Source organism: Populus alba, chromosome 13 (assembly GCF_005239225.2).
Source record: "Populus alba chromosome 13, ASM523922v2, whole genome shotgun sequence".
In the NCBI taxonomy this organism is placed as follows: domain Eukaryota; kingdom Viridiplantae; phylum Streptophyta; class Magnoliopsida; order Malpighiales; family Salicaceae; genus Populus; species Populus alba.
The window spans coordinates 3,217,962-3,343,549 of NC_133296.1; the positions used below are offsets into that span (position 1 = coordinate 3,217,962).

The window sequence follows — 125,588 nt, forward strand, 5'->3', positions numbered from 1 at the left end:
ATATATACTCAAAATACTTGGAAAAAAGAATAAGAAAATCAACTCAAACAAATTTGCAACAAATAAATAAAACAAAAAAATTAATTCAACTAAAAAAATTCATATGAAAAAAATGAAGTTGCAATTGCTAAAAATTTAAAAATCCTATAAATAAATCAACTAAAAATTGATCTCATATGAAAAAGAAAAAAAAAATCTCACAACAACATTTATACAATTATTAAGAACAAAATCAATTAAAATTAAATAAAAAACAAATATAGTGAAAAATCATGAAAAAAAAAAGAAAAAAGAAAGATCTTACCTTAATATACTTTGCAAGTGAAGCTAAGGAAAAAAAAATTCGTGAAGCATATTAATTAAAAAAAAACTAAGAGGATAAAAGAAGAAAGAAGAAGAAGACATACCCGAGCATGGAGGAAAAGAGAAGGAGATGAGGAGAGAAAAGAAGAGAAATAAATAGATATTGATGTTTTTTACATATAGTGAAGAAGAAGAAGAAGAAGAAGAAGTAGACGTAGACGTAGAAGTAGAAGAAGAAGAAGAAGAAGAAGTAGTAGTAGAAGAAAGAAGTAGTAGAAGAAGAAAAAGAAATAATGAGTCTGTCTCTTGTGAAATAAGCGGATTCAGGTTTTTTATTGGAGCGCGTTACCGATGGATTTACCGACGGATAATTGAATATTAATATTTTTTAATTATTCCGTCGGTAATATTTAATTTAAATTTTCAATTTCATAAAAAGTTTTCAGAAACCGCCAAAAATTACCGATGATTTTTCAATCCGTCGGTGATTCCGTCTATAATATTTAAATGAAAATTTTAAATCAATCGAATTTTTTCAGAAAACCGCCAAAACACGCCGACAATTTTCAATCCGTCGGTGATTTTGTCCGTAAAGTAAAACAATTAACAATGCAATTGGAAGATGAACAGTTCTGGAGCTCTCCGTAAAATACCGACGGAATTTTTCCGTCGGTAATTCCCTTTATAATTGACATGATGAACAGTGTTCACAGTTTACCAACGGATTTATCGACGGAAAAATTCCGTCGGTAAAAAATGACACATCATCTTTTTTTTTTCTTTGTTTAAAATTGTTTTTTCCCACAGTAATTCTCTCGGTATATATCAAGGGAATATTTCCGTCGGTACAATCCCTCGGAAATATTTCCGTCGGTAAAATCCCTCGGAAATTTACCGACGGAAATATTCCCTCGGTATTTCCATTTGTATTTATTGATTTTCTGGTAGTGAATGATGCTAATGTGAAATTCCTTGATAATCTCTTGTATTACATGATCAAATATGCATACCGTTAGAGAATAATATAAATCATATCCTAAGCTATTGGGTTGAAATGATTATTTGATATGGTATCAGAGCCTTGATGACCAAGCGGTTACGAATTCGAATTTTACTATCCTTATTTATTTGATAAAAAATAAATACAAGATAATATAGGTCCGTGCAAATTTCTCAAGCTCAAAGAACTGTCACTTGATGGGATGTTTTAGAGAATAATATAAATTATATATTAAAACATTTTTTAACAACTTGAATTATTGGATTGAGATGATTTTTTAACACACGACAAATATAAAAATTGACCATGTCAACTCAAGTAAAAAAATATATAGATAAGATGTTTTACATGTTCAAAAAGAAAGTCTTCCTGGGACTACCAATTAAAGGGTTTAATTAGGTAAGATGGAAAATAATGAAGAAGCCGTGATGCTTTTCTATTTATTTATTAACATTTTCTTGTATAGTAAGATCATGACAGGCATAATTAGCTGCACTGATATAAGACCTTGAATATTCCAGTTCTTTGTAAACCTTGAAGAAGAAGAAGAGAAAAAGTGGCAATAAACAAATGGCACCACTACTCCAACAATTAATTATGTGCGATAATGGATACCAAATGGTCGGCTAGAAGATATGTCTGAAAAAGCCACAAATAACGCCTCAACCCGCACAGCACAGCAATTAAGCAAACTTTTGTAGCCTCATCAGAAAGCAGAAAGCAACGCTATCGATCTACACATTAAATTGAGGGTGTCGTACATGATTAACAATAGTTAATCAGGGTTTAGGACCAAGAGCCACCGGTAATCGGTTGATTAGTGGGAGCATGCATGTACAATTAATGTAAGGCGAATTTCCCACCACATAATCCCATGTCTTGCACCTTCTAAACAAGTTGATTAGGGGAATAAATTAAAGGGCGAAAAGTTGGAGAGAGTCCAAATCATAACCATCTCTCATCAAAGTGTATGCATTTTTTTTCTAATTTTCCAAAGTTAGATGTGGATCACTTTACAGACTAACGTCCCATATGTTACCTCCTAAGTGGTATATAATTAAGTTTTTCAAAGTATTTGCCTCCAATGTGTGATTAACACCAATAAAAAAGCAGGTCCCGTAAGCATATAAAATATGGGTTATTAAACATGTTACCATCATTTAACAAGCTAAAGGCACATTAATGAAGTAAATTATGCACTACCCATCAAGAGAAAAGAGCGATTTTGACTGGCTGAGGTGCCTTTTTCTTGTTTGCCTTTCTTTTTCTTTGTGTGCCTACCTTGTTCAAGAGCTATGAAGCCATGCAAACTGGTCCCCTGTATGCTACTTGCGTTTCATTCTCTTGGTGGTTCATGGTTGATGCTTACCTTACAACACCACCACAGAGAGAAAGAGAAAGAGAAAGAGAAAGGCGCCATGAATGAAAGGGTAATCCATATAAAGTTATGAAAGCCTATAGAAAATTTAGAAATTATCACTTGCCTGTCTGCTTTCGTGGCCGAGGCGTGACAATATTCAAATTTTTTTTTCTTTTGGGACCACCCTATCGTTTTTTCTTCTTCTTGAGTTCTACTTTTCAATTTTCCTACTAGCTAGAGCTTTGTTGTTTCCTTTTTCTGTTTTCTTTACTGTCCTTAACAGCGTAAAATTACCAAAATTACTAGGCTAAGCACATCAACTTTGCTATTCCTTTTGAATTCATTACTGTCAACAAGACAAGGTAAATTATATTCTTAGCTACATTTAATGTTGCTCGTCATTTTCATATATGATTTTTTTTTCCAATTATATACGTATATATATCGCCGAGTTAGTTTCTACGCCAATATTAGAAATTATATATATATTTGAGTGTTGTATCTAAGATTTGAATACAAAAAATCTGCAAAAGAAAAAAAAACCTTTGTCCTTGAAATTAGAGAAAAACAATTTGTCTTCTATATGATGGTTCATAGCATGCTAGATTCCTGGTCACATAAAAGTCACAATTAAAGAAATTAATAATGGGATTGGAAACAGCCAAAATATATGACTGTATGAGGTAGAAATATTGTAACTCCGCTATAAATATTCCTCTCTGGTTACACCCTCCCATATCTTTCCCCATCTATGAAACCTTCAACCAGAAGAAAGAATAAGAGGATGGAGAGGCAACTTCAAGCCCTAGACAAGTGCATCACAGCGAGTCAAATACCGATAGCCTTTAATCATGCACTGCTATTAGTTGAAGCTGCCAGCATGATCTGAGTTTTCCTTGGTTTTCCTATACGGGAAAGACTAGATCATGTGGCAGTTTCACCTATTGATGGTAGTATGGAAAACCCTAATCAGAACCCTAATTTCCTCCACTGATCTATCTCTGCGAACCCCATTAGGGTTCGGCCTTGGAGAAGAAAACACTAGATGAGGTATGTCTTCTTTTTCCTGTTTGATTTTCACTGATCTGTGTATGTGTTTCCTTATTGTTCTTTTCTCCACCACCAGCTGCTCTTTTATATATGATGGGATGTTTTTTCCTTGTAGTATCTTGAAGTTGTTTCTGTGCCGTACTGCTGTGTTGTGTTCTTCTTATCCATGTCAAAGTTTGTTAAAGAATAGCAAGATGTGATCTTTTAGGGTTGTAACTGACGAGATTTTTGTCTTAACTTGGTTGGTGCTTTTGAGATCTATCTTCCCGTGCCTTGAAGAGAGTGTGCCCTTTCATATTGGAAGAGAGCGCCTTTATATAATTTCTCCATTACAGTTCATGTCAATTTCTGTGTAGTTGGTCATGCATATCCCTTTGCACATCACTGAGAGCCTAATTTCAGCTATGATTTCATTTTTAGTAGAGACGGTATTTCAAGTATAGGTAAATACATACATATCACTAATTTAGTTGTTTTTTCCTATTATGTTTTTTTTTTTTTTTTTTCATCTTGTCTCACTTGTAACACACTTATTTTGTTTTTCTGTAATTAATTATTCAACTCTTTAGAGTTCATCTTTTACATAACTACTTTTTAATTAATATACTCGATTATTATTAAAAAAAAAACATCATGCATGTTCAATCTTCCATCTAGACAGTCTTATTTTATTTGTTGAGTATTGGGACTGGATACATTATGTTTTATGCCAAGGATCATCCTGAAAATATAACCAAAATACAACTTAGTACAAAATATGTGGGATGATAATGCTCATATACGGATTGATGTCTACTTGTCAAATTGAGACTGATTGCCTGGAAGATCACATATATAGCTAGCTGATATATATCGATATGGAGAATAAAACTCTGTGTGTGTGTGTGTGTGTGTGTGTGTGTGTGTGGGTGGAGAGTATGGAGTGTGTTTTGTTCTGGAGTCAACAAATTATATATAATAATGAAAATGGCTAGCAATAGCATGACTGCAGATGCATGAAATATAGGAGCAGGCACTGCTGGACGAAAAATTAATGCAACTTGATCAGAAATGAATATATAGAGCCTCAGATCTAGTACTAGAGGATAGCACAAATTTCCTACTTTTATGTTTTTTCTTAGGAAAAACATATTAGAGTAGGACCTTGAAACGCACACCCCCTATGGAATAATATCATTAGTGCTCCAGGGGATCTCCCGTTGGAATGCAAGCCAAGATCCCATTTTGGATTCTCAAACTCTCTAGTAAAAGATTAAAAAAAAAACCAATTTTTATTTACTGTGTAGATATTTGTGATGGATGCATAATTGTAATATAAATTTGTATCAAATGTGTTACATCAAGTAATTAGAACAAGCTGCAGCAACGTGCTCTATAAACCATTAGTTTTATGAGGTTTAGTTCTTAATTGCAATCATTATCATCCAACCGACCTTTATCTAAATCTCAAGGTCAAACTAGATGACAAATTCTAATAAATTTAGGTCGAATTAGATGAAAGAACACGTATATATGGTTTATTCCTTTCTAGTATCGGCCTCTCATTTTCTTGGTCGAGTCCATATTTTCTATACTTTTTCCTTTTTTTCTCTAGAAAAACATCAATTAATTATATGTGGTGATTATTGATATCCTGATTTGTTGTTCTTGCCTAAGATAAGTTTTGCCCTTCTTTTTCTTGTTGGGGTTTGAGATCGATGAAGCACAAGTTTCTTTGAGGAAGTTAGAATATGGTCAATTTTCTCTACGCCATGAACTCCATGGCACTGCCTCATATGTGAGACTATATATTTTCTTCCTCCATCTGTTTGGATCTCTCTTACGTGTATAGATATATAATGCCTGCCTGCCTTGTGAGATTTGTTCTTGTTGCAATTTAGGGGAAGAGCATAAGTTTGCTGATTAATTTGAGTGTCTCTTAATTACTTATTCACTTTCGTTTTTTTTTTTTAATCTTGCTTCATTTTTCAAAAGAAAAACTCTGTTTAAGTATAACATCCTTACTTACACTTATTATGTATTGAAAAGTCTATATTTTCAAAAGCCTTTATCTCTGTAGATGATTCCTTTTCCCTTTACTCATGATCATGTAGATGTGTCTAGCTAGTACAATTATAAATTCTCTTTCGACCTTAATTATTTAACTGTTTCAGTTTTTTTGTTTGAGCGATTCTCATTGGATGTGGAAGGCTTTACTCAAGGGGCATGCTAATAAAGAATACATATAGCTCAAGCACTGGATTAAGTGACGGCCATTTAATCTCTAGTACTAGTGCAGATCCATTTCAAAAGTATGGTGACAACATAAGGAGCCTGCTTGTGAGTTGCACGACATTAAACATTAATGCTCAATGTAATTTAATTTATGGTGTTTCTCTTTACTTTGGTTGTTGTAGGATGTTACATGTTTTGTCTTTGTCTCGAAGCTCGATCTGGATAGGCTCCATGAAACCTTTCTAAGATTCCCAAAGACAGTACCCAAGTCAAAGAAACGTCACCGATCGGCCTCTCATGTATTTTCTTTGTCTTCTTCTTAATTTCAGGTACTGGAAGACAAGGTTTCTGGGTTCCTTGAAAGAGTTCGTTACAAGACATTAATGGGACTCTCACATGAACTCTACTAACCCTAGCAGGCATATATATCTTCTTGACTCTGGCATTGTTGTTCAGTTACTTACAATTACTCATTGGTCTGTACTTGGAACATATATATTTAGGCTGCCAAAAGAATTTCAACGCCATGGTTTGAACTTTGAAGTCAGAAGCCATAGCATAAGCCGATAATTAGCACTAATTAACTTCTTCATTTCAGGGATTTGACTACTTAAGTTATGGTGCTGACCCTTTTTGGCATTAATGTATCAGTTAGCACCCAGAAAAGTAAAGTGGGTGATTCACTGTTTTCTCAAAAAATAAAAAAAATTGATGCTCTGGAAAGGAATCTCAGTGTAAGATCTTATACACAGAAATTATGCTGGTCAGCTCCTTTTCTTTACAATATCCCACAAGGTTTTATACAGGGTGCTGAGGAAGACGTGATTTCAAGTACTATATTTGGATTGCTTATGGATGGATTTCTGTTTCTTGTGGACCACTACGATGGAACCTTTTCTTGAAAAAAAACAAGATAGGTCTTCATTGATGAAATTAAAAACCGTAGAGGATGAGTTACTGTGGCTCAAAGAAACCCACAGACAGCTAACTATGTATCGGTACACAACTCATGTGAATTATGCAACTTAACCCTTCTTAACAATTTATAGATGAAAATATTAGAACAAGTGGATAGTTTCGCATGTTTATCCTCCGTGACTGCTATTTAATTTTGTTCAATTTATCGTATTTTTTGTAAAATCAGCAGCAGAAGGCAATACATACATACATTTATTTATTTTATTTATTTTTGACGTTTCTACATATTTGACCACTCATATTTTAGTGTCATCGATTGTGTTTCCCAGCATCACAAGAAATTACGACAATGACAACACTTGCTAATTGTTTCATGTACTGCTTAAGAGTAAAGAATGATAATCTGCTCTTTCCAATTAGTTAATTTATTTTAAGTTTTAATACTTCGTATATGCATACATTAAAGAAGAATTAGACTCATTTTTCTACACAAGAACAACAAAAGAACACTCATTTTAAGCTGCTAGCTAGCTCTTTTGTATCTTTTCGCCAATCTATTATTTTCCAATTGGTGTCCTATTAATTAATGCAATTGCTGCAGTAAACTCACTCTACAAAGTAAATAATGATAGCCACACCACCATTGAAGAGCCTCCTCCTTTCAACCAGCTTCACATTGCCACAAACCACTACCATTAACTTTGATTTTTTATACTGTTGTTTTGTGTATAAATATGCAGGTAGCTTATGATTATTGTGTGTGGAAAATATATAGAGAAACACCAGAGAAAAAGAAACTTTTGAGAGTTTTTTCAATATATATATAAGATTGTGTTTTCTACTATTAAAACGATTTATTTTATCTCCTGAATGTTTCTAACCCATCATTAGTGGATTTTCCCACCAACATATATAACATTCATTGTATATAGTTCACTGATGAAGATCCATTGATTATTTATCACCAAATTTAAATCAGAGATACTAAACTATGTTTAATTGTGCTCAACTTAAGGTTTGGACTGCAAACTAGCTAGCTACAGGGGAACGTACAAAGATGACAGAGTGTGAGAATGGCTGGAGTTGGCATGCATTTTCAAAGCATTACCTGCCTTGATCCAACTCCCAATTGCAAAAATAGAAAATGGATTGTATATATATATACTTGTCAGTGACCAAATTAAAGAAAAGATGTTTAATGCAAATTAAACGATGATAGCACAATGATACCAGTCACATATATTGAGCCTCAAATCAATCTTCTTCTTTTTTTTTTTTTAATTAATAGCTAATTAAATAATTATTAATCTCGATCCGGGAATTGATATAGAAAAATCACTAGCATAATTATTTTTTATAAAAATGATATTATTTTATTTTTAAAATATTAATCAAATTAAATTTAAATCAGGTTTGATCATCTGGTTATTTTTTTATTTATTGAATTCAATTAAAAATCAAACATTTTAAATCCTAATTTTTTTCATGCCAGGCCAAATTGGATTTAAGAATAAGGGGTGACATGTCACTAGAGAAGCACTATGATGCAAACTCTTTACGGGTTTTTTTTTTTTTGGCCCATACAAGTGATTGCTAGGTTAAATTAGCCTAGCTCAGCAAAAAGTCTGGAAAACTTAACATCAGCCCAGTTTAGATTAGGCTTGTGGCCCAATGCGATAACACAGCGCAATTTGCCCAGCCCACCAAAGCCCAGGACTAATGGCATAAACTCCTCAGGAGAATCAACCACTCTGATACAACTCATATTGAATTTCCACGTTAATTTAAATAAAAGATAAAAAATAAAAAAAATATTTTTCAATTTATCTCGTACTTCCTTCACAAACATCATTAAGATTCCATGACAACTAAATTTATTAGTGTGTGTTTTGGATGGGAGATAATTTATATTTTTTTTAGTAAAAAATATATATTTTTACTTTTTAAAAGTGTGATTTATGCTTTAAAGGTATTGTATTTTTGAAAAAAAAAACCATCATACATCCAAGCCAAACATATTCTTATCTCTTTCTTCAAAGTTCATATCTTGTTTTACCTTATTGTTTTTTAAAATTAAAGTAATTTTTATTTACCAGAATTATTACTTCTTGACATTTTATTTTAAATGGATATTGTTTTAAAAAAAAATATGAAAAAAAGGACCATTTGGGAAATACATGACCATACGAGATAAAATTATAGTTTGTTTTTAGAGCTCAATGACAAATTAAAAAAAAAAACCCAATATTTAAAACAATTTGACTGATCTTAAGAAAGATTGTTAGTAAATAATTTCGAGATTTTATTATCAGTTATTTTTTTCTTAAAAAAAATCTCAATATTTATGAATTTTGAGCAAGTTGAATTTTTATCAAAATATAAAGTTGAGGGTCACCGGCGGGTGTGGTAAAGGAATTGCTAAAACCTCTGCCGCTGTCCTTACAGTGCTCAAGAAGACATTGCCCCTCCTAAAACCGTACACAGATGAAGTTCGGAGCTTTGTCAATCTTTGATGGGTCCCATCGCAAAATGGGGTTAAGACATCTCCTAACCAACAAGAGCTTGTGGTGGTGGGGCAATCCTGTCAAGACAACAAGGTGCTCTTTTCTTCCTGTTTAATTCTGTTTCTTTTTTTCTTTTTCTTTTTACTGTTTCAAGTGTTATTTTCTGTGCCCACACAACTCCTATAACACCTTGCTCTTTCCATTTGCTGTTGCTTCAAAATAAAACCAAAGAAACAAGAAAGAAAAGGATTTCAATTTGAATAATAAACATGGGAATTTTTCGTAAGTAGAGTTTGAAGATGACCAGAAATGTGAAATGGGATACTGTATGGCATTAGCTTTCCTATTTGATTTCAATGGCGGGTTTCTACTCTTTTGCTGCTATGTTTGAAGGGGCAATTCATGAAGTGATTTTGATATGGCTATGAGGGTTCAATGAAGAGGATCATAGGAATTTCTAGTTTTCATTTTGCTTCGCTTGTGCTCTGCCATCAATATCGACAACATTTTTGTGTTTGGAATATTTTACTTCATGTTTGTTGAGCTAACTGCGTATGGGAATTGGATAATGTTGTCCAATGGAGGGTCATGGTAAAGCAATTTTCCCCACATGTTCGTTAATAAAATGTGCATAGAATAGCATATCGAGACAGCATTGTGTATTCAATTGTATGAGAAACAATGTACAAATGAAAAGAACAAAAGCATAGTTTTAAAATAAGGACTGTTTGACTCCAAATTCCCATGTACCCTTATAACTTGAAAGCAAAATGACAAGTTACAGAGGCCCAAACATAGGAACATTCATGAGTTTTTAACTCCTCGAAGCTGTAGTGATGGAGTGAAATTCACCATCATTCCGAAATTGCTCAGTTTTATCATGTCTTTTGGTGGATGGAGACACCTTGTTATAAAATGCATCTGGTGATTGGTATTGTGCCAAGCCATCAGACTTAGCAGTAAATTTCGAAATGAGAGTTCATGGTGAGGCATATGCCAGCAGATAGATTTATTTTAAATCAAGGGTCTGGACTCCTATGGACAATAAATTCTTGAGCATGAGGGATGTTTAAACTGAAAAGTTGTAATATTGATACTAAAATTAACAAATATGCTTACAGATACTGTCTTAGAATGAGGCCATGTTGACATTTATTTTTTCATGCGATCACCTAGAATATTTGTATGATGTCCTCCACTGCAGAAGATAATATTTTTTCAGATTTGAAGTTTCTATTGTTGTTTTCCTTGTTTAATATGCTATGGCAATTGGTTTTCTTTTTGGTCCGTTTTCTGCTGTGGCTCCTTTTATTTTGGAGAGAGATTGTGTGTGTAGCATGGGAGTTGCGCAAGGACTAAGTTGAAGAACCGAAGTGCCAAGCATATCCTTCTTTTTTGGTTACATATCATTCATGTTCTTACACACACTCATGTATGCTCATGTGCGTGCGCGCACATAGACAAACATACCAGACGAACAATGAAATTAGAATTATGATAGCTGAAACTTTTGGAGCAAAGGTAGTTGGTTTGAATTGAATATCTTCAATATCAAAAAATAATTTTTAATTCCACCAGACCCTGTTTGCCATCTCTCTAAAACTTCACGTTGTAGTTTACCATTTGATGCAACATTTTATATGTTCAGTTTCTCTGGTCTTCTGACTCTCAACTCCGTTCTATATTTCAATTATTTTGTTGAGAATTCTGATCCTTGCTGTTCAACCCCAACTCTTCATTAGGTTTCTTCCTGCCCACCCCAAAGTTGAATGAAAAAACTTCAATCATATTTTAGCTTGGGGTTTAACTGTAAGAGGAACTGTTCAAGCCCATGTGAGCTTCTTTGCTTTTCTTTTCTAGTGTCCCTAACTTGAAACTTTTCTTTTGTGACCCGTCAAATGATCTTATGGTTAGTGAATATAGAGCAGATATCAGGTATATTTATGTTTCCGTCATCCCATTTAAGAAATGGTTTGTTTCTGTTATTGTGCTCTGCGTGTTTAAGTGAAGTGCTAAGATTATTTGGAGCATTAGGACATGTTTATTTAAAAAAAATATTTTCTGCTGAGTTTTGGCCTCTCCCACACTGGAATCCGGGAACCATTACATAAGTGCACACACCTGTGAACAACTTGTGCTTCAGTACAATTATGCTGCATTAGTTATTCTCTGTTACACAAGCAATGACTTCTAAGTTCTTAAACCTTTGAAATTGAGAGTAATTGCTTTTTACATAGAATTATCACAATCCATATATTAGAATCCTTTTGGTCTCTGCAAGTAAATCTGTGAGTTCCCATTTCGAAAGTAGCTTGGTTTAAATGACTGAATAGTTGTTTGTCACAAACATAGCCTTGGGTGTGAGGTCCGTGGTTGACCTTCTATTAGTTCAATGATGGAAATTCCTCGTAGTTCTTCTTATCTGATCTTCTATTAGTGCCTACATTCAAGGGCATGTATGGGCTCGGGTGGGCTCTAGCCCAGGTCAAGATTTTATTAATATTTTTTCACTAGTTTTATGTAAAGAAAAATTGTAATTCTCAATTGAGGTATCAAAAAATTCTGAAAATTTACGTAGAGCCTTTTAATATGATGCTTTAGCTTGGGTTAAAATTTCAGAATTTTTGGAGAAATTCAGAAATTTGATAAAAAAAATCACAATTTAACTAATTTTATGTTATTGGGTGTAATTTTCAATCCGATCACCAGATTGAACTGAAATTTTACGAAGGATCTTAAAATATATTGAATAAAATCTAGTTAAAATTTTAGGATGAACAGAGTTTGGTAGTGCTAACAAAAAAAAGGTCAAATAAAAGCAAAACGACTTATTAAGGGTAAAATGGTTATTTGCCATTAAAAAATAAAACAAATCAGTTCTTCCTTCCTTTTATATGTTGCTGACTGGGTAGAAGCAGAATATAAAAAGAAAGAAAAGAAAAGGCGAGAGAGCAGAGAGAAAAGTTAAGGAAAAAACATAAAAAAAATATCCAAGGAAAAAAAATAAAAAAAGTGAGAGAATAGCCTTTTAAACTTATAAAGTTCAACTTATAAAATACTAATCTAAAGAAGAATCAAGTAATGGAAGGAGGAATTGAGAAAGGGAAAAAATTTAATTACTTTGTTTTTCAGTTGACATGAGATACTTATTTTATTCCAGTTGAGGGGTTACAATATCGATTCAGATTCTATTATAGATGAATTATATTCCACAAAACATCGAAGGGTATAACTTTAATAATGAGTTTATTTTTACTTTACTTTAATTTTTATACTTTCAAATTTATTTTTTAATATTTTGGGTAGTGTATTTGAATTAAAACTTATTGTTAACTTTAAAAATTCATGTACATAAATTAATAATTTATCTTAAAAAAATTTATATATTTATTTATTAACCTAGGGCAGGAAAAATTCGTAGCTCTACCCTTGCTTACATATAATTGCAAATAAGATACGAAAGCAGAATAAGAACAAGAACTTTCTCATCAATTGGGCCGGGGATTTCATTCAGAACATAAAGATATAAAATGCAGTTACTAGATTCCATATTTGCACAAATTTGATTCCATAGATTCTCTAAAAGAAACTGCAAACAACAAGCTTTGAAATCTAAAATTTCCTTGTCTGATATACCCTGAACAGGAGAAAAAAGAAGAAGAAGAAACGTGGCTGTGTGTTCTTATGATCCATCGGCTGCTTGGAAGAAACTGGAATGCATTTCACAAGACAGCCAATTGGGCAAGACAGAACTGCAATGGCAATGCAAGCACCCCGATTCAGTAATTAGATTCACTTAATTCCATATATACTCCAAAAGAAACAGCTAACAATTGAAAGCTTTCAAAAAAATTATAATTATCTAAACATTCCTGGTTAAATCTACCATATGCAGGAAAAGCAAAATGAATAAAGTAGGAGGATAACTGTGTAGAATTGTTAGAGTATGAAAATTATATTTATCTTATTCTTAATGCATGAGTACAATATGTATATATACATGTCTAGGATTAATCTAAATCCGTAGAATCAAGCTATAATTGAATAATTGAATGCATATAAATCAGTCCTGCAATCAGCCTTGACAATCATATAGTTGACTTACTCTATTTAAAACAATAATCAATTTTATAATTAATTTACTATATTTACAACATTTCCCCTCAAGCTGGAGCATATATGTTAATCATGCCCAGCTTGTTACAAATATATTCAATCCTAAGATCACTCAAATGAAGATATCACCCAGCTGCTCTGTAGTTTTGACAAACTAAGTTTTTGACATGAATAGTAAAAAAGCCCAATTGATTTAGTATATTTACAACAAACTGATTAGTGGATTTGTGTCCGCTTGCAAGAAACTGGAATGCACTTCACTAGACAACCAATTGGCCAAGAAAGAACTGCAATGGCAATGCAGGCACCCCACTGCTGCCAATTCAACCTTTCAGTGCTGGCAAACTTCTTAAGAAGCTCCACCATCAGCACTTGAAGAATTATGGTAATTCCTATGATTGCTAAGAATAACTTGTTCTTATGTATCCCCTTGAATATGTTCATCTTCTCCAGCTTCCGTGCATTGAACTCATTAAACACTTGGCAGAGGACAAAAGTGTTGAAGATGAGGGTATTCTTAACTTCCTCATCCACACCAAATATCGCTTTTCCCTTGAACTGTAGAGTCAGTAAGATGGTGACCTGATACAGGGCCTGAGCAAGGAGGTTCCTCCACATGATTTTGGTGATAAGTGGCTCTAATCGACCCACAGGTGGCTTTGCCATGAGATCATTCGTCGGTTGTTCAGTGGCCAAGGCTAGTGCTCCCAAGGTGTCCATTATGAGATTAACCCACAGCAGCTGGACTGCAGTCAGAGGGACTTTTCCAGAAGAAACAGCTGCAACGAAGTTGATGACAAGGGCAGCAACATTGACAGTGAGCTGAAATTGAATGAACTTCTGAATATTGTTGTAGACACACCTTCCCCACCTCAATACAGTCACCACAGAGGTGAAGTTATCATCCAATATGACAATGTCTGAGCTCTCCTTTGCCACCTCGGTCCCTTGAATTCCCATGGAGAGCCCAATATCTGCTTCCTTTAGAGCAGGGGCATCATTTGTGCCATCACCAGTGACTGCTACCACGTGACCTTTCTCCTTTAAGCACTGTACCATGAGAAGCTTGTCGAATGGGGATGATCTTGCCATAACCTGGATATTATCAATCTTGGCTATCCTCTCTGCAGGTGAGTAGTTTCTGAATTGTACACCTTCTACTACAGCACCATTCTTCATGTCTTCAGGATTGAGAATCCCGCATTCAATAGCTATAGCTCTTGCTGTATGTATATTGTCACCAGTAATCATTTTAACATCCACTCCTGCATTCTTACATGATTCCACTGCCGTTTTGACTCCTATTCGGCATGGGTCCTTCAAACCCACAAGCCCCATAAAGGTCATTCCATTTTCTTCAAGCTTCGCAGATGCCTGGCTATTCTCTTCTACAACCTTTTTGTGGGCAAAAGCAATGCATCTTAGGCTTCTGGCTGCCATACTCTGAATTATGGCCCCAAATTGCATTTTTTCTTCCTCATTCAAGTCTCTTAGCTCTCCATTTCTGACATAATAATTTGAACAAATTGCGAGTATCATCTCGGCAGCTCCCTTCCAGTGTGAATGAATCGCCTTTTCACTGTTTTTCCTCATCAACACTCCACTTCTCTTTTTCTCGGAATTAAAGGTTTCTACATGTATTATTTCACATTTTCCCTTTGTTTCATTGATATCCATGCCCAAATCCATTACAGCCCAAGAAAGTATTGCTTTTTCAGTCGGACTGCCAATAATTTCAGGAACTAAGTTAGGATGAGATTTGTTGACAGTACCTGTTGTATTTAAAGCAACCCCTTCTTGTAGTAACTGATAGACCTCTGATTCTATTTCAGTCTTATCCTCAATTGTTTCTTTCCCAAGACAGAACTCTGTAACCTTCATTTGGTTCAAGGTAAGAGTGCCTGTTTTGTCTGTGCAGATTGTTGTGGCTGAACCCATTGTTTCACAAGCAGAGAGCTTACGGACCATGGCGTTATCTTTCATCATTTTTTTCATAGAGTAAGCCAGAGTTAGGGTTACAGCTAGAGGGAGACCTTCTGGAATTGCCACCACGACAATGGTCACTGCAGCAGCAATAATGCTCACAACTGAATCCAGTACATCACTGACCTTTGTTTTGCTCCCATAGTATTCTTTCCGACCATTATCATCTCTAGTATTTCCTGTGAAGTACCTTATCATCATAACGGCAAGCACAAGAATGGCAACTGTCAATCCAACCTTCCCAATATAAGAAGTGAGCTTGTTGAGGCGAGCTTGCAATGGAGTTTGCTCATCCAAATCACGACTTATCGAACTCATCATCTCTCCCCATGCTGTATTCATGCCAACAGATGTGACAAGCATGAAGCCAAAGCCATCAGTCACCTTTGTACCAGAGAGCAAGAAAGGGTTTTCGCTTCCATTCACCTCAACGTGGTCGCTTTCTCCGGTCATGCTAGATTCGTCCACCTTCAAAGAATACCCATGCAAGAATAACCCATCAGCAGGTATTTGGTCTCCAATCTTCAAAGACACCACATCACCCACCACCACATCAAAAATAGATATATGATTGTGCCTCCCATCTCTCACTACTTGCACAGTTATGTCGCGGCTCTCATCAGATAACTTCTCAAATTGTTTGGATTGCTTGAAGTTGCTGATAGCAGAGACAGCAATAACTAGAACAACTGCGACAATAATGCTTCCTCCATCATACCACCCATTTTTCAGGCCATGCTGTTTGATACCGAATACCAAGGACATAATAGCGCAGACCAAAAGAATGATAATGGTCGGGTCCTTGCATGCTTCGATAACAAAGCTTAGAAAGCTTTTTGAAGGAGGCTTCTTAAACCTATTTGCACCAAAAACATCCCTTCTAAACGCAGCATCAGCCTCCCTTGTACCATCCTTCACATCAGTTTCTAGAATTGTGGCAACTTGTATAACTCCTCCCAGTTTGTTCAAAGATTCAAGGTTCTTTTCTTTTATAATATCATTGAGGGTTCTCTGATCGACATGAGTCAAAGAACCAAGTTTATTCTCATGCTGGAACGTATCATCATGAACATCAACAGCAACGTAGGATAGGGAGCGCAGGATCTTGGTCTGTCTTTCAAGAGCTTTCTTGGATAAAGAAACAAGAAGCCTTGTGAAATATATGGCCGTGTAAGCAATCCTCCACCTTCTCTGATTGCGTTTTGGCTCTGGTATCAGATTTTCTTGATCAAGAGTAATATTGTCGCTAGTTTTTCGAGACCTCATAGTCATGGTGATGACTAATTAGGAAAGTTTGATTAAAGTAAAAACAACAGGTTGAAAAAGAGTCAAGTGTGTTTCCAAGCAGTGTTTAGGGTTTTTTGTTTCTGAAGGAACAGACGTCAAGGTTTAGAAAGATGAAACTGAAGGTTTCTGTGCTATAGAGAACGCAAAAATACATCCCTTCTGTCAGATAGTTACACAGTGATTTGCTTTGAACCCACGTCAGAGAATATATATTAAAGAACTCTATTAGGTGTGGGGAAAGCACTATAGCTTCCCCGTCTTTTAATTATACTTATAATAATTATATTATTATATTATAATTAAGTAATATATTAAAACGCGTAGCTTTTTTAATGTTGCTAAAGCTGTTTTTTTTTTTTTTTTTACAGTTTTTTTTTTATTTGTTCTTCTGTGGCATTCTCTTTTAGTGTTTGGTTTTTTTTTCTTTAGTAGTTTTTTTTTTCTTTTTAGCTTTAGCTTTTGTTTTTTTTTTAATGTTTTTTTACTGTAGCAGCTTTTTTTTATTTATTATTTTTGTTTTTCTTACATGTTTTTTTTTAATGCGTTGGTTTTTCACTTTAGCAGCTTTTTTTTTCCCTCTCTTTTGTTTCTTTTTGTTTTTTACATGTAATTAAGTAATATACTAAAACGCGTAGCTTTTTCACTGTAGCTAAAGTTGTTTCTTGCAGGTTTTTTTTGGTTTTGGTTTTTTTTTTCTGTAGTAGTTTTTCCTTTTTATTATTTTTTGCTTTTGCTTTTGTTTTTTTTAAAATGTTTTTTCACTGTAGCAGTTTTTTTTTACATGTTTTTTTTTTTAACGCGTGGGTTTTTCATTGTAGCAACTTTTTTTTTTTTCCTCGCTTTTGTTTCTTTTGTTTTTTACATATAATGTATCATTATGCACATAGTGAAACACTTGATTTTTTTTTTTTGTTTTTGTTTTTTTTTTTCTTTTAATGATTTTTTTTTGTTTAATTTAGTTTGTTAATGTGAAAAAAAAAAATTTAATTTAGTTATCATATTTTCATTACACGGATCTTGGTTTTTTTTTTTTATATATATATATTAAGCTGGTTGAGAACTTAGCTTTGTAGCTTTTTTTTTTTTAAAAAAAAAAAAAAACACTATGGATTACTACAGTGTTTCCCTTATATGATTTTTTGTTTGGCTGCAGTGTTTCCCCCACATGTTTATTTTTTAAATTATCTTTTGTTAAATTTATTTTTTTAATATTGAGTTGGTTGAGAATCTAGCTTTAGCTTTAGCTTTCCCCATGTTTTCTCATTATAATTATTATTATATTGTATTATATTATATGACTGTTTTTTTATTTTTTATTTTTTTTAATGAATTGTTTTTGTTTGATTTAGTTTGTTAATGTTAATTTTTTTTTTATTTAGTTATCATATTTTCATGATATGAATCTCGGGTTTGATGGGTTAACCTGATTTGACGAGTTATTTTTTTCATTTAGTTTAGTTTGTTAAAGTTAATTTTCTTTCTATTTAATTATCAGACTTTCATGACACGTATCCTGGGCTTGACGGGTTAACTTAGTTTGATGGGTTAACCCGGTTAATTATGGGTAAACCCGTCATTTTTTTTTTCTATTTAGTTATCAAACTTTCATGACGCAAATCTCAGCTTTTACGAGATAACCTGGTTTAAAGGGTTAACCCAATTAATTCAATTTTTTTTTTTCTTTTTCTTCATTAGTTTTTTTCCTTTCTGTTGATTTTTTTAATTAATCTATTTAATTATCATACTTTAATGACACGACCTTATAGCCAGACCCACATCCAATATTCTTGGGTCTGATGTTTCAGTCAGACTCACTTAAACTTAGATCATGCAAGTTTAATTTTATTATTAATATTATAAATATTACTTTTAGGTCAGACGTTGCAACCAAATCCAAGATTCTTGGGTATAACTTTGCAGAAAAACCCAAGATTTTTAAATTTTTATTTTTTTTAATATTTTTTATAAAAAAAAATGACCCGCGGCATCGCGCGGGTATCAAAGCTAGTATATATATCAAATGCGTTGACTGTCATTGAGTTTTTTTAGTATTATTTTTTTAATTATAAATTGAAGATTTGATATACATTCTTAATAAAATAAATTAAGAATTACGTGTTAATAAATGTTAGAAAAAGATTATTAATGTTAACACTAAGTAGAAAAGCCCAATTTAATTATATTATATAATAATTTATTTTTGTAAGAATGACAATAATTTAAATCCTCTTGAAACAAAATAATTTGCTATTATAATTTTTCTAAAAAAGTTAACCTTTTTCATTCTATGTTCTTTATTTAATAAAAATTAAAAGCAATAAAGAAAATATCAGAACTTCTTTGTCTTTACTAAAAAGCCTCAATGTTAGTTTTTAATTCTTTTTTAACATTGAGACAAAAATATTCTGAATTGGTATAGGGTAGTTTATTAAATTTATGATCGGTATCATAAAAATGTAGTTGAGTTTAATAATTTTTTTAATCTATTTTTTATTTAATTATTTAATAATAAAAAAATAAACATGTATAGAAAGTCATCAAATAAAAATTTTAAAAAAATGTTGAAAGACGGTATAAAAGTAATTGCTAATATTATATAAAAAAAATTATAATCTTATTTGAAAACAAAGTTAAAATTGAATGGTATTTAATAAAGTATAAATCAAATATATTTTTAGTTAATTTATTTTAATGAATTTTATTGATATTTTTTATTGCTCCTTCCTCGCATAACTTTGAATTGCCCAACCAACATGGAATAAATAGAAATGTGTTTTTGATTAGGGGATAAAGATATAGATATAAAATTAATTTATTTTTATAACAAATTTAAAATAAATTTATATTATTTCAAAACAAGGAAAACTCGGAACTTGTCCTCTCTGTTTTTATTATATATTTTCATCCTCATGGTTATTTTACCTTTGGCAACAAGTAATGTCATTTTTATGCTATATTCCGAGCAGCTTCCGATAGAGCTAGCTTTAGTTTTTATATCTTATCATAAGTCTTGTGATTCCATGAAAGGAAGAAAAGCAATTTCTTATATATTATGTTATTTTTTTAATTAAAGTTAAAAGCATTTTAAAAAGTCATGGAAAATAATAAAAAAAATACTTTAAAAAATCATGAGCTTGTTTGTTTCTTCGTTTCAAAAGCGTTTTTGAAAAAAATTAAAATTTTTTTATTAACTTTAAATTAATATATTTTTAGTATTTTTAAATCATTTTGATGTGCTAATGTCAAAAATAATTTTTTTAAAATAAAAAAAAACAGTATTAACATGTATTTTAATACGAAAATTATTTTAAAAACAACTACAACTACACTACCAAACAAGCTAGCGAAAAGCAAATAGGTGGAGAGGAAAATATATCACTTTTTCTTGGTTGGCGGCATCCAAAAAGTAATAAGCTTCGCCCTTTTACGTGTTCCTTCATGGTCCTTTCCTTACTATCTGAGGCTGTGTTTGTTTCCTGTAAAGTTGTTTTCGGAAATCACTTTTCAAACTTTCCTGTATTTGTTTGTCATTAGAAAAGTTGGTTAACGGAAAATACTTTCCGGTCAACGGAAAACACTTTTCAGTTAAAGAAAAATTTGGCTTGATTTCCAGGAAAATGTTTTCCTTTTATTTTGGGCGGAAAACACTTTCTGAAAATTGTGAAAAATTTAGAAATGTCATATTATTTGCTGATTATATCAAATTTGGTCCTCAAACTTTGATTGTTTATATATATATTGTTTTGAATTTTTTTTTCAATTTCATCCCTTAGAATTTAATTTTTATATTAATTTTGGTGCTCATTTTTATAATTGCTATTTAATTTTCCCTTATCATTTTTTAATTAAAGTTTTTTATCTATCAAATTTGATCCTCATTTTTTTTATTGTTACTTATTTTATTTGAAATAATTTATGAAATATTAATTATTGTTATTATTTTAATTTCATCTTTCAATTTTTTTATTTTTTAGATTTGATCTCTATTATTTTAATTATTATTTATTTTATTTGAGATAATTTATGAAATTATATTTTTTTTCAATTTTATTCTCATTCAACTTTTTAATTTGTAAGATTTGTTTCTCGTTATTTTAATAAATTTAAGAAAAATAAAATATTAATAAGTTATTTTCTAGCTCATTTTCCATGACATAACCAAACACTGGAAAGTGTTTTCCAACTTATTTTTTATTACACTATCAAACATCAAAAAATATTTTTTTAGAATTCACTTTTATTCACTTTTTTTAAAAAAATCTACTTTCCAGCAAATAAATGGATATGAGTTTAATAATCATAATAAAAGCTCAAGGAACAACCAAACATCTACGAGAAAAGTGTTTTTTCTGACTCAACATGACAGTACGTACTCTTGGCAAGCGAATTATTTAGCAAGACAGTGACGATTATGGCTAATAAAGACCCAGAATTCATTACATTTCAAGCTTAATTAGAAAGGGTTGGATTTCAAATCTCTGTAACATTGCGTTATATTTATTGATTGTTTCCTAGCAATATTCTTTCGGCAACTCTTCTGCCATGAAATGTTTTCCAAAGACTTGGATAATTAACGCTAATACATTATAACTTCGCATTGATGTTTTTCTCCTTTATTTTAAGAGTTTCGAGTTCAAATGTGGATGGAATAATTTGTCTGGCTGATGACCACGCAAGAGAAACTTTCCACTTTACTGTTGTGCTACTGTTTTTCCATTTATGACAGTATTTACAATTCAATATCGATGATCTGTTCTTGACTCCTATCAGCACCCTAATCTTTGACTGCTGTATGGCATGGAAGAGCAATAATGTTCTTACAAGTTAAATTAAGATCGACTGTGACATTTTGATTAGAGCATTGCAACCTTTTAAAACCACCAACCACGATTGAGCTTCAAGCTCCTGACTCTCAGTCTTGCGAGAAACAAAATAAAAAATAGTCCATGTTTCTCAAAACCATGAGATTCCCTAGTGTTCTTGAAAGGCCAGACATCGAATCTGTACTCGTGTTTTTCATGTAATAAAAGCATAGCCTAAGGGAGAGAGGAAAGGATAAATTCAAGTGTGATTAAGATTGTTAGTACAAGTAATAAGTAGAATCGATCCCTTGGAGAGAGAGAGAGAGAGAGAAAGAACATTAAAAAGTAGAAGGTGATTCCCAGGTTCCTCACAAACTAGATGGAATACACCAGGGAAGTAACCTCGAAGGCAAGTAAAGGATTTCTCAAAGTTTTTTTCAACCTTTTTTATGAGAAGTTTGTTTATTTTCTAAACTCAAACAAGTCTTTGCGCATTAACGTAGCATCCACCACAAGCAAAGGCGGAGCTAGGATTATTTATTAGGGGTGACAAAAAATAATATAACAAGATATAATATTTGATTTAATTTATTATACATGAGTTGTAAAAAAACCAGTAAAAAAAAACCAACATGATTTAGTTTTATTTAAATAACTTATTACAAACATATAATGTAAAAGGTTTGGAGCAATATCAAATTAAGTCAAAACAATGAAGTTAATTTCATGTTCATGATGTATCTATCATTTTAATGTTGTTGATCTTTATACCTATCAAATATAAGCATACAAAGTATATAAAAAACATTAGCTAAAGCGAAGCATTATTTTATATTTGATAAACTTTGAAATAAAGTAAAAAATAATAAAGAATGATTCTTACATATTATTTTAATTATGTTCGTTGTTATTTCATAGATTAGAAATAATCGATTATAATATAAATTGTGAATCTTTCAATAATTTTTTTTACTATATAGACAATCAAATAATTTGCAAGAAAATCATCCTCCATCCGATTGCGAAGTCTTGTTTTAACAATTTTCATCGTTGAGAAAGCTCGTTCAGTAATTTATGTCGAAAGAGTTAAAATAAACCGAATTAACCTGTCAAATAGTGGATAAATATTTTTCCTTTAAAAAAAATCAATTCTTCTTATTTTGTTCATGGTTCAACATAAGATCAAAACATATATCGTGAGAAAAAATTGATAATTTTGATGGCTCTTGTAAAAACAAAACATAAAAAAAAATAAAAAATCCAAGCATAATCAAAACAAACCAATAAAATATATCTAATTAATCAGAAAAAAAAATCACCATCAAGAATTCAAAAAAAAAATTGTTAAAACTAGCAGATCTTAAAAACAAAGAGCAAAAATAATAAAATTTTATATAAAAAAAAACTCATCAAATTCTTAATAAACATCTCAAAAAAAAATTAAAAATATATTTTAAATTTAAGTTATCAATATCCAATTATCTTGTTTTGTTTAATGAAAGATGAATTAATTGGTACTCTACTTTAATTTTTTCACAATATTTTTTTTTTTTTTTGTGATTTGTATCGATCAAGTGCGCTATAAAAATTTATATTAGGGTTGTAGGAAGAGAAAATATAGCAAAAACACATCGATAACTTTATATTTTTTGTTCTTTCCACGTAGGCATACAGGTAGCATAAAATCAAGGCAAAGTCAAAGGAATTCAAAAGTAAAGCAAAGGATAGCAAATATATTTACTAGACCCATCTCATTAAATAATATTACATCTCCTCACATTTAATTATCAAATAATAATAATAATAAAAAAGTCTTGTAAGGGCCCAAGTCCCTGTTTACCATCTCTCATTCCACCACAAGTTACTGTATACAACTTGGACTTGAAAATAGCTAGTTTTTTTAATTCAGGTTTTACGTTTGCATGATGTGATTGTGAACAACTCTGATCATCAAGCCTTTGTTTTCAAAAAGACGAGACTTAAACGAGTCCTCGTCAATTCTAAAGCGACTACGTTAAAGTAGCCAGAAACTTTTCTATGATGATTTGAAGAAACTCATACAATATATTATTAAAAAAGAAAAAAGAAGAAGGAAAAAACGTAAAAAGTCTTGACGCGTTTTTGAAGAGCCCGTTTGGCTCTGCGGCTGCGGCTGCCTTTTATTGAAAACGCAGTTGCAGCCGTTTGGTTAATTAAAATTGAGATGTACTATTCACTGGGACCCACCTTTTTTCTGCGTTGGAAACGCAGCATTTGAGAAGCAAGAATTCGTTGCTTTTTGTTTACTGTTCATGTTAATTGCACTGGGACCCACCTTTCACTCGTGTTTTCCTACGACTATGTGTTTCGCACACTCAAGGAGGTTCTTCCAAGTACCCTCGTCGTAGACAATGAATAAACACAAGCAAGCATAAGCGAACACAAGCAAACACACCAAGCTTTTACAAGAATCCCTCTCAACCTTTATTGATCTCGTTAACAAAGGAAATACACAAAAATGGTGTGTGCTATGCACAAATTCGCATGCTACAAAGCAAGAGGCTTGGCAGCCTATTTATAGCCAAAGATGAGCTTCCATTCTCACCTAACATCCCCTAATTTCGGGGCATAGTGGAGCACTACCTCCCCCATGATTCCCATTCACATGGCCTAGTGGAGCACTACCTTCCCCCATGATTCCCATTCACATGGCCTAATGGAGTATCATCCCCACCATTATCTTTAGTGGGTTGGTGAAGCACTTTCTTCACCAACTTTCGGCCCCTCCACCCATGTTCTGCCTGCCCTCATGGCAGTCCCATTTGTCTGCCTTGCTATGTTAGCTACTGACTTAGAATGTCCATCATCTAAGCCCCACGTCCATGCCAAGTCGCCAGCTCAAAGACTTGCACAGACCCTTGCACGCTGCCTGCCGAATTCATTTCTGCCGCAGTCCATCGCTGCCGAATTCCTAGGCAATGTGCCTTCGTTGGCGCGCCCCGCGCCTAGACCTCTAACAAACCACCCCCACTAGAAGAGTCTGACGTCCTCGTCGGAATAGACGTGAGGTAGTCTTGTATTTGATCCTCAAATTGCCACAAGTCAGTGTCTTTCTCCCACGAAACCTCCTCATTTTTCCTCCATTTTACCAAGAATTCTGTCCGCCGATTCTTTCTATGTTGGCCAAGTCGACGATGGTCCATGATCTTGACGATCCCATCATCAAATTGCTTGTGAATGGTAGGAGGAGCTCGTTGTGACTTGCTTCTTTTCGGATCCTCGCTGTCTTCATGAAAAGGCCGTAAGTAACTTACGTGAAGTGTCGGATGAAGTTTCAGCCGTTCGGGCAGCTTCAACCTATAGGCCACAACGCCTACCTTTTTAATGACTTCGAACGGTCCATCGTACCTTGGCACCAACCCTCGGTGCTTCGTTGTTCCCACAATTTTCTTCCAAATCTGCGGAGTTAACTTGAGCAACACCTTGTCACCCACACTGAATTCCAGCAATCTCCGCTTTTGATTAGCATATTTGAGCATTCGTTTTCTTGCCTTACGCAAGCTATCTTGTGCTTGCTCAAATAGCTCTTGCCGCTCCATCGCAAACCTGTATGCTGCTGGACTCTTCCCACCCGTTATCTGCACTGCAATCTCCGCAGGAGTTTGGGGTTGAGCTCCCAACACTAGCTCAAACGGACTTGCTTCCGTTGCCGAGGATTTTTGAAGATTATAGCAAAACTGCGCACTATCAAGCAACTCCAACCAGTTTCGTTGCATCGCTGTCACGTAGTGTCTCAAATACTCCTCAAGCAAAGCATTTATCCTTCATGTGAACAGTGCAAGGAATTGCACTGTTCACTATTTTTAAGTGAACAGTGCAATTCTCTTGCACTGTTCACTTGCCACGCAGACTTTTTTTTTTTTTTTTTAGTGTGTAAATTAAAAAAAAATTCAGAATGAATTTTTTACATTATAATATTTTATCTAATTTTATTATATGCTAAAAAATTATGAAAATTGTAGTTTTTGTCGAATGTATTTTGTAGATAATGGAATTATAGATGGTTTCTTGAAATAATAAAAAATATTTTATATATAGTATGATTTATTTTATAATATAATAACAATAGTTAAATCCATAATATTTAAATTAAAAATCATCAATATTAATATATATTTTTTAAAATTATTTTATAACCTCAATTTTAAAAGCATTTTTAACCAAACACATTAAACTACTTTTTATTCAACCTTAATTTCAACCACAGTTTTAACCAAACACCTATTTTTTCAAACCAACCTCAACTAAAAGTACTTTTTATAAAACAACTTTTTTCAAACCACAACCGCAACAGCTACCGCAATGCCAAACACACTCGAAGTCCTAGCCTTCATTTCTGAAGGATGGAGGTTAAGGAATAACCCTTCAAGGATGTTGCTTGGAAATCATGCTAGATATATTTTGTTGTTTCTCCATTCACACATCCATTCTCCTTCGTTATCATAATTTGTGGAATCTTGTTGAGCACGCAACAAAAGTTGCCTCGGAAAGGACTCCCGAGTCACATTAATTGAGATGGAATTTATTGTAGGAATGTGTTACACGGAGAGTAGAGTTTTTAAAATCGGTTTGGTGGTTGACCCAACTTAAGACTCAATTACAGGTTTTGATTAGATTACGGAGTCAACCAGAAAATATAAAAATTAAATTATATTGACATAAAAGATTTAGATTTTATTAACATTGATTAATTCATATTAGAGTATTGATTCAAAATAATGATTATATCGAGGAACAAGGTAATATTCAATTATCGAAATACGACTTTTGAAGACAGTTTCTCTTTAATTCTTTATCACCTATCAAATTGGCTCAAGTCTTAAAATAAGTTCTTCATGGCTACTGACACTATTTTAATTATGGGGTCTGCATGTATTATAGATTGGTCTAACACCAAATCAAGGCTTTAAGCATGGCGTATCAGCTCTTTCAATCCTAATGTTCCTTTTCGATTATGGATTCGTTGGCTTTCTTTTTTTCTTTTTCTTTTTTGTGTTTACTTTTTGTTTTGGTGATTCTCTTTTCTTTTCTTTTCTTTTCTTTTATGCTTAACTTCTGTGTATCTTGTTTTTAGCAACCTTCTGGTTAGCCCTTTTAATATATTGATTTCTTCCAAAAAAAAATGATTATATCATTGGTTATTGCTTATGCTATTAATACTTTTATAAATAATAATTCTTGTACTCCTATTTTGAATGGTCAAATTTTTTTAGATTGGAAAGACAAAATTTTGTTGATTGTAGACCTTATATTCCATGTAAATGAATGAGTTACATGTGCAGCATAATCAAGTTTTACTATGGATAAAATAGCCCATGAACGATGGGAGCGATCCAACTATTTAAGTTTAATGCTCATAAAGTCACATATTAATAAGAACATTAGGGGATAGATTCTAAAGTATGATAAGGTAAAAGACTATATAAAAGCTATTGAAGAGAAATTTGTTAATTTTGACAAGAAATTAGCCAGTATCATGATGAACAAGTTATTTGTGATGAAACCTCACAAATCAAGGAGCGTGTATGAACATAATAAAAATAAAGGACATTGCAGCTCAACTTACATCTTTAGAGATTTATATTTTAGATTCCTTCCTTGTCCAGTTAATGCTCAACTTTTTCCATAAAGAATATATATGGAATATAAAATATATTATAACACACATATAAAATAATGATCAGTTTATAAACTTTGAACTATGTGTTTGCAAGAAGAGGAGAGGTTAAAGCATGAAAATTAAGAGATTGCTAACTTTGTCACTCATAAAGTAAAAATAAAAAAAGCAAGATAGGAAGGATAAAGGTGATGCCAATGTGAGAAGAAGAAAGGAAAAGTGTCATGAAAGGGACCTAAAGATAGTTACATGTTTTTTTTTTTAAAGGAGACACATGAAGAAAGATTACTAGAAATACAAGAGCTTACTTACAAATAAATGTAATATAGCTATCTTATGTGTTATGAATATAACTTTATATACACTTAACAAAATACTTTATGGATTGCTTTGAGTACTACAATTCATGTTGTTGATGTTATGCATGACTTTCTAAGCCTGAGACCTATAGGAAGTGAAAAAAACATTTATTCAAAAAATGAGATGTGTTCACATGTTAAAGTTGTAGGTACTTTTAAACTTATTTTGCTAAATAGAATTTTTTAGACCTTATAAACATTTTTTATGTTCCTTTCTTTTTTAGAAACCTAATTTAAATTTCTAGGTTGGTACATTTTGGATATAAATTTAATTTTATTGGTTTAGAACTTTTTATTCTCAAAGATTCAATTTTCATATTTGAGTAATAAAAAAATCTTAACTTATAATTTTTCTCAATTAAAACTATATTACTAGTATTTAATATTTTAGTTATAACTTAGGCCATGTAATTTATTGAAAATAATAAATTAATTTTATAGTATAAAAATAATTAAATAGTACAACGAACAATATTGATCATACAAGTAATTGTTTTTTTTTCCTTTCAAAGTTTCCTTTTTATATATAAAAATTGATTATTTATTACAAATTATTTGACTAGGTTTATTTACAAATTAACTTACGATATAAAAAGTATTGATCAAATATAAAAAGTATCCCTTAATATTATAGATGTGATATTTCCTCACTAAATAAATGTATTGAAGGTCTTACAATAAAACTTCCCCTCTTCATAAGCAAAATAACGTTATTAACTTGAATAAAATAAAAAACAAAAAAAAGAAAAAAAGAAAGGATGATTGCCATTATAAAAGTCAAAATATTTTAATTGTATATCCGGCTCCAAATTAGGGATTAGATATTTTGTTCAAAAGGGAAGATCCATACGTTAAAATTTAATATTTCTCCAAGTTTTAGATTTAGGAAAATCGAACAAAGATGTTCTAAGATTGAAGAATGAGAATCTTTATTATATAATATGAGACTTGATACAACTTCTATAGATTGTATCAGAACGTTTAAATAATATTTTACAACATAAAACAAAATCTTGTTTAAAGTCACTAATCACATCTTATGAATTACAATATCATTTCTTAAAATCCCAATTTCTGCATGTATATAATTATGCAGATCATGCATCTGTCTAATCTATTTGAGAACTATATATCATTTTGTATGTGGAATCGTATCCTTAATTTAGCATTGATAGGTAAATTTCTGCATGTATATAATTATGCAGATCATGCATCCGTCTAATCTATTTGAGAACTATATATCATTTTGTATGTGGAATCGTATCCTTAATTTAGCATTGATAGGTAGGTTGGAGATAATGTTTGTTCAAACTGCCAACATCATTCTCATAAATTCCTCATAATTAACCCGACCATCTCCGTCCAAGTCAGCTACTTGAATCATCAGCTCTAGCTCTTTGTCTGTCAACTGCTCTCCTAAATTAATCATTACATGCCTCAACTGCATGATAAAAGTGGAAACATAGAAAATCTTAAGACATACTGAAAGATATTATCAGATACTGATCATTATCATTATTATCACCAAATTTATGTCATCATGCAATAAGGTTATTGGTTTTGACAATATCAGTTATCGTTATAGCGGTCTTGGACATATTAATTTCTTAATTGGCACAATGCACGACAGATTCACTAAGGAATTGACAACTCTGAATTTGAGGGGAATTGATTATCATATTAATGTTAAGGAGTTTGATCCTCTGTATTGTCTAGTGTTTGAAGCCATTAAGTATAACTATACAACAAGAAGGCCTTCAATCTTATGATGAATGGAGAAGTTGATGATACAGAGTCCATATCTGATAGTTTGGAAAGCATGGGTGCTGTTGACACATGTACCAATATTGATAGAACAAAAGCCCTAGGTCCTGACGACTTCACTTTTACTTTCTATAAGAAAACATGGCAGCTGATAAGGGCTAATATTTTTTATATGGTGCTTGAATTTTTTTCAAATCAGGAAATTACCAAAGGACGTTAACTCTCTCATGTGGCCTTCATTCCAAAATTAAAGCAACCTATTAGACTTTCAAAGTATAGGTCAGTTAGTTTAGTGCATGGCATGCACAAAATTGTTGGTAAACTGCATCCAACATATTAGTGCTAATCAAATAGCTTATATCTCTGGCAGATGGATCTTAGATGTTTTTATAATAGTTAATGAAGTTGTACACAATGTTAAGAAAAATGGGCAACATGGTTTTGTTATGGAAGTGGACTTTCATAAGGCTTTTAATGTGGTTGTCTAGGAGTATCTAAAGAAAGTGAAGTCATATATGAGTTTTAGAAAGAGGTAGATCTCTCTAATACACGACTTTATTGCGGAATCTAAATTAAAAATACTTAATAATGGTTCACCAAGCATAAAGTTTGGAGTAGAACATGGATTACATTAAGGCGATCCACAATCATTTTTTTCTTTTTTACAAAGTTGTGAAAAGGTTATCAATTCTATTCAAGAAAGCTTGCACTCATAGATTATTTAAAAGGAATAAGTTATGGAAATAACATGTATCTAAGTCATTTGCAATATGTTGATGATACCTTAGTGTTTATTCCTATTAACTTCAAGTTAAAAGGGTTTTGAGGTGGTTTAAATTGGTTTCAGATTTGAAGGTACACTTTCATGAAAGTTTCCTACCTGGCATCAACCTAGATGATGAGTTTACAACATGAATGAAAAATATGATATATTGCAAATAGGACACATTTCCTATTCAATACTTAAGATTTTTTTGGGGGAGTAACCCAAAAATACTCTCAACTTGGAAACCTGTAATAAACATCTTTTGTACAAGACCAGGACTATGGAAAGGAAGATTACTGAGCATGACAAGAAGAGTTTATCTTATTAAAATCATGTTGTACTCCATATTTCTGCATTACATGTCAATCTTTCTTATGCTAAAGAAAGTTGTTAGAGTTATTAATACAATCAAGAGGAGGTTCTTATTGTCTGGGGATCGTGTTGTAAAATAAATATATAAGGTTGGTTTAGGTGATTGTAAGGGGAAAAAATAAAAGGGTCTGAATGTTGGCTTACTAGAAGGCAAAAACAAGGCATTACTATTTAAATGGCTTTAACATTTAGGAGACAATAATCATAAAGGTTAACTTTAACTTATAAGTGAAAAATATTAGGCTGCTTTTGTCAATTGACTCTTAATACTTAAAGTACCCTTTCAGAAACATAGCACTCCATATACTTTACTATCAACTTAGACTCTTAAATGATAGAAGCTTTGAAGAATATATCCTAATTTCAAGTTGGAAATGGTAGCAAAATTCATTTCTAGACAGACAAGTGGTTCGTAAGTGGGATGTTAAGACAACTATTTTCCTTGTCAATAGCACCATCTTCTTGCTTGATAGATATGAAAGATTATGCTATGGATCAGTGGCACTAGAGGCTTAACTGGAAGAGATGATTATTGTAATCCATCAGAACTGATAAACAAATATAGGAAGGTGACATTAAGGGGTTTATACTGTCAAGTTTGGCAGCAATTTAATCGACAAGATTCTATTATCAGGAAGTTTCTCATTCACTCCACTTTTGTGAAAAGGATTTGTCTCACCAAGGATAGAAATATTCATATGGATATTGCTCCAAGGCAGAGTATGAACAAAGGCTTTTTTAGCACGCCAACATTTACTACCTCCTAGCTAGGCAATCTGTCCTTTTATAAACAAAAAATAAAGCATGTTAATCATATTTTCCTTCATTACTATCACACTTAGAGATTATAACAACACTTTCTAAGTTAGTCTGATACCTTTGGGTGTATGTCGAATACAATAAAACAAGTGATCTGGCAATAAAGTGACATGGTCAAAGGTGAGTTCGAGCAAAGTGCTTTCACGATGCTATCATATGGAATTTTAAGGGGTATTTGGATTGCTAGAAACAAACTAATCTTCGAGGATAATAAGCCTGATTGGAATATAAACATTGTTTCAACTTATCTTTCATCATCTCGCACTTTGGTTAAAGAGCTGGAACAATAATTTTTTATATCCAGGGAATGATTTGATTAGAGGCCGGTATTTTGACATGGTCTAATGAGAGATACGTTCTTATTTGTAAGAGCTTATTCGTTGTCATCTCCTTTGTAACTTCCTTTCATATTCTCATATTTAACTTTCATTATAACATGGTCTTAATAATATTATGGTTTTTCTTTATTATTATTATATATAAAAAAAGACCCAATCCTTTACCCTCTTACCTCTCTCCTAAAATAACTTCATGCATAATTAGTTAGATTGGGATTAAAATACTTCTGAAGCAAAACTATCTCATGGAGGAATTCACTTTTATTGTGTGTGATTTTGATTAGGAAACGAAATAATAAATTAATCACATAGTCTAACATCTACATATTTTTTTTATTTTCTATTTCCACTGAAAGATATAAGAAAATCAAACCTCATTAGGTGAAATGTAACCATCTTGATCCTTGTCGAATACTTTGAAGGCCTCTTTCAGTTCATCATCAGCATCATTTTCCTACAAACATATAATGTTTTTAATTATCAAAACATGTGAAGTGTTATCCATCAACATGGCAAGGTTTGACAAATTGACCACTATATATAGCTTACATACTAAAATGCGGTGGATTTTCACTATACAATATTTGTCACCGTGCAAAATTTTGTTTTGTTTTTTTTTTTTTCAGTTTGATTCTTAAACTTTGTTTTTTGACTATCAAGTCCTATTTAAGGAGCAATTGATTTCAAATTCTTATGAAAGGATTAGATTGGGAGGTGGAGGATCGAAATAAAAAACATGGCAAACGTAGGTGACATACCATAAGTTTCGAAAACATTCACTTGTGTCCTCCAATTTAAACAATCACACAAATTATACAATTGTGGTTCCTTAAAAATTTTCCAATTTTATTTTGGTACAAAGGTTTTTTTTTGTTATTTTTTTTATCCTTGGTTGAGAGAGGAGAGAGGGAGGGGTCGCTAGATTCCAACAGTGTTTTTATATCAAATTGTTCCGTTTGATGCAGGGCATACATATTAGGTGTTTTTGTACCTTTAAAGTTTGTGAAAAAATAGATCCGAGCTCATGTTGATTTTTGGTTTCAGGTTGAATTCGGTTTTTGGGGCGGTTTTTTGAGGACATGAATGGGTTTGTCATGATTTCTAAGGTGTTTTGGGTAAAAACACGTGTTGCAAAAGAGGTTTTTGGGTCAAAAAAGCATAGATCTTGATTTTCCGACAACCATGATAACCAAAATTTGGGCAAAACACGCGACATGTTGTATGCCTCAGTAGGCAACGCGTCTTCTATTGCTAGCATCTTTACTAGACCCAGGCACTTGGATCTAGCAACCATGCCAGACCCACGTGCTTGGGTCTACCATGGTTACTGTGAAATTATAACTATAAAAAATGCAATTGAAAAGAGATAAAGTGACGTGACTGGTTAAAAAATTAAAAAAAATAAAAGACAAAACTTCTTCTTTTTTTTTTTTTTTTTGTTCAGAGAGCCTCTTTAAATAATATTGATTTTTTTTGTCATGCATTTAATTTTCAGAGAGGTTTTTCTATTCATCTATAACTTTGTTTTTATCTTTTATATAAATAAACTATATTTTTTAGAAAAAAAAATATATATTTTCAAATGATATTATTTAATATGTGTAGCCTTACATATTATTATTTTTTTATTCAATCAATTTAATGTTTTATTTTCAAGATTAAATATCTTGATATGCATCTGCATTTCTGTTTTTAAATTTTATTTTTAGGTGTTATTAATGATTATTTACTTATTTATTTATTAACGTATATAACTCTTAATTTATTTGATTACATGTATACTTAAACTTTTTGATTTGTTATATATTTTTTTTTAACTACACAAATATATTGGAAAAACTTAAATATATTTTTTTTAATAAAAAATAAAAATATTTAACCCGTGCGACACGGATCATTGCATAATGCTTACCTTAATTTTCCTTGCCAGTAGATTCCGGAACTCCCCAAATTCTATGGTTCCATTACCATCGACATCAACCTCTCTGATCATATGACGTAACTCTTCTTCTGTGGCGCCATGGTCAAGCGATTTGATTACAGTGGCCAGTTCCTCAAAGGTAATGCGCCCTAACAAATATTAATCATCAAGACGTCAGTAGAGTGTGTGTGTGTGTGTGTGTGTGTGTAATCGGAGTATATATAAGAAATCCAAAGAAAAAGAAAAGGAGATGGAGGGCATGGCGGAACAGTATAGACAATTGAGTTTGATATGTACCATCTCCATCCTTGTCAAATAGACAAAAGGCTTCTTGGAACTCAGCAATCTGCTTCTCTGTAAACACATCCGCCATGCTTGTTCTTTTCTATGGAGCTAGACAACTCTTGGTTTTTGAAGTTAGAACTTAGAACACACACACACACAAACACAGTAAGATGCAATTAGACTACACAAAGCTACCTAACGAGAGGCTCCTTTTATATATGCAAACTCTGAAAGCTAATGGGCACAGCTAGCTTCCCTCTTGTTCGTGCCATGTAAAGAAAAAGATTTTAGTATTAGTCAAAACGACGACTCATAATATGGGGCAGAATTTCCACCCATGCGCCCACGAATCTTCTGCAACTTGGTTTTCAAAGTTTTGGTCAAAATCAAAGTTTAAAAGTCATACGGTGCAGAAAACAATCGTGAATAGTGGATGAACATTTTGCTGACCGTTGATTATTTCGAGTGATTTCGTAAACCACGAGTGCATATCTTCAGAGCAAATCTTATATGTGAAGAATTTCCTGTATAAATACTGTATTTCACATCATCTGTGTACACAGAGGTGGACAGACATTGGATGATTATTGGTTTAATACCTCAAGGACTGTACTTTGGAGAACTTTGAGCACGTGTTAGAAAGAATAATATTATTTTGCTTATTTGGAGAAAAAGAAAATACAGCTAGCTAAGACACTTTAATACAAATCTCAAGCAAACTAAGTCTTGAGCGATATTAACATTAAATGAAAGTGAAGCTCTCTTAGATAACGGTAGGGAGGGGTTATTGATGGCAGCAATACCAGAGCACGACGTCATGTTTGTTTTCTCACGTAAAAGATTGAAGGAAATTGCTGAGGGAAAAAAAAAAATTGTATTACTATATTAATTGGTTAAATTTACAGGTCAAGTTAATCTAGTTTTATAATTTTTATTAAAATAGTATTATTTATTTATTATTATTAAATCAGTCGGATTTATTAAATTAATCAAACCATTAAAAGCTTGAGTGAGTCAAATTCATGTTAATATTTTTTTCTTTTCAACTAAAAATTTAATTGGAATTATAATTTGAATTTTAAATTTTTCTAGTCAATCCACCAATAATCCAAAATTTAGAGTGTGTTTGGAAGTATAGTAGCAATTATTTTTTAAAATATTTTTTTATTTAGAAATATATTAAAATAATATATTTTTATTTTTTAAAATATTATTTTTAATATTAACATATCAAAACGATATAAAAATATAAAAAAATTAAATTTTTTATAAAATATGATTTGTACAACATTTTCAAATTGCCTTTTAACATATATGAATGACACATGCTCACAAAAAAATTCCTCCGGCGAAGCATAACCATAACAAAAGAAAAAAAAAAAAGGACTCGAGAAATAAAATATATGCTCACCCCTACAAACAAGTAAGCCGTGAAAAAAAGAAAGAAAAAAAAAACCACCTTCCATGTTTAAACTCCAAGCCAATTAATCTAATATCAAATATTGGATTGGCTGTTTTTTTCCTCCTTTCTTTCTTGTTTTTGACTGATTTTACTCTGAATTTTAAGCTTCTTTTGAGATAGATTTATATGTTCTTTAGTTTTTGCTTTGTTGATACTCTTACTCCGAACCATAAATTAGGGGCACGACGAATCCATCATTGAGTCAAATCCACAGTATATATAGAAAGGGGAAGGATGGGTTATTTATGTTATTTTTTTTTTTTCATATATATATATATATAATTAGCTGGTGTAATTAATTAACACTCCATACTTTATGGTTAGGATTTGACAATCTATGAAATTGGAAAAGTAAGAAAGAGTAGGCGAAGCTAGGGACCAGCTTTTAATACAATTTCTCTTGGCTTTTTAGACCTTGACTTACGTTCTGCTTGACCCTATAGTTTTAATTAAGCATTCCAAAAAAAAAAAAAAAAAAACGTGAATACGATCATTGAGAATAAAATCATTTTTATCTTTTTTTAATAAGCTTTTTATTTTAAATTATTTTTATATGATATCTCACAGGTTTTTTATCAAACAGTTAGAAGTTTAAATCCAATTTATTTGATCCCTAGAGATTTAGATATCCTTTGTTGGTTTATGATTTTTGATAACAGAAAATAAAAACATATCAGTTTTATATTTTTTTTCCTTCAAATTAATTTTTGATAATATGAACACAAAACAGGAATGATAGCTCCAAACCAACTTAGTTTCCTAAGAAAATTAATTAACATAATTACTACATTTGGTCTGTGATATTATCACCATTTACTAGTTCCTACACTCGTAGACAAGAGAAAAGGCTGAGGTTGTGACCTCATGAAGTTTGAATGCGCTGTTTATGTGAATAAACTATTCTTTATCACAATATGTTATGAATGTAATAATTTAAATTTTTATACAAGATTTCAAAATATAATTTATATTATTTTTTAACACATATTTTTAAGTGATATATTTTGATTTAAAACTTGTAATTGTGCTTGTCATAACCCAATTTTTGACCATTTTTATTTTAATTATTATTATTATTTTATTTACTAAAAAGGATAAAAAATGATGATAAAAAATAAATAATGATGATGATGAAAACAAGTAAAATGAAATAAATGAAGAATGAATTAAAATTTGGGTTAAGGGCAACATGATTGGAAGTTTTGGGTTTAATTAAACTTTGGAATTAATCTAATTAAGCTTGGAATTAATTTATTTAATCCAATTAAGGGTTTAATTGGAGAATTGATAAGTTTTGAGATTTAATTAGGCTTGAAATTAATTTAATTCATCCAATCAAGGATTTAATTGGAGAATTGATAAGTTTTAGACTTAATCAAGCTTGGAATTAATTTAATTAATCCAATTAGGGGCTTAATTGGAGAATTGGTAAGTTTTAGACTTAATTGAACTTTGGATTTAATTAAATTAATGAAATCAGGGACTTAATTGAAGAAATAGCAAAGTTTGGAGTTTAATTGGGGCACGATTGCAACAAATTAAAATCCAAGGACCAATGTGTAAATAGTGCTGAGATGCAGGGGTTCAATTGCAATTTAGCCAAGGACTGGAATGCAAACTTTCAAAACATCAAGGACCAAAACGCAAAAATCCTCAACACTGTTCATCTTCTTTACCCGAAAAAAAAATGACAACGGCTGCCTTTACTCCTGCATTAAAACAGAGGCATGATAGACCGATGGCATGCCAAGGGGGGATAAAAACCAGAGAAGAAGGAACGTTAGGAGGAGGTGAAAAAACCAGTAGACTTGAGAGAAAAAAGGAGGGGGATCACAAAAACGAAAAAAAACACAAACGAAGCAGACTCAGGGGGGGCAGAAAAACTGGAGCAGGGATGACAGAACCGAGGGGCTGAGGGGAGGAAGAAAAAACTGGGGGGGAAAGTGAACCAGGGGAGAACACTGGAAACAGGCAGAAACCCAGGGGAACGAAACAGAACCAGGGGATTTTTGGGACCGAAAACCAGAGGAGAGAACCGGAGCAGAACCCATAGAAAAACCCAAAGAACAAAGGAACGAAGCAGAGGAACGAATAAAAGCAAGCGTGGGAAGAACTAGAAGGAGACGCAGGAGACAGACACAGGGACGAAGAACAGAGACCGAGAGAAACAAAACCAGGGGAAACAGAGAAACAAAGAACGATCAAAAAGAAAGAAAACGAAAAGGGAAACAGAAGGTTATTGTCCAGCCAGCGCGGTTTTGCCATCACCATCGTCTTCGTCTTCAGGAGCAGCAGACCAGGCAAGCCAACTTCTCTTTCCCCGCTTTTCATTTTAATTCACTGGCTACTGTTTGCTTTGAATTTTAATTCACACATTCTAAAACTTATTTCCACTAATCTGGTCATGCACGCGTGAAATCACTTCACGCGTGCTTTCTTTGTTTTTTGCCCTGCCGGGTCACTGGCTTGGGCCAGTGACCGGGCTGGGCTGGCTGGGTCTAGCCCAGCCCATGTGGGCTGAGCTGGGCCCAGCCCCAAAAAAAAAAAATAAAAAAAAAATAAAAAAGGGTAGAAAAAAATAAAAATAAAAATGTGTATCATGAATAAAAATAATGTAAATTTATTGGTTTATTCACTGACGCCAGAGTCAGGAATAAAAATACCGGTTTAAATTTATATTATTTTTATTCGTTGTATTTTATTTTATTTAGCTAGAAAAATAAAAAATATGCATGCATAAAAATAAATTTATTTTTATTTGTTCACTGGTGCTAGAGTAGGAAATAAAGAATATTGATCTAATTGTTTTTTAGCTACAAATTTTTATCAACGCCAGAGTTGGAATTATTCAAGCTCGAATATTCACTGACGCCAGAGTCAGGAATATTATAAACAAATCATCATAGCATAAATTAATAAATATTTAGCAATTTAAGACAAAACCAACAATGCAGTCTGCCTTAGGCAGAACGTTTAAGGGGTGATAATATCTTCCCTTTTACGTAACCAATCCCGAGCCATAGAATCTCTGTTGACCAGTTAGGGTTCCTAGTGACCATAATACTAGGTGGTGACTCCTCAAACAAGACTTTTTTCCTAAAAGAACAGGATGCCAGAAATCCATTCTTTTTCCATAATCAAAAGAATATTTTTAGGGCCGCCGCGATGTCGGGTGTGACAGTGCTATTAATTAGATGAGACAATGATGGTGGTGAAATTTAAATTCGTGAAGAAATATTTCAACTCAATATCTTAAATTATTAGATAAGATGTAAAGATATAATTTATACTATTTACTATGAATATTTAACTTCACAACACCTTTCCCTTTAATTGGACCTACTATTAGCTAGCATTTTGGTGTTTTTTTTTTTTTATTATTATTAATATGGATATTCGAGCCAGTTTACGCATACCTCAAATAATCTCACGGATCTTGAAGTTAACGATTATATAAGCATCTAGTGATCTTGTGATTTGTGGAACACGAAGTTTTGATGCCTTTTATTAGTTGTAATAATGTTGGTAAATATCCATGCTTGATTACGCTAGTAATGATAAATTTAGCATGCCATTTAACACAATTTTTCATGTCATTGGCTGCTTGCTAGCTAGATGACCTATCATTGCTGGTATCATCTCAAAATATAGATTATTGCCGAGTCAGATATTCCTCCTGTTGTTCTCTGGTGGAGAGAGTTCAAACCTACAGACAAATTGCCTTCCCGGGCCGGCCTTAACCCAATGCCATACACGTAAAACAACACTCCATGCACAAACAACAAACAATTATTATCCTTTTTCTCTCCTCTTCATTCATGTATAGAAACCATTACTTCTCATTTCCTTTTGCCATTCTTGCATTTCAATCTCCATTTTGATTCGAAAATGTCACAAAACCTGACACTGCTCAAGAAATCGCATGGAGCTGCCCTCTAACTTGTTGCCTGATGAGGCTAGCCCGGTATGGATGAACAAGGGAGACGATGCGGGGCAACTCACGGCAGCTACACTAGTGGGCCTTCAAAGCTCCCAGGCCTTGTGATTCTATACGGCAGCATAGTAAAAAAGAAATGGGCCATAAACTCAGCATTCATGGTCTTTTATGCCTTTGCAATGCTACTTGTTTGTTGGGTAGGGTGGGGTTTCCGCGTGTCATTTGGTGAAAAACTTGTGTTTTTCCTAGGAAAACCTGCGGTTGCCTTGGATGAGAAGTTCTTGCTAGGGCAAGCATTTTAGGCTGCTTTCCAACAGCTACAATGGTGTTCTTTCAAGGCGTATTCGCGTGCATCACGTTGATTTTGATCGCTGGTTGTCTATTAGGAAGGATGAATTCCCGTGTTTGGATCATGTTTGTGCCCTTGTGGCTAGCATTTCCTAACACCATCACTGCATTTAGTATATGGTGCCCGGACGGATGGTTGGCCAAACTTGGGGTAATTGATTTTTCAGGAGGGTATGTTATTCATCTCTCCGCGGTGTTGCCGGCTTCACCGCAGCATATTGGGTAAGCCTAAATGCAAAATTAGCACAGATTTCGCTTGATTTATTGAAATGTTAATATAAGCTAGCAATACTGTTAAGATCACTGAGTTGTAGTGGTCGAGTGTTTGGTTACGCTTCCATGATCAGTTAACCCCACAAGAAACCAGTAGCTTTCAATTTCAAGACTAAAAACTAACAATCTGCAAATCATGTCTGAACTGATCCAGGTGGGTCCAAGAATAGACAAGGAAAGAGAGATGTTCCCACCAAACAATATAATTCTGATGCTTGCAGGAGCAGGCTTTGCTTTGGATGGGGTGGAATGGATTCAACGGTGGATAGGTCCCTTTGCTGTCAGTACAATCTCATCTCTAGCAGTCCTTAACACCCATGTGTGCACAGCCACTAGTTTGCTTACATGGCTACTTCTCGACACTTGTTTCTTTGGAAAGCCCTCTGTGATTGGTGTTGTTCAAGGCATGATCACCGGTCTTGTTTGCATCACTCCCGCTGCAGGTCATTTTACTTTATTTCCGGTCATATATGCACCTTCATTTTTAGAGAAGAACACGACAGACCTTTGAGAATTTTCCATGACAAAATCATACTTTTTCTGAACAGGAGTTGTGCAATGCTGGGCAGCAATTCTGATGGGAATTGTATCAGGAAGTGTTCCATGGTACACAATGATGATTCTACACAAGAAGGTGAAGTTCTTAAGACTAGTTGACGATCCCATCGCCATATTCCACACGCATGCCATTGCCGGAGGTCTAGGAGGCATCCTCACCGGCTTCTTCGCCGTGCCTAAATTATGTCGCCTTTTTTACATGGTTGTCCGATTGGGAAAAATGCACCGGCTTAGGATATGGACTCCAAAATGATCAAAGTTCTGCCGGACTCCGACAAATGGGAATTCAACTAGGAGGCATTCTTACATTTATAAACATTTCCACTACTAGCATGATTCGCTGGTTTGTTGGGCTATTTGTTCCACTAAGATTGTCTGATGATGAACTGCAAATCGGTGATGATGCCATACATGGAGATGAAGCTTTTGCACTGTGGAATGATGAGGAGACATTTCAGAATACCAAGACTAACTCAGCTTTTGAAGCTGAAGATTCATCCTCCATGAAATCAAGGTCTTTGGGTGATGTTCAAATGGTATGATGGAATCGGGAAAGATTGTTAGAATCCATGTTTGTACCCTCTTCTTATATATAACTTCTTGCAAAATCTCTGCTGTCAGCTTTCCGGATCAGAAATATTCTCTCATGGATGGCTTGTTATTTTTATTTAATATACAACATTATAATTGTTTGAACTATGAAAATAATTATAATTTTTTGTTTTTTTCTTGTTAATGACATGGGAACATTTTTCAGCCGAATTTCAGAAAATAAATTGTTTTAAGACCCGTTTGTTTTTATGAAAAGTAATTTCTTGAAAATTATTTTTTAATTTTTTAAATGTTTGTTTGTCATTAGAAAAACTAATCAACTAAAAACACCTTTCAATCAAAGAAAAATTTAGCTTAATTTTCATAAAAGTATTTTCCTTTTATTTTGGATGAAAAACATTTTTCAGAAGTTGTTAAGAATTTAGAAATGTCATATTATTTGCTGATTATATCAAATTTGGTCCTTAAACTTTTAATTATTATATATTTTATTTTGAATATTGTTTTTCAATTTTATCTCTTAGAATGTGATTTAATTTGATTTTTATATTAACTTTAGTTCTTATTTTTTTTTGTAATTTTTTTCTCTTATTTTTTTTAATTAAAATTTTTTATCTATCAAATTAGTCCTTATTCTTTTGATTATTACTTATTTTATTTGAAATAATTTATGAAATTATAATTATTATTATTTTAATTTCATTATCTTTTAGTTTTTTTATCTATTAGATTTAATCCCCATTATTTATTTTATTTGATATACTTTATGAAATTAGATTTTTTTTTAATTTTATTTGCATTCAACTTTTTAATTTGTAAGATTTGTTTCTCAATATTTTAATAACTTGAAAAAAATAAAATATTAATAAATTATTTTTCATTATATAATCAAATATTAAAATTTATTTTTTAATTTATTTTTTTTATAAAACTATCAAACATTAAAAATTAATTAATTTTTAAAAACATTATTTGAAAAAAAAACATTATTTTCTAAAAAAATATTATTTTGCATCAGACAAACACGAAACCTTCCCGGATACAATGTATATGAAGGCCCAAGCGCGTTGTCACAGGAAAAATCTCATGAGGTGTCCCCACTAAACTCAACCACTGGCCCCACAATCCTCCGTCCCGCGTTTGTAACCTTTTATACCTTTGCCCTTGCTTCTCTACTGAATTACCAAATCATCAAACCAATTAAATTGTTGGAAAAAACAATGGTTTATGATAATTGGAGGTTTAGATTTTATTTAATTGCTAATTAAAAAAATATTTTAATTTATCCCTTAAAATAGTTAGATGTAATTTTATCGTAGAATAAATTATTTATAACTTTATGATGATCGCTTTCTAGACAGATAAAAATATTATTTAGTCAAAATATAAAACTTAATATTGTAGTCTGTTATGATTTCCTTCCTAATCTGCTAGTCTGCAGGCAAAATTATACTTGAAACAAAAATTTTCTTCTTTTGTTTTCATCAAGGAACTAATTAATTAATCATCGCAAGAACAGTGGCAGTTTCGGAATTGCAGGAAAATCTATGAAGACCTTAGAAAGTCTTTAGCAGTATCTTACTACCTACGACATTCCGAGAGTTTTTAACCAAGACTAGTTCATTCAGACTATTCAGTTCCTGCTTACTTTTTCAAACCTCAGACGACAATCCTCTCAAATCCCTCCCCTCTCTTCAAAATGGGCGACGTAAGTATAACGGTACTAGACGGAGACACTCTAAGATCGCTTCATGTGTCCTTACGGGAGGACACCGTCTCTCTTACCGGAGCTCAGGTCCTCGATTTAGCAGAATCTGAAGCCTCCCGCTCTCTCCTTGGCCTCTCATTGCCTCAACACCTCAAGTCCTCCGCTCTCCGTCGCATGAACATCGACGGCGTTGACGATGACGTCGATTTCCGACGTAAAGAACTCAGTCCAGAAGAGGCTTCAAGGAAGCTCAATGAGTATCTCTCCGCCATCGCTGATGAACTCAAAGGTATTGATCCTGGTAGCCAATCCTGTACAAATGTGTTTTTATGTATTTATTTATTGTGAGGATAATACTTTTCTTAAATCCTTGTTGTGGTTTGTTGGATTAGATAATCCATTAGTGGCATCGAATTTGGATGGGAGTGCGTTGCGGATGCTTTTGGAGGATGAAGATGATTTTGCTATGATAGCAGAGAATTTATTTACTGATTTGGATACAGAGGATAAAGGGATGATTAGCAAGAGGGAGATAAGAAATGCAGTTGTTAATATGGGAGTCGAAATGGGTGTCCCTCCTCTTGAAGGTTTTCTTTCTTTTTCCCTCTTATTTCTTAAGTCATTTGTGCATGCATCTGTATAATTTATCAACTGTAGCTATCTGATTGGTATTATTAAGGTATATCAAGAATATGAGTTTTATTAAGCTGAATTATCAAATAATTGGCTGCATGTGCTTCCTTGATTCACAAATTGCAACGCTTACAGGTCGATGGTGTTGTGGACTTACATTTTTCTGGATATAACCTTTACTTAGAATGAACTGTACTACTGTCTTGTGCCATAGAACCCTGTGATGTAACCGCTGATCTGTTAGTTTTTTCATTACTTTTTGTCAACAGCAGCATTAATATGAATTTGGCAATTTTTGCAAATACCTGAAGACACCTTAAGATCTGGTTGCTTTCCGCTTTTATCAGTTCTGGTGTTGTCATGCTCTACTGACAAGATAGTAGCGTCTAGTCGTTCTCTTTCAAAACTTCCTGGGAATTGCTGTTTACTCTTAGGATTTAGGAAGGTGTTTCTTCCCTGTTTTAGTTTAGGTCACCAGTTGCCGTCCGTTTAAGTGGCAACTTTAAAACCTGCAGACCTGCTACCTCCTGTCAAGGTGCAACATTTTGTTTCATGGAAAATGCTAGTTATCAAATTCATGAATTGTTGACCTGCCATGGAATTTTAAAATTTTCATGTTTGATCATTGCACCCTTGAGTTTTTCTTGTTCAATAAAGAAGTACTGGTTGGTGTCATATGCTTGATCTTTGGATATTGGGGTTTCCTACCTCACTCGATGCCCCCATAGCTTGCTTCAAGCTTTTGTTAGATGATAAATGAGTGGCTACTCCAAGAATGTGTAGAATGTAATCGATTTCATCTAGAGCATATAGCTCTTCTTCTTGTATATATAAAAAAAGGTACTTGTCGCTGCATATTGTGCATAATCATTTTGAGCTGATGCTGATGAGTGATGATATGGGGAATGAATGTTACCTACCTTAGGACTTTTTGATTGGTATTGCAGTGGATTCTAATCTTTTTGAAAAACCTACTTGATTTTAGGATAACAGTATTAGCATGGCCATCTAATTTTGAATAGTTTGCGTAAGTGGAACAATTTGTAAGTTCACTCAGGTTGTTACTGGAAGTGATGAGGAAAATAATTTTTATTTTGGAAATATAACTCAAATATGGTAAGTTTCTTTGGAGGACTAGTTTCATTCTTTTGATGGTGTTTGATATGTAAATTCACCAAATTTCTTCATTAAGCCTTAACTGGTATGGATTTGGATCCTTTATGAATGTGACCGCATTGTTCATTAAATCTAAATCATTGAATTCAAATTGAATGGTCATGATTTAGTGTATGATAAAAATTAAAAAAACTTAACTCATTATTTTATTTCTCTCATCTAATCTGAATCATTGAATTCAAAATCAATTGTGAGATTTTAAATATTATTGGTAATGTTCCTAAAAGAACATGAGAGGATCCTAATCCGGCTGGTATGTGAAATTGACCTCTGGAATCATGTTGATCATAATTGCCTTCTTGTTTTCTTTGTTTTCCGAGATTTAGAGCAGCCAAAGTATGCTCTAGTTCCTGGAGATTAGTAATAGTTTTTTCCCTTCATCATTCAAAAGTAATTTAATTTTATAGATGAATAATATATTTCCTTCTTACGCAATTGTTCCCTATTGCATGAAAGTTGATGAATACATGTTCTGGTTGAACAGAATTTCCTTTGATAAATGACATTTTAAAGAAGCATGGAGCAGAGGAGGAAGGAGAATTGGGCCAATCACAATTTGCCGAGTTACTTCAGCCTATTCTACAAGAAGTTGCAGATGCTTTGGCTAAAAATCATTTTGCTGTCATCCATAATATCAAGATAGTTAATGGTTCTGAGCTGAAAAAGGTAGGTCGTTATCAGCATCTTATCATTAAGTTAATTATCCCCCAGTTGGTGGTATCTCTGCATGTCTGTTTATTGAAGTTTTTCGAAGGGAAATTAAGGAACATTTTACTCTTTAAATTTTTAACGTTGTTTGATCCCATATGAATTTTCTAATTCTGCTTTCCCACATGGCTTAACTCCCTCCTGTGCTGACAAATTATGATGTAGAAATATGTTATCTGGATGGGAGGAAACGGGAAGCATGTAGATATTCTGTAAACCTACTTGTATGTGATAGGTTTTATAAGTTTGCTAGTAATGTATGATTTTGAAGTGCTCGGGATGTCTCCATATTTTTGAGGTCACTAAAGAAACTGATAGATTTGGTTTTCAAACCCCAATTTGGTTCAGTCATTTAGATCATTGAGTAGATTGCTGGCTTAGGTTGACAAAGATAAGTAAAATCGGAAAAGCATGCCTCAATTTACTGTTTCTGACAATCAGCAGTCTACTCAGGTGGTCGTGAGTGGTGATATAGAACCAATCACAAAATTACCAAGGCACATAGGTATGGAAATCACAACCCAAGTTTGAGAGATACATAGAAACGCAGCTTTTTTTTTTAGTGAAACGTCAAGCATGTATTTTTAATTATAGAAATTCAATGACAGTGGCTTTGTTGGCTCACTGTGGACTGAGCTTGGATTTATTGACAACGAGCACAAGCACTAAGTAGAAATAACTGGATGGTTAAAATGTAGATTTTCCTATTATGGAAATTGCCATGATCTCTCGTAAACATTTGCAGGTTTTGGCTAACGAGAAGAAATTGAACGATGTAATAGCAAAGATAAAGCAGGAAAAGGACAATGGAAAGAGTGGCCATAAGAGCACAGAGATAATCAAGGATTTCCTGGAGAAAAATGGAAAAGAACTGGGCTTGCCACCATCAGAAGCCAATGAAGCAGTGATTCTACTTTATGATGCTGTATTTGCTGACATAGACAGTGGAAAGGGTGCTTCTGAAGAGGAAGATGAATTTAGGAAACTTGTGACGGAAATTCTTGAGAAATTTGCAGAGCAGCTTGAGGCCAATCCTATCTACTGTGATCTGGACGGTTGAGAGAGGCAATTTGGTATCTTATTTCAAATTGTCTGGCAGGTCGCACCGGTTGTTTGTGCAGCATCACATATACTTTTACTATCCATGTATGTCGATTGGATTTTACAGACATGAATATCATCATATACACATTGTTACACCAGTCCTATATCTATCTTGGTGGTAGTATATCTATGTAATGCTTTTATGTGATTATTAAATGATAAATTTTTTTAAAAAATCAATTAAAACAATTATAGAACTGGATTGAAAGGGCTTTAAAAATTGAGGGACTGGATTGAAAGAAAAAGGGAAAAGTACCTTCTGAAGCACGCGCCAGGGCATGATGAAGGCCTACATCCTTTGGGCAAAATATTAGCATTCATTCGAGCTCTGATTGATGTCTTTTTTATTTTGTTGAATTCGTTGTGACCTCCTCTTCCATGTCAGGTGGGAGGTCTGGTTTGGCTTCAATTACCCATTCTTTTTTTATAAAACAAACACGACGAATCCTACTCCAGACCCTTCTCTTTCTTTTTAGATATAATTTCTCCCTCTTAAGAAAACCCTAACAAAGCTCCAAATTGGCTTCTCATCTCCAATTGAAGGTCAGATCTAGTAGAAATTTTATGGGCAAAGGGAAGTAAACAACCCAAAGGCTTTGTGCTAGTTATTTGAATTTTCTCTCCTCCTTGGTCTTAAATCCAGCCATTTGTACGGTTAAGAATCAGTTCATGGGTGTGGTGGTTAGCCTTTGGATTGAAGAAAGCTCTAGCGACGATTAGAAAAGAGTTGTGTCTGGGTTGCCCATCAATTACAGTGATAGCCTGATCAAAATGAATGTTGAAAGAAAAAAAAAATTGCTTGGCCCAGCTTCTTATATTTGTTGAAACCTTGATTGTTGTAATGTTTAATGCCTTGATGAAGCCAATTTGCTAGAATGTCTTTTTTTGTGTCAGGCATATGTTCTTCCTCTTTATATGTGTGACCAACGATGAATTCTTGATCTCAACAGCGGCTTTCCACTCTGTGTTGATGATGTTACTGTCTTTTGATTTGCAAGAGGTGTCCAAGAGAGTGGCCCTAAATAGTCAGCCCTTCGGCTCCCTCACTCTGGGTGACCAACGGTGGTTCTCGATCTCAACAGTGGCTTTTCACTGTGTTGATTAGGCGTAGGGGTATCATATATGTGAGAGGGAGGAGGAAGAAGGCACTCTGGTTTGACAAATGATATTAGGCTGATCATTTGTCAAACCAGAAAGTGCTTATCAGTCACAAAAAGGCCTTGCAGGAAGAAGGCACCAGGTGCAAATCTACCCCACATGTAGCGGATTTATTCAAGCAAATTGCAGAAAGTTGTCGTTCTCAGACATTATAACATGGATATTGACAAAACACAAGAGTTTGGACATCGAGCATGTACTTTTTGGAGCCTTGTTCTTCCACGTTACACGACAGGTTCCTTGTGTTTCTCTTGAACCATAGTCGATAGCCCTTCTAAATCAGCTCCCCCAAGTTGTGAACCACCACATCCAAGCCCGTGACCTGGTCGGTGCCTTTCACTGTCTAGAATTAGTAACATTAAATTGGGGGCACCAGATTTTATTCTCGTGTTTTCGCTAAATATTTATTGGAGGACAACAATGGAAGGTTACAAAACCATCCAGTATAAACTTGGCCAAAATAACCAGATGCAGGTAAACTCCTCCATTACAATTTACCATGTAAGCTAACTGTCATCTACTCTGGCATCATAAAAAAGGAAATGTTATGGCAAGGAACAACGGAATCTGTTGCATTGGAATCTAAACAACAATGGTGAAAAAAGATATTATTCATCACAGACCACCAATGATAAATAGTTATTGCAGGAACAAAATGAGGTTCCAAGGCTATTACGCCTGCAACATAATATTACAGTAGCAGGTTGCTAGAAAAACCAGATTGATAGAAATGAGGGCATAAAAGCTTCCCTCGGAGAAACCAACATGGTGCACACCCGAAACTAGAGCAATGTGGATTACAGCCCTGTGACTCCAGAACCATGGCTGATTTCCCGCCACAACATCATTGACATAACATAATAAGAAAACCTGGCTTTCTGAAGTACAACTGCAAGACATCTATAGCTTCAACATTTCATTCTTTACCATCAGCAGCACGAAGTGAGCCCAATTGAACGGGTGCTTGGGTTCCCACCACTTTAGATGAACCATAAATAGACAAGTCCATTCCTTGTGACTTCTCTTTCTCAATCTGTTCCTTGATCCAAAAGTATGTAATTCTCAGCCCGTCCTGCAACATAATAATTAGCATGTTCAGAGTCCTTAGTGGTAAAGGCAAGGATAAACAGAGGATGCATAACCCAAAATCATATCTTGAAAGACGGGTACCTTCAGCTTCATTGTAGGAGCCCAACCAAGCTTCTCTTTGATTAGTGTGTTGTCAGAGTTGCGTCCACGCACACCTTCTGGGCCAGGAATGTGATGAATAGGGAGATTCTTGTTCTCGAAGCTGAGAACAATCTCAGCCATCTCATTCATGCTAACCATCTCATCACTTCCAATGTTCACTGGCTCGCGGAAGTCTGACTTTGTCAATCTGAAACAGAGAAAATGTATTCAAGGATGATTAATTGAGGAATAATACTGGCAGAACCCTTGCGATATGACAAGAATGGTTATCAATATCAGTACGAACCCAAGTATCCCGAGAACACAAGTGAGTGCTTCGATTATACATGATAGAAAAAACACAAAGCACTCACCTAAGCACACCTTCCACACATTCATCAATGAATGTGAAGGATCGGGTTTGAAGTCCATCTCCCCACATCTCAAATTTATCAATAGAAGTGATAGTCTTTCTGCAGAAAGCAGCAGGTGCCTTCTCCCTGCCACCTATGGTGGACATATGAAATAACAAATTAGAATAATCCAAGGAAGCAGAAAAAATTAATACAAAGCAAGAAATCCCTCCATATAGCAAGTGATTGCAGTTGTTAAGCACTAGCCTTTCCATGTTCCAAAAGGACCATAAATGTTATGGAACCTTCCAATGCGGCATTCAATTCCAAAGTCTTTGGTGTAATGCTTGCACAATTCTTCCGTTGCAAGCTTCTCCAAGCCATAAGCATCTTGAGGCTAAAACACAAGTTGGGAAATTATATTCATCAAGCACTCCAATCATTTACAAGTAAAAATATAAGTGATTTCCATTCCTCTTAACCAGAGAGCAACCAACCTCTGCAGGCCAGGCATCAGATTCCTTGAGGCTCACATTAGTCTCCAGCTGCTTAAATTCAGGGTAAATACAAGCACTAGAGGCATAGAATAACCTGCAGGAAGAAAAACATCAACACTTTGTGAGCACATGTCAAATTAAACAGGACTGCTCCTTATCCTATCCACAACAACTAACCTCTTAACCCCATTGATCCTGGAAGCTTCAAGCATGTTGAAGCTGATCATTGTGTTGTTATACATAATGACAGAGTGGTTGGACTGAATGAAGCCCATCCCGCCCATATCAGCAGCCAGGTTGAAAACATGGTCAACTCCTTTTGTAACCTTCAGGCAATTATCCATGACCCTAAGATCAACAAGATGGAATTCATGACAGAACATGTCTTCTGTCATGTGCTCATTCTTCTTCCAGTCAGAAGCAATAATATAATGACCCTCAGACTTCAAACGGCGAGCAATGTGGGAGGCAATAAAACCACCTGCTCCAGTGATGGAAATTTTGAGATTTTCAGATGGCCAGTAAGGCTCCCTCTCGAGGGCCTCATAGGTGTATGCACCATAGCTTCCATCAGCACTTCCCATACTGTATTTTATAAAATCAACAAGAGGACAAAGAAAAAGTTAAACAATGATTACTAGAATTACTTTTCATTTAACACAGAACCAAAGATTCTAAATTAAATGCTTCATAACTGGAAAATCTAAAGAAAAATTACATGTAAACACAAAATGATAACTTAATCATGACATAGCCATTCCTAAAAAGAAAAAACAAATTGGTAGTGCTAACTGACACATTTGCATACGTAATTCGTGACACCAAGCTTACAAAATTTCATATTTAACATTTAATTAAGCCCGAATCTCATTAATATCGTCAAAGTTTGTAGAATTAACCAAGTGAAGAGGAAAGAAAAATAAGAGAGATAATGGCAAAACCTACTGCCTAAAAGACAAAAAGGAATTCCAGCCAGCCAAATCCTAATCCCACCAACAAGAAAACATAGTCAGGGATTATACATCAGAATTAACCAAATAAAAAGCACCTACTCAAGAGAGAGAGGTTGAAATTACAGGACAAATAAAATATTTAGAAAGCTACACAAACATATTCCTTGAAGAGAAAAAAAAAAAAAATACTATTTTACTTGACTTAACAGCATCAGAGCATCCGGGGATATTACTTAAGGTAGAAAATAGAAAAGAAAGAGCACATGAGAAACAATAAACTGACCAGTGACCTCATATCGTTGGAAAGAATTAGTACAACACAGCTAGTGAAAACAAACTAAGTAAGGTAGATTAAAAGTTCCACTAAAAATTACATGCAAATAATTCATGAGAAGACAAGAACAAGCAGCTGTTTTCAGAATTAGCTAAGAAACAAAGGACAAGGTACCCATGTCTCTGAATTGAACAAAGATTTGAAATTTAGCATACCAAGAGCCCAATAACATATAATTCATAACAGGGTCTGAACCAGAGGATTCAGTTATGGTAAAACAAACCCGTTTCAAATTCTAACCCTAACACCTAAAAAGAAACAAGAAACTAAAAATGCAAGTATCTTGGTCACAAAAAGATGTATTTTGAGCTAGAAAAGTGCGCAACAAAGACAAGTTCAGATTTTATTTTTTTACCTGAGTAATTGGAAATCTGGGGTTTTGTAGCTTTGCTAATGAAGGTAATATGCAGAGAAAGTAAAGGGATTGATTGCGAGAGAGCGAAAGAGAGTGAGAGTAGATTCATAAGGCCATAGCTCTTGTACTATTTATAGAGCCAGCATAGGAAAGAGAAACCTGACACCAAGACTCAGGGCTGTTTGGGATTTAGATAACGAATCCCTTTCTATTCTTTTATTAACCGACTTATGTATAGGATTCCATTCACCATGGCAGGGATTAGTTTAAAATATTTTTTATTTAAAAAATTATTTTTAAAAATTAGTATATTAAAACGATCTAAAAATATAAATACAATAAATTTTAATAAAAATAAAATAAAATTTAAAAAAACACGATTTCAACCACATTTCAAAACAAAGTCTCAGTTGCTTTTAAGTTTCATAGTGTCTCAAGTTTTAACAATACTAGGTTTGGCTCTAGTTGTAATTAGGTTTGGCAGTATGCCAAGTCTTGACACACTGGTTTTTGTGTTAGTCAGACCTAAACGCTATTGAATTTGACAGTATGTCAAGTCTCGGGCATATTAAGCTCATTAGTATGCGAAGCCTCGAGCACGCTCATTAGAATGTGCATCCTTCCTTGAAACGCCTAAGGGAATGACCATCTTTCATTAACACGTCTAAGTGAATGAGGTAACATGGATTTAGCAAACATGTTAGACTTAAGGCACTTGCACAGTTGCACTTGGCATTCCATCAAGTCTATTGCTTATGAACTTGGCAGTCAATCAGATCCATAAATAATATGGGTCTGGCAAACATATCAAACCTAAAGTACCTGAACCCGACCACTCACCATGTCCGAGGTAATGTGGGTATGGCGAACATGTTAAACCCAAGATACTTAAACTTGACATTTAACTAAGTTCAAAGTAATGTGGGTCTAACAAACATGTCAAAGTCAAAGTACTTGGACTTGGTAGTTAGTCAAGTCCAGGATAACACGAGTCTGACAACCATGTTAGACCCAAGGTATTTGCTCTTGGCAATTAGTCAAGCCCAAGGTAATGATTATCCTCCCTTAGCACACCCAAGAGAATAGTCATCTTCCCTTAGCACGCACAAGGGAATGAGGTAATGCAGGTCTGGAAAACATGTTAGGCCCAAGACACTTGAACTTGGTAGTCAGACAAGTTCAAAACAACATGGGTCTCATAAACATACCAGACCTAAGGTACTTGGACTTGGCAATTAGCCAAGTCCAAGGTAACGACCATCCTCACTTAGCACACCTAAGAGAATAGTCATCTTCTCATGGCATGCTCAAAAGAATGAGGTAATGCGAGTCTGAAAAACATATTAGGCCCCAAATACTTGGACTTGGTTGTCGGACAAGTCCAAGACAACGTGAATCTTACAAACATACCAAACCCAAGGTATTTAGACTTGGCAGTTAGCCAAATTAAAGGTAACGACCATCCTTTATTAGGCATCCCAAAGGAATGACCATCCTTCATTGGAGTGCCCAAGGGAATGATCACCTCCCTTGGGTCTAACATTGGGAAAGAACTTAGTCTCCATAGGTTTAACTACATTTTACATCTTAGACTCTAATCTTTTTCACATTTTAGGTGTATAAAATTCCTTCAAAGACCCACCATATTCCCATCAAACATTCATATAGATGTAAGGGATATTTATCCCTCATTAAATGTTATCAAGTTAAGATTATACTTCAAACTCTCATCTTCATAAAAGAACAATATTCATGGGTTATAAATACATCATGAGACCTTCAGAACAAAAGTTCATAGTCTCCATTCTCTATTGTATGTATATTTTCAGAGCATCTCTCTCTAGAATATTCTTGTATCTTCTCTCTCCAAAAAGATACTTATTTAAGCATTGAAAAATCCTCACCTCCACCAAAAAAAAATTTTTGCAAGTACTAACTACAAACCACTTTAACCTATCAAGCATCAAGTATAAGCTATCAACTACCTTGGTTAGGGAGAATTCTATATAAAATTACTAGGACCAATTGATTAACCAATTATCTAACCTGGAAATTCTATTTTTAGGCTAGTTATATTTTTGGGACTTCAACAAAATTAAAAACAAATATTATATATGATAAGGTAATACTAATCAATAGTGTGTGTATTAGGATTCATTCAATGATGATCGATAATCACTCTTCTTCACATGCTACATTATCTTGTTTTAAAAGGCTAGCTTAATTTTTTCAATATCACTTTTGAAAAAGGTTTTTTTAGTCTTGAAAAATGAATAAATGATTACTTCTAAGCATGACAAATTCTTTTGCATAATATTTCCATCCCTTTTAATCAAGAGTACTTTAATAGGATCAATTCTTTCAATAGAGTTCATGAATGGGTTAAAATTATGAATACCGAACCAATTGTCTATTTAGCGCATGTATGAGAGTATGGTTGCGATTGTTGTACAAAATATTTTTTACTTAAAAATGAATTAAAATAATATTGTTTATTATTTTTTGAAAATTATTTTTGATATTAGCGCATTAAAATAATATAAAAATATTAATTTGAAATAAAAAATAAATAAAAATTAAATTTTTAAAAAAATACTTTTAAAACATAAAAATAAATAAAATCTTAATACTTAAAAAATGAGGAAGAATGATAAGGAAAACTCTACTTTATTATCATTATTGTTATTAGCATCTATGCCTTTCTTCTGCTATATTCTTTTTTCTGATTAAAAAAGACTTTTTTATATATTTTTTAATTGGTTAGTTGGAAGGGATAAATCAATGCGAATCTTTATCATTAGGTGAATATTCAGCAATTTTTTAAGACTTCTTACGATGGCTATGATCATTTTTCTAGCTTTAAGAAAAATGGGATCCATCCCTGTCGGTATCTGGTACACTTGCATCTCACATCACCACTACTTTCGTAATGCAGAGGTTAATCTTCATCCTCTAATTAAAACAGCCACGGGTTAATTTATGAACCTAGTGATTAATATCCTATCCTTGTTAAATTATATTATCAAACTCTGTCATGTCTAATAAGTTAATTCAGGATATATTTAACACATGTTAAATTTTATAAAAAATAAAATAAAAATCAATTCAATACGAATTCGAAATCAAAATATTTATTCAATTATCATTTTAAAACATCACGCTACATTAACTTCCAAGCTGAGGTTGACGTGTTTTCAACATAATACATGTCATGCTTTGTCTAATTGATTAAGCTTTTTTTTATTTTTTTGGTGTGAACATATCATAAACTTAAAGTGCTAAGACAAATGACAATTAAACAACACACAGCACTCTCCATGATCGCAGGCATCATGTGCAGCTTCCATGAATAGTGTCTCCTTTCATAATCTCCCTTTTTTATATGACTAAACATCGCCATGTCCAGTAATCCCAAGATAATATGGTGATTTCTTTTTCTTTTTTTATTAATCTATCATGCTCGGTGGGATACCTAACATCCTGGAACTTACAAGTTTGGAGTCATCTGTCACTGATGAGATGAATCTTGTTTGGGATACGGCTGCAGCTGGGAGGAGTGGCATGTGCCCTTGATCAGAGTGAAATTTCCGGGAAGGTGTTGCGGTGGTGAAACTTCCTTTTATGGCTGGGACCATCGGAAATTACTTGGAAAATGCTTTATCATGGCTGTTTCGGCTTCTACTTCGGGTGTGTTTTTTCGTTTTCATGTGTCAATGTTAAAAACAAAAAAATATATTTTAAAAAACAATCATAACATAATTATAATAAATAAAATAATCGGTTTCATAGCAAGATAATACCGAAACATGCAGCAATAGTAGATTTCAGTTCACTTTTTGTTCCATATCTTCGAACTAGTTTATGAATCAATTGAGACTCTTTTTTTTTTCTAAATGATTGAGCTAATGTATTTATGAGAACTCTATATTATATCTAGACTCCTGTGTATAATATTCTAGGTTTTACATCACTACACATGAGTATTTTTAATATTTAACTCTAAAAAAAAAAGTTGAAGAGCATTTATTCCTTTTGAATTTGAATATACAAACGCAAAACATGTGAAATTCCAGCTTAATTAGATACCGTAATCTCCATTACAGATCATACAAAATCCTGATAAAATCAACACCCTGACTAAATGATATCAGCCTATTGCCACCTACTGCAAATTTTCTAAGCTAACAAGCAGTCATGGCTGAGTAATTGACACATCAATCAGTGTGTGCTTTGGTAACTAAAAACAATCTCGTTTCATAAAAAAAATTAAAAAAAAATAGTTATTTGGATATTGCCTGTTTGGCATTGCGGCCAAACCGGCTTTTCGAAAAAATTCAAATTTTTTTTTTTTATTAAAATTGAGTGCGGTTTGTACTTTTTGAATCGTTTTGATGTGCTGATGTCAAAAATGATTTTTAAAAAATGAAAAAATATTAATGACATGTTTTTCGGCACGAAAAGCTATTTGAAATCAATGGACCAACCACTGTCCTGATACCAATATATATCCCGTGATGCGATTTTTTCATCATTAAATTATGAATCAAGTTGGATAAAATAATGTGTTGGTTGGAAAAGAAGGATTAATTAAGTATTAGTTTTTTTTCGTATTGTTCCACTAGTTTTATTATTATTATTATTATTATAAGCTAGCTGGCTAAGAAGTAATTTAATATTTTTATAAATATAAAATATAATTAAAAAATAAAAATATTTTTTTATCGTGTTGTTCGAATCATTGTGCTGAGAACGTTCCGGTAAAGTGGCACATAGCAGTGTGACCCTAAAATCAAACTGACTTTTTTTTTAGGAATTTGAATGTACCTTTTCTCACATGGATAAATGCCAAAATCGAATGCTCCCATCTCTCAGACAAATTCATTCACGGGTAGATCAATCTTTTGTTTCCTCCCCTTTACAATGACTTTTTAACCCCTCATTCAACTCATAGGACAAAAAACCACAAGGAAAATGGAAGTTTAGGATTGGAATGTAAATGCTTAAAAGTACAAGAACTATTACGTACAAAAAATGTAAAAAATTAAGAGACCAAAATGAAAAGCCATCAAAATTACATGGATAAGATATGAAAATATGAAAAACTAAAGGATCAAAATGGATTTTCATAACCCAATGAATAATGGTATTCTATTATCTTTTAGAATAATACTAGTTATTTAGCCCTCGGGATAATTTTTAAAATCTATTTTTATTTAGTTCTTTTTACAATTAAAATAAATATTTGTACAAAAAGCTATAATTAAAATTTTTGTGATATATATATATATATATAATGAAACAAATTATTCTATTTTTATTCATGCATTTTTTTACCAAATTATTGTTTTTAATTAAAAGTAAAAACAATCAAAATATATAGGAAAAAAAATGTATTTGTTCAATCAAAACTACATTTCTTTTCTTTTTTTTACAAAAACATGTTTTTTTTTTTTGTTTTTATCATAACCATCATTTTTTTTTATTTAAAAACGTTTTAACAAAAAAAAAAAACATTGAAAATCATGTCTTGTTATTTTTATGCAATTGAAGGGAAAAATTTAATATGATAAAATCTTGTAAAATAATTATAAGAAGAATATAAGAAAAAAAAAAATCAATGCTCATTATCACAAATCTAAAAAAAAAAATATATATTAGGTTCATATATAATAAATAAAGAAATTATTGCTAATATTATAAAAAAGATATAATCTTATTTTTTTAAAAAAATGCAAAATTGAATGGTGATAATATTTTAAATCTAATTTGAATCATTTTTTATAATGAATTTTCATTAAAATACAAGGGAAAAATTCCATAAAAAAAAACCAAAAGATTGTATTGAAAGGAGCCGAACACTTGAGCCTCGATGGTTTGGAGCGCATGCCTAGCCCAATACAAAAAAGCCTAGATGTGAGTGTACCTGCAAGGCAAGACCTACACGTTTGAACTTTTTTTTTTTTTTTTTCTGCTTAATATAATGCATATATAGTGTCATATATATTTTCACTTTTAATTTAAAAAATAAATAGACCACACGCATCATCTACTGGTAAAAATTATAACTGTTAGAGGTGGCTAAAAATCAATGTATGAATTTTTGGATCCTAAAAATCCATGTTAATCCAGTTTTCACATGAAAATATCTAAAAAATTATTCTAAATATCTTAACAAACTTATTTTTTATTACAAAACACCCTTAAATTAGTCAAAAAATTCAAAATTAAATAAAATAAAAAAACATTTTGTTGAGCTACAATCTATTTTTTTCTAATAAGATAAAAATTCAAGAACACCTTAGTGATATTTTTCTCATCAAGAAGAATTCATTAACACTAACATTAGTTTTTTTGGTGTTGAAATGTAGTCAATTAACCATTTTCTCTCTCATCTCTCTCTTTTCTTAAAATTGAGGGACTAAAATATAAAATAAATAAAGTTAAGGATCAAATTGTAAAATCCTAAGACTAAAGGGATTAAAAATGATCAAATGGAGAAATTCTAGACGAAAATGACTTTTTTGTGAGAATTTGAAATCAGCCCGTTAGTTAGTTTTTTTTTTTTTTTGCTTGTTTTTGGTCCTTTTCTTGTAAATGTTTTCAATATTATAAATTGAAATCTCATTTCATTAATTGGCCTCTAATTCACTTTTAAAATTTCTTTAAACTATAGTTTTGAAACCCGGCCCGGCAAGTCGATTCGGGACCCGGCAAACCCGGGACTAAAACCGAGCTGTGTTGAAGAAAAAACAAAAAAAAAAATTTTGGTATAACCCAACTAACCTGGCGGGTTGACCTGGCAAACTAGGTCAAGACGCTACTACAAACCCGTTGATTTTTTTTTCTTATTAAAACGATGTTATTTTGATTTTTTTTTTAAAAAAAATTTAACCTAATTAACCTAATGACCTGGTCAAAACCCGAAACCTGAGCCTTGGACCGGGCCAGCCACCAGACTAGGTCTTAAAACTATGCTTTAAACACCTTGAATTGTCAAGAAAATGTTTGGAGAAGAAAACACCAACACATAAAATATAACAAACATCATATAAAATAATAAATTTGAAAAAAAAAAAGATTAAAATAAATAACAAAAAACAGCATTGTTCATTGAAGAATACCATCCAAAGACAAAGTAGAGGAGATGAACAGTACAGAACACTAGTGATAGCTTAATATTTATACTCCCTCTCTCTCTCTCTCTCTCCTGTTTCTTCTATCCATTTCTTTTCTTCTCTCTGATTTTCCTTTAAGAGTGTAACGATTTACATTTAGATCGATATTAGATTGTATTTGTGTCCGAATTCCTGTTGTTTTAGAATGCATAGTTTTTCAAATAAAGGTTTCGTGCTCTTGTTAATTGAAAAGGATTGACATTTTGTATAGCTTTGAATGGCTAAAATCTTACATCAATGAATTCTGACAGCACAGTTCGCTCTCTCATTGATACGTGAAGGTATTATGCTTGAATATGCGGGTGATGTGCCAAAAATAAATCCCATCTAAGACAATTCACATCAAAACATTTCATTTATTTTTTGGTAACGTTCTTGAAGAGATTAATTACTGCCTAGAAGATCATTCATCACTCTTGTAAGTGTTTTGTCAATTTCTTTTTGATGAACAAGTTACAAAGCCCATCTAATTTTTTCCGGCTGCAGTGGACGTGCAGAGAAATACCATCTATCTAATAGTTGATTCAAGCATGTTTAATTACTGATGTCTCTATAATTCTGTGCAATTGCTAATCAATGGAAAGGCTCAGGATTGTTTGGAGACAAAAAAGAACTTGGACATATGACAATGGCATAATTTCTGAGGGAAGTTGATGTTCGTCTTGACTTGTAATATTCATGTTTATGCTCAGAAACAACTGTAAAAGCAATTGAAGATTCATTCAAGGAGTTCGCCACAAAGGAGGAGGACATTGCAATGGTCTTGATCAGCCAGTATGTAAGTTGTTGCTCATATAACTTGATATTACTACGTCGGGCACTGAGGCGGGAATCTAACTGACGTTAGGCTTCTGGTAATCAGGCAATGGTGACGAGTCCTCGAGGTTGTCTAACAGAAGAACAGGAGGACAGAGAAGAAAGCTGAGGCACTAACCCTTCAGAATAACTCTAACTTATTTCACAACTCAAATCTCCTGAAAATCAAAACATACAATAACATCCCTATTTCATAGAGATAATTAAGACTCCCTGAAAGACTAGGGTAACTAGTCCTTAATTACTTGCCTAGGAAATAAACTAAGCTGGAATGAACTATTAAAGACCAAAGACACCAAATTTAACCATGTAGCTTTAGATTTCCAAAGTGCAGAGCGTTTCTCCATGTATAACACAGCTACGTGTGTTTCTCTAAGTATAACATAGCCACCCCATCCATCATCATATTCATTGATTTGTCCTGGTGGGATCATAATGGGGAAAGGCCACCTTATTTAATTGTTTGATTTTCTTTTTGTGATTAATCAACGTGAAATCTACGAATAAATCGCCTTCAAACGCTGTTTCAGTTTTTTTGTCAATAACTTTCTGTGAACCCCTCCATCGCCTGTAGTATCATTGGGATCTAGGCTTTTCTGATCTACACTGTCTTTTCTTTGGAAAACTTATGACTCCTGTGTGCAAAATGTTTTAGTGAGGAGACAGATTATTTGACAGTCATGCATAAACAATGAACACCCCATCCCATGATCAGTTCTTCTGTCAATCCAAGCTGAAATGATTTGATCAGTGAGTTTGCTTGTTTTCTTCGCTTCATCTAACATGATGTATTGTTTGGATATTGCAAAGCTTTTTTCTATCAATGGGAGACGAGGGATTTTGTCCACCAGGTAGCATCTATCTTCTTCACTGAATTTGATGACCTAGTTGGATGTGAAGCTGTCAGCTGTTGGGATTTCGTGGTCTTGAAAAGTTCATAAGGTTGATTTCTAAATGCTTTCAAATTTATAGATTGCATGCACAAATCAAGATGTTCTTGGTAGATTGAACCCTGGACCCCATTTTATCATCCCTTCAGTAAATCATCTTGGCCCTAGCAGAAGGTCAAACGCCAAAGCTGAATCTAAATTCAAATGATAAGTCAAAACTGGGTCAAGCAACCTTATCAAAGCAAAGATTATAGACATACATAGCCGAGCTGCTATTGATTTAAAGATCATCAAGATGACAGCATCAGAGACAAGCAAATAAATTAATCCCAGCAGAGGCCATCGAAAGCTCACAAACTGCTAGACCCTTGTTCCATTTTGCACCGACGACACTCAGCAACGCGACACTCCTAACAGTTTATTCAATGCGATTCAATTGAGTGTTCTGTCTTCTGATATTCATATGGGATTCTCTAATAATATTAATAAATTAAGATTAAGATAAAAACTTGTGGGAGAAATCCTAGCAGTAAGAGAAACACAATGTGGATGATATATATATTAGTGTTCCGCGATGTTTTCTCGTCTTTTATTTTTTTTTATTTTTTTTTGGTCATTTGATTTTTATTTTTATTTTTATTCCTTGACTTTTTTGTTCTTGATTTTTTTCTTCAATAATAAGTTTATTTGAGATTATACTTAGTGTTTTGTTTTAGCTGTTCGGGCATGGAGATCTCAGATTGCCAAGAAAATATTTTGTCACTCCATTGATGCTTGGTTTGATAAAATTAAATAAAATTTTATTAATTTGAAACAATTAAAACTTTAAGAACCGAACTTGAATATTAGACAAATATTTATAACTTTTTGTTTTGCTAGCACCAAGGACTGAATTGAGCAGGCAAGAAAAAATGCTCAACCCTCTTCTTCTTTCCTTTTTTTCTTTCAAGTTTATAATTTCACATTGAGTTCATCCAATATTTGATTTAATAGTTTGTTTTGGTTTCTAGATCTAGGAATATTGTGATGTCGAGGAATAAATTTGACCCACAATTAATGCTTGGTTTTGCATAATAAGATTTAATGTTATTGATTTAAAACAATTAAGGCTCAAAAGATCAAATCTAAACTAAAACAAGAACATATATAGACAAAATTAAACAAGCAAAGGGTAATGTGGCCATGCAATTCATGCACCAGCATACAAGGAAAGTTGTTGCATTATGGAGGCACGTGCAACCTTCATCACCCTCCAAAGAAGGTCTTTTGTTGTGTCTCTTGAATCATTATGGTAAGCTCTTCAATTTTTGATGGCATGTGATCAAGTACAGGGGGTGTGTATCTCTAATTACCCACTCTTCTTGATTTTCATAATTGAATTCTTTTTTGTAAAAAAACATGTCAGCAATGCCATTATATTTTTTTTACTTTAAAAAAAAAAATTAATCTAACCCAGCAGGAGACAAATATTTAGTTACTTCTAAACTTATGAAATAAAAAAGGTAAACTAATGTTAAATTGATACGAAACTTATAATAAAGATGCATGCATCATATTGACATATAGAAATGGAAGAAATCAACTAAAAAGGAAAAAACTATATTCAGTTTTGATAGATTATACCTTTGATTTAGGTGTTCGCTTGGGGTTGTGAACCTAGTCTAAAAAGCTAATTTATAGCTTTAAATATGATTTTTAAAAAACAATTAGAAAATAATACCATTTGAAATTTTTTTAGAAAAATAGTTTAATTTGGTACATGTCATGATTTGAAAATAATTTCTTTGAGATACTGTTTTTCTTCCATTAGCAGCATCTTAAACTATCACTTTTTTTTTTTTCTAATTATGACAAATACTATATTGTGCTATTTTACCAAAAAAAATTTATCTATTTATTGGACTAATATTTTTTTTCAAATAATGTTAATAAGTGAAGATACCCTATAATATAAAGATGGCAAAAGTAGTAGCAAGGATCATTTCCATCTATAAAATATACTAGTTCATTCGTTCATTTTTCTTTACGAGTCAGACCTTCTTTTTCTTAAACTTAAAAAAAATTGTTAGAAGGATGAGAAATATTTTAACGGTATCATTAAATTTGATCAAGTAGTTTGATATTAAAACATGCCGACCCGACTCCTTACCTAACTTGAGTTTTCTATTAAACCGTGAGACAACTAACCCAAAGTTAATCTGTGAATTTCATGGTTCTAAAATAATTTTAATAACTGGTAAAAATATGACATAACTTTAAAAAAAAATTTAAGATGCCAATTTATTTTTAAAATATTGAGATAATACCAAGACCCCGGTCACCCTGTAACTTGAGCAATGAACTTTAATGAGTTTAATAACTTTTTTGTTTTTGTAAGTTATTTTTATTTGATTTTATGATAAAAATAGATGCTTGCAAAATCAAGCATAAATTCTAAAAAATATGTTTATTTAAAATAATGATAATTCTATAAAAATCAAATAAAAATAAACCATAAATTCTATTTTCCAACTAATCCAATATTGAAGAAGAGTAAAATAAAAGAAAAAAACAATTAAAAAAAATTAAATGATCGAAAACTAAAAAAAACATCAGGTTTGATGGATAAACCTATTAAACCTGTCAATTAGGTAATCCAGATTAACATGTTAAACCTGCAAGCTGGGTAATGGACTCTATTGGGATTAATAATTTTTTTTTTCTAAACTATTGATTATTGAACTATATGATAATAAAAATAGACGATCACAAAATTAAGCGTCAACCCAATAATGAGATTTTTTTTAAAGACTATGATAATTTCATAGAAAATGAAACAAAATAAATTATAAAACTCAATTCGCAATCAACCCAATATCAAATGATGAAATAAAAAAAATAAAAAAAGCTAAACTCGCCAAACTCACGAACAGGCCCATGAACTTTCTAAAATTTAATAGCATAGTTTTTTTAAAAAAAAATATTTTTTAACTATATGATAAAAAGAAAAATAGATAATCATATAATTGAGTTCAATTAGAAAAAGAGAGGAAAAAAAAGTTACTCCGCTAAACCCGTGAACTGGGAAAACTAATGTTAACCTGCCAAACTCGCAAACTGAGTCATTGTCTCCACAAAATTTAATAACTTAGTTTTTTTATAAAAAAAAAAAAATTTAATTAATATTTTTTAAAAATAGATCATATAGCGATGTTGAGATATTTTTTTGATTCCACAATAATCATACAAAAAATAAATTAAAAAAAATTATCAACTCTAAATCAATAAACACATAATATATGAACTAAATTAAAAAAAAAAATCAAGAATCAAAACACAAAAAAAAAAAAAAAAAAAACTATGAATTACAATTGTAATCCACATTTTTCATTCCCCTAGCTTTCTTTGTAATTCCAAAGTCCCATTTTCATGCCCTTGTAGTGATTTGCTAAGCTTATCACGCCTAGATTATGCTATGATTAGTGCTTAAATCATATAATAATTTATTCTAATATCTTATTCAAATAAGTTTCTCAAATAACTGCATTGGTTGGATGATCAGGTCATCCTGCATCTGGGGTTCCTTTCTCTGGTGGATAAAAAAGCTCAGAAAACTGATTTAACATCATCCCAACTGCTTCCAACATGGAGAAGCAAAGACAAAAACAAAAACAAAGATATTGTCTGAAAGCTTAGTTAGCAGTTATAACTCCATATTGCTCATTTTTTATTGTTTTATTTTTTCGTAATCAAAAGCAGCTTCTCAGAGGGGCGAATCCAAGCCTATTTTTGGCCTTTTTACAAAGCTTTCCACGTGTTTGACAATGTGGTAACAGTTATTTTTCAAATAGTTTTTTATGATGAAATACATGTTATTAATGTTTTTTCATTTTTAAAAAAATATTTTTGACATTAGCACATCAAAACGATTTAAAAAATACAAACCACACTCAATTATTTTTAAATTTTTTTTTAAAATTTCTCAAAACGCAGGTTGAAACGCCACACAGCCTCAACGCAATGACTCGTTGCCGTGAAGGAAAATAAATCAAAAAGGTTGCGGGCCCAAGAGATACCATGGCCCGCCATAATTCAGATTCAGTATTTATCCAGAAATTGAGCCGCCGCATCCCCCAACAAGAGCCGTCCAATGGAAGCCACCGGAATTCGGGAGAAAAAGTCGCCTCTCCTATGATCCTATGCATCTTCAACAAATACCTAGCAAGTAGGAGGAGATTCTAGTGTGTGTCTGAGGAGTAGGCAAGGCCCTTTTTTTTGGCTAGTCAAATTACTCCTAGCCGGTGATTAGGAGTTATTTTTTTATGTATGTATGCTCTTCTATATTTTTTTCACTCCAAGATTATTGCGATAATCAACTATTATATGAAAGGTTTTATTATATTAAAAAATAATTATTTTCGTCAGAGATTTTTTTTTTTTTTGGCGGGAATGTCAAATAATAGTGTGAAGGGTTTAGATTATCCTTATTTGATTTCCATGGAAGGGTTTTTTTTTTTTTTTTCAATCTTTTCCATAATTTCCACTTTTTCCGAGGTGGACTTGTTATATCCATTCAAGAAGTTTTCAAAGGAATAAAATAGATATTTATAAGATATTTAAAGAAGAAGAAGAAGAAGAAGAAGAATTTCTAGATTTAAATGATTGAAAGATCAATGATTTTTTCCCAAGAATATTTCTATGTTTATTTTTCAAAGGTAATAATATGAAGTGTTTTGTCTCATCGTAGTAGTAATTGTTGTTTGATGAAAAGTAAGTGAAATTTCATGCTGCTTATACACATAAAGAGAAAAAAGAAATAAAATTAAAACAATAATTTTTTAAAAGGAAAAAAAAATCTTATCATTTTGTGTGAGACTTAGATATGATTTTTTTTGTGTGTGTTTATCCTTTTTCTATAGGATAAGCATTCATAGTTTGAGCACCATAGATTTTTTCTAAAAATGGTGCTTTACCAAGATTTTTTCTAATGTATTTTTGGATTGTAATCAAATAATAAATTCACTTACCATTTGGAGTTAATATCTTTAAAGTATACCCATTTAAAAAGTAATTTTATTTTTAACGAAAATGACTAAATCAACATATTTATGATTTTCTAAATTTAGATTTGATAATAAAAAAAATCATCCAAGCTTTAAAATTTTAGTTCATGATAGAAAAAAACCAAAAATATTATTAGAATCATAATTAATCAAAAAACACAAATCAACTAGAAAAATATATCACTAGATCAAATTGAATAGAGCATAAAATATCAAAATCCCCACCATCCAAATTATCAAAAAAAAAAAATAAAAACCCTCATCAAAATGGGTATGCACAAATGTTGATCATACATCTTCTTCTTCTCCTAGTAGCAGGAGGGAGTAGGGACCATAAACATGATTGATTTTCTGCATCGTGCAAGTAGTGGATATTTCTCCCCACTTGCCTAAAAGTAATACATGGATGGCTCCTCCACGTTGCCACAAATAATAATAAAATATAAGATGGACCCCCTTCCCCAAAAATGAAGCCAACAACAAACGAAAAGAAAGGTGGGAAAATCATTAGTAAAACTCCATTTTATCCATTACCACCTCAGACCCGCATCACCTCCACCTAATATTATTCTATTCACGACAGCATTATAAACATCTACAGGCTAGTTTAAACTTGAACATACATGGAGAGGGTATTTTCAGTGGAGGATAACATTACTGAGCATTTTTGGTCACCACCACCACCACCACCACCTGAAGACTTGTCCAAAATGAACCGGTCTGAGTCTGAATGGGCTTTCGAAAGATTCCTTCAAGAAGCCTCTGCTGTAACCCTTGATGACAACACTTCTTCTAATTCTTCTGCTGATAAAACTGACGTTGTTCAAATCAAAGATCATGGTAATAGTAATAACAACGCTACAAGTAAGTGTTCCTTTAGTAATGGGACCTGTGCCACTGCTGCTTCCTCCTTTGCTGCTCCGGCGATTATTCCGGTGGAATCTGACGATTATCATGCGTTTTTGAAGAGTAAACTCAATTTGGCTTGCGCTGCTGTTGCTTTGACTCGGGTAATTTTTTTTTTTTAATTTAAATTGAGAATATACGTGTATATCTATGTATTTATATGTTTTTTGTGTGATTTTTCATGTGGGATTTTTAGCTTGTTGCTTAGCAAGTTAAATAAAAGAAAAAAGATTGGATCTTTAGGTGTTCTTTATTTCCTTGGTGGTTGTGTTTGATTAGTGAGAAAAAATTGGGAAAGGGAGTAAACTCAGTAAAGTATGGATTTTTTTTTTTTTGCGTGTTTTAAAGTTCTTACCATGTTGTTTTAGTTTCTTGGTAATGGAAACATTAGTTTAATTAGTTAACTAGCTGATAGATTTGTTTTTCCTTTCATTTCTGAGAAAATTGAAGAAAGCTAAAAAGAAGTGCATTTATGGGTGCTTTTGTTCTTAGTTCATTGGAAATGGAAAAGTTCGCTGGATTTAGTTCTTTTTTTTCTTGGAGGAGTTCAATAGCTGTTTTGGTTTCAGATTGAGTGAAGAATTTGGTTTACATGGGTGCCTCATGGTTGGCAGTTAGGTCTATTCCCCCCCCCCCTACTTTGCTGCCATTTTGTGTCAACCAAACATGATTTATCAATTCTTTTTTTATCGGGTGGGTGGTGGTGTTCCATGCTCCCAATAACTTTATTTGCTTTTAACTTGTCGCTTTGTCAAGTTGAATGTGGAGATTCTACATGGAGTTGGCTATAAGGTTTGTGCCTTTGTGGTGTCTGTTAAGGAAAGCAACTTTATCCATAAAAGGAAATTGTCCATAGAGATGAAAGAATGGCCAGGGCCAAAGTAGGCATCAGCTGTACTAGGGAAATGCTGCTTGATGCTTGACTAAAACTGAAGCTAGGAATTCACTGCGTATGAAACATTAGAACAAAAGTTATTGTTGAAGCTAGGTAGTAAGGTCTATTTTATGCTTCAGCGAGAGGAAGACAGGAAGTCCAAAAATCATTTTAACCAATTGAATTGTCAGAATCATTGCCTGAATTATTGATTGCAAAGGGATTGTTAAAGCCACTTCTTTTTCGGAATGGTGGAGGTCCCAAGTTAAGAACTTTAGCTTGGAAACTAATTTGGAACGGTGGAACTAAAGATTTTTGAAGCAACAGAACCTAAATGGTGTTTTGTGAACAACAAGGGTTAAGTGCTAGTTAGCTTATGTTAATTTGTAAAGTAGTGCTATGTTTGGATAATGCAAATGCAAAACATCCATACAATTTTGTGCTCTTTTTTCTTTAGTTATTTTTGGTTACTGTAAATATTTAAAAAGGTTTATCATGGTTTATTGAATATGTTGCTCTTGTCAATAGGCATCATTTGTAAAGCCTCTAGATTCTCCTGCCACAGCTGAAAGTGGATCACAGGCTTCAAATACTTCACATTTGGGATCTCATGCTCCTTCCAAAGGTTCAACTTCCTTTATTTGCCATTTCTATGCATGTTGTTGTTCAAATGTACATATACCTATACCTATACCTTTCTGGAAAATGTCCACTTTCAATATAACAAGAAATTATAACAGAGAGATTAGATATAGTGGTTTAAAAGGTACAAGAGCTGAGTCATTTTGATAGGGATAAACACCTCATAATGGATAAACAAACTTAGCATGACAACTTATTTTTCTGGACTACCAGGTTCATTTAGCATGTAAATCAACCACAGAAGTCTAGTGATGTAGCCCATGTTAACAAGGGAAATGGGATTCCTGTGCACCTTAGAAAAAGGAGTTCTTAAATAACCCCAGAAAGAAATTTTAAAGAATCTTATGTAGGAAAGGGTTACTGCAATCTAGTATTACCTTGGAAGGGGCTTTTGCTCGATGATCCACTGTCTTGTCATTCCCTTATCTGGTCTCAAACTAGATGAGAATGCTTTGAAAACCAGTGTTAAGCCATTGCTTCTTGGAAGAAGGTAGTGACAGGCTACCAGCATATAAGGGAATCTGGCTTCAGGAACCTGAAATCCAAGTGATATGATGAACTTACACATAAGAGAAATCTGGCTGATGGGAAAGTGAAGGAGAAAGAGAGGTATCATGAAGTGAAGGAAATTAGAAGGTCATTTCCCCATAGCCCTAACTAAGGCTTCTTTGATGAAAAAATTAATGTTATCAGTTCATTTGACAAAAATGTTAGTAGCTCCAAGTAGGAAATTTGAAAAGGTGTTCTGAATAGTCTTGCATTGTTCCCTCGCTAAAAATATGGAAAAACTTGAATCATCTAGCCATAATTGATATGTTTGCATTTTGATGCTATGATCAGCATATGTTGCCTAATCCTAAATCCTAAACATGTTCTTTTCTCTTTCACCCGCAGCGGACCTCTCCACCAAGTTGGTGTAAGGTTTTGCATACTCTCATAAAGCACTTGTACTGTTGCTCTTTTAGTTATTTCCCTTTTTAATTACCTATGCAGGAGCTGGATATGATTTACTGAGATCCCAAGATAAAGATGCTAATGAGTCTCTTGGAACTCCCTCCTTACCTTCCATGCAAAGGAAATCTACAGTTACTGTGAAGCCAACAACTAGTGTATCATCCAGAGAACTTTCAGAGGATGATGAAAATGAAGCAGAAACTGAATTAACTGAAAATATGCGCCCTACTGATGCAAAGCGTGTGAGGAGGTAACTTCTTCTGTGCTTTTCTGATTGTTAGTATTATAGGCTTGCTGCTTGTAGATTGAAATATAAATTATTCTTCATAAATTGGGAAATTCATGTTTCTACCATCTGATATGTAATAAACACTTTCACCGCAAAACCACATGTTCCAGATGCAACTTTAAGTAGATAGCAATTGTTTTGTTTTGTTACCATACTCTGGTCCTGCAATGTGTGATTGGTATGCCAGAGAGAGATCAAGAGTGTTCGGTCAGTTTATGCGGAACAAGCATATTCCATTCCCTTTCAGATAACAGTTCATAAAACATCAGTTTACTGTAATTTTTTGAACTCTATCTCATGCATTTAGGATTAGATTCATCAAAGAGACAGCCAACTGAAACATGGGCATGTGTGCAAGAACAAATGGCTTAATGGAAAACAGCTGGTAGCATATTTGATGATGGCACCGGAAACTTGAGCACAATTTTTTTTTTCTTCTAATTTGTGGACACTGGTGGATCAGTTGATATTCTTCTGATTTTTCTGCTATTGGTTCCATTCCCTTCCATGGAATCATGCGGGTATGTTTTATTTTCCAGAATGCTTTCAAATAGAGAGTCAGCTCGACGATCAAGAAGTAGAAAGCAGGCCCATTTGACTGAGCTTGAGACACAGGTCTGGTTCTTTTAACTGCCTGCTTGCCTTTTTGTTTTTCCTCTTCTACAGAAATCCTAAACATTTTTCTTTTCAGGTTGCTCAATTGAGGGTTGAAAATTCATCTCTACTGAAGAGCCTCACTGACATAAGTCAGAAGTACAATGAGTCAGCTGTTGACAACAGAGTTTTAAAAGCTGATGTTGAAACACTGAGAGCGAAGGTAACTCATTTAACTGTTTTGTCTTTAAACTTAAGAGTATACAACAAGATATCTACATAGCAATGGCAAGGCTTTCAGCTCCACTACCCATACATGCCAGTGCATGTGTAGTGAAACTATAATCATTATATCAAGAGAACAAAATCTAGTGATTCTAGTGGCATGCACTGGCATGTAAGTACATACAAAGGGGAGAGATTTTGGTGTACAATGGGAGGCAGAAAACTGACTCTTTTTTTTTTTTTCATCTGGTGATTGCATGCATATCCAGGTGAAGATGGCTGAAGAGACAGTCAAAAGATTCACTGGGTTGAACACTTTGTTCCATGCCATGCCTGATGTATCCACAATGAGTATGTCATCATTTGATGGAAGCCCCTCTGACACACCAGCAGATGCTGCTATTCCTGTACAGGATGACCCAAAGCATCACTTTTATCAAGCTCCAAACAATCCTAAAACAACTCATGACTCCAGGACCAGAGGCAACAATGTGTTGGCAGATATATCTTCAGTTGAAAATGTGCAGCCAAATCCTGTACCAGCAGCAGGAGTATCAGGGAACAAGATGGGGCGAACACCTTCCTTGCAGCGAGTAGCTAGCTTGGAGCATTTGCAGAAACGGATTCGTGGGGGTACAAGTCCTTGCGGGCTTCAGTCCAATGGTGAGCAGGCAAAATGATCCTCGAGTTTGAAGATTTTATTGACAGATTTGGAGAAGACGTTTCCATTCCAGTATGATTTTTTGTTTAACTGTATGTAAAGGTTCTATTCCTTGACTACATGTTGAATCAAACAGCTATTTTTTACCACCATTGACAATGCGAAATCTTGCTGTATAGAACAAGCTTATCAATTTAGTTGTCGACTTTTTACAATGCTGTTGTTTGTCAAGAATAGGAGCATAAGATATAGAGTTGCCACAGATTAATCAATGGCTATGATACCATGAATAGCATCCATGCTCTCCGGCGAGGTGAACGAGCTTTGTTCGTTTCGGCCTGTCCACTTCTACAACCTCAAATTTTATTCTGAGAGCAAGACACGTCTACAAAAACATCCTTTTCTCATCGCGTGTTTTGTCTAAATAAATAAACCGTATTAGTTATTAATCTTTGCAAAGACAAAGCAAATGAATTTCGATACGGAACATTTGAACTAACTTCAAACAAGGGTTAGGGTTAGGGTTCGGGAAGTCAGACAAGACATGACGAGTTTGGTCTAATCTGGATTGAGGCAGCAATCCATCTCAACAATTTGTCATTCTTATCCAATTGTGTTTTTGAAATATTTTAAATTTTTTTAGTTTTAGATTAATTTTTTATATGTTTTTGAATAATTTTGATATATTAATATTAAAAATAAAAAATATTTAAATACTATTTATAAATAAAAATAATAATTTAAAAAACTACTTTTACACACTTCCAAACAAACCCTTCTTACAATTCCAAAGTAAGTGGAACTCTTGTTTTTTTTTTTTTTTTTTTGCCCGCCCTCTTTTCCGAATAACATCTCCAAAATATAAAAAAGGCAGTTACAATGTCACTGACACCTCATCAATGTTAACAGCCGTGGTCACACGCTAAAATACTTTTAAGGGAACTACAATCACTGGCTTCACTTGTGACCTGGTGGCAGGGTGTAGATCATTGCTCAGGTCATGAGTTCGAAGGCCGGTAGAGAAGGAAGAAAACGAGAACAAAAAAATGATGATTAAAAGGAGGTATTCTAAAATACCTTTTTTTTACCCTTCCTATTTCGATTAAAAAAAAAAAACATTTGTTTAGATATTAAAAATGTTAATAATTACTGTTGCAATTTATTCAAAAATCTTTATGCTAAAAACTTGTTTGTTTTTTTTTTAATTATTTTAAAAAAAAATTTAATTTTTTTTTCATTTTAAACTATATTTTTTATGTTTATATCATTTTAATATGTTGATATTTAAAAATTTTAAAAAATAAAAAAAAATTCTATTTCGATATATTTCCATTTAAAAAAAGACTGATCGAGCTATATTTATAGTTTCATTTCATTTTTTATGATTATGATAGTGGTTGCTTTTTAAAGTGTTTTTTTGTTTAAAAATACATCAAAATAAATTTTTTATTTTTAAAAAATTATTTTTGACATCAACACATCAAAATGATTTAAAAGCATTATATAAAAAAATTTATTTAAAGCAAAGAAAAAAAATTGAATTTTTAAATTTTTTCCAAAGCATTTTTAAAACACAAAAACAAATAAATCTTCAATCTCCAAGTTTTGCAAATAAAACACAACAACACATTTGATATTACTAAAAAGATGTTTGTTTTTGTGTTTCAAAAATGCTTTTGAAAAAAAATTATTTTTTTTTCAAATTAGTATTTATTTAGTATTTTTATATTATTTTGATATGTTAATATCAAAAATAATTTTTAAAAAATAAATAAAAATTTATTTTAATATATTAAAAAAAAAAAAAAACACCCACTACTTTTCCTCCTCACCGGATGTTAAAACTACCAACAAGTGAACCACATAGAGCTCTCCGATCTGCCTAATGTGAGGACACTGACATCAGTATAATTTTAATCCTATGCAAAAAATAATACAGTTAACCACTAGCTAGCAAGAAATAAAAGGGATGAAAAAGGTTTAGACTTTTCAGTGCAAACTCATATTAATCAGCAATTACAGTAATGACCAAGTCTTTAGTATAATGGAAGTAAGTTTTATAATCTCCCGAGGGCTTATTCTCTACATTTTAGATAGTACAGTAAAAGTGAACCAACCAGCTCTGGAATTGTAGCCTGTGGCAATACACCATCTGCTCCTTAGGCTTTGTATTCCAAAAGCACAGATCGCCTTCACCCAGCATTTGCTCTTGCAACGTTCTTCACTGGAATAACTCCATTCATATTGCAAAGATACTCAAAGGATTGCTTCGAAGTAGATGTTTTTGGGAGGTATACAAAAGATATTGGCAATCTAAACAACTATACCATACAACAAGATTCACTCGTCAAAACTTTCATCATATAAAATATTTGTTTTCTCAAAACCATCAGCAGTTAGACTTACCCTCGTCACAGGAAGCTTCATCAAGCATGTCAAGAAATCCTTTTTGTGCAGTCCCTTGGAATGCAGAAGCATCCAAACGGAACCCATATGTAGATGCTGCTTCAAATTTTGTCCAAAGTTCCTTCTTCAGCGTGTTCTCACCAGGACGCTTCCCTGTCCTTATTGTGCTTTCAGGCTCCTTCCATAAAGGAGTGCTTTCTATTATTAGCTTTGAAACGCCACATACAGGTCCTGTTGGAAAAGAGGAACTTTGATTATGATAGTGTTCAACATACTATCAGAGTTGACAAAGAACATTATGAAAATGAATGGATACCTCCATTGCAAGGTTTCTTGATTTGATGACTATCTCCTTGAACATCACATTCTTTTGAAAGAGTCGAATTCGTTTGCTGATTCAAAACAGGAGCATGGACTTTCAAGTGGTGATCAGCAACATGGATGTCCAATGATTTCTCAACTGGTGGCTCCAAAACAACACAAGTTTTAGGAGGTGAAAAGGACCAGTTTGGAGATGACTCTAGATCTTTAATTCCCATTCTAGATCTATAAGCTCGTTGTATCCCTAAGAGCTCTGGGTACTTCAATGTCAGATCCTCAGAACCTTCACTGCCAGAGGATTCAGAAATGTGTGAATGAATTCCAACAGGAAACGGCGTGGACTTCCGCAACCTATAATTGCCTTTATGAGTCGACTGAGAGATGGGTTCGAGCAACACACAAGATTTTGGAGGAGACATGTTTAAGCATGGGGTCATAGCAACAAAGTGGTTTTGTTTTGAAAACATCGGGGAAGAAAGACACTCAAGTTTTCCTTCAGTTGCAACAGGATCAGAAGGCTTACTTGTGATCGGTTTTGTTGCCATGTCTTCAAGCAAATCTTCATTTCCATCTCCAAAAATAGTAGAAGTTGATGGTGGCTCAACAGCAGGATTTAAAGCAATCTTTTCAAATACTGATTTAGGCAAGTCTTGACATCTAGAAGATAGTGTTTTTGGCATAGGGAGGGGTGTTAGCAGAAATAGTTGCCTACCTCTCTCAACATTGCAGCCAGCTCGCCAGGATACAAGGGGAGAAGGAGAGATAAGCGAATCCATGTTGGTTTTTTCTGGGCTGTCAACATCAAAGCTTCCATCTTCATTTATTTCAGAAACAGTTTTATGCGGTAATTGATTTTCAGGCTCCACAAAATGACTGGAAAGAACCTTCTGAAACCTAGGGACCCATGGCTGCAATAATTGAACATGATACCTATATCATTTGCACAACAGTGTATGCAAGGGAAGTAAAATACGGAGAAAGAAAATGGTAGAGTAGTAACCTTTAAAGAAGAAAGCATATTGGACACGACATGCATAAACGATTCAATTTCTTGTCTTCCCTCTTTGCTTGTGGCCTTCAATTTAAATGCTTGCGCAACAAGTTCATCTATCTGTAATTTGATAGATTAATAATGAATGAGGCAGCTACAAATTGAACATTAAACTAAAATATGTTCACAAAAGAGGATGTCATATATCCTAAGCCAAAGTGCAAAACAAATTACACACAAACACAGAGTAAAACTAAAAAATTATGAAACAAAATGAGAACAAGAACTCTATCTCAATTCTCGAAGGACGACATCATGTCAGTAACAATTGGCAATCAATCACTAAAGAATCTAAAACAACCCGCCACTAAACAATCCTGTCGAATTCCTTCAGCATTGAAGCATACAGATAAAGGAGCACATTGAACATGTTCAATAATACCTGCTGAAAATAAACTTTGACACATCTCTAAAGTGAAGAAGCTAGCAATTGAAATCAGCAAACTAAGTGTAACCAAAACATATCCCACTACAGTATGTAACCGAATTAAGTAAATTACCAATAAGATTTAACTAAAACCCTTCTTGTTGATGCGTAAAGATTTGCTTGGAGCTGGCTGAAACGTACAAGATATAGAAAACACATGCTCCAATCCTCCTCTTTCGAGGTTCATGATTGAAAAAAAGGGCACCCTTCATCCATTAATGCTTTCCCTAAAACCTGCCTCAACTATCATGGTAAAATCGCACTAAGCTTATTGAAGCTTCTTGGTTTCAGAATAAAAAATTTCTTTATTGGGTTACATATATACTTGACAAAATAAAGAAAACACTAGACAGATCAAAATCATCCAATTAATCAAGAAATTTGAATTCTCTCCGAGTTTCATCAGAAACAATTAAAAATCAAAACTTTCTCCATAAACAAAATGTAGTAAATGGAAGATTTGGTCTTAAATGGAGAAGTAAGCGAGTACCTGGCGAGTGAGAGACGAGAGATCAGAACGGACAAGCAAGAGGCGATCGAGACAGTCATCGTCTTGTTGTTGTTGTTGAACCCTAACAACACTTTCTTTATCACCGATTTCCTTGGCTGGCATTGATATTTTCTTGGGGTTCACAGATTTCAAGAATCTTCCATTGTTATTTGACAAGTCTTTCAGTGGCTTCCTCACCGATGATTTTGATGCTATTGAGTCCTGATGAGACTGCTTCATCTCTTTATTGATTCTGATAAACAAACAAAGAAATCGCTATTCAATAAGCCACCGTCAAATTAGGGTTCTTAGAATAGATGTTGTTTTTTTTCAAGGATGGAGACTGAGATGGCGTTTGGTGTGGAGAGTTTTGAAATTCAAATCTCAACGGTAACAGAGGAATAAACACCATCTTCAATAAATGGTTTACTTATAAATTACAATTTCCAACTTGGTTCTTAAACCGGCTCAACTTGATGAGTTGATGCGGAAAAAATCTGGTCATCATCCAGGATGGATTTTTAATTGAACATGGCAAACATTGACCCGGTTAAGTTGATTGGGTTTTTAGAGACCTGATCAAACCCGACTAGTTTAACTATAATTTATTAAACTCGACCACGTGAGTCTATCTTGTGACTTGAAGCCTGACTTATACCCAGTTTTATTTCAAAATATTTTTTATATTGATTCATCTAAACTTGAATGATCTGATATGTTGGCATATGACTTTAAAAAATCAGTCTAAATTTAGCCGAGCCAAAATCAAGATATTAAAAAAAAATTAAAATGGTGTTTTTTTTTTTTTTTTGACAAAAATAATAGCTTTGATGACCTATGGGTTGAATAGGCAAATCCTAACGACTCAATCAGGTCCTAAACTAGGTTAGATTTTAGTCTGGATCTATTTATTTGTTTTTTTTGTTTTAAATGTGTTTTTGAAAAAAATTAAAATTTTTTATTTTTTTATTTGCTTCAAATTAATATTTTTTTGGTATTTTAAAATCATTTTGATGCATTGATATTAAAAATAAATTTCTTTTTTAAAAAAAAACATTGTTTTAATATATCTATAAATAAAAAACATTTTAAAAAGTAACTACAATTATATTTCGAAACAAACTAAGAATAATAGTTATAAGGTCAACACTAAAAAGTTTAAGAATAATAGTTATAAGGTCAACACTAAAAAATTTAAGGTGTCAAGCATAGTGACTATGCCCAATCCCCAAGTCACGTGCTTGTTCTTAGGCCTAGGTGCAATGCTTGGGCTCAAAAACATATAAAGTAAGTAAGTTTGGTGTTAGATCCAGGCCATAGGCTCAAATTTATTTTTGGATAGTAATTTTAGATTTTTTAATTTAATTAAATTTATTTGAATACTTCTTCCTCATTATTGAACTGAAAATTATATAGAGAAAATGAAGATTTAATGGGAGTTAATTCATATGAGTTAATTCATTGTTGGAACAAAATATGATTTATCAAAACCCAATTCAACAATTTCACTATTTTGTTTATATAATTTGAAATGCGAAAACTGGCACCAGCCGCCCTCGTAGCTCAGTGGCTTGTGTCATTCACATCCCACAAATCAAGGGTTCAAAGGCTGGTAGATGATGATGATGATGATGATGGATATACGCTAATTAATTATTGATCAACACAGGTATTCTAAAATACCTTTTTTAAAAAATAAAAAATGAAGTATTTTTGAGATATTATTATGAAATGAGGAGAAAGAGTTTTGGATATTTTTAAAAGTATGGTTGCGATTATCTTTTAAAGTGTTTTTAATATTAAATTAATTTTTTTTATATTTTTTAAATTTTATTTTTAAGATCAATACATTAAAATAATATAAAATATATAAAAAAATTAAATTTTTATATAAAAAATTAAATTTATTAGAAATATAGGTTGACTTGTATTTCCAATCGTAGTTTAAGATGTTCATTTATACCATTGCATGACCAGTATTATTGTGAATATTTTTATATTTTTAACATCATTAATTATTATTTTAGAAATAAAAAATAAATTTTTTTGAAGAAAGCTTTGATAGAGGTAGCCAAGTATCATACATATAACATCAACAAACAGACTAGAAATGCGAAAAGTGTTTTTCAATGAAGAATGAATCCCAAATCGGAGTTTTTTGTTGTCTTCTCTGGTAGGCGATGGGAATCCGTTGAGAATACCATATTAACAAAAGTGTTTTCACGGTTTTGCATTTTCAAAAACTTAAAACTTATATAAAATAGATTTTTTGCACGGTTTTTTTCATTATTATGGGGTTATTTGAGAGGTAATTTTTAATATTTTAATAAATATATAAAAAAATTTTCTTTTTTTTATCATATCATTAAAATTGTCATGATGTTATCTTTTTATAAAAATAATACATTCATATTTATTGCCGACAACACTTTCTTTTTACCCCTTTTTTTTTTCTCATTCTCTCAAAATCAATGTTGAATATGCAAAATTTTAGGGTTGTCTTTTTATTTATGGGCATTGCCATTAATATTCTTATTATTTTGATTTTTAATTTTACTTTTTAGCTCTTTTATAAAAGAATTACTTATTTTTAATTTTATTATTCAATTTTAATTTGGAACATGTTATTTTTTTAATTTGATTATCATTCTTTTGATTTTTTTTATTCCTTAAAAAAACTATTTATTTTCAATTTTATCTTTCAATCTTAATTTGGGATATGTTATTTTGTCCAATTTGATCCTTATCCAATTTCATTATTTTTTTTATTTCTTTTATCGAATTGACTTTTCTTTTCAATTACACCCTTCAATCAAAAAATTATTTTTATTTTTTATTTTGATTTCGATCCTCATTCTTTTGATTGTTTTATTTTTTTTGAATTATTAATTTTTTTATTTTTAATTTCATCATTTAATAATAAAAAAATCACAAGATAGTAATCACCATTTAATTTTGATCCTCATTTAACCCGGATTGACTTAACTCTGATTACCAAGATTATAAATTTATTTCTATAGTTATTTTTTCACAGGATAGTAAGCAATTCATTGTTCTTGATTAAAGCAAGTAGAGTATCAATATGGAAATGTTTTGTTGGAACAAAATATGATTTATTAAAAACAACTGTTTTTCTTTTATCTTGTTTATATAATTTGAAATGTGAATCCCGTCACCAGCCGCCCTCGTAGCTTGTTGGCTTGTGCCATGCACATACCACGCATCGAGGGTTCAAAGGCTGGTAGATGAGGAAGATGAAGATGGAGGCCATTGATTACTTAATTATGTTGATAAATGGAGGTATTCTAAAATACCTTTTCTTTTTAAATCTTTCCTAGACTTTCAAATAAATTTTAGGTATTTTTTAGATATTACAATGAAATGAGAAGAAGAAAAATAACACTCCAAGGATAAAAGTTGTCGAGGAAAGCTTTGATAGAGTGAACCAAGTATCATACATATACTCGTATCCACAATTTCAATCACTATGCCACCATATCCTCAATTGAGTTGTCAAAATTACAGGCTATAGTTTTTTTTTTTTTAAGTCAAGGAGTCAAAGATTGGTGAAGAATAATCAAATGATATTTTAAAAAATAAACAAAAATAAAATCAGAAAAAGAGGTACTCCAAAATAAGTTTTTTTATTATTCACTTATACTTTTTTTTTTTAAAAAAAATTATAAGCAAATAAGTTAAGATTAGTGTTTAAAAGTGTAATAACAATTATTTTTTAAAGTGTTTTTTATTACAAATATATTAAAATAATATATATTTTTTTATTTTTTAAAAATATTTTTGATATCAATACTTCAAAACGATTCAATAATATAATTTTTTTAATTTAAATTATTTTAAAAAAAATTTAAAACATGATTCCAACTTGTCTATAAATACATAAATAAATAACACATTAAATAAAAAAAATAATGTAAATCCACTTAGATCATTATACAAACTCATCATCTACAAAAATGACTTCTAGTCCGACCAAAATTCGGGCTAAGATTAGGATTGCAGCAAGTTTTGGTTTTGGACTTTGTAATTTAAGTGAACAAGTTTGAGTCAACAATGAACTGAGAATTATCTATCAGAAAACAAATAGCTGAAAACGGATTATACATTATTTTCACACAAGAATCGTTCTTGATTTCGAACGCCGGCACGGTTTGCCGGCCAAGGTGGGATTCATTGAAGCCTCAAGCTAATGAACTGTTCTTTCCAGACGGCATCAAGAGATTAAAAAGAAGAATCAAGAATCAACGCCGGCCTTCCTTGTAGCCTGTTGGTTTGAGTTAAACACGCTCGATCCCAAAGGTTATGGGTTCGAGGCTGGCACACAGAGAAGGAAAGAAACCATATATACTTCGAAAAGAGGTATTCTAAAATACCTTTTTGCCGGCCCCCAAAACCCATCTTGCAACCAGCCGGTACACCGTGTGCTTGCAGACTGAAAATGATAATACTGACATATAAATGTACTTTAATTAATTTTATAATATCTTAAAATGACTGAATAAGCTTTTAATATATCTTAAAAAAACTTGAACTAATAATAATTGAACTAAACCGCCAAACAAGAGATAAAAAACCATCATCTTCCTCGTGCCTTATTGACACGGTGAAAAAGAAATATATATCAAACAAAAAAATATTCATGTTAAAATGTGTATTTAGAAGTGTGGTTGTGATTATTTTTTAAAATAATTTTTATTCATAAAAATATATGAATAATATTTTTTTATTTTTTAAAATTATTTTTAAAATCAGTACATTAAAATAATTTAAAAATATCAAAAACATATTAATTTAAAGTAAATTTTTTTTTAAAATTTTTTCAAAAATATTTTAAAAACACATTACCAAAAACACCCAAAGGTTTCCAAACACCAGAATACATGTCCCCTTCTCTTCCCCCTTGCTCACATCCTTGTTTCATTTTGTAAAAAAATAATTCATTCCACACATTCCTCGTTTTTCTTACGACATTGCATTTATCATATATTCAATACAACTTAACTAATCCAAATCTCTAAGGGACTCCAAATGTATACACGAGACTTATTTTGTAGGCGTTCGTGAACTTCCAGGGCAACACTTGTCCTTCGACCTTACAGCCTGATTATTTGTCGTTGAATTTTACTATTGTATTGTTCCTAGTACCGACAACTGGCCTTTTGATTTTATAAAGTGGAGCATCAAATATGAAATAATCAAGTGAGGGATCAAGTGATTCAAATGACCTTAATCATACACTCAAAATTAAGCACAATCTTCAAGACAAGGTTCAAATCTGGAGGCTGTGTTTGTTTACCGAAAACAAAACCAAAATACGATGAACTCCTTCTATTTTCCAAGCAATTCATTAACAAACAAACAAACTGCAATTATCTAAAAGATACTACTGTAGTAACCAGAATATCTAGCAGCCCTAAAATCCACAAAAGTTAAAAAAAATAATCCAAAAAAACTCAATCCCCACCACCACATCATCATCATCGTGTTATCATCCCCTTCTCCTCAAACCCAGTAAACCAAAAATCTCCTCAAAACCCACTAAGTCAAAGGCAAATAGACATGAACATGGAGATCTCATCAGTAACTCTATCTCTTCCAAAACCCCCACGTTCTCTTCCCTTCTCTTCCTCTAACTCCACCTTCTTTAACACCACTGCTTTCTTCAACAAAACCAAGTCTTGTAACTCTCTGGTTCTTGGCAAAACAACAAGTGGAAGTCAGAGGGCTAAAAAGGGTCTTACTTGCAATGCTTTGTTTGGTCTAGGAGTGCCTGAACTGGTTGTTATTGCTGGAGTGGCTGCTTTGGTTTTTGGGCCCAAGAAATTGCCTGAAGTGGGAAAAAGTATTGGCAAGACCGTCAAAAGCTTCCAACAGGTTAGTGGTTCCTCCTGGCTCTCTTTGGTATTCAAGTAGATGACAGAAATTTCTTAGCTTTATTGTTTGTTATGCTGTTTAGGTATCTGGGTAGTGAATATGATTGGAAATTTAATTTGACTGAAACAACTATTAGTTAAGTTTGTGGATTTCATGCTAGACCCAGAATAGAATATGAGGAGAAGAACAGAAAGGAGGATGAAAGATTGTTACTTGCTTCAATTGTGGTTGATTTGTTTTGGGTGTTTAAAGAAAAAAATGGGGGACAGAAGTGGTTCAAGGTAGATTCTTGCAACATATGTCTGCTATGTTGGTTTGGTTTCAGTTAAATCTACTCTTGCCATTCCAAATAGATGCACAAGATTGAGCAGGGATTTCTGGATTGTAGATCTTGGTCATAATGATTGAAAATTAGCCTGTGAAGTAATTGATTTTGTTCATACATCTTCTGATCGTAATGGTCGATTAATTTAGCTTCTACTCATTCTGGGGTTGTTTTATTGGGGGCTATTTGCATGGCAGTCGTTTTTCTCTGGTTCATGTGTATTTCTATAACCATATTGTGCTTGCTCGGATCAATGGACATGTTAGGTGACTATCTATTTTCTATTTTGCAATCCCTCTCTTTTTCGGTGACAATGCTTGGAGTATTTCTGCCTTGCTGTTAACATCCATGAGTAATAGAAATTTGGTTTATTGGTAGTCTTTTTACTCGAGTTTGAAGCCCCCACCACCCTTCCTCACTTTTCCACCACCTTTTTCTGTTATTTTATCAGGTGATCACACCTTCCACTGAATTTATATACTCAGGATGCTTGCATTTCCCCAATTTTTTTTATGTCACAATTTGAACTTAGTAACTAAGATAAGGTTTAGGGCTTAATTATTGAGATTTGGACTATGTAATGTTGATATGTTAACCAAGCTGGCAGGGAAAAGCTTTAAAGCCTGATATGTCGTTGATTTCTGAATCCATGCCTCCTAAGTTTTTCCTTGTAATTGCTTTTTATAAACAGAACGTAATAGAAATGAATCCTTAAACTCAGTTTTTGGTTATAATATCTTTAAATAAAACAGTTCCTCTCTATCACCCATTTGATGGATCACCAGCTTGACTTTGCATAAATTCTTCACCTTTTCTAGGCCTCAGAACTCTGTATCCAGTTCTGTGCAAAGAATGGTTCTTGTGCTGGTCAACTTTAAAGTGAATAAATCTTCCCAAACAAACTGGCATGCATGGACAAGGCTGCAAACCAGATAATTTGATGGTGAATATCAATTAATGTTACCCGATCTGTTTTGGGTAGGTTGTGGCCAGTTTGCCTTGGCGATTGCTTTTTGGGATTTTGATGTGAAAAAAGAAATGAAAACAAAAGGCACCTGTGGAGATAAAGTTGGGTGAGAACAATGCTTTGTTAATATGTGTTGTCGATGACTCAATAGCGCTTTCTTTCCTCAACGCCAAAAAAACATTAAATTTTAGCCTTTGTCAAATCTGGGAAAAACACTGATTTGGGTGTGTGCCACATCAGCTGCTTTTCATAACCAAGCACTTCTGAAATGTGATTGGGGCAAATGGAGCTCCAATTGCAATAAAAAAAATTCTGTCTTAAACTGTTTGGCTATGCCTACACAGAATCCTGTCATTCCTCTGTGTGTGTGCACGCACTCATGCACGTGCATCCCTATAGTTTATCTTTTTAACGGAGCAGGTGTCAGTGAAAGATGGAAACAGATGGAATTTACAGCTTGGTTGAAAAAGAGAGAAAGAGAATAGAAGCTACTGCTTTGAGTTTGTGCTGTACAAATTAAAGACTGGAATTGATAACAAATAAAGGAACTTATTTTGGGACCCTTACAAATGCTGACAATTTCAGATTCAATTTACTTTTAGTTTGCACAAAAGTTTGAAACAACAGTAGATCTGTCCATTTTACATGTCGTGTACCTGTTTTATGTGCTTTCAAGGAACATTTTGCCTTTAATTAGGACTTGATTAAAGAAGTGACTTTGTGGAATTGGTCCATGATGACTTCCATGCTTGTTGTTTGCAAGTACGTTTTCGTTTCTTTATTTCCTAGATGAGTAAATTATACCAGTGGTAACTCTTTAGTATTGATTGGGAAAGGTTTTTTTTTTTTTTTTTTTCCTTCCTTATGCCAACTGGGCCTATATTGGGGTTGGGAGTAGACTGAGTCTGAATCTCCTTGACATCTCAAAAGAAAAAGGTTTGTCTCAGGTCTTCTTTTGGGAGTTCTTTGATGTTTATTTTTTTCCCAAAGCTGACTCAAATTTATTGCTAGAAAAACCATGCATCAACTTACTATTCCCTTCATCAAAATTCTCTGTAACCAGAGAGTTCCTTGTAACTATGCATGGCAGTGTTTTATACTTGGGCATTTTATAGATAATATCGAGGTCTATTTTTCTGAGCAATTGACATTGAGGACATTTGACGAAACCAGTGTGCTTTTGGATGGCATCATGTTTTGATGATTCCTGCTCTGGTGTTTTTTCAATGTTAGTGACATGACCTTTTCAAACCAAAGAACCTGGCCCTGTTAATTTGTGGTTTCTATTTTCAGGAAGCTGTTTCATGCTTTTGTATGTTTGTTTGCATTGATTCTATTTTGAGGGCTCAAAATTCCTTCAAACTTTTCTTTGGATGCTTTTCTGGTTTTACTATAAACGCATGCAAGTCTCAAATGCCCCTTTGTGTTTTTTCCTTGAGTGCAAAGGCCATGTTCATCATAGAAAAGTAATGAAGTTTTTAGAGTGGTGTTATTAGTGTTGGAATTGGCTGGTCATATTACTTGTGGGCATGCAGAATCCCACTTGATATTGAATCAATATATAGTACACAGATGGATAATCTAATTCTATGGCAAGTTATAGGAGGATATTCTGGAAAATAAGTTCAACGTGTTGAAATCATCAATCAAGCAGTGCACTTGTAAAAAACAGGTGCTCTAGGAAAACCAAAATGGTTCATTTGTTTATCAAATTAAAACATAAAAAGAAATAGCATAATGGACTCACTTTAATAGTTTAAAGAACTGTGATGAACTGATCAATTTTTTAAGGATCTCTATGGACCCTATGCTGAATTTCTGGTAGAGATAAAAATAATACAGATGAGCAAGGAGCCATTAGTAAGGGCTTCAAGAAAAAGTAAACAGTAAACCGGATCATTCTGCTGCTTTAGTCTAAAGATAATCTGATCTCTAGTGTTTTCTTTTTTAAAGCTTGCTTCTAAACCAATGTCTGTACCCTGAGAATTATCTGGTGTTGTTTTCGACAATTTCTGGCAATGATTTATTCATGTTGCAACATCTTCTTTATTCTCTTTTTAGGACATGTAAATTAATACAATTCGTTTAAATTTGCAGGCAGCAAAAGAGTTTGAGTCTGAGCTTAAAAAGGAACCTGAATCTGAATCAGAGACCCCTGGAGAGCAACCTAAAGCAATCATTGAAGAGAAGAAACAAGACGTCGAAGTCTCTAGCTCTAAGGAGAGTGTATGAGTTTGTAGACATGTAGTTGCTACGTTTTCTCTAGCCCTAAGCTGTCGTGTCCTCTTCTTTAGATCAGATTATTCATATTGATTTGCGATGTAGCTGAGTGAGAAACCTTGATCTGGCAAATAGTAAAACCATCATGTTTTTGTCTTCTATTTTTCATGATGCCTGATAAAGAACACAAGCTAGGTCAGCTGGCACGCTGGCCTATCAGAGTGCAGTGATGAAGGATGTATTCTATGCCCGTGACACAAATTTATTCACATTAAAATTGCCAAAAACTAGAGCTTTTCCTTCTCCTTTCCCTTCATTATCACCGATTTCCCTTCATTATCACTGATTTCGAGCCGGACTTGGCACTCAAAGCTGAAGCCTATTATAATTTATTTATAATTATAATTATAAGGAGCTCTAAAAAACATGGGTTTTTAATGGTAGTAATCCACTGTATCCATAGTTGTTTTTTCTTAATTTGGTCATTAATCTTTATTTATTTTCAATTACATCCTTCTATGCTAAAATTCATGGCTAATTTATAAGAAATTTTTAATGAGGGACAAAATTGAAATAAAGGGGATAGAAGTGTAAAAACAAGTGGCTGTATCAAAATTGAAACAAAAGTACATTTTGATCCTCTTTTAAAATGATAACTTTTCGGACTCTAAATATTTAAAAAATTCCATTATGATGCAAAACTTCATTTTACTCTTTTTTTTTTTTTTTTCTAATTTTTGGTTTGAGGTTAGAGATAGAAAGTCACTTGATTCTAATGATAGAGAGAAAATATCATTTGACAATGCTTTCAATCACCAAAATGATCGAATTTGGTGTTTAAGAGTTTCATTTGATAAAAAAAAGTTTCAATAAGGTGTTTTTTATTTTCAAGTTGTCTGAAAAAGTAAATCTTCGAAAATTTTTTGGGTTTCATGTTGATTTTTTTGGGCCTTTTTTGAATTATTTTAAGGAATAAACAAGTTTATTTAAGTTTTTAGGATTTTTTGAATAAGAAAATGGTTAAAAATAGATTTATTGGGTGTTGAACACCATTGGCCAGACTTTTTAGTGACCTCTAGTTATCAAAATCTAGACAAAGCAGGTGATGTGTCATCTAATTTATTTTTATTTTTTAAAATAAAGTGTTGACTTGTCGTTTACCCCATAAAAAGGGAAAAAGTTTAGCAACCATGGTTTGTCTCAGGGCAATGCTTTTTGAAGGCCTATACTCATGCATCTAAGCCTTTTTTTTCTTTTAAAAATTTTTGGATTGGGTTTTTTTTAACCAATTTACTCCTTCATAGTTGACTTTTTGTTTAGTAATTTATTTTTGGATTTTTTTTCCAATTTGATCACTCACAATTGGATCTTTATTAATTAATTAATTAATTTTTTTAATTCTATCTTTTAATATTTTATTGGGCAACGTAATTTATTTTGGTTTGATATTTGTAGATTTATCATAGTCACAAACAAACACTCTGATATTTAGTTGATTTTTGTGAGAATCTATTTTCTTTATCATATAATTAAATAAACAAATTATTAAAAAGTTGTTTATCTCAATTGAGTCCATAACACGAGTCACAGATTTAACTAGTTAACTTTAATTGGTTAGGAATAAGGCTTCATACTTTGTTTCTCTTGCATAAATAATTCTTGATTTATTTAATTGAATGCATGCATAAACTTTTCAATTTATAATTGAGATTTTTTATGTCAGAAAAACACATAGAAAATGCTGGAATATTCTTTTTTTGTGTTGAAAAAAACATCTATATATATAAGCCACGAAGAAACACGGGTTTGATAGCCAGTGAGAAATGTTAGCTTTATGGCTACAATAATGATTTAATTATGTTTTGATGATAACATAAACATTAAATATTGATGTTATTAATTAAGTAATATGTTATATGTCAATAATAAAACTTTGATTTGATATAATTTTGATGAATTCATGCATATATAAATGCCACACTATAATGACAAAATGATTTAATAAGTCTATGCAAATATATGAATCTTGTTTTAATTGATTAAGACACAATATGAATATATAAATCATGTGTTTCACACTCTTGTGATGATTTAAATATGTTTATAACATTTAAGAATCATTAAACAAGTAAGAAAATGGTTCGTGAAGGTAAAAGATAAATAGTTTGTAAGAATAATGATTACCAACTTTGCCGGTCAAGATATTGCAATAAGATTTTACTTAACTTGGTTAAGACACCTTATAATATCCATCAAATTTAAATAAACCCAAAAAAACTAAAGAAAACCAAGAAAAATCAAAATACAAAAACAACACGAGTTTGAACAATAGTCAAAACGGTCAGACCATTTCTTAAAACAATTTAACCATTTCACAAAATAGTTAGTCTATTTCTAGAATTTTTCTAGAAAATCCCAGGATTCTTTGAAATGATCTAACTGATTTTAAAAGGATTTGACCGATTCTAAGAAATGGTCTGATCAATTTTAAAAGGATCTGATTGATTCTAAAAACAATATAACTGATTCTTCAATAAGTATAAAATTGTGTTTAACAACTAGTTTATATTTTAAGCATATAAGTAGCCATTCCCTTGTCAAAAACAAGTGTGGAATTCTTAAGGAAAAAAATCCAAGCATATTCACTCTAAAAAATAACTTCTAATACCTTTATTTCACTTGTAAACATTCAAATATAAGATTTAATGTGATTTTCCCCCCCCTAAAAAAATTGTGTAATCCACCCCATTTCCAAATAAAAACAATTACGGGTCCACTCCCCGAGCTTTGCTTCTTTCCAAAGAATTACAAGGAAAAAAATTTTATGTGACCATAGCTAAACACGGTTAAACCAAGTAGCACAAATTAAAACATGTTGTTGCTTTCTTTCTTGGCGATCGATCCATTCACAAGGATTTTTGTTCCACGAAATAAATTTTTAAAGCAATAGTTGGCATTCCAATCATAAGCCCACCAGAAAATGAGAAGATGTAATTAAAACATTCTTCATCTGAACCAATAAAACCCTAATCATGTCAAGATTTGCTGATAAGCCAACCACCCCGGTGACCGAAAGACTTGGTTTTCTAGAGGATAAAAGATGATCATGTCCATTAGGAATGACAGGTCTATTAAAACACTTAAACCCTAAAAAGAATCAGGAAAGTCTGATGGAAAAAGTTGGTGAGACTGAAAGTTTTGTCTAGTATCATCATGGTGCCATGATTAAAGAAATGAAGATATCAAATTTGTCACACACCACCATTGTTGTCGCTGCTGCTTGGGTTGGTGGATATGATAGGATAGGATAGGATAGGGTTATTACATGTGGTAACTCCATTACATTATTTTTTAGAAATATCACAGATCGAGCAGCTTTTGATTTTGTTTTTCCTAACCTAACATAAACTTGGGTGTTAGTAGATTTATATATATGCTAGATTAACTCAAACCACAGTGGCAGGGGAAGAGGCTTGCGTCATGCGGCTCCATAATACCTGGTAAAAGGATCGATCCAACTTTTTGGAGGTAGTAGACAGGCACTTTAAAGCAACTTTACTTGTTGTTTTTGGTTAAAAAAGCTTCAACTTCAAACGAATCATGCTAACATCACATACAAGAGGACATTACATTATGATCATCTAGTCATTGATTGTCCAGTCGTTTGTCTATCATCTTCCTTTACAGCACAAGGAATTTAATGATATCTTCGTTTTTTTCTTTCATATTTTATAAGTTTTAATATGATACATACCCGGTTTATAATGAACTCCATCCTTTTTATGATTCCAGCTTTAATCATATGCAAATCTCCTTTTGTATATGAGCACTCACAACCATAGTTTCCGGAGCTAGTTTAAGGTTTCATTTGAACCAAGGCTCGGATTGTTGGGCTAGTTCACTAGATCAACTAACGTTTCAATCATTTATTTAACAAAAAAACATCATTTTGTTCCTTTTTTTAAATATTTTTTTATTGTTGATCCAACTAGGTTTGAATCGAGTTTGATTGAGTTAATTTGTTAAGTTTAATAACATCAATATTTTTTCTAATTCAAATTCAAACACAATTTAAAATTAGATTTTTATTTACGGATTTTCCATATCATTCAGCTACATCAAATTTAATAAATATACCTGCAACAAGAAGCATCAACATAATATCAAGAAATCTTTTGCTGCAGTAATGTTTTGAAAAGATGCAAACAAATAATTTCTTTCTCTCTGAGAGACGTTGGAATGCACAACACATCTTTAGGGTTGGAAAACTCCAAAACCATTTTTAAGGAACTTGAGAACTTTATAAATAGCATGCATGCAAGTATAGAAACTGATGAATCAATTGGGAGATGAAATTGTGGTAGATTAGATTGATTGATTAATTGTCTCATTAGAGAGTGTAAATAACAAATTAAGCAAGATTATTTAGTTTAACAAAAAAAAAGAGAAAAGCTTACTAAACATAAGAATATTTCAAGGAAAGTCTTAGAGTTTATGCATGTTGCAACTATAAGCATGCAATGAACTTGTGAACATATATATATATCATGTCAATCGATCATGATATCAAATACTAAAATATATAAAAGTTTCAACAAGCATACTGAATGTGCATTCAAAGAAACTTAAGAGATCAAAAAAACTATTATAACATGCATGCTAAAGAAAAAGGATTAAACAAAATAAAATAAAAATTTACTTGTTAAAACATTTTAAAATTGATGAAGTTTCATTGTTTTTAAGGATAAATCAAGACTTTATTGCTTATCTCTTGGTGCAATGAATGTTTACAATAAGTTTTTCAAGATTCCAACAACATTTTCTTAGTTTATATGCACTTCTAAACAAGATATCTGAACCAAATATTATATAATTCAAATATTTCTTAAAAAAATGAACTTCAACTCTATATTTGAAAGGAAAATCAAAGTATAAAAAAGAAGAAGAAAAACACTAAAAATAAGATGAGAAAGAATATATAAAAATTTGAAAAACATTGTCACAAACTCTTCATTCACCTTTTTTTTATAGTAAATTTTGAAAGCTTAAAGGTTAGAGAACTAATTCAGAGTAAATTTCCATCATTAGTAATACTTGATTAACTATCATAAATCAATAATTAAATATAAATATAGCAGCCACAAATATAAATTTCTTGAGCTATAAAAACTATTTAGATTTGTATAAAATACTTTTGGAATAGACTATTAACATTCACGAGCTGAAGAAATAATTCTTCGCGGAACAAATCAAATTCAAATTTTAGCTAATAACAAATAATTTTCTGTAACCCAAAATATTATTTTACTATAAACTCGTGCCTGACCTAACCTTTACATTTGTGAGTTTAAGCTTAAAACTCATTTTGCATATAATTTCTCTTTTTTATTCAAACCTAACTTTTTAACTTTTCATTTTATAAATGCCAATAAAGTTTTGATTTTTTAATGTCAATCAAGGTTTGTTTATATTAAGTTCACATTCATCTATAATTTATTAAAATTATATTAATATTTTATATTAAAAAGCATACTGACATTTAAAAATTAAATCCAAATAAATTTTCAACCTATTTTGTTCTCATATGCACATCAATCATATTTTTTAATCAAATTTCGTAAAGAGCAATGAAAATATAATAATCACAGCCTTTCCGAGCACGTAGAGCCAGCAGGCAGTGACCAGCAATAGTTAAGGGCAGGGCAGGTCACGCACGGCACTAACCACAAGTCAGACCCCATAAGCAAACGGAAACCAGCTCAAGAAAACACTGAATATGATATTCTTCTTAATTTCTCCTCTCCATCTCTTTCACTGAACGAAATACGTCAAGATAATAGTAGCAGCCATACCCATTAATCCCATCTTGGAATCCACAGCTCACTTTCCGGGTTATTGGGCTCCGGATCTGCCACCCAATTCACCAACACAGCACTCTTTTTCTCGGGTTTCCCATAAACATCCCCCATATATTCCCTTTCATCGTCTCGAACTCTATGCAGTTTCTCTCTCTTTCTCGAAGAACCAACACAAAACAAAGTACAGATATAAGTCTTTTTGCTAAGTTTTATTAGTAGTACTGCTTATACATACCAGGCTAAACAAAGTCTTCTTGCACATATATATGTATTGATAGTTGTAGTATTTCGTGTCATATATTTGCATGCATGGCAGGAAATCCTCCACCTGAAGGGTTGGGAGATGATTTCCTCGAGCAGATCTTGGCAGTGCAGCCACCTGGTTATGGTGGTGGTGGGGAGGTTATGGGGTCCACTAGCCTGCCCATGATGGGGCTGCAGTTAGGGTCTTGTGCTGGTAATGTTGGATTACTGAGGAGTAATGCTAATAATAACATGGGAATGATGCCTTTAGGGCTGAACTTAGAGCATCATGGGTTTTTAAGGCAACAACAAGATGATAGTGGTAGTTCCTTAGATACCAACAACAGCAATAATATCAATAACACTTCTCCTTCTATAAAATCTGCTCGAATCTTGGTAAGCTCTGTCCTTTTTTCCTCTCTAATTGCTGCTGTTATTCTGTTTTTTTGTCTAAATCCTCTTATTAATGCTAACTTATTATTTACTCTCTTTTTTTTCTGTATCCATCTTGGTGGTTTTCTAACTGGACTTGTCTGCTTGTTTGTTTGTGCTTTTGAGTTGGTTTTGTTATCTGTTTTTTTGCATTTGTCTTTTCATTTTTCTGGATTTTGTTTTGGTAAGAATAAAGATAACTGTTTGGCGCGCGCGCGCGCATATATATATATGGGGTGTGTCAGTTTTGGATTTCTTTGAGTGCATGACATGATGATACTAACAGGTTATTTTGTTTTCCGATTCAGGAAACATTTTGATTTCTTGCTAAGTTAGTTTGGAGAAACACTGATATATATAGTTTACTGTGTTTCTCCTCTCTCATTAGATAAAAAAAACTTAATAATATTGCCAACCATCAAAATTTGAAAAATGGAAACCAGAGACTAAGAGACTGATTTTGCTAATGGTAAATTTGGTCCAAAGGGTTGATTTGTAACTATGTAATCGTGGTGGCAGGGGAGAGATTCGGTGCACATGACAAGCTTGTTTCCAACATTTGGACATCTGCAGATTCATTCATCGATCCGGCCTACACCACCTCCTCCTGGACCACCTCAAATTCACCAGGTAAGAAACATGAGTGTTTGGACTAAAACACCTTGCTATTCACCTACATCTGGACAGCTTTTGTTATCCAACCATGTAAAATCTGGACATCTCAGATAGAACTCCCTTCTTCATTTTCTCCTTTCTATTTAAATTTGAGACTGAGAAGTACTGCCCTTTTTTATTGGGATAATAATTGTTTTTGGTTGTTAAATTCTTGGTTACTCAAAAATTATATTCAAGACTGGATGGCGCTTCATTTAATTGTTGGACAATATCATTAGGATGTGATTTTTTTTCTTCTAGTGTTCAGAATCTTGTGCTTTTAGGAGAAAGTATCACAGCACTAAATGCTTATTGGTACAAATACAATAGTACCTAGCTAGTTGTTTTTTCATCATTTCTAGCGGTAGTCTTTGTCAATATTCAGTGGAAAGATGATTGTCAGCATGCGCTTGTATAATTGCAGTACTCCTTAGGTAACTTGTGAATGCGTTTCTCTTTTCCTGTTGTGTCTCATCAATAAAAAGAAGAGGACTCCCTCTTAGGAATTGATCCTGGTCAAATGTTCATTATTTCTCAAATTTTCATGCTTGGCATGGTTTTCTGGGGTCAAAATTAAAAATTCGTTGAATTTCTTACTCGACGCAACTTTCCATTGTCAGCCTTAGTTGAATCGGTTTAATTAATTTGTGCAAGAACATGTCTTGAAAACTGTTGTGCAACCGTGACGACTGTGCAGCTAATTAAAATGATTTTTGAACTCAATTTGATGCTCAGACTCATTGCATCGCATCAACAGTAAAGCTCAAACTTTTTCAGTTTTTTCCTTCTGGGGTTACAGTTTGTTGTTAGCAGTAACTTGGTTGAACTTTATAATTTAATTTGTGTAGCTTGGTCTTTTCTTATCTGTACTGATTCTAGCTGAAATCCCTAGACCTGGGAAAAGAATAGTTTGAGAGGCCTTGAGGTTCTAGTAATTAGGCATGCATTAAAAATGATCAAACCACAGAGAGAAATATCACATTGTGAATTAGTAGCTGCATATATCACTTGCAAAGGCAGTCAATGCTGACAGATTTATCGTTTTGCCTGCCTTCCCTTTAAGGAGTACTACATGTTTTACTTGATGGATAATTTTTTCCTTCTTAAACCCCCATCATTGCATTGCATCTAAACATTTACCATCTGTTGTTTAAAATTTTTGCACAGATTAATAGCCATCCAAATCCAGGAGCAGTTTCAGCTGTACCACAACCGCCTGGCATCCGGCCACGGGTGCGTGCAAGACGGGGGCAAGCCACGGATCCACACAGTATTGCTGAGAGGGTATAAACTTGATCTCTATTTGCTCGATATTTCTGTTTATGGAATCTGTATATGAATATTCGTGTGGTTTCTTGGAAAATCTCTCCATATTTAAGTTGCAGAACAAGTAATTAATTCGTTATGCTTTATTTTTTTTCAACATTTCTATAGCTGCCAGTTTTTGATCATATGTTTTCTGGATGCAGCTGCGAAGAGTAAGAATCACGGAGAGGGTGAAGGCGTTGCAAGAATTGGTTCCCACTTGCAACAAGGTTTGCATATACCCGGTGCATTTACACAGTCAACTGGAGTTCTTCCTGTTCCTCTCCATAAATGTCCAATTATTGAATCTGCAACCTATCTATTGTTGAATCCTTTTATTCTTAACTCATGAAATTAATAGTTCGAATTTGCAATGTCGACAACATCAAGGAGTCGGTTTCTTTCCGAAACCACAAGATTAATTTCACCTTAGCCGATCTTTTTGTAGTTCCTAATTTTATTATATGCTAACATATTCCAAATTCCATGCAGACAGACAGGGCAGCCATGCTTGATGAAATTGTGGACTATGTGAAGTTTCTAAGACTCCAAATCAAGGTATTAGAATCGGAAGGCGCCTTTGCTATCCAAGCAGATTTATGATCTAGAGGAGATTGATTGTATTCCTTTATTATTCAAAATTATCTTTCTGGTATGCATTATTAAAGCATTAACAGGCTCTCACCTTGCTATCCAGAAGGCGAGTCTGATTCCAATAAGTCTATAAATTTTGTCATGAGGAGTTCTTCATATCATGGTGGGGCCATAACCTTTTGACTATCCTAGACATAGTTGAAGACTTTTAAATATTTGTTTAAATGAATTAGTTAAGATGTCGAGCCTGAAGTGGATCTGTCTTTCGTCGGCATCTGCACGCTTGCAATTAAATCATCATTGAATACATGAACCAGAAAGGGACATGAACTGTACTCCTGGCATTTCTGTCCTCATTTTTTTTGCACTATTTTTCTTGACCTCCATAATAATACTTTGATTTCATTTGCATGCTCAATCAGGTTCTGAGCATGAGCAGACTAGGTGCAGCAGGCGCTGTGGCTCAGCTTGTAGCCGATGTACCATTGTCATTAGTTCAGGTAGTAGAGTTAGAAGAAACGTTAATTGACACTTCTTTTCTTGAACTTTTTTTTCTTTTCATCATATCTATTAATTTATGGTTTTGATGAGATTAAGGGAGAGGGCAATGAAGGAGGAGCCAATCAGCAATCTTGGGAAAATTGGTCAAATGATGACACTGAACAAGAAGTAGCTAAGTTAATGGAAGAAGACGTTGGAGCTGCCATGCAATTGCTTCAGTCCAAGGCACTCTGCATCATGCCCATATCGCTTGCTTCAGCAATCTTCCGAGCACGCCCACCTAACGCATCAGCGCTCATCAACACCGAATCGAACACCCCTTCATAAACCTAAGCAAGAAAGTGCATACTTCGTGTGCTCGTCGATCATTCCAGCAGGCATCTGGGTCCCAAATCTTGTTCTTGTCCCATTTTTACATCGACAGTCAGTTCAAGTGTCAACTTCCACTAGTCGACCTTACTGAAAGAAAGAACGAAATAATGAATTCAGAGAAATTGTACTTCTTTTTTCCTGTTTCGTCAACCTCACGGGCACTTGATGTTATAGCCATGGTTAAGTCAAGGCAGAAACTTTCAAAACCTCCATTAATGTGCTAGTATTATCTATGGTGGGCCGGGGTTAGTGGAAAATGACCAAAATATTAGTGGTAAGAACTCTCTTTTCTTTCTCTTTGCATAGTGGGATGTAGGGCCTTTCAAAAGAGATTGATGGGCATGTGTATTATGTGTTTTATTATGTGTTTGGAGAAATTTGTATGCAAGTTGAAATAGATAATAGTAGGTTGCCTTCTAAAGTTCTGCAAGAAGCTTCTTTTTGGCAAAAATAATTGCCTGCCTTAGGTTGTTTATAGGGTGATTTTGTTTTCTTCTGAAAAAGTAAATAGAGCCCCCTTTCCATCCTCTCTTAAAATTAAAATAAAAAATGGTGGCCCTTTTGCAAATTCTTGCTTCAATGAATATTGAAGGAAGAGTTGTTGGAGAGAGACATGATCTCATATAGTTTTTTCCCTTCTTTCTTTTTCCAATGAGGGAATTTTATGGGCCAACTCATAAAGCTTGGAGCTTGCACCACTCACCAGATGCAAGCTCTCCCTGAAAACTGGGTTCCACAGTAAATGGTTCAGATCAGCCAGTTATTCAGACGTTCCTGACTGCCCTTGATCTTTTGATCTCTAAGGTATCGTCACCTCTGGCTTGCCCATGTTCTGGATGTTGCATCAGTGTTGCTTAAGACCTTGGAAAGTATGGAAAACAAATAGCACTAAGCTAATTATATGCTTTAGGCTAAGAGCCAAAGCAATCAAAGAAAAGCAAAGACATAGTAAATCCTGTTGGATATGTTTTCCTGCGTTAAGAAGTGGGAAGAAATTGTCAGACAACTCTCAGTTTTGGGCTTAACTGTGCGGCAAGGAAGGAAGGTGTTTGTTTTTTATTTGGAAATAAATTAAAATAATATATATATATATATATATATAATTATTAATATACCAAACGGTTTGGTTGTATTAGATGTAGTAAGGTTTAGGTTAGATTAAGATTACTTCAAGGCTGTCCAACTCAAGGTTGTCAATTTTATTTTGATAAATATTTTGGTTTTTTTAATTAAAATTAAATGTTTCAGTTTTGAAGTGTTTCGACATGTCGTTTTAAAATTATACTATATATATATATATATATATATATATATATATATATATATATATATTCAATAAACATAATTTAAATTCAAGATAAATTAATTATAAATTATCCAATACAAACACAATGCCAAACAAAATATAATTTTAAAATTTAAAATATTTTAAATATAAAGTTAGGTCAATGTTATCAAGTGGCTAATCCCCTGTTTTGTTTAAATTTCTATAAAGTATAAATATGAAAAAAAATGAATATAAATTATATATATTAGATATAAATTTAATTTTAAAAAATTAATATCATTATTAATAAAAATAATAGTAATAATTTTTAATATTATTATTAATATCAGGGTGTGCTGAGGTGGGGGAGTTGGAGCAGGCGTGGATGTTTTTTGATCAAATGCTTTGTGGGGATATTGTTTCTTGGAACTCTTTGATTACGGGATATGCCTGTAGGGGTGGTTTTTCAATGGTAAAGGATTTAATCATAGACTTGGTGATGGAGAATGTTATACCCGACGCTGTCTCCAAGATTAGATTAGTCTCTGCCGCAGCAGAAACTGGAGCTCCGGATCAAGGGAGGCGGGCACACGGGTGAGTAATTAGACTCTTTCTTGGGTTCAGCATTGATTGGACATGTATCGCAACCGTGGAGTATTGAAAGGGCTTTTTTTGGTTTTCAAGGAAGTTAATAAAAAGGATGTCACTGTATGGACAACAATGATAACAGGATTTGCTTTCCATGGTTATGGAAGCAAGGCATTGCAACTGTTCTATGAGATGCAGGAAGATGCAAGTCCAGACAACGTGACTTTTGTTTCTGTTCTTTCAGCTTGTAGCCATAGTGGACTTGAGATCAAGGGATTAAAATTTTCAGTTCTGTGAAAGACCATGGCATTGAACCAGTGGTCGAGCACCATGGATGTTTGGTAGATGTTTTAGCACGACCAGGGAGGTTGTCTGAGGAAAAAGATATCATTAATAAATGCTTGCCAAGATGTGGAAACGGCGGAGATAGCTTCCAGGGAACCGCTAAATTTAGACCCTGAGGAAGGAGGAGGATGCACGTTGCTGTCTAACATATATGCTGCTAGTGGAAGGTGGAGCTACTCCAAAAAGATTAGGGAGACCACCATGGAGAATAGAGGAGTGAAGAAGACTGATGGACACAGTGTGGTTGTGGATGGAGTCATCCACAATTTTTTATCTCCTCAGACAAGTGCCATCCAGGATGGGTGGACATCGCCAATTTTGAACTGTCTGAAAAACGAGATGAAGCTAGGAGATGATTTTACACAAGTACTGGACACATGTTGATAGAGGTTTGATTGTTTAACCTTCTTCTTCAATAACACGAGATGCAGAGATATTTCATCTGTTGTCTGCCGGCTGCTGCATTGGCGTGTCATTCCAAACATGCAAACAATATTCTTTTCCTGCGACGCTCATTCAAATTAAGAGGGCTGATGGAGCGCACGATGAGGCTGTGGTTTACAAGCAGCAAGATTAGGATACCGGTCTGGAAGTATATTGTTGCACAAGGGTTCTTAAGAATTAGCTAAATCGGTGACCAGATGAAAATGAGGCTTCCATTTTAAGCAGCTCAGTGAATCTAGATCAACAATCATCAAAATCAACTACTCTGGATGGAGAAATGGAACACCAGAGGAAGGAAAAGGAATCCAAGCTCCTGATTCAGCTTGGAAAGATGGAGGAGAAAGATGAAAAAAATGGAAACAGGTCTTCCCATTATCTCAAACTTAATTAACTATATCAAGCACATGAATCCTTCTTCCTGTGTGGCCTTCTCATCCATTCATCTTCATTTCTATCCAAATACTGGTAAAAAATCAAGTTGAAAGACATCATTCTTATAAAAATAATACACCAGACACAATGGAGGCATTGAATTGCAACATGCATCACGCTGGTGAGCCAATCTCGGACACTACTTGGTTTCAAACTCGGTTTAGTTTTATGGAAAAGCAAAGTGGCAGATCTTTAAATGGAGCGACTTCCCTGCCGGCGAGAGATTTATAAAAGTGGGAACATGGACAAGTGTCAACATATACATAAAAATAATGTCCTCGAACAGTCTGAAAACAATCTTAGACACCTTCAGAATGCCCTTCGAGGGTATACAACAGTCACGAAGTTTGTCTACTCAGCAACTATGATTTCTGTACAGAGGAAAACAACCGCTACAATACCGGTATCTGCAAAAATAATTTACATCCTAATCATCAGAACACTGGATCAGCTATTTAAACGAGTCAAAAAGTCCTGCACGGTCATCTGTATCTTCAACAGAACTTGTTACCATCTTTTGACCTTATTTCGCATCAATGCAAGGCCCAATCTACTTTCCTCATTCCAAATATTGCCAATAATTCAAAGATTGATGTTGCAAGCAGTAAACCTATCTAATCACGTTGTCCCAGAGCTTGCAGTAACTCCACTGCCATCTCTCAACCCTTGGAGGCACGTATGCAGGGTTTTTTGCACACTTTCTGCAACTACTCTCAACCTTCCTAGGGCATCTCCTGTCGAAGATCCTTTCACTTCCACAGTTTGAGCCACCCTCTGTTTACTTTTCTCCCAGTCATCAACATGTGACCAGCAAGCTCGGCCGCCATGGCTTCCTTCCATGCCAAGGAAAGACACATTCATGGTTTCACCAAACAAGTATCTCAACCTCACTGAGACACAGTAGGGTAACCAGGCAGCACCACCCGCAGCATTAATGTGAGGTATGTGAGCAGGATCAAGGACAACAGTCAGTGCAAAATCAACAAAATTATGGGGCCGATCATAATGGATATTACTTTTTGCAGCAGATGAATTCTCAGCCACATTTAACCCCGTATGATTTTCAAGGCATAATTCAATTCGGGGTTTTTGTCCAGGTGCCATCTCCCCACCTTGTGCCTGAGCCAACCCTTTCTTCCATGCAATTAATTTTAAAAATTCTTTTAAAACCGATATGGGTAGAGTGAGAAAGGTAATGAATGATGCAACACGAGAAGCATCATAGGGCTCTGATGCTACCCGGCGACTGAAATAGTCGCATATTTCTCCAATTTCAGATTGAGTCAGTTCTTCTTGAGCAGCTGCACTGTTTTGTTGCTGCTGTTGCTGCTGTTGATGATGAAAGCGCTTGACGCTAAGTACTTGAAGAAGAAGTTGAACTCTGTGGACACTTACAGCAAACACATAGCCCCTGCAGAGAAAAAATAATAATCAGATCATGCAAGAAAATGGACAAACAAGGTCCCAGCACAAAGACACAGCAAATACATATAGCCCTTCCAGGAGACAAACATACTCTGGCCTGGAAATATTTAAAAATACACCACCATTACAGATAACAGCAAACACTGTTATCTGCAGTTTTGCACTGACTTGCAACAAGGAAAAAAGATTCTTGTACTTACCCCACAAAGAAGCGCAAGGCTGGCTGTTCCTGGTCCAAATTCAAGAGCGCACCTTCATTTTCCTTCAAAATTGACCCTAGGATCTCTTTCAAAAGGCCTGGTAATTGAGCAAAAAGCCACAGCACTCCAAGGTATTTAAGAATGCCTCTTAGAACCTTCTTAAGAGCAACAAGAGGAACCCATCCACCTCCATACCCTCCATCATCACCAAGACCGATAATGGCTGTATTCAGCTCTCCTCTAACATGAGCAGGGACACCAACACCAGGGGATCTGCGTATGGGCAATCCTGAGCTTAGGACAGCCAAATTTGATGATCCCGGAACAGCATTTCCAACACGATTCAATGCAGCCACCTGATTTGCTGCCCTGGATGTTGCTGAAGAATTAGGAAGGTTAACTCTATTTCCATTAACACTTGATAGTTGAGAACATGAACTTGGGTTAGGATTGTTAGAATTTCCCAGTCCAACTGTCTGGTGACCACCAGCAAAGCCAGGATCTAATCCATTCAGTTCTTGGGCAACATGCTCCATGATGAAAGGGCGAAACTGTGGGCAGGGTAATGATCCTCCAACTGAAGGACCCCCCTTAGGTGGTGTTGCTGGTTGCAACCAAACCTGATCTCCAGCAAAGCAACGCATATCAACTGCAAAATGCTTCCGGTATATAATCCGGATCCAGTACGGGCCTCGTAGTACAACAGAGACATCAATTGGCAACAGTGAGCTGGGAACAATGCCAGGGCCACCTCGACCAGTAGCAGCTAACATTGCAACATTATGAGGGTTGTGATTCCCAAGAGGTCCAGTACTAGAAGAAACATTGCTTACAGGGCCAGAAGTTAGCTGGCTAATATTATTCACCAAACCGCTGGGCAAGAGTCCCTGGGATTGGATGTACCCTGCCTGTTTCGGCATAGAAGCAACAGTTGCTGTTGCACCTGGAACAGCTGGAGCAGGACCAGCTCTTGCAGGGCGAGTAGCAGCAGCAAGAGCATGCAAGGGTCCAGCAGTTAGGCGAATGCAATCCAACAGGGATGCAACTTCAGCCCCATTTATAAAATCTTCCAGGAACTAAACAAAATACCAAATTCTAGAGATGTAAGAGCAGCTCACTTAAGTCACAAACACAGCATAAAACACAAGATCACAAAACAAAAATAACTAAAACTAGATCCATGATAAAGCTGAACAACAAAAGTTCTATACAGCATCAGAATTTTACCAGGTATATCAAAATATACATTAAGAAAGGAAAACAGTATTAATCAGTAAAATACATGACTTGTACCATCCAAAACTGTTTTGCCTCTTTAGTGTTAATCAACTACTGACAATAAGGCATCACAAAAAGAATTCAATGTACAAACCGCAAGACCAGCTGACTGCAGAAGAGCACTTCAAAGCAAAATATCATTATGATAGATATCTGAAGAGAGCTGAAATTTAGTGGTGTGGTGCAGGATAGACAGGACTGCAATCAGACATGAAAAAGAAGAAAAAACAAGGGACTGGATTGCAACCAGATAGTAATTTAACAATTGAGAAGACAAAAACACAGGAAAAAGAAAACGTAAAATCTATGCTGGTTTAAACAAGTGAAAAGATGGACCAAAAATGATGGTGAATCGCATAGAGCACGTGAGCTGCTCCACAAGAACTTCATGTCATGATGATAAATGCAGGTGACCAAAATAACTAAGTATAAACACATTGATGACAATAACCGAACATAAGCACAGTAAAGATTGAAATAAAAAATGAACACAAACAAAAATAAAATATAACACACCTTAGTATGAGGCCAAAGTTGGTCTGGTAAAACATGCAATGTGCACCCTTCTTTACCCGATTCCCACTCAACAACAAAACGAGCTAGAACACCTGAACCAAAGCTAAACCACAAACTCATCAGTCCAACTGCCTCAATTCTAAATGCCCTCCTCATCTGTTCAAACAACTTATCAGCTCCCACTCCCTCAGGAGCATTTTTTCCTCCAATGGGCAGTTTAAGATCAGAGTTTGCACTGCTTTCCTCTAGTTTCTCATCTGCTCTTACTCCAAGCAGCTTCCGCATTCCAAGAGCAAACATTCTAGCATTAGAAAGCCTTTGAATATCTGCCACTAGCTTCTTTATACTATCAGACTCAACAGACTGGTAACTCAGGACAACGCCATCTGGATCATAACGAATGTGGGAATCCACATCAGATGCATTCGCAATATGGACCCCAGAACCCCAGGGAGTGCCACTGCTTCCCTTCTGAAGTTCCCACAAATCCCTGAAGTGCTGATCATTTATTTTGATATCCCAATGCATGCTTCCAGGTCTGCCAAGCCGCAAGCAAATATGTTGCCATGAATCACCTCGCGCAAGTGGAAGTCGGAACCATATATTTGAGGATGCGCTTCTTAGACCCACTTCTTCAACATATGGAATGTCCAAGTCGTCCATCTGGCTAGTTAGTCTAGCATGCTTAATGGAAAGTGAGCAATGTCTAACCATGTGAAGAAGAGCAGAGACGTAAATGCTTGAAGGTGAATTCCCTTTATTTGCTTCCGCAATAAGATTCCCATAGCTGTATCTCTCATTTTTATAAACCATTTCTGATGATACAAGCATCCGTGAAGAAACCTGCTGAAAGTGAGCTGATTCTGATGTTCTTCTTCTCTTAGAAAATCCTGCTTTAGCATCTATATCTTGGAGAGATGGAATCATGCTCAACATGTCTAAAACTGTGCGCTTTCTTGGATTTTTTTCATGTATGGATAAATCATGACTAGAGCCCAGAGATACTGCAGTTTCTCCTGCTGTATGGGCTGAAAAAGGTATTTTCTAGTCAAACATGGCTAAAATAGCAGAAGAAAAATGAAAGTCGGAAAAGTATCCTGTGAATTTAATGAATGCAGATAAAATTATAGAAGGTCTTACATACGGAAGTTGTAGCTAATGGGCTTGATCCAGCAACTCTGAACACAGACCCAGCTGGCGAGCTTCTGGCTCCAATAGGTTTCACATTTGATGCTGAAATTCGAGAGCCTGTTGGTGGAGATGGAGATGACAATCGAGAGGGCCTAATCCCAGATAGTGCATCCTTTGATGCATCATTCAGCAGTCTTAGATGATCATCGTCCATTGCGGAATTAGTGCCAACCTCAACCAGATGTTGAGATCTAAGAGAAGACAAATCCTGATCAGATTTTGAAGCTGATAATATTTTCACAGCTGTGGTCCTTCCTAGACCAGAAGATAGTGAACTGAATGAACTGGAATGCACAGATCCCTTCAGGTTGTTTGATGGATACAAGGATCCGTTATAGTGAGAGGCCACACTTGACACTTTTGCAACACTGTTAACTTGTGACCCCTGCATGCCTGCTTCCCACTTAGGAGAAGGAGTTCCAGCTTTAATAGTATGAAGATTCATCAGAACAGAGCCAAAATGAGAAGCAGGAGATGCATTGAATGAGGTAACATTCTGAAGTGGGAATGAAGGTACAGATGCCCCTTTCTCAAGTTCAAATACTTCATCAACAACGGATGAAAAACTTGATGGAGGACATCCTGCAATTGGCATGAGACCCTCTAGACGGAATTCTGATAGAAGACCATGTTCGGATGTCTGGTTATAAGGAGAGGCATTAGGCAAAAGGTGATTCAATTTTCCCAGGTCAACAATACTCAGATCATCTTCAAGCATCTGCATCTGGTTAACGTCGATCTTCTTCATGCGCATTACAGCAGTTGAGTCATTAGACGAATGAACTTTTCCAGATGGATCTGGTTGTGTCTCCAGCAACTTAAACAGAGGTTTGAAATCCTTATCAAGTTGTGCCAGCAGAAAATACAAATTCCCACAGTCTGGGAACCCCATTAGCAGCATAGTTGAACCATTCAAAAGGTTTTTAGGTACTTTCACTGCAGCAAAACCATGTTCATATACCTGCAAAATTCATATCCTATGTTTTAGTGACTTTTACCCATGAATGCCTAGGCGAAATTCAAAATTCAGAGCCATTTAATCAGATCTAATAAGACATTCATTTTTTTTCTCAAAATTAAAAGTTACCTCGAGACCTAAGAACCTGCCAATAGATGCAAATAAGTGCAAGATACTTTTGCTCCTCAAACTAATGAAAACTTCTGCTGCAGTTATGCTTCCTTGATTTAAAGCTTCTTCAAAATCTATCAGCACTGAAGGTGTAATTATATTTTGGGATGATCGGAGGAGAAAACGGCCATTCCTGCAAGAAAAAATGAAACTCAGACAATGTAGAAAATGTGAGAAATGCATCCCCTAACAGGCATTAAATGTAATAGAACAGAGCCTTATTGTGTACAGTTTCTAATATGAAACAAAGAAGTTTGTTATACACAAGGATGGACAGCTTCTTCAAGAGTTTTTTAGCATATCAATACCAGTAGTCTAAATTGCCCTTCTTTATGCGTATACATACTAGATGATGACCATTTATCCTTAAAAGAAAGAAAAAAGAAAATTGAGAGTTATAAAATCCTTATTATGTCCCTGTTTTAGCTTTTCCACACACAAAGGAAGAATTAGACAACCCAGAAGTAGACATGCAGATGAAATAAAAATTGTTCCATATGCATGGGTCAAGGGAAGACACCTTATATTTATTCCAAGGGTAAAAAACGATGATCCATAGGCACGAACATGCAGTACTTCCTGCCCCTCTTGATCCCCACCATCAGACTTAGTTTCTTTCTGCATATAGAATTCAATAAAGGGAAAAGAATAATTCAGGAATGATATGCCTTTAAGATCATAGCTACAAAAAAATAAATGCACCAAACAAAAAGGTAATTATCCTCCATGAAGACAGTCTTAAACACACCAGAGGAACTAAGGCTCCTTCACTATTTATGCACCACAAGTTTCTTGATTTGAGAATTTCTAAAAGCTCAAGCAAAATGTGTTGAAAAATCCATATTAAATGAAAACCAACCTTTTTATGGTCAACATCAGGTTCATCCATGTGGAACTGAAGAATAATGTCACCTGCAGCACGGCAGATCTGAACATTTTTTCCCAGCTCTTTCTGAATTTCAAGCAAACGAGTATATCTATTACAACATATTGCTCTGAGAAGCAACTTCTCAACATCGATGCAGCTCTGGTCAAGGGAGAATTCTGCCCCCCTTCCATTTAGAGGATCTATAACAAAAGTGCTATGAATACATTTTATCTGGAGATCAGGTCCTGGTTCAATTTTTATAAATGGGCAAATCCCCGAGTCGGATGTGCCCAAGTTTTTATCCAAATCTAACCAATATATAATTTTCAAACCTGGTGTTCGTAAACCAGCTGAATCAGCTTCTCCATCTTGATTTAGCTGAGTGGCATTACTACTACTGCTATCAGATATGAGCTCAAACCGAATTACATCTTTCCATCTTCCTTGACGGAGTGCTTGTACTTGCCTTAGAACAGTATCCATAACTAATGCAACACAAAGCTCATGAAGAACTGAATATAGAATTGTAAATGGATTCTCTGCTGCAGCCATTCTGCGCTCCAAATCATCTCCCAGAACATGCCGTCGCAATTCTTCCAGTTTCACAGATCCACTTCTCTCACCAACAAGCAATTCCATATGTAGTATCCTCCACATTGAAAGGTGCCCTCTGTAGCCAAGAGTAACTAAAACTTTAAATTCTCCATCCACACGAAGCAATGCAGTACCATCAGACACTTTCACCTTGGAAATTTCCTTTGGTAATGAAACTTCAAGTAACTTGGATTGCACAAGTGTGTCCAACTTTCTCAAAGCTGGCTTCTGCTGAACCTCAGTTAATGTTCCCTGGATACCCACATCTTCTATACATTTTGGTAAACGCTCATAAGATCCAGTTAGGAGTACTTCTATAGCAGATGGAACATCATAGCTAGGAGCACGAGCCTGTTGTAGCCCCTCGTGCATGAAAAATAAAGAGTCTGCAGCTTGGATAAAACAAGTATCATGACTTGACAAGGTTGATTGAAGTTGCTGACAATATTGTATCAACGGAACCTGCAAAAAAGTTGAGTTAAAAATCAGTATTATTTGAACATTAAAGTGGCCTTCCATTCCATAACTTACACAAGAATCAGAAAAATAAAATTACCAATAACACGTTAGATTTTAACAAAATTAAGACTTTTTAAATTTCAAATGCTTGGGAAATACTTGAGGCCCGACATGTGTTCTTGAGCTATTGTAGAATATTGAGTTTTGATGATGAAGTTAATGACTTAGGAAGTTGGAAGTTTTTTCACTAGTTTATTTTGTCCTTGTACATAAAAGGTTGCCACCTTCTAAACTTCAAATGTTCATAATGCTTTCCACATAAGATTGTACACGAGGACTATGGACAGAAGCAGATGCCTATTCTGCAATTTTGCCCTATTCATCTCGACCAACAAACCATGATTGCAATAACCCACCATGTATACAAAGGTTTGTTGGTTTCTAATCTCATGTGATAATACTGATTCAATACCATCAATACCTTTTCCTACTGAAATCTGGTGCCTTAGTTAATGGCACAACATGAATGTATTGACTATAGACACAGCATATGCTTTGGAAATTTTCAAACCCAAATTACTTTCAGAAGGCTAAATAAACCCCTCAAATAAAATTTCAGCACATATCTTAAAACTAATGTTCATAGTGCTTGAGCACTGATGCTGATCTATCTCATTCAACTCTCTAGCACTATTTATATAATTGGATTTAAATCTAGGCTGGCTCTTTGATAATGTTAGCAACGTTCATCAGGAAAATAACACGATCTACCAACAGATAAATATCAAAAAAAATTTTGCTTCTTGACTACACAAGCTACTGGAAACAATAAACTCCCACACATTACCTCCTCCATTATGTTTACTTTTGCAAGCATGTTCATATTTTTTTTCTAATTGCACACAGCATTGACTTAAATTTAGAGAGGGGGGTATGAGATTTTTTTCCACCGACTATTGAGTCAAAAATCAAGCAAATTTATAGTATCTCCTCCCGAGTTCAAAACTTTGGAGGAAAATTTTAATTCAAATTACTGCGAATGAAGATATATCCGATTTCATCTTTTATAAGGAACGCTAATATAATTACTGGAATGCAGTTAGCAATCTACCAAATTTCCTAGCATTTCCAACAAATCAAGTCCCAAGAAAATGCTTGAGAATTTCTTCCCAGTTCTACATTTCGAATAGATCCTAAACTCACCAAAACAACCTATAACAAATTAAAAAATTAAACTAACAAACCAAAACTTGCACACTCTTTTATCCAATTAGTCACCCAACCAATGACTTGCCTGTAGCCACAAATTTCCAATTTTAAAAAAAATCAAAATCACCCAAATGAGCCACATACTCCAGAGACCAGCATTCTCAAACTAAACTAGCAATCTTTTAACAATAGCCCAAAAATTCAATCCTTCATTCCTTACAGCCACAATTTTTTAACACATAAAAATCTCAGCAAACCCTAAATTCAAAAGTATTCAAGTCTAGAGCAAAAACCCAAAATTTCCTTCTTCAACCAATAAAAAAAAATATTATTGACCTGTTGGCACCATTTAGCAAGGACAATGAGTCTAGGCATACGCTGTTGAGTGTGAATCAAATTAACTCTTTAACACAAAAACCCAACCAAGCAAAAAAAAAAAAATCTTCTTGACCTGTTGGCACCATTTAGCAAGGACATTGAGCCTAAGCATACGCTGTTGAGTGTGAACCAAGTACTTCAAAAGACTAATCTTCTTGTCAGAATCAGATTGTTGGGTGGTTTTGGATTTGTCCACCAATTCTTTCAAAGAAAGAAACGAGTCCTCAGCAGCTCGACTCACGAGAGTCGAGAATTCCACAGTTTGTTGCCCTAACTCAGCCATTCCAGGTCTTCAAGAGTTAGGGCTTTATTTCTTCTTTTGGTTTCTTACTGGATTTGCGTATTACTATTACTGTTATGAAGGCATAATAGAAGAAGCTAGGGTTTTTGGAGACAGAAACAGAAGAATAGGTTTTGTTTTCTTTTACTTTTATGTTCTGTTTTTTTAAGGTTTCGGAAGGGGAGAGAGATGTCAGATTATTGGAGTCTGAAGGAAATTCGAGGCCTTTTCCCGGCTCTCCCCTCTCTTTTTTTCCTTTCCTTTTGTAAACGAATAGAGAGAAGATAGAAGCGTTAGCTTGCTAATCTGCTTGCCATTTATGTGATTAGGAGCCCGTTTGGCTATGCGTTAGAAGTTGCGTTTTTTCAAAAACGCAAGAAGCAAGTGTTTGGTTAACTAAAAAACGCTGCTTACTGTGCATGGTCCCACATCCAAATCGCGTGAGAAACGCAGGAAAATGAAAAGCAGGGAAATGCTGCTTTCGGGAAATCCAACCATGATACACTGTTCACTGAACAGTGTATCATGCACTCCACTGTTCACTGAACAGTGGAGCATGTAAACAGTGCAAAAATTGCACTGTTCACGTGAAATTTTTTTTTTTTTTAAGTGTTAATTTTTTTAACATTTAGAAAAAAAACATTAGTATAAAGTGAATTTATCGCACTGTAATATCAATTTTATACCTGATAATATTTTATCTACGCTCAAAAAATTATAAAAACTGTAGTTCTTATCGGATGAATTTTGTATGTAATGAAATTATAAATAGTTTAATGGAATAATAAAAAATATTTTTTATAAAGTATTTTTTATTTCATGATGTAATAGGAGTAATTAATTCTACAATATTTAAATTTAAAACCATTAATATTAATATATATTTTAAAATTATTTTATAACCTCAATTTTAAAAGCATTTTTAACCAAACACATTAAACTGCTTTTTCTTCAACTTCAATTTTAACCACAGTTTTAACCAAACACCTATTTTTTCAAACCAACCTCAACTAAAAGTACTTTTTATAAAACAACTTTTTTTAAACCACAACCACAACAGCTACCACAATACCAAACAGACTCTAGAAGCTTTTTGGGCGTTGCGGTCCGCTCCATTTTTCTATTATTATGTTTTCAGGAGCATGGAAGTAATGGATTTAAAGAGGGATGTTTGAAAATATAGTTTTGGTTTGTAGATTTTATTTATAAATATATAAAAATAATATTGTTTTAAAATTTTCAAAATTAGTATATTAAAATGATTTAAATACATCAAAAAATATTAATTTAAAGTAAAAAATAAAAATTTTAAATTTTTTCATAATTATTTTTGAAATACAAAAATAAACAAGGTTAAAATAATATATTTTTTTATTTTTTAAAATTTAAATTCATAATAATATATATTGAAAAAATTAAAAATATAAAAAAATAGTTTCAAATAATTTAATTTTCAATCTCAAATGAAACCAAGTTTCGTTTGCCTCATCGCCATTCCTTATCTTTTCTTTCTATATACAGTATTTTCATAGGTTTTGCTGCTGTTTTTTTTGTTTAGTGCATAGTTGTATGATTTAGTTTAGAGATTAAACTTGGAAAAGGGCATGCCTTATTAATTCATTGATTTAATTCAAATGAATTTCGAGTAAATTATTTTTATTAAATTATTATTATTTTCCTTGAAGTTGAAATGATGGATTAATCAGCCATCTACGTTTTACTTAATCAATATGTTTTTTGATTCAATCTCAAACTTAACTTTAGTGAAGTTTTGTATCATAAATTTTTCAAATCAAAGCCCTCGTGCCACTTGAACAAGTTTCAGTAATTTTATTAGTTATTGGATCTGTGCTTTAAATAATTTTTTTCCAGTAAAAAATAAATATACAAGTTTTTGTAACGTGTTTTTGAATATAAAAAATTCTTCAATTATAATTGAAATGCTTGTACACAAATATAATTAAATATATAAATATTTGATAAAGAAATAACTAAAATTAAGATATTTTATCTCGTAATATGGGTCGTATCCTCAGCTGTTTTTAGTAACTTTGTTTCTTATCATAAATCTTTTACTTAATCAAATAATTATTTGTGCCAATAAAAGATAAAAAAAAAAGTCATTAACGAAAGTAAATTTAATAACACTATGAAGCCCAAATATTAAATAACACAATGTTAAATGACAAAACTAAAAATAAAAAGTGGCACAAAAAAAAAGTTTTCGGTCAACCTAGGCTAACCTTTCAACTATAAGCACAAGATTGAGATAGCCTCATATAAAAAAAATTGAAAAAAAAAAAACACGAAAACCAATTCAAAAAAAAATATTGGAGGATAAAAATGAAAAAAAAATCAATTTAAAAAAAAGACTTAAAAGAACATCAAAGTCAATTTGTGTTAACTTTCAAAACTTGTGATTTTGCTCATGAGATCGGGACTAATCGTATAGAAAGCAAACCTAAAAAAACAACAAATCAAGATTCTTAAAAGAAAATTATTGAGTTAACATGAGTTAACTCGTTAACATTGTGATGTGCATAAGAATGGGATGACCTCTCAAAAAGGAAAGGAAAAAAAAAACAAAAAGATCAATAAAAAAATGAAGCATCAGATGATGAAATTAAAAATGAAATATCTTTTTTAAATGAGCATAAAAAGAACCAAAATCAACTTGTGTTAACCTTTGAAATTTGTGATCTTAGTCATGAGACTGAGATTAACCCTATAAAAGAGAAAAAAAAATTACAATAAAAAAAGTATTAATGGATGAAATTAAAACACAAATGTCATAAAAAAGATTAAAAAAATATAATAAAAAGAACGGGGACCAAATTTGACATAAAAATAATTTAAAATCAAATGCTGGGGGATAAAATTCAAAACAAAATTAATTAGCAAAAGAGTTTAAGAAAATCAAAAGAATAAGGTCCAAATTTAATATAAAAGTCAAATTAGATCAAATGATATGGATGAAATTGAAAGAGAAAATCAATTAAAAAAATATAAAAAATATAAAAAAAATAACAATCAAAAGAAGAAGGACCAAATTAAATTTATAAGACAAATAAGAGGAAACCATCATACTTTAACGAAGAGAAGAGAGAGAAAAGAAAGAGGAGAAAAAAATCATTAAAGCCCAATTGTCATGCCTCCGCACACACGAGTCATACCGCTAAGAAGAGGATGTTGACACGCTTCTAATGCTATAATGGAAGGTGATATTTGACTTCAAGACATTGCCAACACATGCTATCCGAAGGGCTTGGGTAGCATCAACTCAGTAACACATGTTTCTCATGGTCAACAATGTTTTTTTTTTTAATATTTTATATTATTGAAAGACAGGAATGCCCCTGAACCCACTTAAAAATAACAAAAAAAAACCTAAAGATAAAGATGAAAAATCTTGTGTATGGACGTTTTAAAATTATTTGATTTTGAGGGCATTAAAGCTTTTTTTACTATTCATTAAAAAATGACCATTAAAACCCTGGATAAAAAGTTTTTTTTTTACCTAAAATGTTAATTTAGTAACTCAACTATTCAAATAAAATGTTAAAAAAAAAAAAACATTTATGCTGCAATGAATTTTTAAAAGATAGATGTGTCCCTATGAAAAAGATCATAATACTCTCATTGCAAGTATTTTCTTTGGTGTGGAGAGGGTCAGAATGAAAAAAAAAAAAAAAAAAAAAACATTGTGGATTCACTAGGTACATCCATAATGTTTTTCTCATGTGGTTTAAAGTTTCTTTTAATTTTAATATAAAATAAAGTTTATTAAAGTTAAAATAACCAGAAATCATGATAGAAAAAAACCTACTTTTATGTTATTCTTAATTTTCTTTTAGCAATTTCAAATTATGTATTCAGGTAAGACTATATATATAAACACTTGGAAAATGGATATTCATTAATCTACATATGTTCATTGCTCATAAGTAAAACCAACTAATCATTTGTTTTTACATTTTAGAGCATTGAAAAAACATCAAATCGATGTCTTTTTAGTGTTTTCTAACAGTTTTGATGTGCTAATATTAAATATATATATATATATATATATTTTGATGTATTTTCAAGTGAAAATCACTTTTAAAAAATACTATACACCACAATATCAAATGCACATTAAAAAAAGTATGTTTCCATATTAGCCTTTATTCTAGTATTGATGCAAGGAAAAAAAATGGTGATCCATGTATAACATCTTCCACAACACTTTTTGAAACATTGAGAGAGTTGTTAGCTAAAATAAAAACCACCATAAAGTTGTTAAGCGGCAGAGAATATATAGATATCCCATTTCCAATCCTAATTTTAACAAAATAAGTTTGACATGGCTTATGTAACTTTTGAATTAATTGGAAAATTTGGAATACAATTATGAGTGATATGACCTCTTTTTTTATCACTCCTTACAATAATACCAAAAGTAGTAATAAGATCCATCAAAAAATGATCAATTAATTAATTGTTTTTATTAATTACTAATCAACCCATACTAATATTAGACATCATTCCTCCAATGTTGATAAGTAAATAATAGTATCAATTAATACATGATCTCTAGAATATTAATGAATAAAAGTTTTGGTCATCGTATAATCATTCCATTTCATGATTTTGAAAATTGATTTGTTAGTGCTACTATTTATTAAGTAGTTCGGGATGGAATGGTCCACTAACGAGCCCTATTGTTTGGACGTTATTTAATAGGTAATGTAAATCTTTCAAACAATAATAAGTATTCCCACCATGTACTTTAACCTATGATAGAATGGTTTAATATCGGCCATGCTCTTTGGATGTTATTTAGTATGTGGTTATTGGGCCTTGATCATATATAAGTATCCTATCTTGCATATTAAATTAACCTATCTTATATAAAATAACCTAGAATGGAATGATTCAATATCGGGTGTGTCCTTTGACTATTAATTAATAAATAATAGGGCCAATTAATTTAGTTTTTTTATTTATCAAATAACACTAGGAAGGTAAGGTCCAACATTAAGCCCTGTTCTTAATTTGAATGTTGTTTAAAGGACAACAATAACAAAACTCGGATAACAAACAAGTTTAGACAAATTACATAACTATATATATCATTAAAAATATATAGCAATGCATCTTATTTTAAGTAGAATATATAAGATGATATCCATTTTTTTTATTACATAACAAGTTTCTTATTTAGAATTTCTATAAACTAGTTATGATTTTTAGTTATGTAAAGACTTTTTTTTCTTTTTATCTTACTTCTTTTTTATTTATATATATATATATATATATATATATATATATATATATATATATATATATAACTCGCCAAAAATATACCCTTCCTTCAACATTAAGTGACACTGAATTATTTTTTTTTTTAAAAAGTTCTACCTAGATTAGGAAGAAATACAAACCTATCAGTTAAGCTCCAATTCATTAAAAAAAATAAGGGCTGGTCCGCACTAGGTTCAGTAGTAACATTGGCCGATCGAAGTATAATTAGTGCAAAGCCAGATCGATCAAAGCATAAAACAAAAGCTCAGATCAAAAGCCAACATAATTCCAGACCATGAAGGGAGCATCAAGACTGGAGCTAATTATAAGGGAAGTGCAGCAGAGGAAGACTTAATTAGCGGCCAGCCAATCAACAAAAACACCATAAGATAAGAGTCATAGGTAATTAGTAATTGGGATGATTGTGTTGGAAGTGACAATACTTATGGTAAGATCATGGGTGAGATTTTTCACAATTATAATAATGAAAGCTATATTGTTCCTGCATAAAAGAAAGAACAATGTCACATGCAATTCCTATTGTTTTGACCAGAAAAAGCCAATCATTTTTTTTATTCATTAATCACACACTAATTTTGTTAATAAAATACAATCTACTTGGTGCGGAGTGGGTGTGTTATGATGTAATGGCGACACTCATAATTCTCTCTCTCTCCCCCTCCCTCCCTCCCTCTATCTCTCTCTCTCTTCTATTAGAAAGACAAATAAGGTTGGATTTATACGAGGCAATGATGATAGTCATTTTCCTTCTTTTTTTTTTTTTTATTATTATTATCATCACTCATACTCTACACACACACACACATATCACGCATGGTGGTTCTTTAATGTGAGAATTTCCAAGTTTAATGATCAATAAAATATCACGCATGGTGGTGCATCCAGAAGCTGTAGTTTAAAGTAACAACATGATCTATAAAAAAAAATATAGATCATAGATATATGAAATATCATATGGTCATTTGACTCATTCCAATGAAAATTATTGTAGGGAATATAATATATATATATTCGTATTCGTATACAACTGTGAACTGCCCGCTATGATTAGAGCATATCTTATTTTTTTATTCTCATTTTGATTTCGCAAAGCTTTTAATTCTACTAAATGACAGAAAATATGTCAAGAGCATCCAATTCTCATCCCCTTGATACTACCTGATGAGTCTTTAGTTCAACAATATTCAGTTCTACCACAAAGCAAAGCAAAGCAAAGGGAGAGAGAGCAAAGGCCTCGAATCTGATCTTGTAATTCCTTCCAAGTTTTTTTCTAAAAGGAAAACGAAAGGAATATGTTATCGATCCCTCTCTATCTTGTAGCTCCAACGACGCACCCTAACCAGATAAAACTTCAGCACATACCTCTAACATGGCATTGAAAAGTATTTTGCATCATTTATATGTAATTAAATATGATCTATTCCATTGCTACATGGAGAAACTTGTGATCTGATGTAGAACTCTTTGTACAATTGCATTCAAGAAGCAAACTTGCCAACTATACATGCAGATCTGTGATATCCTAACAAATCCTTCTAAAATCTTCTATTACATGCAATCCAACAAAGGAAAAATCCAGATACATTTTTTCTTTCTTTCTGGGTGATAAAATTGATCCATATTTGATATTTCTTCTCGGAGAACCCAGGCTAAAAGTGCAACTCTTCCCTTTCTCTTTCTGATCTTTTCTTCATCTTTTGTTAGGGGCCTGAATTGCATGTGTGAGGCTTTACACAGCACAACCCAAACCTCTAGCTTCTGACTCTTTCATGATTCTCAGCCTCTTACATGAACTGATGAACATACTGTATTCAGGGGGAAAAAGCAAGTGTAAGTTTAGCTAAACAATGGAGTAATTGATTGACTAATCTCCCTTTCTATTAATAAGGAAATTGCAATCTAAGAGCAACAAGAGAAGAACTTACTCCCATGGAACATCTCCAACCAACATCCAATCTCCATCTTTGTCTTCATATGTTGGTACATGTTCTGATCCATTATACCCTTCCCTCTCCGAATACTCACCTGCAAAAAGAAATATACGTGTATTTAATTTTAAATTCAAAAACGTATGTATTTTGTTCTCATATTAATTAAATCAACCTCTTTACAGTGTTGTGTAGTTAGTTTAAAGAGAAAAAAAGGGAAAAAAAATACGTACCAACTTTGGATTTGAACATCTCTTCCAAGGCCTTGAGGAGTTCTGGATATCCTTTGTAAACCTTCAAATCAATCTTTCTGAGATAAGGAGCACCATCCATGCTAACTTTCACGTAAAGTCCAGCAGCTTCAGCCTCTAGTTTCTTTGCTTGTAGACAGTTTTTCCTGTAAGATCTGATTGGTGGCCACCCTACCACTTGTGCCCTATAAAATCACACCAATCCACCCTAAAATTAGCTTATTATTCAAAACCATGCATGCATAACCCTCAAACATCTAATCATCACCAAAGTACTAAAAAATCCAGATCACTAGAAGGAATAAACAAGAATATATATACTTAACATGTTTTGACACAGTTCATCGAGACCTCTAGCTAGGATTTTCTCATTGTGAAGAGAAGAAGGTGGCAAATTAACTTACTTGATGGGTGGAGGAGCAGTTTCTTGGTCATGGCTTTTTTCTTCATTTGATGACACAGTGCTAGAATTTTCCCTTGATGATCCTGCAGGCTCTTCATTCATGTCAGGCAATGATCTTTTGTTGCTCTTGGCAAGATTTGAGTTAGGTGTTTGCTTCTCTGACTGTTTTGTGGCAGTGCCGGGGAGGCCTAACCTAAGCTCTGTTGCATCAAGATTAAGGTCTCTCTCAAATTCCATACTTTTCGTCTCTTTATTCAACGATCTTGAAATGAAATGAAGTTTGTTTCTCTTCTAAAGTGGCAGCGAATTAACTTCTCTGTATTTCCCGTGTGGTTGCAAAGCTCTCTGAGATGGCTGAAGCAAATGCATGCCTACGTTATATAAGCAACTTGGCAATTGAAATTAATTAAAGGCAAAGAACAGTATTGTTTGGGAAAACAAAAACAATATTATCTTCACCCCTCATGGCGCGTGGATAACAAATTAAGTATGTTTCTAATAAATTCCTTTAATTTTAGTTAATTGATAGAACTACTTATCATTAATTCTAATAACAACTCCTATATATAAGTTCAAAGTTAACATATAGTACAATAATAACTAGAAAAAAAAATAAAAGCGTAATTAATGCTTAGGGCCTAATCTCACAATAATAAATTAGGTTATTAAGGATACATGCAACAAGACAAAAATAACTCATTACAAATAAAATTATATATCCAACATAAAATTATAAAATATTTAAGATATATAACATAAAAGATAAAAGATTTAACTTAAGATATGAAGATGTGAAAACCAAGTTTCATAATTAAGTAGAATAAGTTTTGTAATATTTTTTTTTGTTAGCGGTCAAGCATAGAGCCTCTTCTTAAAAATACAAGCTAAATTCTTATTATTTGCATGCTTGATACAATCAATTTTAAATTATTAAAAAAACTAGTTATGAAAATTAAAAAAATAAAAAAATAACCCATTACATGATAATGTGTGTGTGTGTGTATAAAATAAATATTACTCATATCTTAGCAATATACATGTATTTCAATATAAAAATACATATTGCAATTTGACAATTACTTTGCTAAAATATTGGAATGCTAGTCTTTTATATTTAATCATGTAAATGAGGTGATTCATGCCCTAAAACGAATTCTTTTCTTCTCTCTTTTTAATAACGAAATCATGAGATTTCAAATATTAAGGCTTGCATGCATTAATTTATCTTTAAAAAAAAAAAAGATTTTGATCTGGGAAGTGGAGTACACACACCCTGAAGAGAGAGTGAAGTAAGAACATTGGAGAGAGGAATCTGAAAGCACAAATTTGGAGATGGGCAGCAAATTGTCTCTGTCACATGAACGGCAAGATAGAGAAAGTTGTCATTGCATTTTGGGGACAAGGAGGGGACAAAGCTGGGCCGATCACATTGAATACCGTGACTCTCAAATGAACGGTCAAGATGCGACCATGGATTCCGCTAGAAGGAATGAGGAGCATTGGATTAATCATGAGTGGAGGTTTGGTGCCGCCCATGTGAGTTGGGCCCACATGGGTTGTCCTTGATGGGCAAGGGCATGGTGTTTGTGGGGGAGACCCTAGCTAGGGCTTATTATTTTGCTCTTTAGATTTGGAGGAATTCAAGTTTTTGCATATTTACATGTGGGCATGGTCAAACCCCATGAGCCATTGCCATGCATTAAGGAATTCTTCCTCTTATTAATTCAACCTTGAAAACCACAAGTCAATAACCCACCTATCCAATTTAAAAAGAAATTTTAAATTTACTTCCTACATCTGCTATCAAACTTGTTTCTTAATGTTACAATCTGTAAAATTAATTAAAATATACATAAATTAAATCAGACATCATATTAATAAAAAAAAATATTATTAATAAGTTAATCTTAATTGATTTGTTTCAATTTTTTTTAAAAAAATTCAAACTAGAACTAAATTGTTTAGGTTAAATTAAATTAAATTTGGGTTTATTATTTTTAAACTTAACCCAAACTAAACACCAATTTTTGGTTAATTTGTTGAGTTGAGTTAGGTATTATAACTATAATTAAAAATTAAAGGTAGACATAAAAATGCAAATTTCCATTTTCCTTTGAATTTTATATGGGATGATCGAAAAAAAAGTAATTATTTTGGGGATTTTATGGATGATGTGTACTTCTTTAGCAAATGTTGAAGTAAAATCTCAAGATGAAATCGAAGAAAGGCTATTTTTATGCCATGGGAAGAAGCTATGGCATTTGAAAAAAAAAAAATGGCAAACTAATTAATTTGCCATTTTATTTTATTTTGAGATGACTAACGATAGAGACAACTTTTCAAGTTACAAGTAAAAGTGTGCCTTTTCTCTCTTGATTGTCTAACATTACGACGTACGTGTGTTTTAAACTATATCCCCACCATTATTTTAAGAAGATAAGCATCAATAATTCTTATTAATTACTCATTGAGATCACAGTTAAAAAAAAAAATGTGCATTTTCCTGATCCTCCCAAGCCCAATAAACACTTCAGAAACGGCCTTTGCACGTAAGAGTAACGCAATGCATGTCAATTTGCGAAGCTAATCTCTAAAATTATTGGGACTTGGATTGGATGAGCTTCGTTGAAATGCAGCAGAAAGTGTCGAGTTGCTTTTAATTGATTATATATATATATATATATATATATATTTGATTAGACCGAGTGGATAGGTAACAAAGAGTTAAAGATAGTGAACAAATCTTCGATTGAGCTTCTCTAATGACACGAAATGTATGCATGCGACGGTGAAAAATATTGCCTCTAACTCTCCTGACAATCCAATTACTCTAAGACCCTCCAAAACATATGAATTGGAGGTAGCTTTTTTGAATATTGAGTACGTACGTAGCTATTGTTAAATTAATTTATTTTTATGTTTTAAGATTGTTTTGATATGGTAATATTAAAAATAATTTTTAAAAAAATAATAAAAATACTATTTTAATATATTTTAAAATAAAAAATACTGCTACTATACTTTCAAATATTTTTATAAAAAATATGGATAAAAGCATAGCTGTTATTTTTTTTATTTTCGAACCCAAGTTCATAAACATCTCATGCTATGCAAAGAAAATACATGGGTTTAATTACACATTTAATGGTGATATAAATCTTGGCATGATTAATCAAACATTCTTTGAATCCAGTTGTACAGTATTCTTGCGATCTATGGACCATTTACTTTTTGGACACGAGGAGTTAACTTTACGTTCATACTAGAGAAAGGTGACCATTCTATTTCCATGGCACCGACACACGAACCCTAAATGGTCCTAATGTATCGAACCAAATTAGCAAAATTGCATGTGGCTTTGGCATAAAGAGACCCCTAACCCCTTCTCTGCTTTTTCTTGCGCCTGCTGGCATTAAAACGGCTAAATGGTTCGCACCCAAATCATATTTTGGAACCCCGGAGACACACAGGGTCCACTACTCTTGCTGATTTATGACACTGCATTATGAGCTTTCTCTCCGGTGTCTGGTTCGGGTCTATTCTCCAATGGTGGCCAGCCAATCTGGGGTCCACTCTACTTACAGGTATGGGTCCCGTTGTCAATTAGGCTAGACCAGATGGGTCCCTCGAAAGGCACCTCCGGCTAATTATCGCTATCTTAAGCTTTATCTACTTTAGTTAACATTTTTTTATCCTCCAAAGACCCTTCCTTTTTCCTCGGCTTTTAATTTGCCACCCAACAAGGTGACACAATTTCAGTTTTTAATCTGGTTTGAACGTGTATTTATATCCCGTAAATCATGTAAATTAACTTTATAACCCGTAAATCATGTAAATTAAGTTAATTAACTTGTATTTTTTTTTAATTGGGAATACACCCTTCTAGCTTGTTCATGTCTATTCAGGATTATGGAATCATAAAAAAATCTATGGTTTTTGTGCCAGATCGTCAAAGCCTTTCTATTTTTAATTATTGGTGTCCTTTACTTGTTGGATGAGAACCGCACAAAATAATTGAAATATTAAAATAATTAAAGAGGATTAAATGTTAAATTTGTTATTATATTTTATATTTACTTTCAATACATTACTATAAGTCTAGTTGCTCTTAGTTTATCCTTATATTTTACATAATTCCTTAACTACTCTTCTAATAGATATTTCAGTACAAACTAATATAATATCATCACTTAAAAAACTCAAACCCACCTATTTTTTTTTAAAACAAAATTATTATATTATGCTAAAAGTAATTGTTTTCATGATGATTTTGCAATTATTTTCTCAGCAAGTGTTTTGATTATCCTATAAGGAAATAACCAAGGATTCGATTTAATATTTTTTGATGGATTTTGATGTAATTTGATTATTTTTTAATTTTAATATTTTATGTTTTTCATTAGCTTGTTATTAAGTCTTTTTAAAGTTTTACTAGTTAAAATAACATACTAATATGATGGTACTGTATAGTTGAGAAGTTATTTAAGTAGTTTACTTTATGTTATTTAGGATTTTATATGGTGTATAGATAAAAATAAATAAAAAAGGAATTTACCTATATTTTATGATTCATTCTAAAAAAATAACCTTTTTAGGAATTAAAAATTTTGTTTTTTTAGAATTCAACCAGATCTTTTTCTTACTTATAGACAGTGGCGGAGCCAGAGTTTTTTCAATGAGGGGGCAAATTATTAACAAATACTATATTATATAGATATGCATTAGAAATCAATTCAAAACATATATACTAATTCATATCAAGTAAACTTAATTTAAAAATACTTTTAAACTAAAAAAATGTACATTGTAGTTATTGGGGTTGATTTCAATATGACTTTTCTTTGAATTTGATGGAGTTACATGACTTGAAGCTTTGATTAACTCTTCATCCTCAATGGATTTACGCTTGAAATACTTATCTAGTGACATGTTAATTTAATATGAACCTGTTGGATTTTTTTTTATCATTATTAGTTACACGATAATTCTAAATCTTCCATATGAAATTCATAGCAAAATAAACATCAATTCATCAAAATCAAAACCTATTTCAATGCATATCTATATGCATATAATAAGTATGTTGATTAAATTATACTTAATCATTTCTAGATATTTAATTGAGGAACAATGCCTAGTGTATGTGTAAGAGAAATAATTCTTGAAAAACATGATTTCTACTTGATATTTTACTTACAAACAAATCATGTAAAAATATTAAATTTCAATAAACTACTCTGTCAATGCAAGAGATGTCAAGAATAGTGGTTTTGTATGAATATTAATTTATTCATTTATAATAAGAAAAGAAATATTTAATTGATTAAATTAGCAGATTTAAACATTTATTTTCAACATATTTGAACATATTCATATCAAAACCCCTAAATTATCATAAACCCTATATTTTTAATAACTAATTATAAAAGAATAAAAATTAAAATTAAACAATGAAATAAATAGAAAAAATAGAGAAAATTTACCTAAAATATAAAGAAAAAAAATAGAGTAATTACTTAATTATATTTGATGAGAAATTTACTTACGGGAGAGGCAGGAATAAGAACTCATAAAAAGAACAAAGTGACACAGTAGCTCATGAAAATAACAAAACAGCAAAGGCAGGAATGCGAAATACTCTTTGTTAGTTAAGGGACACCATATTTTTAAGCCGATCCCATTGATTTGATATAGAAACAAAAGGGAAATTAAGAAAAATTTGGGGAATGAACTGTGTGTGTTATATTATAATAACAACTTTTCTTTTTCCTTGCAGTAACAGTTCACTTACTTAATATATTAATATTTTAATAAAAAAATTAAAAAAAAAAAGAAGAAAAAGAAGTTAAGGGGGCAATTGCCCCTTTTTGTCCCTATGTGGCTCCGCCACTGCTTATAGACGGAGTTGAATCTATTTATTAATATTGATAAATATATTATAAAACGAATAGTTTTTTAAAGTAAAGATTGCATATCATGACCGAGTCCAATGATTATGTGTGTAGTAATTTTCTTAATAAAGTAGCATTGAAATTCCAACTAGAGGTTCACTCCTTATTATATAGTATATTACATATTAAAAGCTTGTATATATTAATTAGAAAAGATTTATTATTCTTGTATTATAATTTTTATATTAATTATTGTACATTATCCTACATATATAAGCATAAATGATTGACTAACTAATATGTTATGCCTTTTATTATTCTTAACTTGGTATAAGAGCCATTATATTGTAAAACTCTCTTTTTTATATAGTTAAAACTCTCTTTTTTATATAGTTTTTTTTCAAGATCTTGATCAGGGTGATGATTTGGTCATTGTATTTATATAAAAAGTCTGTCAATATATGCATGTTCCTACAGATATATATTGAGTTATTGTTAAATGCATTATGCGTTATCTTAAAGGTACAATTTCCTTTGGTCTTCATATCACCTGTAGCTCTTTATTTTCCTTATATGATTTTACAGATGCTGATTGGACTGATAGTGTTGAAGATTATAAATCTACTGGTAACTATCTTGTTTTCTTTAGACATACACCAATATCATAGAAGTCAGGGAAACAACATGCTATGACTCATTCTTCTACCAAAGATGAGTATAAAGTCTTACTTGATGGCACTTTTAAGATCATATGAATTCAATATTTATTATTAGATCTACAGATTACTCTTCCTTTTGTGTTTATGATTTAGTGTTATAATATTGATTTTACTTATTTATCTGCCAAACATATTTTCCATACTCGTATTAAGTATGTTGATGTTGATTATCATTTCATGAGTGATAGAGTTACTAAAAAGACCATTCAAATTCGCTTCATTTCTTTCAAGGATCAACTTTTAAATATTCTTACAAAACCTCTCTCCATTGCTTTTTCTACTGCTCTTAGATCAAGCTTCAGGTTGAACCGCTACCCTAAACTTGAGGGGTGTATTATAGTATATTATGTATTAAAGACTTGTATGTATTTAGGAAAGATCTATTCTTGTGTTATATATATATATATATATATATATATATATATATTAACTATTGTACATTACCCCTACATATATAACTAGGAAATGTTTGCTAACTAATTTGTTAAGTTTCTTATTATTCTCAACTTTTTTACTGTGTAGTTGAAAATTCTTACAGTCTGCACTGAATAAAAATAAATAAATAGTAAAAATAAAATTCTCATACATAATCATCACTATAGGATTAGGGCTAATTAAAGTTTTTTTCTAGGCTCTAACGCTACTATATATCCCATCCTTCATTTGCATAACCATTGTGAGAAATATGTCTTAAATAATGGTGTAGGTACCAGAGTCATTGATTGAAGTGGCCCTTTTTTTGGGTTATGAATATTGAAATGGCTTTGTATGTTCCTATATGAGTTATCGCTTACTAAGCTTTAGCAATCAAAGCCATTGCATGCAGGAGGGATGTTTCTCCAGCAGAACCTCGACTCTTGGCCGCTGTGTTAAAGAAAATTGGCCATTGCTGCATGAATATATAATTGTATTCTCCAATTAACATCGATGTCCACTGTGCGCAAGTATAGACTATAGAACATGGATTCATTCACCATGCAAATTAAAAGGTTTTTAATTTTACAGAATTCAAGGAACAAATTGAACAGTTTCGCCTTTTGGCACATAAAATTCAATGTAGAAAATTAACAACCCTATCGGCCATTACGAGTGTAGAATTTCAACAATATTCATCCATCAGCTATTAGTCATGTTTATATGTTGTGATACATATTACCATCACTTTCACTCGAGAAGATCTTGTTGGAGCAGGAGGGAGACAATCCACTCGTGGCTTTAACTCGGCCACGTTCAATAATTAATTGCTAGGATATACTTGAGGGATTTTGACAAAAAAATAATAATAAAAAAAAAGTTACGAGAAAGTGATTTGTATCATATCTCAACGATAATTATAATTGTCATTATACTAGAGAACAATAAATTTGACAATAATTATCATGTTAATTATGACATTGTTAAAAAAATCATCTCAATTCAATAATTTAAACTATTAGGTAAAATCTCAATATATGATTTAATTTATTTTCTAACACGTTTTTTCAAGTGAAAGTCTTTTAGACTTAAAACTTGTATAGGTCTACATTGTTTTATATTTAATTTTTATCAAATAAAAAGAAATGGTGAGATTTGAACTCGTGACCACTTGGTCATTAAAGCTTTAATACCATGTTAAAGAACTATTTCAACCCAATAATTTAAATTGTTAGATAAAATACTAATATATAATTTATATTATTTTATAACCCATATAATGGAATAATTTAAAGCATGGTCTCATTTCCCTACATTTAGAGTGACTATTCAACTATTCTTGATTAAGATTAGCGATAGGATTTGTCTTCAATACTTTTAAAATCACGATACAGTCTTAAGAGACCTTGATATCAAATCGATTCTTCCCCACGCAATCCAAAAGAATCAAATTTGATGTTTTTGTCTCCAAGAACACCTATTAGGGCACCTAGCCATGGCCATTATTAAGCTATATATTTAGCCAGCAATTATCAGAATACATTCATCATTCGAAACCTTGAAAGTATTCTTGTGTTAATGTTCAAACGAGCACTTGTCATAAGCCCTTAAATTTAAGGATTGAAATCATATTGGAAGGGGTGCGACACTTGGACATCTGGCAAGAAGGGTGGAAGAAGAAATGGTTTGAAGGCAATATTGGCATTCGAATTGGGACCATACGGTAAAAGTGAAGAGAACATTTTACCTGAGCAAGTAGGAGAGCCCAACAAGTGGAGGGATACTCCTCTAAGAGGACAGTACGAACCCCTAAAAAAGGTACTCTTTCTTGTAAGGATAAGGAGTTTGTGACGAGGCTGTGTTTGTTTTGTAAACTGCAATGTACCTGTTTGGGCCTCCGTGGTAAGATCGCGGGAGGGAAACTGAGCTGACCTATGAATGTCCACACGTGTGATGTCTCTCGTAGATGTGGACAGTGCTGCCATGGTGTACCTACCGGTGATGGCTGCACACGTGTTTCGGTTCAGTGAAGGTGACAGTGAGCTTTGTTTGGTGGTGGTGGTGGTGGACCTTAGCCCACACGAGGGGACATCTGAGTGTTGGATTGGTTGGCATGGGGTCCGATCCCTTCCTCTTCCTCTTATTTTTGTTTGTTTGGACTTTGGAGGAGTAGAGGGCAAGTCCTTTTCTGCCCTAGCTTTCTGTGTTTTGTCAGCTTTTGGGAGTAATTTAATTCTCATCTATCAAGATGTTGGCTATGTCATGTACATCAATGGCCGTCTAGCATCATCACCACCACCCACAAGAGACAAGCCATGCGGTTTGACTGAAAAACTCAATTTGGTCCATCAGTCTTGAGTGATAATTCAATGGAGCCCTCTGATTCTTTTTTTTTTTATTTATCAAGTTGATGATAATTTGGAAAGTTATTTAAGCCCATTAATTATAAATCTAGTATAATGCCTCCATTTTACTAATTTGTGTTCCAAATTGCCATAGTCAAAATTTTTAAGAGTAATTGGTAGTGAGAGGGAGCGTCTGAGGTAGGTTTTAATCAAGCTTCCCCTTAATTTAAAGTTTGTTGTGTTCATTGTATCCTGGGCTTATCCGAAAAAAAGAATGGTGATAAATGCAAAGAATTGCCAGAAATGATCAGCGATGCATTCAAAGAATCTCGTGAGTTTAATTAGGGACATGGATAATAAATATAAGAAACGGGCAATGAATTCCATGATTCTAGCTGTAATAATATAGAACGACTGTTAATTCTGTAGCTATATTACAAAAGTATTCCATGACACAGGGGGGAAAAGAAGAAGACGGGTGCTGAAATTATTAGGGCATTGTATTCATTGCATGTGTTCATGGACTATAAAAATAAGAAAATTAGAGGAAAAGAAAAAGGACACAAGCTTATCACCTTATGAACTCGCTGGCTATGCCAACAAAAAAACTCAAAGAATTGCCAAAAATTAGGGACACATTCAAAGAACTGGCAATGAATTCAATGATTCTAACTGTACGTGCTGCAAGAAGAAATTAATAAGATATAATTTGGTTACTTACGAGGTTACAAAATCCAATAAGTTGAGAAATAAGATATTAATATATTGAATAAATGATGATTTTAAGTAATTTAATTCATTCTTGTAGTAATGGTGTCTAGGAGCTTGAAATGAAAATCCAAGATAATTAATAACTAGTGGTATATTTGGTAAACTAATGTGACCGGCATCTCCAAGAGATTATTTTTAATGAATGTGAGGGCTCTTATATACTTAAGTTAGTAATTTTATAAAAAAAAAAAGTGCGATAATATTTTAGAGAGATAAACTCTAAAAATATATACATTAAAAACATTAAGAATAAAGAGATACCAAACCTTGTTTTTTTGTGGAGAGCAAATGCTAAAATATAATTTTATCTTGGTGATATTTTGAGTTATATTCTACTTAAAATAATATATATTGGATTAAAATATAATATTAAAGAACCCGCGTGAGGTTTTGAAAAAATTCTCAATTAAGTGTTAGGCTCAAAGATAATGCATGAGCCTATTAGAAGGGTGAAAAATAAATTTAGACATGCTTCATATACTCAAGCACGTTGGGGTAGGATGCCAAACACATTGGGTTCTGACATGGTAGCTCGAGTACATGTGAGTAAGTGCTGGGCAACACGCCTAGCCTGAGCGTCCACCCCGCATAGGCTTGGGCTGCCATTCCTGAGCCTATGTATCTTGGTAATAGATGAGTTTGGGTATGGTAGGCCGAGCCTATTAAATTTTCTTTTGATCTTTTAATAAGTTTTTCAGCTCGTTAAATTTTACCTTTTTATTAATTTAAGTAATTTT

General features: G+C 33.0%; 10 protein-coding genes, 1 long non-coding RNA gene and 1 pseudogene across 14 annotated transcripts; 6 read left to right on the plus strand and 6 right to left on the minus strand.

Annotated features, from left to right (window-relative positions):
* The first annotated feature begins 3,720 nt into the window (after positions 1-3,720).
* On the plus strand, positions 3,721-6,570 carry LOC140954431 (uncharacterized). Its single transcript, XR_012167657.1, has 2 exons — positions 3,721-6,032; positions 6,257-6,570. It is a non-coding gene; the product is annotated as an uncharacterized lncRNA (long non-coding RNA).
* Positions 6,571-13,571: 7,001 nt separating this feature from the next.
* LOC118044046 (calcium-transporting ATPase 12, plasma membrane-type) lies at positions 13,572-16,855 on the minus strand. The gene has a single exon (XM_035052195.2). It carries the CDS (start codon positions 16,718-16,720, stop codon positions 13,682-13,684), a length of 3,039 nt encoding a protein of 1,012 aa, XP_034908086.1. The 5' UTR covers positions 16,721-16,855; the 3' UTR covers positions 13,572-13,681.
* Positions 16,856-28,596: 11,741 nt separating this feature from the next.
* On the minus strand, positions 28,597-33,978 carry LOC118044044 (calmodulin). The gene is made up of 4 exons (XM_035052194.2): positions 33,830-33,978; positions 33,524-33,681; positions 31,985-32,065; positions 28,597-28,993 (listed from the first exon to the last, which is right to left on the minus strand). The coding sequence occupies exons 1-4, from the start codon at positions 33,903-33,905 to the stop codon at positions 28,859-28,861; spliced, it is 450 nt and encodes a 149-aa protein (XP_034908085.1). The 5' UTR covers positions 33,906-33,978; the 3' UTR covers positions 28,597-28,858.
* A 4,853-nt stretch (positions 33,979-38,831) lies between these two features.
* LOC118044043 (ammonium transporter 2 member 4-like) lies at positions 38,832-41,495 on the plus strand (annotated as a pseudogene).
* Positions 41,496-42,496: 1,001 nt separating this feature from the next.
* LOC118044042 (uncharacterized) lies at positions 42,497-46,378 on the plus strand. Its single transcript, XM_035052193.2, has 4 exons — positions 42,497-42,944; positions 43,048-43,242; positions 44,949-45,130; positions 45,918-46,378. The coding sequence occupies exons 1-4, from the start codon at positions 42,647-42,649 to the stop codon at positions 46,230-46,232; spliced, it is 990 nt and encodes a 329-aa protein (XP_034908084.1). The 5' UTR covers positions 42,497-42,646; the 3' UTR covers positions 46,233-46,378.
* A 1,639-nt stretch (positions 46,379-48,017) lies between these two features.
* Positions 48,018-51,284, minus strand: LOC118044041 (GDP-mannose 3,5-epimerase 2). The gene is made up of 7 exons (XM_035052191.2): positions 51,097-51,284; positions 49,632-50,039; positions 49,455-49,548; positions 49,225-49,354; positions 48,979-49,111; positions 48,605-48,812; positions 48,018-48,506 (listed from the first exon to the last, which is right to left on the minus strand). The coding sequence occupies exons 2-7, from the start codon at positions 50,036-50,038 to the stop codon at positions 48,351-48,353; spliced, it is 1,128 nt and encodes a 375-aa protein (XP_034908082.1). The 5' UTR covers position 50,039; positions 51,097-51,284; the 3' UTR covers positions 48,018-48,350.
* A 14,244-nt stretch (positions 51,285-65,528) lies between these two features.
* On the plus strand, positions 65,529-70,379 carry LOC118044040 (light-inducible protein CPRF2). Its single transcript, XM_035052190.2, has 6 exons — positions 65,529-66,029; positions 67,328-67,424; positions 68,435-68,645; positions 69,224-69,299; positions 69,376-69,501; positions 69,773-70,379. Exons 1-6 carry the CDS (start codon positions 65,643-65,645, stop codon positions 70,181-70,183), a joined length of 1,308 nt encoding a protein of 435 aa, XP_034908081.1. The 5' UTR covers positions 65,529-65,642; the 3' UTR covers positions 70,184-70,379.
* A 1,764-nt stretch (positions 70,380-72,143) lies between these two features.
* Positions 72,144-75,361, minus strand: LOC118044039 (uncharacterized). Of its 2 annotated transcripts, XM_035052189.2 has the most exons (5): positions 74,860-75,361; positions 73,892-74,002; positions 72,887-73,799; positions 72,571-72,801; positions 72,144-72,485 (listed from the first exon to the last, which is right to left on the minus strand). In XM_035052189.2, exons 1-5 carry the CDS (start codon positions 75,097-75,099, stop codon positions 72,478-72,480), a joined length of 1,503 nt encoding a protein of 500 aa, XP_034908080.1. In that variant the 5' UTR covers positions 75,100-75,361; the 3' UTR covers positions 72,144-72,477. The 2 variants fall into 2 exon arrangements, with proteins under 2 accessions (XP_034908080.1, XP_034908077.1); XM_035052186.2 differs by having other exon boundaries at positions 72,144-72,801.
* A 4,733-nt stretch (positions 75,362-80,094) lies between these two features.
* On the plus strand, positions 80,095-84,424 carry LOC118044038 (sec-independent protein translocase protein TATA, chloroplastic). Its single transcript, XM_035052185.2, has 2 exons — positions 80,095-80,751; positions 84,141-84,424. Exons 1-2 carry the CDS (start codon positions 80,437-80,439, stop codon positions 84,273-84,275), a joined length of 450 nt encoding a protein of 149 aa, XP_034908076.1. The 5' UTR covers positions 80,095-80,436; the 3' UTR covers positions 84,276-84,424.
* Positions 84,425-89,962: 5,538 nt separating this feature from the next.
* On the plus strand, positions 89,963-94,655 carry LOC118044037 (transcription factor UNE12). 2 transcript variants are annotated; one of them, XM_035052183.2, is made up of 7 exons: positions 89,963-90,760; positions 91,316-91,426; positions 92,618-92,734; positions 92,920-92,985; positions 93,248-93,313; positions 93,772-93,849; positions 93,941-94,655. In XM_035052183.2, the coding sequence occupies exons 1-7, from the start codon at positions 90,431-90,433 to the stop codon at positions 94,175-94,177; spliced, it is 1,005 nt and encodes a 334-aa protein (XP_034908074.1). In that variant the 5' UTR covers positions 89,963-90,430; the 3' UTR covers positions 94,178-94,655. The 2 variants fall into 2 exon arrangements, with proteins under 2 accessions (XP_034908074.1, XP_034908075.1); XM_035052184.2 differs by having other exon boundaries at positions 89,966-90,760; positions 93,947-94,655.
* A 2,885-nt stretch (positions 94,656-97,540) lies between these two features.
* On the minus strand, positions 97,541-107,175 carry LOC118044036 (mediator of RNA polymerase II transcription subunit 14). Of its 2 annotated transcripts, none has more exons than XM_035052181.2 (8): positions 106,619-107,175; positions 103,897-104,961; positions 103,558-103,655; positions 102,996-103,170; positions 101,858-102,869; positions 100,718-101,745; positions 98,924-99,999; positions 97,541-98,709 (listed from the first exon to the last, which is right to left on the minus strand). In XM_035052181.2, the coding sequence occupies exons 1-8, from the start codon at positions 106,826-106,828 to the stop codon at positions 97,917-97,919; spliced, it is 5,457 nt and encodes a 1,818-aa protein (XP_034908072.1). In that variant the 5' UTR covers positions 106,829-107,175; the 3' UTR covers positions 97,541-97,916. The 2 variants fall into 2 exon arrangements, with proteins under 2 accessions (XP_034908072.1, XP_034908073.1); XM_035052182.2 differs by having other exon boundaries at positions 106,504-106,630.
* Positions 107,176-113,579: 6,404 nt separating this feature from the next.
* Positions 113,580-115,070, minus strand: LOC118044035 (auxin-induced protein 22D). The gene is made up of 4 exons (XM_035052180.2): positions 114,713-115,070; positions 114,291-114,493; positions 114,055-114,154; positions 113,580-113,934 (listed from the first exon to the last, which is right to left on the minus strand). The coding sequence occupies exons 1-4, from the start codon at positions 114,946-114,948 to the stop codon at positions 113,859-113,861; spliced, it is 615 nt and encodes a 204-aa protein (XP_034908071.1). The 5' UTR covers positions 114,949-115,070; the 3' UTR covers positions 113,580-113,858.
* Between the last annotated feature and the right edge of the window lie 10,518 nt (positions 115,071-125,588).

What these genes read in the sequence shown, in the direction of transcription:
- LOC118044046 (XM_035052195.2), bottom strand. Translation starts at nt 16,720, where the DNA reads ATGACTATGAGGTCTCGAAAAACTAGCGACAATATTACTCTTGATCAA.
- LOC118044044 (XM_035052194.2), bottom strand. Translation starts at nt 33,905, where the DNA reads ATGGCGGATGTGTTTACAGAGAAGCAGATTGCTGAGTTCCAAGAAGCC. An exon ending in ATTTGACAAGGATGGAGATG is followed by an intron (nt 33,682 to 33,829) that starts GTACATATCAAA and finishes AATATTTGTTAG; the next exon opens with GGCGCATTACCTTTGAGGAA. An exon ending in TACTGGCAAGGAAAATTAAG is followed by an intron (nt 32,066 to 33,523) that starts GTAAGCATTATG and finishes ATATGTTTGTAG; the next exon opens with GAAAATGATGCTGATGATGA.
- LOC118044042 (XM_035052193.2), top strand. Translation starts at nt 42,647, where the DNA reads ATGGGCGACGTAAGTATAACGGTACTAGACGGAGACACTCTAAGATCG. An exon ending in CATCGCTGATGAACTCAAAG is followed by an intron (nt 42,945 to 43,047) that starts GTATTGATCCTG and finishes TTGTTGGATTAG; the next exon opens with ATAATCCATTAGTGGCATCG. An exon ending in ATGGTTCTGAGCTGAAAAAG is followed by an intron (nt 45,131 to 45,917) that starts GTAGGTCGTTAT and finishes AAACATTTGCAG; the next exon opens with GTTTTGGCTAACGAGAAGAA.
- LOC118044041 (XM_035052191.2), bottom strand. Translation starts at nt 50,038, where the DNA reads ATGGGAAGTGCTGATGGAAGCTATGGTGCATACACCTATGAGGCCCTC. An exon ending in CTGATGCCTGGCCTGCAGAG is followed by an intron (nt 49,355 to 49,454) that starts GTTGGTTGCTCT and finishes CTTGTGTTTTAG; the next exon opens with CCTCAAGATGCTTATGGCTT. An exon ending in TGTGTGGAAGGTGTGCTTAG is followed by an intron (nt 48,813 to 48,978) that starts GTGAGTGCTTTG and finishes TCTCTGTTTCAG; the next exon opens with ATTGACAAAGTCAGACTTCC.
- LOC118044040 (XM_035052190.2), top strand. Translation starts at nt 65,643, where the DNA reads ATGGAGAGGGTATTTTCAGTGGAGGATAACATTACTGAGCATTTTTGG. An exon ending in GATGCAAAGCGTGTGAGGAG is followed by an intron (nt 68,646 to 69,223) that starts GTAACTTCTTCT and finishes TTTATTTTCCAG; the next exon opens with AATGCTTTCAAATAGAGAGT. An exon ending in TGACTGAGCTTGAGACACAG is followed by an intron (nt 69,300 to 69,375) that starts GTCTGGTTCTTT and finishes TTTTCTTTTCAG; the next exon opens with GTTGCTCAATTGAGGGTTGA.
- LOC118044039 (XM_035052186.2), bottom strand. Translation starts at nt 75,099, where the DNA reads ATGAAGCAGTCTCATCAGGACTCAATAGCATCAAAATCATCGGTGAGG. An exon ending in TCTCGTCTCTCACTCGCCAG is followed by an intron (nt 74,003 to 74,859) that starts GTACTCGCTTAC and finishes ATCAAATTACAG; the next exon opens with ATAGATGAACTTGTTGCGCA. An exon ending in CAAGAAACCTTGCAATGGAG is followed by an intron (nt 72,802 to 72,886) that starts GTATCCATTCAT and finishes CTTTTCCAACAG; the next exon opens with GACCTGTATGTGGCGTTTCA.
- LOC118044038 (XM_035052185.2), top strand. Translation starts at nt 80,437, where the DNA reads ATGAACATGGAGATCTCATCAGTAACTCTATCTCTTCCAAAACCCCCA. An exon ending in CCGTCAAAAGCTTCCAACAG is followed by an intron (nt 80,752 to 84,140) that starts GTTAGTGGTTCC and finishes TTAAATTTGCAG; the next exon opens with GCAGCAAAAGAGTTTGAGTC.
- LOC118044037 (XM_035052183.2), top strand. Translation starts at nt 90,431, where the DNA reads ATGGCAGGAAATCCTCCACCTGAAGGGTTGGGAGATGATTTCCTCGAG. An exon ending in CACACAGTATTGCTGAGAGG is followed by an intron (nt 92,735 to 92,919) that starts GTATAAACTTGA and finishes TTCTGGATGCAG; the next exon opens with CTGCGAAGAGTAAGAATCAC. An exon ending in TGGTTCCCACTTGCAACAAG is followed by an intron (nt 92,986 to 93,247) that starts GTTTGCATATAC and finishes AATTCCATGCAG; the next exon opens with ACAGACAGGGCAGCCATGCT.
- LOC118044036 (XM_035052181.2), bottom strand. Translation starts at nt 106,828, where the DNA reads ATGGCTGAGTTAGGGCAACAAACTGTGGAATTCTCGACTCTCGTGAGT. An exon ending in ACCCTTGGAATAAATATAAG is followed by an intron (nt 103,171 to 103,557) that starts GTGTCTTCCCTT and finishes TTTTTCTTGCAG; the next exon opens with GAATGGCCGTTTTCTCCTCC. An exon ending in ATTAGCTACAACTTCCGTAT is followed by an intron (nt 101,746 to 101,857) that starts GTAAGACCTTCT and finishes TACCTTTTTCAG; the next exon opens with CCCATACAGCAGGAGAAACT.
- LOC118044035 (XM_035052180.2), bottom strand. Translation starts at nt 114,948, where the DNA reads ATGGAATTTGAGAGAGACCTTAATCTTGATGCAACAGAGCTTAGGTTA. An exon ending in ACTGCTCCTCCACCCATCAA is followed by an intron (nt 114,494 to 114,712) that starts GTAAGTTAATTT and finishes GTGATTTTATAG; the next exon opens with GGCACAAGTGGTAGGGTGGC. An exon ending in GATGTTCAAATCCAAAGTTG is followed by an intron (nt 114,155 to 114,290) that starts GTACGTATTTTT and finishes TTCTTTTTGCAG; the next exon opens with GTGAGTATTCGGAGAGGGAA.